A 140,827-nucleotide genomic window follows, 5' to 3' on the forward strand; every position below is an offset into this window, starting at 1 on the left:
AACCATAAAGCACAAAAAAAATTAAAAACAAAAATCTAAATATATTAAGGGAGAGTTTGTCAAATAACCAAAAAAAATCTATAATTAGTTTTGTAAAAAGAGGGTAGAGAGAGATATGAAGAGAAAGGAAGAGGGAGAGGAGGAATTTGGTTAGTTTATTAATTTGGGTTATTTTTTAGGTTATTTTTTTGTCTGCCTCTCTGAGTTTGCTTGAAGCAAAAGATTCTTCATATCTCCTTTTATTGTAGACATTTGTAGGTTTCTGCAATTTTTCAAGAACACGGGGTGCTTGACGGGGTTCTCGACGGTAGTCATCTCTCGGAGCATAACGGGAGTCAATGCGCTTCCACACGCTGTCCATGTTGTCTCTTTGAGATCTCTCACCCACTCGGTTGTCTTGAGGGTTTGCTGTCTTCCCATCAGTGGTAAAACGTTTTGAAAATTCTCCATATCTTATGTCTTCCTTCCTGATGAAACCACTCTGCTCTCTACTTGCTTCTTTAGCCAACAATCTCTGTTTTCTTTCTTCTGGCAGTTTTCAGCTTCATGGGAGATGAGATGGCAGTTGTGGCACCATCGGAAAAGGTTTACATATTCAAAAGAGACTGGGACAATTTCTCCTGAGGGGATTTGAGCACGAAGAGAAAATTTTAGTGGTTGGTCTCCATTGATCTCGACTTGAAACTTTGCCGCTTTCGCATCAATCTTTCCAACAAGTCCAAGTCTTTTTTCCAAAGTACGGAAAATCGGATCCATCCAATAGTGGGTTGGTATCCCCGTCGCACAAACCCAAAAGGTAATGGTGTTTGGGAATGAGTCACCAACATGAGGAGCCCATCTCTCGAGGGCAAACGACCACTTGTTGAAGTGGCAGGGACGCTTACCTAGAACCTTTAGAAGGTCAGCTTCTGAGTCGAAATCAAATTGGAATCGATGGTTTCCAAGGTCTACACCACGAGCACGACCTTCCACATCCCATATGCTGTGCCTAGGGAGGAGAGCTATCAGAGCTTCCACATTGCGTCTCTCTTTGTTGAAAATCCTACCGACCAAACTAAGGTTGTAGCGAGCTATCAGCTCAGAGTTGTCTACGTCAGGTAAGATGACCACTTCATCTTCTTCAAGCAATTGCTTGTTCTTTTCCGAGCTTTCCAGAGTTTGAGACATTTCACAGGTACGTACAGTAATGTGTGAAGCGTCTATAGATGTGGGTTAATACGAGGAGAAATGCCTTGGACAGAGCTTTAAAAACGCCGTTAAACTCTTCCTTTGTAGGAGTTAGGACCTACCAAAGGAAGACAAGAGACAAAGGGAATTGTGGGACTTGAGCTTATCTCCTGGTGCTAGAGGGAGTTAGATGCAAAGCCTTGGATGCAGAATGGACACATCTGAGGTAAGAGTTTTAAAAACCTTCCATACAGAGTGTATTTCCATTTTTGCAGGTCCTTAACTTGTTTGTCACTCTTGAGAAGGGTAGGATGTTGATATCCTCGGTGGAAAGTGAGACACAGCAGAAGAAAAGTGAAAAAAAAAAGTCGCCGGAAAAAACTGGATCTAGCTTTCTCCACCGTCCGTACGAGGTTATTTTTTAGGTTATGTGACCTAATTTCTCATATATTAAATCAGTTTTTTTTTCGTCTTTCTCTGTTTAAGTTACAACCAAATTAACAGTAAAAGAAACTAGTACAGAGCAAAGTTTTAACCATGATGATGGTCAATAGGGGCTTACTCAGCTATCTTTCAAATAAATAAGTTTTTTTCGCTTTTCTTTTGTCCATATGCTTGGAAGCAGAACGAGCCATTTGCATTTTGTTTTAAGTGTTGAAAGCTTCTTCATTTGTCACGAATTCAACAAAGGGAGAATGTGAAGAACAAAGATTGCATACGGTATGCGGAAAAATGCTTTTTGATATAATTTTATAAAAAAAAAGAATTTCGCATATGATTTATTTACGAGGGTCATTAGACTATGATGATAATTAATATGATACATCAAACTTATAATTTTCGTTTTGTAGTGCGTTCGCATATTATAATCATGATGCGTAGCGTAATTGTGTTTCGTATGGCTTATGTTATTAATTAACTAGAGAAGTCTACACTATAATTTTGAGAGGTAATATCTAGAGGATAACACGAAACACCATTCAACGTCTTAACTAATAATAATGTCAATACTCGGGCACTATTAGCCTTAGCTAGTTCAAGCCATCAGCAGCTTTCAATTTCATTGTAATATGTTAGTTTTCTAATTAATTGATTAATACCAAATTTATTTTCAGTTTTTTGAGTGAAAATTCTGTATTTTTATAATTAATTATGGAGGCTAATTGCATAATGTGAAAAATAATCAAACATGTTTCCTGTCAATTTGTTAATTGATCGTTAGAGATAATATTGTTTGTTTTGTGTACACATTTATGCTTAATTAGTCTTCTCATTAGTTTATCAACACCAAATTTCTCTTGAGGTTTTCCTTTTTTGTGTTAACACTTAATTTTTAAACTTTCAAACTTTTTTCTAATTAATTTGGCAATATCAAAAAAAAAATCTTGATTTTTGTGTTAACATTTAATTTTGGTGAAAATTCTGTATTTTGCACATTGCTTGGATAACAAAAATGGAGGTGGAATATTCGCCACTGGACAAGACAGACTACTACTACGCTGTCTAAATCGTAAGAGAATTGCATTTTCTTAAAACTCCTATTTTTCGATTTCCTGAGAAAATGTTTTGGGGTTAACTTCCACTCTTTTTTTAACGCTGTTACAGAGTTCATTATATAATTGAAGTTGGTAAGAAATTTTATCGGGGAGCCTTTGATTCTGGATAACATACAACTGCGGTTTTATCTTTCCGACTCGCCCTTACTAAAATGAGGTCAATACAATTTATTTTATTTTTGTATAATGAATAAGTCTTTTATTTTATTTTACTATAAAGTTCTAAACCCTTTTTAATGTTTGGTTGAATAGTTTCCGGTTAACTTGTCCTCCGGTTTACTATCCATATCAGCAACCAAGTCTCTCCACATGCACCTTGCTCACAATCCCATCGGAGTACATGTACATGCCACATCCAAACTACCAAAACCTGCCACACACCTGAGTGGTGAAGACAGAACAACCATTGAAGCAAGAGGGTTAAGAGGGAGTCTACAAGTGGAGATATGTTCATTGGAAAGATAAATTTGGTGTTCGGAGTAAGTAGTACTGTCACGCTCAAAAGTTCATTCATAAGCTTGGTTTCAGGCATACTAATTTCCATCTTATGTAGGCATTCTTGAATGAGCTGCTGTCATTGAAGCAACAAAAAGCTTAGTAAAAAGAACGATGAGGTTCTCTCTCTTATTCTACGTAAGTAGTCAGTCTCCAGAGAAATTAATTAATGTGTTTTTCTTGTCGAACTCTTGAAGAGTTTTGATTCACTGAAACCAAACACGGATTAGCTAGGAATAGATGTTGTGAAAATAAATGTCGCATTTTCATACCATCTTGTTTTACCTATATGTACTTGCATCTTTATCTTTCATTGTCGCTCGCTCTTGCTAACATAAGTGAGCCTTTTCTCAGGAAAATCATGACAACATTTGGAGATGTTGAGGGAGCATTGGAGGAGGACTTTCTTTACTCGTAACTCTTTCCCCACACTTATGTTTATAATCTTAAGCATTAGTCGAGACAGTGCGTTAGCATATCCAATAAAACTGGAATTTTGAGAATTTTTAAACTATATTAATCATACCTAATTTCAGGGAATCAGCATAATTTGTATAAAGGTAGTAAAAAAGAAAAAGCTGTATGAAAAACATGACATTTATACTCTAAAAGACGAAGAAATAATTAGGATTACATATATCACGTTAGGTTGCTAGGGAACTTTTCGAAGGATTCGAAAATACTCAGAATAATACCGACGAAAGCTTATAAAAACGTGTTGATGCTTATGATGGAAACCTATTCATCATCAATCCAAGGGGAAGAGGATAGGTTCGCTTTTCTTTAAATACTACTTATTGTAGAAGCCGGTAAACCGGACTGATGTAAACGATATAATAAAAGCGAAGTTAAGGAAATAGACGAATATAGAAAACGAATACGAGAACGATAAGAAATCGTATTCGCAACGAGACATGGAGGCGAGATATGATCTCTTTCCTTAACTCAAAATATTCGCTCCGTTAGTGAGACAGGACTGTACGAATATAGAGTCTCAGGATACAACCATGGCAGACGAGTCACGCCTCACCCGTGATCGCCCTATCGAACTAAAAATCTACGAAACACTCTCGCAATAATAGACTTACGCAGAGGGATTTTTGCTGTTGGATTTCGATTCAGAAAAGGTTAAGAAATGAAGGAAGAGGAGAGACGATATTTAAAGAGACGGAAACGACCCACTTCCCGCAACAGCTGCTGCACGTGGGCGAGAATCTCGCGGAGATCGAGGGAAGTTGAGTTCTGAAAACTTTTTCCTCAAGACTCTCTCTTATCTCGTTTTAAACTTTCGAGAGGATAAAATGCATGACGTTTTTATTTTCTAGACAAACTACTTGTCGTTTTAAATAAAATTGTATGCTGTTTTTTCTCGAAATAAATGGCAAAACGTTGAGCTTAACTTGGTCCAAAAAAAATAATTTTTATTGGGCCAAAAGTCCTCCACCCAAGCCCAAGACCACGCCCGAGCCGGACGGCGGCGGCAGCGTGCGCGTGGGAAACCTTTCTCTTTCACCAAGCCGTTTAAGCTCTCATAGTGAGAAGGTATATTTATATCACTCCAATTCTCTCCTCTTGGCCGATGTGGGACTCTTCCCCTTAGCCATATTTCATTTAATCGACATTTATTTGGGCTCACAGCATCTGAGGCCCAATATCATTTGTATTCACATTATTAATAAAAGCCTAATGGCTATTATTGTATCCAACACTTATTATTCCCTTCACATATGTATATTATTACTGTAGGTTCCACAACAACTTATGCACTCGAATTCGGATAGCATTATAAACTTCTTTACGTACTTTCTTTTTCTATTTTAAAGTTTTTTTTCATGCTTAATCTTATTTAAATAACGTGATCAACTCCATTACTAATGTTTACCTATTTTAGGTTGCCATCTTCCGATCCACGACTATTATATGTGTTAAAACTTCTTTTAGAATCTGATATTAGATTTGTTTTTTTCAATTACTTTGCTTTTGGTACATACATACATAAATCTACTGAGATTCATATATTTGAAAATTACCGAACTGTTTATCTGAAATCGAATTAACCAAAATATTTTGATTAATTGAAGATACAAAGTTCTCTTCATATATCAGCTAGGATGCTTTTCTTTTTTACAAATAGCTAGGATGTTTTCAATTTTTACTTGGTTCGTCAAACAGAAATTACCCGTTCTTTTTGTTTGTCGCTTGGTTTAGATGGTCGGACCATCTTCCAAGAGAGTGGTTAATTAGCAAGACATGTATTAAACACAGTACTATCTTTAAGCTATTGGTTCGACATGCTGAAAGAATTCACGTATCAGAGCTTTTAGATTCGATCAACTACATGATACAACAATTACTAGTTTGGAAAAGTTATTTCGACTTTATTCTTGTTTTTTGAACATTATATTCCGACTATATCCTCTGAAAATTTTAGTAAAAGTAAGACATATTACGTAGAAAAAGTTAACATTCATGAACAAAATAAAAGCTGTAAAACCAGTATTTATATATTACAAGATATGAGTCCGTTGCATTGCAACGGATTTTTGTTCGATGTTTTAATTTAATAAAAACCATAAAATAATAAATCACTTTATTATAGTATTATGATTGTTTTTTACATATGTTGTTTGAGATTTATTTTATAATTAAAATATTTTCACGTATAAGTTCAAGTTAATATTTGTCTTTTATAATCATGGTGCATAGATGAATTGTTATAAACTTTATACTAAAGATGAGAGAAAATACTATACATAAACATTAAAACTGAACACAATCCGAAATAAGAAATGAAAAGTAAAAAGAAATGAAAGTTAAATACACCAATCGAATCAATGATAGCATTATACATGTTCTTATGTACTAATTTAATGTTTTATTAAATAAGTCTTTAAAATTTTATTTTGCTAGGATTTTTTTTTGAAAAATGAAAACATTCTATTTTATAAATCTCCTTTTTATTTACAGTTAAAAATAAAAATATCAAATACTCTTTTATAATTTTGTTTAAGATTTTAGAAAAGGTAAATTACTGTCATATAACATATTACAATTATTTTCTCTTTAGAATTTCATAAAAAAAAATATTTCTATCAAATAATTATTTTTAGTTATTAATAAATATTTTAAAAATTGCTATTTTTACAATTCGTATCAATACTAATTTTACGCTTCTTTTGTTAATTAAATAATTTTTAGTATCATGTTCATCATCAAACACTCTCTTAAAAATAATAACAAATAAAGTTTTACAATTATTTTTTGGTCAGGACTTAAAAATATTATACAAATTTCTTTTGTTTACTTTTTTTTTTATAAAAAAGGAAAAAAACTATCAAATATTTGACAGTTTTGTAGGATTTTAGAAAGGAAATTAATATTACATAATATTTTACTATTATATTTTTTCTAGGATTTAACAAAATAAAATTTCTATCAAATAACTATTTCCAGTTAATATTAACTATTTTTAAAAGTTGCAATTTTCAAAATTTGTTTTTACAATATCATTAATATTTTAACAATTTTTCTTGTAAATTGAATAATTGTTAATATCATGTTTATCATTAAATTTTTGAAGTAAAAATCACTATTAAATAAAATTTTACAATTCTCTCTAGTCACGATTAAAAAAATAGGAAATTTTTTTAGTTGGTTAAGATTATAAAAGAATTTTCTTTTAAAAATCTCTTTTATCTAAGATTTTAGGAAAAGAAGAAATATTGACACATATCACAATCTAATTTTTTTAATTGACACGTATCACAATCATATCATGTGAAGTTTTTGAAGTTAATTTTGGTTTATATTTTTAGCAAAAAAATATTTAAAAGTAAAGTTAGTCAATTATAAGAAAAATAAGATTACTTTTACATTTTCATTTTACTTAGACTTTTAAAAAGAAATTAATTATTTTATTTTTTCTAGATTTTAATACAACTATTTTATTTTTAATAGAAAAATTTTGTTTAATTATTTATATATTTTGTCTTATACATAAAAACACATATTTATCATATACACACATACTCATGTATTATAAAGGAAAGTTATTTACTTATAAGAAAATAATAAGAGTACTTTTACAATTTTCTTTAAATTATGGTTTTAAAAAAGTAATATTAATTATTTTAAAGTTAGTTTTTCTTCATGTTAATAATTTATTGTACTTATAGGATTTTACGATTCGTTTTTGTTTAATATTTTTTTCTTAAAAGTTAATGTTTATCTTTTATAATTCTCTATCTTTAGTATCTTTTAAAACAAACATTAGAATGAAAAATAATAATAATAATAATAATAATAATAATAATAATAATAATAATAACAATAATAATAATAGTAATAATAATAATAATAATACGACTCTTAAATAATATTTATAATTAACTTTTAAGAAAAATTGTTTTTTTTATTTAGTATATATATTTTTGATTGTGATATAGTTTAACATATATCACATTTTTAAATATATAACTACCATGTGTCACAATCATATTAATTAGCAATTTTGAAGAACCAAGCTCAATATAATCTTTTATAATTATATTTTCATTAAAAGTTTAGAAAATAAAAATTATATTAAATAAATTGTTTGCAAATCTATATTTTACGATTTTGAAAAAGGAAAATTTCTAAAAACATTACTACTAAATATTTTTTAAAAAATCGTTTTTACTACTAAGTAATTTTTAAAAGTAGTTTTTTCAAAAAACAATTTTATTATCTTACTATATATATTTTGAATCTTTTATATATTTAAACACATGTCACAATATTTGAAGAAAAATTATTATCAAATAATCTTTTGAAATAATCTTTTGATTAGGATTTTAAAAAAGGAAAATTACTATTAAATAATATATATATATATATAAGACCTTTAATAAAATTCGTTTTTGTTAATATCTAAGTTTTTTTATTATGAGATAAATTAACACATGTCATAATCTTAAATATATAAAGGTTGTGTATCGCAATCGTGTTAATTAGTAACTTTGAAGAACCTAGCTTTATATAATAAGATACATTTTTTGATTAGGATTTTAAAAAGGAAAATTACTATTGAATAATATATATATAATAGGATTTTTAATAAAATTCGTTTTTGTTAATATCTTAGTATACATATTTTTAATTATGAGATAGATTAACACATGTCAAAATCTTAAATATATAATTGATACGTGTCGCGATCATGTTTAACTAAACTTTATATAATAAGATAAGCTCATGTACATCACTATTATAAGCGTATACGATTTTATTTCATAATAAGATAAATTTCGTCCGTTCTTTAAGAAATCGATGCATGAATGATCAACTATATTGTAGTAATTCGTTAACTAGATATCAAAACATGACTCATTGTAACAGAAAAAGGAGGCATGCCATAAATGAAACCACTTTAATTTATCCAACTATATATTTTGGAAGATATTGAAGCTGTTGAACGAAGTGCGGTTTATCTTTGAAAATAGTGTACATCCAATACTAGCAACAAAACCAATGATGCTGGACATCAAACCAAAATGAAACACATAAATAGGGTAAAGAGCTCCAAGTAAGGTAAAAGGTCTGTGGACCAGTTTGCTAAAAAAAGAGGTCTATAGACCAGTGACTATAAGTCAATGATCAACATCCAGATTTAACATACTTTACATTTTCCTCTCTAAACATTCAATTCCGTTATAGTTTGTAGGTTTATAATTGTAAAATATAGACTATGGATGTACAAAGTGTAATTGTATTTTTGCATAACAATTGAGAAAAAATCATTTATCCTTTGTACAACTTATACAAATTAATAATTCTGCTTTACACTAGTTATATATTCAAACTAAAATTAGCACTTTTATATAATATATCTGACTATTTACTTAAAAGCATTCGCATTGGTTATGTTTCTCAATTTTTTTTTTTGATAAAATAAATTATATAAAGAAAAAGGGAAAAAAGAAGAGAAATAAGTTTTTTTCTTTTGAAAGATCACATTTTTAAAGATTTTAATTATATATACCATTTTAATTCATCTATAACTTATTAAAATTTATTATCATTTTCCAAAAAGAGAATTATCATCAAGAAACTCTAGTGAATCTCTCTCACTAATCCTAATGCTGTAAGAAAATTTAAAATAACACTTTTTAGATAAAAACAATATTTTTATTGATATATATTTTCTGTCAGCTATTTTATTGATATATATATTAATATTAGCTTGTCTATACTGATATAATAAAATAGTATGTATAATTATTTACTGCAACTTGTTGCCAAAAGTTCTTTAAATTATTTTTGATTGAAAATGATAAAACTACAAATACTCGTGTAGACTTTTAATTTATTTTTTATGTTTGGCTTAGCCGAAATTTTTTTAAACGAATTTTAGATGTCACATAACTAATAATTGAACGAAATTATATAACATACTCTGACCCTATATGAAAGAATGTACGATTCTTGGTCCATAATTTTCAAATAACTAAAATTCAAGCGAAATACAAGTCACGGCCTATAAATTTTCCATAAATTAATATTCAGTGTATGCCGAAAGTTAATGTACAAAAACGTGCAGTAGATGACACGAACAAAATGTGACGAACTAATTTACATACCTGTCTCATATAACGTACATCATGAAAGTAGAAACGAATCCTAATGTTATACTGAAATTAAGCTATAAATGTAGCCTGCGGGAATAAATTCTCGCCAAATTAACGAATAACATATTTTTATTAGCTTTATTTAAAATCAAATTCGTCGGCTTGGTAGCATGTCTATGTAATTCCCTTAGAATCTTGCAAAAGCTATATGAATATATGATTAATTTAATGATATCTTACTCAGAATAACGAATATACATGGCAAATTAGGTTTGTGATCGAAAGTGAATGAACACATAGCTACATATGCATGCTTTATTAATTTTTCATCAAAATAATTTAATGGTTTTTTTTTGTTAAAGGGTTTTCAAAATAATTTAATGGTTTATACATTTTAGATTGATTAAGGAAATTAATATATTATATGCAATATTTCATGGTTAACGTCAAAATAAGTCCAATTTATAAACAAGCGGATAAACATTTCCCTATATATATGGGAAGGTTTGTGGTTGCCAAACTCAAAGCACATTGGGTCTTATCTCTCTCTAACACACACACACACACACACACAAACTCACGTATATATTTAGAGAGAGAGAGATGGGTGAAGAGATGAAAGGAGTGAGAGTAATCGAGGAGTGGTCTCCGGTTATAGTAATGGTGATATCTAACGTAGCGATGGGTTCAGTGAATGCACTTGTGAAGAAAGCTCTTGATGTTGGTGTGAATCACATGGTTGTTGGTGCTTATCGAATGGCTATTTCCGCTTTAATTCTAGCTCCCTTCGCTTATATCTTGGAAAGGTTCGATACTTAAAGAGTTAGATGAAACAACGAGTTGTCTCCTGTTTATGTGTTATTTCTGGTTTTCTCCCAGTTATCTCATTAAAAATAGAAACGACAAAATTTCTCTAAAAGTTATGTATTATTGGTAACAGGAAAACAAGACCGGAGCTAACATTTAGGTTATTGGTCGATCATTTCATCAGCGGTCTTCTCGGGTTTGTCCTCCAAATCTTTGTCGTCCATTTTTAATTTATTCTTATTTATGTTATCATCATACTACGTTGATTTGTTTTCTGTTAAAAATGTTTCTCTTTCAAGTAAGATTTAAAAATCATAAGCTCCAAACATATATAACTGTTTGTTAATTTATTTTTGGGATTAAAATTGGCAGGGCAAGTCTTATGCAATTTTTCTTTTTGCTTGGTCTGTCCTACACGTCAGCAACTGTTTCGTGTGCTTTGGTAAGCATGTTGCCTGCAATCACCTTCACTTTGGCCCTTATTTTCAGGTACTGATGGAACCATCTAGCTTCTTTATTCTTTAGTAATATTTAGTGTATAATATTTGACGTAATACATATATGATACTATATGTTATAATATTTTCTATTTTTATTCATAAATTATTCTCTTAATTAACTGGAATAATACTAATAAAGTGCTACCAGTTTTAAGGAAATAACTTTTGAAATTTGATTGTTGTGCTCTATGATTAGATTTCCATTCATACAATTACCTTAACTACACGTAAACTACACCCAGCTGAGCCCCTTTTTATAGCTTTTCCTGGTAAAGGTCTTTTTTTAGCTAGACGTCGCATTTTTATAAACTTTGATAAAAGGATGCGGAACACGATTCGTTGAATCAGATGGAATATAATATCTATCATTTGAGTTTAAAGTAAATACTATTTTATGTTGAGTTTTTTTTGTTGCCTACGAATCACACGTTGGTCTAGGTTCGTTTTTTCTTGTAAAGCTAGAAACAATTTTTTTTTGAGATATGACTTCTATTCTTGATAAATTACTTTACATATAAACTTACGTAACAACTTTTTAGGACCGAAAATGTAAAGAATCTAAAGACCAAAGCAGGAATTTTGAAGATCCTTGGAACTCTAATATGCATAAGTGGAGCTTTGTTCTTAACATTCTACAAAGGCCCTCAAATATCAAACCCTCACTCTCACAAAGAGGCTGTTCATAACCACAGCGACAACGATCAAGACAAAACCAAGAACTGGCTTCTTGGATGTCTTTACTTAACCATTGGAACCACGCTGCTGTCTTTATGGATGCTGTTTCAAGGGAATCTAAGCATTAAATACCCTTGCAAATACTCAAGCACCTGTCTCATGTCGGTTTTTGCGGCGTTCCAATGTGCTCTCTTGAGTCTTTACAAGGGCAGAGACGCTCATGATTGGGTCATCGGTGACAAATTCGTGCTTATTGTCATCCTATACGCTGTAAGTTAATATTTTATTAAAAAAATATTTTTGGTCAAATATATATATATATATATAAGTTATTCAGTTAATAAATTACAAGGTAGCTATGCAAAACCTTGAAGAGTTTTATCTAATATTACTTTACTATAGATATATATAATACCTTGAGTTTATAAATATTAAATAAATTTAACTAACCACCACTAACATAATATTGGGTGACTGTCACTGTCTGAACATAATATTCTCTGTTCCAATAACATGTTTGTCAAAATATGTGAAAGAAGTTGTCTAAAAACTTATATAAAAGTACTCTTATCGTATACACGTATTAATTGCAGGGAGTGGTAGGACAAGCAATGTCGACGGTAGCAACAACATGGGGGATAAAGAAACTAGGAGCGGTTTTCGCATCAACATTCACTCCAATTACTCTTATTTCAGCTACTCTATTCGATTTCCTCATCTTACACACTCCTTTATACCTCGGCAGGTAATTTCAAATTGTTTTGTTAATTCATTTATCTTACGTATGTCCATGCTCATAGCAACACTAACTACAGCTTTTGAACTTTGGTTGTTATAGCGTAATTGGATCAGCAGTGGCAGTGATGGGTCTCTACGTGTTCTTGTGGGGTAAGAACAATGAAACGGAAGCATCAACTACATTGCCTCCTCGGATGGACAACCAAGACCAAAATGTTAATATATAATAATAACGACTCTAAGTCGCCCGTTTAAGTTTAAGTACTATATATTGTTATTGGCATATATCAAATAATTGTTCTAGTGAGAGCGAGAGAATGTTGTTATTTGAAGTCTAGAACTCCAAAAATCAACGCAGAGATAAGTTGTGAAGTATGTATATATTATTGTTTATTTAATGATATCATTTGCCCTAATCAAATCCGCATAAATTATCCGGTTCCTATAAAGAATTAAAAAGAAAAGTTGTGCTTTACCATTGCATGAACCGGTGGAATGCACTAAAGAGTAAAATAGTAGCTTTGTCCCCAGAAACGACAAAAAAAGAAGAAGAATTTTGGTATTAAGAAATGGAACACTAAATCATAAAATACGCCTACGACCTAACTATAAAGTCACACCAATAGAAAATATTGGCCTTGCTTCAGGATAATTTAGGAACACCCTTACTTGTAGAAAGCCCAATATTTTCTATTGGAACACCCTTGCAGAATGGGCTCCCAGAAAAAATTAACCAGGAATTGAAAATTAAAGATATACATTAGGCCCTTTTATTAAAGATATACTTTAGGCCCTTTTACAAGCCCATAAAAATCAGCCCTTGTAGAACCGTCTTTAGAAAACCGACACGTATGGGGATTTGTAGACCATCGCAGCTGGCACCGTACACATCACTATTCCCACTTGCTCTACCTATAACCGGGAAACCGACACGTAAGTCAGGTGGACCCCACGCTCGCTTTTATCTACGTGACCTTCACAAAACAAAAAAAGACTTATGGCTCACAGAGAAGCAAGTTGGGAGATACGAAAAAGCGCAGCGAACGGCCACTACAATCTCACCACGTGTCGATCTCCGGTGACTTGTGTTTTTTCCATAAATACCCTCCGTGCTGTTTCAGCCGCAAATAAAAAAATAAGTAAAACCAGAAAAAAAGGGAAGGAAAAAAATGTTGTGGCTGAGATTGATTCTGGCTTTCTTCTTCTTACAGTCTTCTTCACCCTAAAACAGTCTTCCTTCCTTCCTTCTTCTTCACTTATCTTCTTCTCTGTCTCTTCACCAGCTCTGCTAAAACATAAAAATATAGTTTTTTTTTCTTTCCGATTTGATTGTTTCTCCGGCGAATACTCCGGTGAGATGATCTAGTTTCTATTTACGGATTGTTCCTCAATGATGGCTACTCTCAAGGGTATGTGTAATTTACATTATCAGCAATTAATAAGGTTGCATCTGAAAATCACTGTTTTGTAGCTCAGAAGAGAGCTCTAAGTTGTTTTAGATTAGATTCATTACTGATTGTGATGGTTTTTTTAAAAAGGTTTTGGATGCGATGGATTCATTTGGGTGAGACTTTTGAGAAGTAAAAGGGGATTCTTTTGAGTTCTGCTACTCTGTTTCACACGGTGGACTTTTCAAAGATTTCTCCTTTCATTTCTAAATCTCTCTCTCTCTTTCTCTCTCTTTTACTAATATGATCTTAGTGTGGATAAAATATTTCTCATAGTCTCTTTCTGTTTTTTTGCAGTTGCTTTAGAATCTTAAAGAGGTTACTTTTCAGTTAGAATCAATCACAAGAGGCTTTTGCAATTTGGAGGGGATCAAAGATGGTTTCTTTGTTACACTAGAGAGGGATTTGAAGCAGCGGGGAAAGCTGCTAAGATCCGGTTCTGATGGATACTAATACATCCGGAGATGAGTTATTAACCAAGGTAATGATTAATGAATGGAAAAGATTGTCCAGGTTTTAGATTTTTTGGATTCTTCTTTGTTGTTATGTGAGTGAAGATTTGGTTTGTTTTTTGTGAATGAATAGGCAAGAAAGCCGTATACTATTACAAAGCAGCGGGAACGATGGACAGAGGATGAGCATGATAGGTTTCTTGAAGCCTTGAGGCTTTATGGAAGGGCCTGGCAACGTATAGAAGGTCTACAATTGTTATCTATTTTATTAATTAACACAGAGAGGGAGTTTTTGTTTTCTTTTGTTTATGAGTTTTTCATTCTGGGAGTTCTCTCTCTCTTTTTGTGTATGTGTGTGTGTGTGTGTGCAGAACATATTGGGACAAAGACTGCTGTTCAGATCAGAAGTCATGCACAAAAGTTCTTCACAAAGGTAAGCTGTTCCTTTTGAATCTTAAGTAAAGATACAACTGGTTTAGTAGTGAGATAATGACGATCAATGAATTTAATTGGTGTGGAACTGGTTTTCTATGGTTCTGTTTTTTCTCATTGCTTCAACTATAGTTTGTTGGATAGCAGCAGGCTTTTACCTTGTTCATTTGCTCTGCAACTGGAAAACTTACCCTTAGATTATAGCTTCATTATCTGGACCATAACACTGGTCTATAGTAACACAAAAAATAGCATTGCATATGCATAACATAAGTGTCTCACATACTCAGTAAAGTCGGTCGGATGAAATAATGAGATTGCATGGACTCTTTTAGCCAATTCAAATGGAAAAACCAAACCTCCCTGGCCGGTTGGCCCTATAGGACAGGAAATGAAGTAACTGTCTTGTCTACCCCCGTACAATTCGGGTCAGTATAAAGACTCTTTTTTAACCTCAAGAGTCTTAGGGTTGCATTTACCATCTCCAGGTTGGAACCAAAAAAAAAACTAACAGTTATGGTTCAACTCTTTCAGCTGGAGAAAGAGGCAGAAGCTAAAGGCATTCCAGTTTGTCAAGCTCTCAACATAGAGATCCCACCTCCTCGTCCTAAAAGGAAACCCAATACTCCTTATCCTCGTAAACCTGGCAACAATGGCCCATCAGCCAAACTTGTATCCTCAGCCTCTTCTTCACAATGTAACCAGGCTTTCTTGGATTTGGAAAAAGTGCCCATCTCTGAGGTTTATTCTTCTCTCTTTTTCTCTTCTATCATTTTGGCTTTTCTTCTTGTGATAGTTTTGTTATCTTTTTTTTTTTTATTGTTTAGGAAACATCAAATGGGAAAGAAAATCAAGATGATAACTGCTCAGGGGTTTCTACTGTAAACAAGTGTCCCTTGCCAAAGAAAGTTACTCAACCGTCTCTAAGAAAGGTATACAACTTGTTGTCCAAGAACATGATGAGTTTGCTGTATTATAAGTTCAATAGCATGTAAGAATAAAACTTGTTCTATTTTGATTTTGAGCAGGAAAGTGCCGATAATGGAACAAGTAAGAAGGCGTCAAATGTGAACACTCAGTTTCATCCCCCAGGTATGGTCTCTCAAGACTTGATGTTTTGTCCTATGGGAGATCGTGTTCACGGGCACGTGAATCTTCCACCTACCACAACATCATCTGCTACTACTACAACTACTTCTCAACAGGCGTTTCCTGCGTGCCCTTCCCAGGATTCGTTTCTCCACTTCTCCTCTACTTTCCCCAATCTCATTATCTCAAGCCTCCTACAGAATCCTGCAGCTCATGCTGCAGCCACATTCGCTGCTTCGGTCTGGCCCTATTCCAACGTCGGGAACTCGGGAGGAGATTCATCAACAACGCAAATGAGCTCCTCTCCTCCAAGTATAGCTGCCATCGCTGCTGCTACGGTAGCTGCCGCAACTGCTTGGTGGGCTTCTCATGGACTTATTCCTGTATGCGCTCCTCCTGCTCCAGTCACTTGCCTTCCATTACCAACCTTTGCAGTTCCAACTCAGGCTACGGATAAAATGGATACCGTTGAAAATGATCAAGAACCGCTGGAGAAACAAAACACAGCTCTGCAAGATAAAAACATGGCTTCAAAATCTCCATCTTCATCATCCGACGATTCAGAAGAGACTGGAGTAACCAAGCTAAACAACGCTGGCTCAAAGACAAATGGTGACAAGGAGGAAGTTGTTGCTGCTGCTTTGCATGATCCAAACGCTTCCCCAAAGAAAAAGCTGGTGGACCGCTCATCGTGTGGGTCAAACACACCTTCAGGGAGTGACGCGGAAACAGATGCCTTAGATAAGATGGAGAAAGATAACGAGGATGTGAAGGAGGCAGATCCAAACCAGCCAAGTGTTATTGAGTTGAGCAACCGTCGGAGTAAAATCAGAGACAACAACAACAACAACAACCAAACTACTGATTCGTGGAAAGAAGTCTCCCAAGGGGTAAGCAAAAACAAAGAACAACAAATGATTCATTTATTTGCAGAGAGTTTTTCTTTTGAAATTAACACTAAAATCTTTGTTTCAGGGTCGTAAAGCGTTTCAGGCTCTCTTTGCAAGACAGAGATTGCCTCAGAGCTTTTCGCCTCCTCAAGTGGCTGCAGAGAATGTGAATGGAAAGCAAAGTGATACGTCAATGCCGATGGCTCCTGATCTCAACAAGGTTCAAGATTCTTGTGATGCGGACCAAGAGAGTGGAGTAGTAATGATAGGTGATGGAACGGGGAAGAGCCTTAAAACGAGACAGTCAGGGTTTAAGCCATACAAGAGATGTTCAATGGAGGTGAAAGAGAGCCAAGATGGGAACGCAAACAATGAAAGCGATGAAAAAGTCTGCAAGAGGATTCGATTGGAAGGAGAAGCTTCAACATAACAACAACAACAAGAACTTTGAGGTAAAATAAAAATCTGTTTTTACCAAATATCATTAAATCAAGTGTTAGTAATGAAAGAGACTTTTTTTTCTTAATCTTTTATAGATCCATCTGAACGGTTCTTTGTTCATGTCAATCCATGTACCATATTACTACTACTCCATCTACATGTCTTGTCCCTTGTCTCTGTTGTGTTTGTGTCTGCTACTTCTGGTCTACATGTCTGCTGCTATTACTGTTACTGTTACTGTTACTGTTAATTAACCGCTAAGCAATGGATCTATGTTTTGTGTCTGTTTGTCTTTTTTGAACTCTGGATATTTTATGAGATCATAAATAGTTTAGAATGATAAAAGATGAATTGTACAGAAGTTTCAACTTTGAAGTTGTTTTGTTTTTGGTGTTTGATTCCCTTGCTTTGACTATGAAAGAAGGTGCCTGCCCATTGCCCATTGCCCCAAAATGTATCAGGATGGGCTTAATAATAGTTCTTCACTACTGGGCCAACATACAACATTTTCATATTATAAGGATAGCTCGTGGCCCATAATTGTCAACTTCAAGAATTAATAAAAACTGTCGTAGTGTTAATCATTCTCCATCGTGATATTTCAAGCTCTGCCATAACCAACCACGTTAATAAATTATAAAACTGTTACTTAATTATTGTTTTCATGTCAACGCGAAACCAACCAAATATTGGAAGCAAATGAAAAATAATTATACTTTAATGCTAGTACTCAATAGTGTAACGATTTATAGAAAATTTTGATCCGTGAATCTCGGCTGCTGCTGCTGCTCGTATATATATAAATACACCTTAAAACGCTTTAGCTGCAATTCCATTTTCCACACCACCACCGCGCTTTAACTTATTTATTACTCCTCTCCCAAAGTTTCTCCCTTTTCGACTCCAAAGGTATGTTTCTTTTCATCTTTTGTTCTTTAGATCTCAAAGTTAGATGCTTTTCGAAGTTTACTCATATGGGTTTTGCTCCAAATCTCAAATCATCAATCGGGTTTATCGAGAAACGAACCCAGATTTTAGTAAATATGATTACTGATTCACTTTTCCAGTTAAAGTTGGTCTCTTTATGCTCCAGTTATGATTGAAGTGATGAAAACGTTTAAAAATGTGATTTTGACAACAGATGAGTGAGGAAACGAAGGAGAACCAGAAGCTGCAGCGACCTGCTCCTCGTCTTAACGAGAGGATCCTCTCTTCCTTGTCTAGACGCTCCGTTGCTGCTCATCCCTGGCACGATCTTGAGATTGGTAAAAGAAACATGAGATTCAATCTCTAATCCAATTTTTGTTTTGTCTTTTTGGAACTAAATCATAAATCTTCGTAGGCCCTGGAGCTCCACAGATTTTCAATGTGGTAAAGTTTTTCTTTTTTAATTAACTAGATTTTTGGATAATCACTTTTATTAGATTGCTTGAATCATTTATTCTTTTGATGAACATTAATTAGGTGGTTGAGATCACAAAGGGAAGCAAGGTCAAATATGAACTTGACAAAAAGACTGGACTCATCAAGGTTGATCGTATTCTCTACTCATCAGTTGTTTACCCTCACAACTATGGTTTCGTTCCTCGCACATTATGTGAAGACAATGACCCTATTGATGTTTTAGTCATCATGCAGGTATCTTTCACTTTTTTTTTTTTTTTCATATATATTTGCCACCAAACTGTATTTTTTACATCTCTCACTCAATTGTTAACAAAATGTGTGTAGGAACCGGTGCTTCCAGGTTGTTTCCTGCGTGCTCGTGCTATTGGATTAATGCCTATGATTGATCAGGTTACTAAAAGGCTCTTCTCTTCTCCATCTTTCTTCTCAAACCATTGAGGTTTGCTCTAATAAGTGTGATTCTTGTTCTTTTTTTCTTTTAATTTTAGGGTGAGAAAGATGACAAGATCATTGCAGTTTGTGTTGATGATCCTGAGTACAAACATTACACTGACATCAAAGAACTCCCTCCTCACCGTCTCTCTGAGATTCGTCGTTTCTTTGAAGACTGTATCCTTTTTATTTCTTTCTTTATTAATCCCTTCTAATTCGGTTTCTCAACAAGTAATAGGTTTTCCATTTAACATGTATCTCTCTCGTAGACAAGAAGAATGAAAACAAGGAAGTTGCTGTTAATGATTTCCTGCCATCTGAGAAAGCTGTTGATGCTATCCAGTACTCGATGTAAGTCTACATGTTTCTCCACTTAAGAACCAAACTTTCTTACAGCTTTTCAAGTTCTAAACATTCATGAGTTTTGGTTATTCAATGACAGGGACCTTTATGCTGAGTACATTCTCCATACCCTGCGACGTTGAAGCTTCTTCTCCTCAGAACATTTCTGCAGCGTCTTGTTTCTGTTTCTTTCAATGATATAATGATACATTCTCTGCATTTTCTTGTTGACTTTGGATTTTTATCATTTTGTCCTTGTGTAACTCTATAATTTTGTTTTAAATCTTCTTTGGGGCATTTTAACGTTTGGTTCAATATAAATACCTTCAATGAAACATTTTTTTCCTTAAAATCACACAAGTAATAAAATTTTAAGTGAAACAAAGATTTGACCCATATAGTTAAAGGGCACTACACATCCCATTTGTTTAAGCTTTTAACACAACATAATAAAGATTAAGTTTAGACAACACATGTTGACAAAAAAAAAGTTTGGACAACAACACATCATACAACAAGTGACCAATGCACCAATAGTTTAACTAAGAAATCAAGAATAAGTTTTATTAAGAAGCTCAAGAAGAAGAGAAGCAGCAGAATCTTTAGCCTTCTTAACACTAGGCATGGGCTCTCCAATACATTCATCAGTCCATCCTCTATCGCTTGTATTCACTCTTACCCCAAATGTAAACCTCTTTGCATGCGCCGGCCCTCCTTCCTTCACACATCTACAATATTAACACCACAAACCTTAGCAGAAAAAAACTCAAACAAACCCCCAAAAGCCAAAATAATTTAGTTCATTCACTACTGTTATAACTTATACCTGTAAGAAGGCATTGGCCAATTCTTCCTCAAGCAAATATCATTCAACGTCTGTCTCGTAAACGTCTGATTCCCATTCTTCTTGTTCCCATTCTCACTATCGTCTCCTGCATTCCCGTTTGCCGCCTTCTCTTTTGACTCAGCTATCTCTTTCTCTTTCAAAGCTGCCAGCGCGTTCCTTGCCGCTAGCTTCTGAGCCATTTTCTTCTGAGGATTCTGCGCCACTCCCACTTGAACACCGTCGATGAAAACTTCCACAGTCGCTGTGTTACCACTCCGGCTCGCTTTGTATTCTAACCCTTCTGCTTGTTGCTGGCAACGCTCTTGCAGCTCTCGCACCGGATGCATCGGAAGTGTCTCTGGTGTCACCATTGGTTGTAGCAAAGGTTGAAAAACCTGAAAGAAGAAATTTTTTTTTTTTTAAAGTCAATAAAAGAAATAAACGAATTTAAACTGAAATAAATAACTAACCTTCCAAGCAGCACTTGTGTCTCTTCCACTATCAAGAAAAATAGCACCTGCAATGGATTCAACTATATCTCCAAGAACCTTTGGCGCTTTACAATCTCCCAAACCGAACGAGTTAAACCCCGGTTTAGAAGACTCGGTTAGAACTTCCTTCACAAACTCTCTAATCTGAAAAACAGAAAGAAAAAAAACAATTAAAAAGGTTTTGTAATTGTTTGCTTTATTTTTGTGTTACCTGTTTCTCGAGAGCGCTAGAGCCGTGACGAAGGTACAAGTGGAGCTTATGTTTAACCGCAACACGAGCGAAATTCTCATTATTAACCGCAGCAGCTCGAAGATCAGTTAACCGACCAGGAGGAAGGCTCGTGTAGGTGAAAAACAAGTGTCTTGTAATAAGATGATCCAACACCGCGTCACCAACAAACTCCAACCTCTGGTAACAAGAAACACCCGAAGACGGTCTCGAAGCATGCGTGATAGCTTCCACAAGAAGACCTTTCTCCGTAAACTCGTACTTCAAAGCTCTCTCTAAACCAACAAAGTCAATGCTCTTGAGCACGCTCTCCGGAACACTAACAGGTTTCACGGCCCCTTCGGTTTCTTCGGGATCATCCTCCACGTGGATCCCAATCCATTTCATCAAATGGTTCGCCGCAGCTTTACCTCCTTCCACGTAGTAAACACCGATCAAAGCTTCAACAACATCAGCCAAGGTCTTGCTAGATAGAACCCTGTAAGAGCTCAAGTCACCCTCTAGCTCACCGTCCTCCATCTCCCCGTCTTCAAACACGTCCTCGGAGGAGGCTTGTTTCTGCTCTTCGTCGAAGAAGGAAGATCCTCCTCCTCCGTCTTTCGTGTCCTCGTCGTAAACGGGAGGCACGCCAGGAGCAGACCACCTAGAAGGGGCGAAACGGTCCGCCTGGATGTATGACTGGAGCCCTTTGAGAAGAGCGTACTGGTAAAGAACCATGTTGCTGACCATCTGCTGTCTCATCCTCGTAAGCTGACCCTCGTGCTTCTGCGGGTACTTGAGAAACAGAAAACGACTAACGATCCATTTCAGATACGCATCTCCTAGAAGCTCGGCTCTCTCGTAGCAGAATGTCTCCTGGCACGAGGCTGCAGTCAAGGCTTCCAGAATCTACACATATATATACTAAAATGTTTAGTAACAACACGATTCTAACTAATCATAATAATAAACAAAACAATACCTTTGAAGTTGGAATGGGATAACTAATCAAGTTTTTAAGTTGAACAGCGAGCAACATGCTCTCAACTCTTCTCATTATAGACGGCAACCTCTGAGCACCTCGGACAAGTGAACCCGAAAGAGGATGCACCACGCAGAGTTCAGGTGGAAGAAACACGTAATATGTTTTATCAAGTATCGTCTCAGATTCACCTTAAAATTGCAAAATTTAAAAGAGTTAATCTACCAAAAAAAAATTATAAACTTTCAAGAGAGAACAAATTTCTTAGTACCTGACTGTTCAAACCGAGGGGAAAGAAGATTCTTGCAATACGAGACACCTCGTCCTTTGATCAAAGGCTGTTGCTTACAGTTTAAATCAACTCCATACCTAATAGATACAAAAGGAGAAGACTTGATAGCCCCAAGTTACTACCTCAGGTTGTGCAAGAAGAAGAAGAAAAGCATGTCTTATATTACAAATGATATACACAGACATGCTTTGCTTCTTAGTCTTGCACAACACAGGAGGTGAACTGAGGCCATGTAAGTCCTCATAATAACAGAAAAGTATTACTAGAGTGCTTCTCTATAAATAAACCTTAGAATTTTTATTTTTTAAATTAGAAAACATACTTTTGCTTGTAGTAGTCAGCGTAAGTGTTGTATTCCAAAGGACCAAGATACCCCTCTTTCCTTGGGAATGATGTTTCTGCACTCATATCGTAGCAAATAGAGTCCACATAAAATCGCTTCCCTGAATGTGCGGCCGTCACTATTTTCCCTATTAGATTATCTGCAACCATGCACCCATCTGCCATCATCAGTTTCCCTTGTGATACATCCCTGTCCACTTCCTCTCTCACAGGTAACAATCCAGAAGCTCTCACGACATCAAAAGATGCAACCGCTCCTCTAATACCATAAGTCGGGTGAGATTTCTGCTGCCCCAATCCAATGTTGTTACGAAGTTTACCAAACCCATACTCCCTCCTGTCCCCACCAAGAGTTCTCTCGTTAGTCCCAAGGTACACATCGGGACGAGCTCTCTGAAGCGGGTTGTCCCACACGGTGGTCTCAGTTATCTTTTCAATTAGTTCCCAGTTGATCCCTTTCGTGTTGTCAGTCACGGGGACGAACAAGTAGGCCTTTGCGGGATCCCATGGTGTTGTGGAGGGCTCGACATCAACATCTAAGACTATACTCATCAACCTCACATGAAACTTTTTAATAGATGATAGCTGCAAAGGAAGATAATATAATAAGATAAAAGAGTCTTTTAAATGTAAAGGGTTATTTTTAAATCAAACCTGGCTTTCTGTAATATCCAGTGATCCCTTGAAAACAAGAGATGCTTTGGTGATCATGGCTCGAGCAACATAAAGATCCATAGACATCGATAATACCTGCCACAGTATAAACAAAACAGTCATTAGTAAAGGGAAAACACCATTGTTATTGTTACAACTACAAAATCTGAAAGAGAGGATCAAGAACCTCTGCATCCAGCTCATTGCCAAAAAGAACCGCGAACTCTGAAACTTCGGTTAAGAATGGATCTTTTGAAGACCCAGAATCTTCACATCTAACACTATACATGTATAAATGGAATAGCTTTGAGCTCTCACATACTTCCTTTCCTGATAAAATCCAATCTCCCTGTACACCGCATAAAAAAACAATCAAGTTTTGACACCAAGAATTGTCAAAAGGTTAGTACAAACTATACCTTAAGTACATCTGCTACACCTTCTGGATAGAACTCTCTGTGTCTAGCAGTTCCAGGAACGGGTTCGCCTTCTTCATCCTGGTCAGCCTTCTCAGCGTCTTGACCACTTCCCTTGTCCGGCAATAGCATATCGGTAAACGCACCCATCTCATGCAGTTTCTTGCAACCAGCTAGACATACAGCCTACATATCAAACAAACATTACTTTAGAAAAAACAGGGAACAGGGAAAGATAATAAACGAATAAGATTTTTTTAAAAGAAATTATTAGGTCCACCTGTTGTGCAAGGCGCATTGAACTACAAAGAGGACCCTCGAGTATTTCAAATGGAGCGTTGCAAGGGAGCTGAAGCCTGCATGAATACTCCGTGTGTCCCCCAGGCTTTTCATGTTTTTCCATGCTGAACTCAGGACGGAGAATCGCATACCTAAGACCGACCACAAGAGGATATAAACAATTCATCGTCTCATACAAAAGACGAAAAGTCATTAGGACAGAACATTGTTGTCGGTAAACTGACCTGTCACCGGGAAGCTGAGAGCAGTAGAAATGTATGAGACCAACCGCGGAGTTCAGGCTGACCATGGCACCAGTTGTTTCCACCTTATAAACTGTACCAGGCACAGCGTCAATGGAGATTAGCCTCGACGTATCTTTGAGGTGACTAAGATCAGTCCTTTCTATTGCTTCTTTCCGCAGTGTCTCCTCACTGTTCCTAGCATTCCTTAAAAAGGCTGCGTGAGATACATTTTCCCTGCAAGCAACACATGGAGACCATTAAAAAAACAATTGTAGATTTTTAAAGCTTTTTTTTTAATAGATTACCAGGCATGTGTACCTCTCAACCATGAGTATGTAGTCTGAACCAGGCTTTCTTGCCCTACCACGAGACTGAATGTATGCCAGCACCGTCTTTGCAAGGTCAAAACGCATAACAACGTTACATTGCCTGATATCAAGACCTTCCTCAGCAACGCTTGTGGCCACTAACAGTGTCACCTATCACAAGAGATAGAGAGAGAGAGACATGTCAAGAGAATATAAGATAAACTTCTTATTTTTTTACCCAAAAAAAACAAAGAAAATCATTCATACTTGACCATCTCGGAATTTGGAAATAGTATCCTGCATTTGAGATGATTTCATTTCCTGGCTGTTATTGTGACCAATCATGCTGGCACACCTTATAAAACCAAGAGAAGGCAGCTCCGCGAAGACCTTTGGAAGAACCAAAGCAGCAACCACTCTCTCAACAAACACAATAGCACGAAAATCGGATGTGTGCTGATACTTGAGGAGTAGTTTGATCAGCGACTGAACCTTTGGAGTAACTTTCCCATCAGCAACTGCGGCGCCTATTACTTCATCAACGTGCTCTCCTCCAGAGACCACTAAAGCCAATATCATTGTTAATACTCTCTCGGATCAGATAAAAAAAACTAAGTCAGAATGAGAATAAAACTAACCATGATCATCAGGGAGCTCTCCTTCCTCAATCTCATCATTCGCATTACCATTCTCTGGTTTGCTACATTCCGTGGCTGCCTTCTCAGCAGCAGCTCCTTCCACAAGCTCACATTGCAAGAGCGACACCACCTCGCTGAGATAAGATTCTTGAAACTTCACATCCACTTGGAAATTCACCCTCTCGTCACTTTGCAACGCAGTCAAGAACGATTGTGCCACCTTAAATAAAAAAATAAAAAATTAATCTCAAATAAAATAACAAAAACTATTTTCTCATCTTTTTATTTTACCTTGTAAGCACACCATTGACCCAACTCAGCAAGGGTATAATTAATAGCTCTAAGCTTATGAATCAAATTAGCAGCTCCATCGCTCTCTGTTCTCTCAGAGACGCCATAAACCTGTTTCAGCTCCTCCTTAGCTCCAGCATCCCTAGCCCCCATAAACTGCCACTTGCTTTTCCTCGAACTCGCCTTCGCCGCTTCCTCAACAGCTGCAATCATTTGCTTTATCTTCTCGTGAAAAGACCACATAGTCGCAGCTTTGTCATACTCCACCACAATCTCTGAAGGCATGGGAACATGTTTCTCTAGTTCCTTCCGATCTTTTATAGTACAAACCGTAGAATCCAACTTTGTCTCGAGATTGCGTATTTTTATAGCACAATCAACCTGGCTTGAAACACCTATATAAAAAGAAGATAAAATGTCCACTGAGATTCAGCATTTTGTCGCTAAGATTCGATCCACTAGCAAAATCTATATAAGAAGAAACTATAAGTACCTTTGAGATTAACAGGAGAAGCAGTCATGCCAAAGATGGCAGGTCTTTTATCTTTAGAGGTTGTGTGGTAGAACTCTGACATCACCAGTGAGTAAGGATGTTTCTTGACAGCGTGGTGACACTCGTCGAGGATCAGTAGATTAATCGCTTCCATTCTGATAATGCTGTGCCTCAGTATATTCAACAGAATCTGAGCCGTCATTACAAGAACCTGCTTAGACTCGAACTCTCGCTGCCACCTTCTCGCATCCCAAAAATCTTGTCCCATCTCGCCACAGTAGTGCCCGACTTGAAAACAAGTTTGATTACGTATCACTTCCGCTTGCTGATAAACCAAAGGCACTTTGGGAACCAAGAAGACAGAGAGCATTTTTCTGTTCTGTCTCATTAGATCTTTATGCACACTTTTGATCAAGAGAATGGCTATAAGTGTCTTCCCCGCACCGGTCTCAAGGAAAGCGATTGTGTTCTTCGCTTTAGCTTGTTCAAGCACGTCCAACTGGTACCGCCTCGCTTGCTCTTCCACAACTTTCTCTTTGCGTTGCTCTTCAGGCTTACTCTTCTTATTATCCTCCTCTGCGTCTTCTCGGTGGCTTCTACGGCTCTCTTTCTTAACATCTCTTTCGTGATCAGCTTCCCAAGTACCAGACCGATAAACAAGCTCGTTCGAACCGACTTTATCCCTCTCCCAATAGCCTCTACCTTCTCTACTATCTCTACCGTCTCTTCTGTAATTGTAACCATCTCTTCTCTTGTTATGACCACCAGTATCCTCGTAGCTTCGAGTCCGTTTCCTATTCTTCTCGCTCTGGTAACTACAAACTCTAGCTCTCTTCCTGTTCTTGTCTCCTTCCTCTTTCAACGCATCGTCTCTCTTAAGACCAGTCTTTTGCAGCGCACTCTCCTTAGTAACAACATCGCCAGGATTCAACTGAGGAGCCTCGTTGTTTGGCAAGCCTCCACCGTTCTTGATGGTGTCTAGAATGTGATCGATCCCACCGAAGAAGTCGTTGTTGACGATGGACTCAGCGACGGCGACAGAGGAAGGATCGAAATCGGAGACGAGGTCATCGATGAGATCGCAGGAGATGTCCTCGCAAGCATCTAGCCAGTAAGATGGCTTGTTGTTGACATCCTTATTACTACGCTCATCCTCCATTACCATACCTCTATTACCAAATCAAATCAAAATAAGCATCAATGCTATCACTTAATTAAAATTAAAACCTTTTTAAAGATAAATCTCAGAAGGAACTGAAGAAGGGAAGATCTTTACGGGTGAGAGAAGAGACAGGAATAGGGTTTAGATAGACCGTACGAAACGAAACACGCCAATCTTCCTGGTTAGAAGGGTCACGAGGAAGAGCAAGCAAGCAAGCAAAACCCTAGAGATTTTATAAAAGATAAAAAAAGAGAAAAAATTAAAACCCTTCAAAAGAAACTTAGCAAAGAGTGTGATTCTGAGATTCCACGGTCTATCGAACCCTACTCTGTTTCACTCTTCTTCCTCTTCACACTTCTCTCTCTCTCTTCTGTTCTGTTTTCCACTTGCTCTCTCTCTCTCTCTCTCTCTCTCTTGTCTGGTCTCTGTTTCATAATTTTCCTGACTTGTTTAATATAAAAATATTATTATTATTCACTGCAAACCGACCGTGTTAATTCGACGCGTTATTATAACTTTTATGACAAATTGTAAAGTTTTTTTTTTAAAGTTATCTAAAGAACTTTTTTCACAAAAATAAACTGCAACCAGATATTTGCCCCCAAAAAAAAATTGATAATAAATGTGTGTTGGCTGTCTTTTTTTTTTCAAATCGGATTTTTCCGACCGACCGTGGTTAGATTAGATTCCGTACGGGACAGTCAAAATAATTCTAACCTTTTTCCTTCTCTTTACTGGTTTCGGGAAAGTTAATATTCCAATAAGATATTATTGACTAGTGGGAAGGAAAGTGCTAGTGTTTGGTCGGCTCTGATGCTTTGTTCGTTCTGTCATTCTGTGGACTGGCTCGTGCGTCTTCTTATTTCTTTCCCTTTGTAAATAACTAGGGATTAACCCGGGCTACGCCCGGGATTTTTATTTTTTTCTAATTTAATTTGTTAAATTATTTATATTAAGGCTATGATTTATATTTATATAAATGTTAAAATACATGTCATAATTAAAATTTATTTTTAAATTTTAACACGTTAAATGAACATATTTTTTACTATTTAAATATTTTTTGTAATTTTATTGGCTATCTAGTTATCATATTTAGCAAAACTATCTTTTGAGTGTTGGAATAAATGTTTTAGAGATTTTATTAAACTGCAGAGTATTTTTGGATCGACCACATGCTCAACATTCGAATGATCCGTAAAAAGATGGTCGATCTCCTTGGCCAGGTAAGTATAATTTTAGCAAAAATATCTTTTATTTTCAAATATTAAGTATATAACTATTCTTTTTAATATTTTTTTAATTGTATTTTTGATTAAATTATTGTATTATAATGGTTATGTAAATATTTTTTGTGATGTTTGAATTTTTGTTGTTCGTATACTTAACCTAGATGATATTGATGTTTAACAATTTATTGTTTTCTGGAAATAAAAAATAATGATATATCAAAACGTATCTAAAACTTGTTAAATGATAGTATAATGTAAATTACATCCATTATTTGAAAATAAACATTTGTTGTTTTTATTTTTATTTTAAATCAGAAATTATTTTTATTTAAAAACATTATTCATATATAATATAATAGTTTAAGTTTTGAAGATTAATCTATATATATAAATTATGTATATTTTTTAAAACATAATTTAAGATATTATATATTGAGTATCTGAATAAAAGCTGAATTTCTTATCTTGAAAATCAGATATTTATATTTTTGTCTTCATGTTATACTCACCAATCCATCATTGATATGTATAACTTAGTATGTTTTTTTAAAAAACTTAGTTTTAAGTAATAAACGAATTTAATAAATTAAATTCATCACCTATAATGTTCTTTAAACTATATTTGAAAACTCTCTAAAATTATATTTTAAGCATAATATTATTATTATTTAATTTAAGTTATTTTAAACCTAATATATGCTAAACCAACTTAAATTATATTTACAATAGGACCATCCTAAACCGGTTAGTAAACCAAAAACAATACTAAACCAACATGAACCAATACCTGATTCGACGAGGAAGGAAGTGTTTCGGGATAAACGCTTGAATGGTTATTAACTGAAATGGTTTGATCATGAAAGAGTTAGTATGAATATTAACAATAAAATTATAGATTAGATTAATTTAAATTTGTAAGAATACCTTTGAGTCTATGAAAAGCAATTCAATTCCCATGAATAAGTTTGACTTTTGGAAGTTGCGGGTTTCCCAACAATGAATCTACCTAACAAAAAGTTTGCTGTTATAAAAAAATCTCATTCAAGGTCATTAAAGGTTTCTGAGACGGCAAGAGTTATAGTGAAACCATTTTTTTGCTCGAGTGCTTTGAAATTTTCCTTAATAGTGTGAGGTTGATGTGGATGGAATAATGAGTTTTATAGAGACTTTCTTGATGTAAAACTATACATTTTTTTTTGTTTAATGTGGTATTTTCATTTTTATATAATTTACTACCATTTTAAGATAGAAGTACATTTAAAGATAGATGCTTAAATCTTAATGTACTTTTTTCCATTTTTTTTTATGTTTATTTCCATTTCTTATATTTTTATTTACGTAATATCTATATTTTATATTTTTAAATAGATATTTAAATATTAATGTTTTCCATTTTTTAAATTGTGTATTTACTTATATTATATATTTTACATTTTAAGATAGATGTTTAATGCTTGATTAACTTTTTCCATTTTTAAAAAATTGTGTATTTACTTATTATTACATATATAATTCATATATTATATATTTACATTATTTAATTATTATTTATTTTCATGTATATGTATTTCCATTTCTTGTACTTTTAATTTACTTAATATCTCTATTTTACATTTTAAGATAGATGTTTAAATCTTAATGTATGTTTTCCATTTTTTAAAATTGTATATTTTCATTTGTTTTACTTTCTATTTACGTAATATCTATATTTTAAATTTTAATATATATTTTTAAATCTTAATGTAATTTCCCATTTTTTAAATTTGGTATTCACTTATATTATATATTTACTTATTATTTATTTTTCTTTATATTGTGTATTTCTATTTCTTATACTTTCTATTTACTAATAATTTTATATTTTAAGATTGATTTACATTTTAAGATAGATGTTTAAATACTAATGTATTTTTTCCATTTTTTTAAATTGTGTATTTCCTTTTATTATACTTTCTATTTTCTTAATATCTATATTTTACATTTTAAGATAGATGTTTAATATTTAATGTACTCTTTCCATTTTTTAAAAATTGTGCATTTACTTATTATTGTATATATAATTCGTATATTTATATATTTATAATATTTACTTATTATTTATTTTTCTATATATTGAGTATTTCTCTTTCTTATACTTTATATTTAGTTAATGTCTATATTTTATATTTTAAGATAGATGTTTAAATCTTTACGTATTTTTCCATTTTTAATGTAAAACGGCAATGTTTAATAGAAGAACTTGGACAAATAGTCAAATAGTTATATTTATGTTTTTTTTTTCTTTTTTTAATAAAATGGTAATGTTACATTATGAAGATAACCCTTTTTTTTTAGTGAACAATGGTAATCTTACATATGTTTAATGTAGTTTTTCCATTTTTTTATGTTGTATGTTTACATATTATTGTTATTTTTAAATGTAAAATGGTAATTTTACATATGTTTAATGTAGTATTTCCATTTTTTATGTTGTATGTTTACATATTATTTATTATTTTCGAAATTATATATAATTTTTTTTTACAAAATAGTAATGTTACATTATGGAGATAAGCCGTCTTTTTTTTAAATGAAAATGGTAATCTTACATATGTTTAATGTAGTTTTTTCATTTTTTATGTTGTATGTTTATATATTATTTTCTTAAAATAAAAATGTAAAATGGTAATCTTACATATGTTTAATGTAGTATTTCCATTTTTATGTTGTAAGTTTTACATATATTTATTATTTTCAAAATTATATACAATGTTTTTTGTTTTTAGAAAACGGTAATGTTACATTATGGAGATAAGCCGTCTTTTTTTTAAGTGAAAAATAGTAATCTTACATATGTTTAATGTAGTTTTTACATTTTTTTATGCTGTATGTTTACATATTTTTTATAATTTTCGAAAATAAGTAATATTAAAATGTAAAACTATATTTTAATGTCATGTGTCATCTTTCGAGATAATATTATATATTTACTTATTATTTATTTTTCTTTATATTGTGTATTTTTATTTCTTATACTTTCTATTTACTAATAATTTTATATTTTAAGATTGATTTACATTTTAAGATAGATGTTTAAATACTAATGTACTTTTTCCATTTTTTTAAATTGTGTATTTCCTTTTCTTATACTTTCTATTTGCGTAATATCTATAGTTTACATTTTAAGATATATGTTTAAATCTTAATATACTTTTTCCATTGTTTTTAAGCTGTGTATTTCTTTTTCTTATATTTTCTATTTACTTAATATCTATATTTTACATTTTAAGATAGATGTTTAATATTTAATATACTCTTTCCATTTTTAAAAAATTGTGCATTTACTTATTATTGTATATATAATTCGTATATTTATATATTTATAATATTTACTTATTATTTATTTTTTTAAATATTGAGTATTTCTCTTTTTTATACTTTATATTTAGTTAATGTCTATATTTTATATTTTAAGATAGATATTTAAATCTTTACGTATTTTTCTATTTTTAATGTAAAACGGCAATGTTTAATAGAAGAACTTGGACAAATAGTCAAACATATTTATGTTTAATGTAGTATTTCCATTTTTATGTTGTATGTTTTACATATATTTATTATTTTCGAAATTATATATAATTATTTTTTTATAAAACGGTAATGTTATATTATGGAGATAAGCCGTCTTTTTTTTAAAGTGAAAAATAGTAATCTTACATATGTTTAATGTAGTTTTCCATTTTTTAATGCTGTATGTTTACATATTTTTTACAATTTTCGAAAATAATTAATATTAAAATGTAAAACTATATTTTATGCCACGTGTCATCTTTCGGGAGAAATTTTTTCCGCTGATGTGGACGCCCTATGGAGCCTCAAAAGCTCCATTTTATTAGTAGAGTGAAAAATAGTAATCTTACATATGTTTAATGTAGTTTTCCATTTTTTAATGCTGTATGTTTACATATTTTTTACAATTTTCGAAAATAATTAATATTAAAATGTAAAACTATATTTTATGACACGTGTCATCTTTCGGGAGAAATTTTTTCCGCTGATGTGGACGCCCTATGGAGCCTCAAAAGCTCTCTTTTATTAGTAGAGATTGGCTTTGAACGATCTTACTTTAAAACATCCTCCACATTCATAATAATAACATTTACTAGCAAAAAAAAAAACAATAGCAGTAAATAAATACGAGCAGTACCTTGCTTTTTCAATGTTTGTAACGCTACTTTCAAACTAGCATTTGTTGTTGTACTAAGAAAAAAACTACAGTATTGAATTAATGAGTAATGGCCACTGGCGTTAAAGTCAACATTAAAGTCATTGAAGTCCATCAATCTATTATAATATGTGAATCGTACATTACATTAAAATACATCCTACCTTCTTTTTTCATCGAGTATTTTTCTAATGTATCAGTTTCAGTCACTCACACTGCCATGGATGGACTTTGAACTTATGATACGACATTGACCGTAATTTTGAGAATGGATTATTTCTTATAATTCTCCAGAACAATAATCTAAAGATTGAGCAAATGACATACTATATTGAGTATAATAATTTCCCTGCAGTTATTGAATCCGGACGTTATTTCGGTTTCTTGTATAATTAACCGACCAAATTAAATACATCAAATCAAAACCGGAAGCATTCAGCATATGCGAATATGAAGATAGAAAGTAAACCAAAAAGTGGATCCGAACAAATCTAAGATATTATTTTGTTCTCTTTCCAGATTGTTGCAAAAAAAAAGTCTGCATGGAAAGCAAAACTCGATCGATCGAATAACAATATTCTTATTCTCTTATGCATGCTAAGACAATTACAGCTTCTTACACTGACTAGCTTACAATTCACGTCTAGTATTCTTATTCGGTTATACTTCTTTGTTTGGTATTTGATTTCTTGTATGGAACATGAACCTAATGCATATTTTCGACGTATGATTTGATTTCAGGATTGTCTAGACGCATATGGTACGGCCCATTTGAATCTTCAGTATAGCCCAATATTATCGAATCAGCGGTACATTTGTGACCAACTAACATTAACAATGGGCCTTGACACCTAGAAAATAAGAAAACCCAAATACGACATCTTCATCTTTCACTTCCGTATAATATTTTTTAATCATTGTTCACTTTACTTTCAGACACCTTCATCACTTCACTCACTTGGCCGGTTATAATTTTTAATAATATAGAAGGATACTATTGTTATTCTACCAGCGTATACAGGTATTCTACATGCAATACACATGACTATTACGGAAGATTCGAGGCAATATTTGAAAGTATATTGTAACAAAATTGATTTTCTAATCGAATAGATAAAATGGCGCCGTATTTTGTTGTGAACCCACAAAATTGACCTTTTTGGACGGTTCGTCTAGAGAGAAGAGATCTCCAACGAAAAAAGACTCTGAAGTGTTGTTGGAAGAAGATCCATCACAGGGTTCACGTTTCCAGCAGTGACCGACTTTGATGACCCTCGCCGTCATTTTAGCAGAACCCCACCCGCTTAACTGAAGATCCTGATCCAAAAGATCCGAGTTAGATTTTGCATGATCAGAAAAATTCTGAATACTTGGAAAGAAACAGCCAGGTGGTCGGTTTGGCCGCCGCCCATTTTCAAACCGGGCCCGGTCTAGTTAACATCAATACCAATCCCTTTCCAGTAAGAAACTACGGCGCGTGTATGTTAAGCACCTTTCAGCCTTTTTCATTTAATACCAAATTCCAATTGAGTGACGACTTCCCCACGCACACAACTCTTTGTTTCTCATGCAAAAAGAAATAAAAAGGGAAAACTGTTTTTTTAGAGCAAAAAAATAGTAACTATGTCCCTTTAGACTAATCTATATTTTGTGTCATATTTTCCTATAATACCCTTTAATATTTATGAAAATAATTTTAATAAATAGTTTTACAAACAAAAAAAATTTGGAAAAATAGTAACATTTGTTAAAATACCTATATGAACTTAATGGTATATTTTCCAGTTATAAAAAAGTTAAAATTATAAATTTCAGATTATGTTCTAAAAAAAGTAGAAATGACATTCTACGAAGTAGAAAACGAAATCTACTTTTTTCATTGAATCTACAATGTTTAGAATACGTGATCTACGTAAATAGGAGTATTCTACAAATATGTAGAATACACATTCCGCGCTTAACCTACCATTCTAAAGTTCTTAGAAATCAAAATCTACACATTAATCTAATTCTAAAACATGTAGAAACCGACTTCTACAGATTTACTATAAATCTAAAACATGTAGAAATCAAATTCTAAAAATTACTATAATTCTACAAAACTGTAGAAATTGATTTCTACATATTAGTTGTATTCTACGGATAAGAAATCAGTTCCTAAAAATATGGAAACAAAATATTTGAGAATATTCACTTTTATATTTTTTTAAAAATCGATTTTTTTAAAAAAAAAAAAAAAAAAAAACGAAAAAGAACAAAAAAAAACGACAAATCGAGTTTGGGTGAGAATTTGATTTTCTCCCCCTTTGTTCGTGAATGGGAAATTAAGGATTTCGTCCCAGAGAAATCGAGTTTAAAGAGTTGAAATCATGCTTAGTCGGTTCAAATCAAGTGGGAATCAACCCGGATATAATCATACAAAACCAAAAAAATCGATTTGGGATTCTTTCCTGGGCACGGGATCGATCGATCTATCCTTAGTGGATCGGTCGATCTGTAAAGAATCGACCTTCGCCGATCGAGTGAAATGGACCAGGTCGATCAGTATATATTTCGCGTTTTTTTGTTCTGAATAATTATCGGGATCGATCGATCCACTGTAACTTGTAAAGCTGGATCGATCGATCCCGCTTGTCGAACTCATTATTTATCTTTTTAAAAAAATTACAATTTTAAGGGCATTACTGCCATTTTTGAAAAAATTAGTCTAATAGGACATAAAGTAGTACAGATTAGTCTAAAGGGACATAGTTACCTTTTTTTTGCTCTAAAAAAACAGATTTCCCATAAAAATAATTGTTTACAAGTTATTAGGAGTAATTATTCAGGATTAGGCAATTCGGTTTCTAGTCAATCATTGTGAATCGACATAGTGATTATCGTTAGACTTACATTTAAATATAATTTTTTATTCTTTCGGTTTAGAAATTATCGTTAGACTTACAAAAATGAGGCCTGGAGCTTGGCTCAATATGGGTCGGCTTAAACGCATGGCTCTATAAGAGCACTTGCAATGGTCATCCCCACATTGGGATCCTTGGGAATTGTTTATTATAAATTTTTTTGCTTTTTTTTTGTTTGAACAGTGAAGGACTCGAGTCCAAAAAGCTCGTCCAATGGTGATCCCGAAGACGGAGTCCTTAACATTAAAATATTATTTTTTTAAAAAAAAAAAATTGAAATTGAAAATTTATTAATTGCATAATTAAAATAAAAGGTACAAGGATTCAATTTAAAGATACAAGGATTAAAAGATACAAGGTTTAAATATAAAGATACTAATTATTAATCTTCATCGCCAAATTTATTCCAAATGTTTTCGATCAAATCATTCTTCAATCGTTCATGAGTTTGCCTATCACGAAGATCATTTCGGTTGGGAAATATATTATTGAGAATTGTCGGGATTTCGTTTAGTGTAGGGTTTGCGTTTAGGACCTCCGAAGTTCTGGAAGATTCTCCTTCTTCAAATTCTGAAATATCGTACCGCATTGAATAACCATCTCGTTCATCTTCAACTATCATATTGTGTAGTATGATACATGCTCTCATTATCTTCCCTATCTTCTCTTTGGCCATTGTACGAACCGGGTTTTTCACAATCGCAAACCGAGCTTGCAATACTCCAAAAGCCCGTTCGACATCTTTTCGGACTGATTCTTGAACTTGAGCAAATAACTGTTGTTTAGGACTTTGAGGGAGTGCGATAGTTTGGATAAATGTTGACCATTTTGGATATATACCATCTGTGAGGTAATATGCCAACTTATACATGTGGTTGTTGACCATGTACCTCACACTGGGAGCTCGACCTTCTAAAAGGTCATCAAACACAGGAGATCGATCGAGGACATTAAGATCATTTAAGGTACCTGGAAGACCAAAAAATGCGTGCCAAATCCAAAGATCTTGTGAAGCTACGGCCTCTAGAACAATAGTCGGTTTTCCGTGGCCACGGGCGTACTGTCCTTTCCAAGCGGTTGGACAATTTTTCCACTCCCAGTGCATACAGTCAATGCTCCCGACCATCCCAGGAAACCCTCGTTTCTCTCCCATATCGAGTAGTCGTTGAAGATCCTCTGCTGTGGGTGGTCGCAGATACTCATCTCCGAATAACTGTATTATCCCATCAGTGAAATGATGTAAACAAGAAAGTGCAGTGCTCTCACCAAGTCGGAGATATTCGTCAACCGTGTCAGCCGAATTTCCATAAGCAAGTAGACGAATTGCTGCCGTGCATTTTTGTAGTGCAGTAAGACCCCACCTCCCCGTTGCATCTTTTCTTTGCTGAAAGAATGGAAAGAATTGTTCAAGGCCATCGACAATACGCATGAATAATCCCTTATTCATGCGGAATCGGCGTCTGAAAGTTTGTATCGAATATGTCGAATGGTCGTCGTTGAAGTAGTCATTGCTTAGCTGGTGCTGTCCTCCTTCGCGGTGTCGTTCAGTATAGCTACGGGTTCTTTGCGGTATGGGTTCGGCCTCCACTATATCGTCGTAAATTTCGTCAATGAAATCTTCGATAATATCATCCAATCTCTCCTCGATTTCATCATTTTCATCAGATGCAGATGACGACATTGCTTATCCTGGTGGATAAATAATAAGTTGCTTAGAAGATTTCTTATATTTTGAATTTTTCTACTTTTAAATCTTTTCTATTTTTTTCTTATAAGTTAAAAATATTTAGATTATTTCTACTTTTAAATCTTTTCTAGTTAAAAATATTTTGAATTTTTCTACTTTTAAATCTTTTATATTTTTTTCTTATAAGTTAAAAATATTTAGGTTATTTCTACTTTTAAATATTTTCTAGTTAAAAATATTTTGAATTTTTCTACTTTTAAATCTTTTATATTTTTTTCTTATAAGTTAAAAATATTTAGGTTATTTCTACTTTTAAATATTTTCTAGTTAAAAATATTTTGAATTTTTCTACTTTTAAATCTTTTCTATTTTTTTCTTATAAGTTAAAAATATTTAGAATTTTTCTACTTTTAAATCTTTTCTTATTTTTTGGTAGTTTGGGATTCTAGTTTTTATAAATGAAGAAAATTCTAGAAACAAAGTGAGAATAAATATAGCCGTTCTTATAACTGATACAACTAGTTAAAAGTTAAAACATATATTAACAAGCATGTAAAACTGAAACAAAATGCATGTAAGCCATATGAAACAAAATGCATGTAAGCCATATTAACAAGCATGTAAAACCTAAGATGCCAAAGACGATAGCGAGCAAAATGCATGTAAAACTGAAACAAAATGCATGTAAGCCATATGAAACAACAACCGAAACCTGATTATGGTTATGGTACAGAGAAGCAAGTTGATGAGATGGATACAAAGGATTGAGAGAAGCAAGTAGCAGACAAATATTACAATGGTTTTCGTTCCAAAATATTACAAAGGTTTTGATGATAAGGTTTTTGATGTTGAGGAGAAAGACATACATATCCGAGTACTTATACTACAAGAAGGGAAAACCCGTGACTTATGAGCAGGAGCTACATGCCAAAATGCTCTCAGTACTCTAAATCCACCCGTGACAACTCCCGTGACCTCAAAGAACTACCTGCAACAACACGTTTAAAAAATGGTTAGTTTAGCTGTAACAACTAAGCAAGTACACACATCACACAACAAGTACTAACTTTTCCTACAAGTGACCTCAAAGAACACACAGTACACATCATAACATTTCAGACATAAGCTTCATTTTTAGTGTTGTTTCGATCTCAGACAATGGCTCTTTCTTGGCCAGCAAGCGATCAAGGACTTTATTTCTAGAAAGTTTTTCCTTAAGTTCCAAAACGCCTTGTAGCTTAGACAACTCCTCATCTCGACCACTCTTCTTCTTCTTACTGGCACCTTTCGCAGCCTTTACCCCGACGGGTCTATCCTCATCTTCTCCAACAACATTTTCTTCTGGTCCGTCAAGATCCACCACCGGCCTCCGCTTTTCCTTTCCACCATCCTTAGCCATATATGTGGAGGCCCATTTCTGCTCATGCCTGAGCTCTCTCCAGCAGTGATCGAGTGTGAACTTGGTATCGTACTTGGTGAAGAATATGTCGTAAGCAGCTTTGATCACATCATCATCATTTTGGCCGCTTCTCTGCTCCCTCAGCGCCTGGTTGTAGCAACCAGTGAATCTGGATACTTCATGATTGATCCTAGACCACCTCTGCTTACAAGAAGTAACCTCCCGCGGTACTTCCCCAACGAGCTGAGGGCTGGCGTTGTAGTAGTCTACAATACGCTTCCAGAAAGCAACAGCTCTCTGCTCGTTGCCTACGAGAGGGTCCTTACTGGTGTTAAGCCAAGCACCAATAAGGATCCTATCCTCTTTGGGTGTATATTTCCTTCTATCTGGAAAGGTCTTAACAGACTCCTCAGGGACTTGCCTACGAGACTGACCAGGGACTTGCCTACGAGACTGACCAGGGACTTGACTAGGACACTCAGGAGGGATTTGGCTAGGACACTCAGGAGAGATTTCGCTAGGAGAATCATCAGGAGCTTGAGACCCGAGCCAAAAAGGCTCGGGTGATTCAAGATCTACTGGGATTTGACTGTACAGAAGGTGTCTATAACCCGACATGGCTGTAAAAATGCTCTGTGTTACTCAAGTAGTTACACAGAGCCTTAAGTAATACAAGTTCTAATTTATTATACAATAACACCCTATCAAATCTGAGCAGTTAGGAAGATAGGAAGCAAACTAAAAGCAATTAACAAATATCAGTAGCATTTATTAATACAGTCCTAGTTAAATCCTATGTACTATAACAGCTATTTAGCCAAACACCATTCAATAAATCCTATGTACTATAACAGCTATTTAACCAAACACCATTCAATAAATCCTATGTACTATAACAGCTATTTAACCAAACACCATCCAATCAAATCACACGGGTTTTTATCTACCTACAAAAATCATTCAATTAATCTACAAAACTATTGGAATTTTTTTTTTACGGAATATACATTGTCAAGTGATAGAAAAGAAAAGCAGAGTACCTTTACTTTTTTCGCCATTGGACAGGTGATAGAACACTCTCCATTGAAGCCTTTGAAGCTACTCCTGCAAACAAGTAACATTAGGCAGTCAAATGTTTTAATACAAACGCATAAACTGAAAAAGAAATCCAAATAAGTCGAGAACTTACCATGTAGAACCAAGATTACCAAACCTATGACCACTAGCAGGCACACCATTAGCTTAACTCGTGTGGTATCCTTTCCTGCGTCGTACACAGTCTTCTCTAGCAGCAGCAGCTTCTGCTCTCGCTCTGCAACTGCTTCCTTAAGCCGTCTTATCTCCGTCTGAAAGTCCCTCATCTCCTCCATGACCGCGTCATCCCACCACTTCCAGATGTGAGTGGCTCCATCAACGACATTGTTGCAGGTGAAATACCTACGGCCTGGATCTTTTTCCGTGTAGGCTGTAGCAACAACCGGCTCACTCCCACAGTAGCAGATCGTCGGGATGCCATCATCCCCCTCAGGTTGAGGTTGGTTCTGAAACGGCTCTCCATTATCGAAGCTACTCTGAGCTTCATCGGCGTAACCCTGAGCTTCAGCTTCGAGAAGTGAGGTGATGTCGACGGACGCTGATGATGAGGACTGCTGGCTATAGCTATACCTTCCCATTTTCGTTAACCTGCAAAGAAAGAGACAAGCAAAACACAAAAATTAGCATTAATTTTGAAAAACAATAAGAAAGACGAACATATCAACACTAAATAGAGTCGCAACCCTAAATCGAATGGAAAAAATGCACAATGTTTAAATCCCTAAATCGATCGAGACCCGAAAAGGGTTTTCAAATCCCTAAATCGATCGAGACCCAAAAGGGTTTTCAAATCCCAAAAGCGATCGAGACCCAAAAGGGTTTTCAAACCCTAATATAAAAAATCCCCAAATCGCAGATTTTTTTCGAACCCTAATTTTGATACGAAACGATCCGAAATCTATTGAATATAAATGGAAACAACCACAGGAGATCGATAGAAAAGAAAACGCTTCTACTTACCTTGAGGATCAGACGGAGTTGAATCGCGACGGTGGGATCCGACAAATCGCCCTGGAGAGTTGAGAGGTTTTTTTTTTTCTTTGCTTTCGTCGAAATGAGGTTTTTTTTTCGCCAATACCAAACACAAACGCTCCTCCGTCCAATCTCTTTCCGCCACGTCGCCCACGGACCGGGTCCGTCAAGATGCTATTTACGGATCAATCCGTCAAATGGGCTGGGTTTATATTAATTAAAAAATCCAAAATCTGCAACGGACCGGGCTTAAGGACTCTATGTCATCCCCCGTTGCAAGTGCTCTAAGATATGTTTACAAACCAAAAGTTATATAATTCAAATAATTTTTTAGTAACAAAAATTTTGAAGAGAGAGAGACAAAGACAGAACAAAAGCCTGCGAAGCCTCCAACGGTATTCATTGTGGACCAACCTTAAGTGTGGGGCGACTCTATCTATATATCTACATTTCATTATATATGATTTTGTCCATATCTCAATTTAGCACTTCGTATTTCTATTTTCTGGGCTCTTAAATAAACATTTTATTTGCGATGGAAAATGAATCAACCTAAAAAAGTTTTGTTTCGAACTTATAAGATTTAGCATATAAAATTATATGTTTTTACCTTTTAATTGCTAACGAGACAAGGGGGGGGAGCTTGGTAATTAGGGTTTTATATATTTGATGACAAAAAATTAGGGTTTATATATTTACCCCACCACTTTGTCTTGTTTCGTTTGATTATCTTGAAATGCGAATGCTTTGATATTTTACATTAGTGGACCGTACCGGTCCATTCACTCTTGATTTCTAGTGCCAGTTATCAGTATATATCGACTAGCTGCAGATAACTTTTTGATAATGTTTATCGACAAATAACTCGTTGTATAACAATAACTCATGTTCTAAGAAAGTTGTGCACCAAATGATGTTTAAAAAACTATTATTCACAAATAAATCATAAACCAGAGCTGATCAATAGTTCAATTTTGCTTAATTCAAAACTCTTAGATGTATATATATATATATTTTTATATATGTTTATAATGTAGAGGCCATATGAAACTGGCGTTCATCTATCGAAGGTACATGCAACCCATAGATAAAAAGAATATATAAACTAGAATATCTTTATTTCTCAATTTCCTAAAACATAATTTCTGACCTTTCTTTTTTTGAATGAAAAAAAAGGAAGAAAAGAAAAGCTATATAAATGAATCAAGACTCCTAGACTTTGGGGCACACATGACAGTTGCCATCATCAACATCACATAAATCTGCTCCATGCAAATGGACAATATCTTAAACATCCTCCTCCTCCCCCCTAATATCGATAATTCGTTTAAATCGAGCTAATTATCGTATAACAGAACACAAAAAGTAGATTACAATTTGTTTATCAAAAATTACTATAGTTTTATTTTTATTTTTTTTACCATAAGTACCGTAGAATTTATCTTTTATAAGAATTCTCAAGAATTTATACAGGATTCCTAACTCATTTAAACCCTCGTTCTAAACTATCAGAACCCTAGCTAAACCTACAGTTTAAGGGAACTATTGAAAGCTTTAGATTTGACCATACATAATTTTGGAATACAATAAAATAAAATATGGTACTTTAATTTAAAAAATTACCCAACTTGATATATACTAAAGTATACATTTACATTGTGTTGATTTTTTTTACATTTAGTATTGGTTATCAACTTACATTGATTAAATTTTAATAGTTGATCAACGATTGAGATGGTATTTATGACAATTAAGCCCCACTACATCACATACCTTGCTTTTTTTTTTGTCAGATCAGCTTTAAAAACGACCAAGTTCTTAGCATTTCAAAAATGGCTACAGGACAGTACGTAGTTTAGAAAAGTTAAAATTCAATAAAAATCCCAAGGGGCCTAGCTCCTCATCCGAGTTGATTAAAACACACATACAAAAATATATAAATATGAATAATATATAAAGAAAATAGGTGTGAAAGAGATCGAGAAGAGTGGGGATGCAAAAATGTGAGGCTGTTTGGGACAAACTCTAGAGAGAGAGAGAGAGAGAGAGAGAGAGAGAGAGAGAGAGAGAGAGAGAGAGGGTCCTTACTCTATTCCATGTTTACTGCTGTGAAATTGTAACACTTCACCTTCTCGTTACCCTTATCATTTATGTTTGCTTCCCCTTTAAATCCAACCCTAGTTTCGCTTAACTCAAATTATATACACTACATCTCGTACTTATGTCATATCTAATTAGCTAGTGAGTAGAATTTGACTGAGTTTATGAGAAATTGTACCGGACACAACTAGGGTGTTAGTACGATATACTCTAATTAAGTGACTAATAACTTAGGATTTGAAGGTTTTGATCATCGGATACTGATAATTAAGTGACATTTTTTACATTATATTTGGATATGTGTTATTCTAAAATTTGGATATCCAAATAAGTTATATAAATAAAACTTTACCATACACATATTTTTGAAAATGATTTGTAGCTTTTAAATTTGATTATATATTTGTCTTCAATCTACTCCTCTAAGACTTAAACTATAGGTTTTGTTTTTGTATGTTCCTAATTTTACTTCACTACTTAATAACTAGTATGTTGGTATGCCGCATACTGCTAATCACAATAACTATAATCAAAAAATTGTGCTAAATAATATAAATGGTTTGAAAAATGCTTTATGTCCTTTTTACACGAAGGCGTATTAATTTTTATATATAGTAACTTCATTGCAATTTTAAATTGGTAATAAATTTTAAAGTTAAAATTGGTTCAGATTAAATAAACAAAAAAAAAGTTTCAGCTAGATATATAAATAGAATTGGCTAATTAATTAAAACGATTTATATTCCTTAATATAATCTATAAAGGGTTTTGTCTCTTGTTTTCTTTAATAAAATAGTTGCAAATGAGATATTATGGGTAGAGAGGTCCCCTTTAGCTGTTGCAGTTCGGTAAATAGCAAAAAGTTCAATAAATTGCATCTTCTTTTTAGCTCTGTATTTAAATTAAAGAGTGAGGGATGCTTGCAGTCTAACTTTTCCGAGCCAATTCATAGTTATGTATATGCCATTTATATTAACAGACTCATAATTTCTCGGTCATCATGATCTATTCGCGTTCTAGATGGTATTAGTATAAAAATTGAATACGGAAAATATGAACATTTTACAATATCTAACACACTAGAACTGAATATGAACCAAATTAAAAAGGTAAAAAATAAATTATAAATTAATGTAATTGCAGACTAAATGTATTTTTATTGAATATCAAAGCGAAAGTGGACTGAAAGTTATATTAAATCTGGAATTCGGTTTTATAGTGGTTGTTAATTTGTTTCTTTTTTTATCTGAAAAATGAACAAATGTCCAGATAAAACACCTAACTCAAGCCCGAGCAGAGTTTGTAGCTTCACTCCTGATGGCTGAAGCCTTGGCTTTGAGAGAAGTCTTGATCACAGTGCGGCAGCACGGGTCTTCTAACGTCTGGACTCAATTGGAATTCATTTTCTATAGAGCTCTTTGAAGTTCTCAGGAGTATTAAATTTATATCCTTGTTTTTTGATTTTATCTTTTTCTCTCATGTTTTGAGGTCATGTAATGGTCGAGCGGACTCTTTGGCAAAATCTGCTCATTTTCTTACCTCCCCTGCTTTGTACTAAACATTTTAAGTTTATGAAATGTATCAGTTGCCCAAAAAAAAAGGCTAAAAAGAAAATGAAGAAGGTAAGTGATATTTTTTTTTTTTGTAACACAAGAAGGTAAGTGATTTTTTTTTTTTTTTTTGTCACAGGAAGGTAAGTGATTAGTTTCTAAAATGCAGTATAATATCTTTAACAAACGAACAGTATAGTTACATTATAGGCTGAAAACAGATTATGATAATTTTTCTCAAAAAAAAAAGAGAGACAAATTATGATAATTGGCGATTCGTCAAATACAAGATCGGTCGTGTTTGAAACGCAAGTTTAAAGTATCACCTACTTATTATATACTTTTCTGCACGTGCTTATCGATTAATTCATATCTTTTGACTAATGTACTGATGACATGTATACCATATATCACAAATAAATAATAAACAATTACGCAGTTTAATAACTTGGATATTATCTGACCAGGTGTGACAGAATTGGATATTTTCTTGCTGTCTCAAAACATCAAACGCTCTTGTTATGGATGTTGATGGTTAAGACACATAAATAAAATAATAAAATATTTTGGTTGTTAATTAAGTAGTTATTAACTAATCAAGGATTCAAGGTTAGTATATCGCGATCAAATTATGCATTTTACATCATTTGTAATTTTTATGTTAGTTTCTCCAGATCAGTTATTTAATACTTTTAAAAATAACGTATATAATTTTCCCGGTGATGAGCCTAAAACGATCCTAGCTCGTAATACATCGACTTGCTCTGAATATATTTGGCATACACATATCAATTATATACTTAATTACTTATGTAATTCCTTATTTACAATTTTGTTTTTTGTGATTGGTGTATATGTATAAAATTTTGGACCACAAAAAACATGGACACATCAGCAACCAAACCAACCCCTCCCTTGTGATCTGTAAATAATTGCACAGTTTTTTTTTTTTTGTTCAAACAAATAATTGCACAGTTAATATGCGAAATTAGTTATATAGTTTTCTTACATAGAGATTATCAAATCTTTTGTTTTTGGAACAAATCTCCATTACTTAATTCCTTCTCATAACAGTATTAGACCGATAATCCACGTGACTTGCTCTGACAAGATAATGCTAAACAAAGTTCAAAAAGAAACCTAGAGTTATTATAGTATTACTGCTATGTATTCATCATTGTTTTTTATTTAACTAAGGATTTAAATTCATCATTGTTTTTACTGGCATGATAAGTTAATTGATTTTATTACTGAGCGTAAAAACATTTACATATGCACATAGCTCCTCTATATGATATATGTTTAAGAGATTTCAACTGATTGTTTTATGGACTAACAGTACACAGTTTTAATCAGATTATCAAACGGTTGATTTTGATAAAAGTGTCTTCTACGATTATCGATATGGCAGAATTTGATAAATTATGAGTGTTATGTTATAATAATTTTGTTAGATAGGATACATGAACAACCAAAAAATTATGATCGCAGATGTTTTCTTATTTATAGCATTTTTTTTCTTATTTATAGCATTACATGTATTTTATGCATTTTCCTAATATTGTGTGTGTTAAATTTCACGGAATTACATTTTTTTAATCACCAGTCGGGATGTTTTTAGAAAATGCTATAATTGTAATATCATATAGTTTTTATAAATGATTTATAACATCAGCCAATATTTGGTTTTAAGTTTTCCGGAGAAATGTATAAATTGTTGGATGAGGGTAAAATCCAGAAATTCTGAATAAGTCGAAAAATATAAGGTAAATAGATACAATCAGAGCGTTATAGTGTATGTAACTATGTATGTATGCATACACATGTTCAAGTAATCATGATATGCCAACAACTGGAATAGTAGGTGAGGATTATATTTAATTTAATGTGATCAAACGCATGTTTTGTAAATTTTTTCTCTACGTGGAAAATGCGTATTTCTTTTCTGTATATATACTCGTATTTATATAAACTGGAATCATTTTGACTAGTGCTAACTTACAAAATCTATAGAGAGATGTAGGCGTAAATTCCTTTAGTTAATGTTTTAACCAAAAAGAACTTGTGAACAAAAAGAAAAAAATAGCCACCAATGAAGAAGGGAAAAACATATAGATACTCGTTTAAAAAAAAGATGTTGATGGAATTTCAAACAATAACACTTCGTACGTGTACAACTTACATCTACACACATATAAGCACATGTACATAGAGATTCGAAATTTCAATACAGAGAGCTAACTCGAAGCCTAATGAAAAGGACAAAAAGCTCACATGACCCGAACCATATCATTCATGGGCCCCTACGCATTACTCGGTACCAATCTCTCTCTTAAGTCTTGAAACTCTGTCAAGAATCTCAAGCCACCATTTTTTTCTCCATCCTCTAAAGAGATAGAGAGAGAGATCCTCTTGTTTGGCAAGAATCCATTTTGAATTCCAAGTCCCGATTTGCTTTGATATTTTTCTCTTTCGTTGAATTCATTTGAGAGTCAACGCGAAGATAGTTATATATGTATACAGTTTGGTTTGAATTCTAGGGTTTTCATATTCCCCTAAATTTTGTGGTAAAAGAAGAAAGCAAAGAGAACAAATCGAACCAAGAAGAGAAAGACAACTTCAATTTCAACCTCTCTCTCTTATATTATAAGGTGAGACCACACCAGAACTTTAATTATTTTTTCTTCTTCCCTTCTTTTAATATATTCTTTGATTTTTTTTTCATTATTTCATCTATCCCTTTGATAACTGTGGTTGAATTTTCGTTTCGCTTGGTCTCTTAATATTATCCATCTAATGCATGTTGAAGATCTCGAGTTGAGTCATCATCATCATCATCATCATCAATGACTATGAACAACTACAGCTACAATTCATCAATTCAAGAACAGCAAGGGAAAGATTTAATCATCATCAAGATTCACTAAGAAACATCTCAAGAAAAGGAAGAAAAATTGAGTCCAAGAACAAGAACAAGGAGGTATTATTCTTGATCAAGAATCACTAATTAAGATCCATCTCATAAATCTCAAGATAAGGAGCTTGGCAAGAACAACAACTAAAAAGGTTTAATATCTTGATTCAAGAATCCACCTCACCAAAATCAAGATTTCTCCAAGGAAAATCATATAATACCTCATGGATCTATCCCTAGCTCCGACCAGCTCCGACCAAGAACAAGACAAAGACCAAGAGTTAGCCTCCAACATCGGAGCAAGCAGTAGCTCCGGCACCGCAAACAACACTAACTTCCCGATGATGATGATCCCGCCGCCGGAAAAAGAACACATGTTCGACAAAGTGGTAACACCAAGCGACGTCGGAAAACTCAACCGACTAGTAATCCCTAAACAACACGCGGAGAGGTATTTTCCACTAGACTCAACAAACAACCAAAACGGCACGCTGTTGAACTTCCAAGACAGAAACGGCAAGATGTGGAGGTTTCGTTACTCGTACTGGAACTCAAGCCAGAGCTACGTGATGACCAAAGGATGGAGCCGTTTCGTAAAAGAGAAAAAGCTCGACGCTGGAGACATCGTGTCTTTCCAACGAGGTATCGGAGATGAGTCCCAAAGATCTAAACTCTACATCGACTGGAGGCACAGACCGGACATGAGCCTAGTTCAAACACATCAGTTTGGTAATTACGGTTTCAATTTCAATTTTCCGACAACTTCTCAATATTCCAACAGATTTCATCCGTTGCCGGAATATAATTCTGTCCCTATTCATCGGAGCTTGAACATCGGAAACCACCAACGTTCTTATTATAACAATCAGCGTCAAGAGTTTGTAGGGTATGGTTATGGGAATTTAGCTTACTACACGGGGTCACCGTTGGATCAGAGAAGCATTGTTGGATCAGAGCCGTTGGTTATAGAGTCAGTCCCTGTAGTTCCCGGGAGATTACCTCCGGTGATGATGTTGCCACCGCCGCTTCCTCCGCCTCCTTCTACGGCGGGAAAGAGATTAAGGCTCTTTGGGGTGAATATGGAATGTGGTAACGACTATGATCAACATGAAGAGTCTTTGTTGGTGCCACGTGGAGAAATGGGTGCTTCTTCTTCGTCAGCTCTCAGATTCAATTTATCGAATGATCATGATGATGGTGATGATGATCAATTTGCTAAGAAAGGGAAGTCTTCGTTTTCTCTAGATTTCAGTCCATGATGAGCTTCATCATCCTCTCTTGTCTTTCTTTTTTCTACTACAATAGTTAATTTTCAAATTGGAGTTAGATTCCAGCTATTAAGGGGAAGAAAGATTTCTTCGTTTTTATTATTATTATGAGTTTTGTTCTCTACATGTTTCTTGATGTTCATCACTAGGCTTTTGTCACCACGTTGAAACTCGCATATTTTAAACTTTTGTATATAGAAACCTATTTATAAATATTGTTTACATAAAATAACATGTTGACATGTCTCAAATTTCGTCTAATCGTCTCCATATTATTCAATAAAATTCTTTGTTTACCAGTCATCTTCACAAATTATACACTAATCTTACTACTTGGCAATTTGTGAAACTGCCTTCACTCTTTAGCTATAGCATTTCACCAATCAAACAGTGTACATCATCTCTTTTTTTTCCTTAAAATTTAGTTCGAGTTTAAAAATGATGGGTGGGAAACAAACTTATAAATTTCATGAATTGTACTCTCTGTGCCTATCTCCCTATACTGACAAAGTGTTTCATGGTACATTCTAAGCTAATGGGCAGGTCCAAAAATGCCTCTCTTTATTTCTCTCTCTAATGGTCCTATTTTGTTTGTTTGGTTACTCTTGCAATTTTACTCGGTTAAAGAGATTTTTGCAGGTTATGGGCAGAGAAAATAAAGAGAAGCTAGCTATGGAAGGACTGACTGATCCATTTAGTAATTCAATTTATATTATATAAAAACAAAAGGTATGATATGTTTTCACATCGTTTGACTTTTTATGATCACAGATTCATTAATTTCTCCTTTTTCTAATTCGAGATTCTTGTTTTATTATTAACCGTTGGTCAATATATATCTTTGTTTGATTTGCTCAAAAAAAAAATATATATCTTTGTTTGGTTTGGATTGTAAGTTGAAGTGATGTTTACCAAATCAGGTATCTCTGTAGATCTCACAAACTCACAAGCTCTTTTAGAACGCTATAGAACCCTAAATCATTTGTCAAGTAATTACTATATATGCCTCCGAATAAATAAATAAATATATATGTAGCCACCCTATACATACATACTTACTCATGAATGTATAAATAGTTTTATGAAACTTTTGCATGCAGTCTTTAGAGAATACAGTTTCCATCCTAAGATTCTCAATTGATTATAAAAATATTCATTCGTTGATACGTGTTTATAGTGTCATGTACGACTACTAATTTCTTGACTACAGAACTTTGTACATGCATAATTATAGATTTATAGTAAAAATATGATCATGCTAATTAACTACCAGTTCCTAGATCATGCTTCGGCCTTTTATACATATATTGTGGGCATGTTTACTATAATTATGCGCATACGTACATGTAGGTACAAATACGTGTCTGTATCATTGGTGAGCGAATGATCCTAGATATGATACATGTTTAAACATAACTTTCTATAAGTACCATATACACTAATTAAGGATCAGAAATGGGATTAAGTGTGTGGGTGTGTATAAGTACTCCGGGACAGTGAACATCAAACAGTACGTAAGATTGACATATATGGCGACTATAATATATATATATGGATTAATTTATATGTATAGCTCACATATCTTCAATAAATAGGGGAACAAAGTTACAAAGGTCTACACATATAAAGTATAAACACATTTACAAGGAAATGATGGAATGGAATATATAAATACGTATTCCAAATAGTCTACAAGTAGCTCCTCTATGTATTGATGAATAGATAGATATGTCTCAAAAGGTTTGTGCATAGTTGTCAAAAGTATAATATTTATATTCAAAAGATTGCATATAAAAGAAGATACAGTGAAATAAAACTATAAAAGAGGACTATTAGAGAAAAGCATGAATGGAATTAAAAAATTATGAAAATGACTAAAGCACAAAATATTGTAATATATCGCTAGCTAGGTAACTAGTTGTGTAAGGATAAAGAGAATAAATGACATGCTACAATTATTGTTGAGTTAAATAAACAATTCATTCTCATTAGATTCCTAACCTAAAAGAGACTGGAAATATGTAGGCCGGTTAGGGTTTTTTTATAGGCATGATTGATGATGATAAGGAAACTTCGTACTGGGGTTAATGGATTCTTCCCTTTCTTATATATTTTGATTAATAAAACTTAATAATTTCATATTTAGATGTACCATTCCATTTTTAATGGATACTTGTTTTGAAGGGTAACTATTTGATATAAGCCTCATTTTAAAGCTTCTATTGTGCAGCCATGTTTGATTAAACAAAGAAGAAGAGATTGTTTATTCTTTGACATTCTGTTCTGGTGTAGAAAAATCGAAGATCCCTCTAGTTTTTCTTATTTAATCCAATTATATAAACTTCATCATTGTTGAAATGCAATATAAAGGTTGTTTTATAAAATTGTGCACCGCAAATCATGAAGTATATCTGAAAAGAACAAATACTACGATATAGCAACGCAATGAAAACCAGTAGACTTTCCATTAGGCCTTACCAATTGCAATAATTCGGACTTAAGAATATATCGTTAAATAAGTTGAGTATGATGTGTAAACTATAAAGTCTATATGTTGCTCCTAAAGTAATAACAGTACCTTTTTATTCATTACAGTTTATGGATCTACGCATTTTAAAATGTTAGGTCACACATGACACAGAGTTTTATTAATAATATTCTGTATACGTAGGTAATGATATTTCAGTTTGGGCTCCGAAACCCCGGTTTATACTTAGGCCCATACAAGGCCCATTAAGGTTTAAAACAAGCCATCCAGATCCTGACCCGGATTGCGGACCCGGTCTCGGATTCGAGTTACTTCTACTCATGAGAAAGAGCAGCTGAGTAAGAGAGATGGAGAGAGCAATGGCGAGTGAATACAGATGCGTGGGATGTGGGTTCAGGGTTAAGTCATTGTTCATTCAATACTCTCCTGGCAACATTCGTCTAATGAAATGCGTAAGCTTTACGAATCCTCTTTTAACTTTAAATTTAGGGTTTTTTTTTTGTTCTTTCTTTCTCAAAAGTTTCCATCTTTGTTTCGAAACTTACACAGATGTTTTCTATTTAGGGAAACTGCAAGGAAGTCGCAGACGAATACATTGAGTGTGAACGCATGGTGGGTAACGGGTAAAAGTTTCCATATTTGGTGTTTCTATTCATTTTTGGGAATTTAAAAATTTGATTAATTTGGCAGATTATTTTCATCGATTTAGTCCTCCACAGACCTAAAGTATATAGGCACGTCCTCTACAATGAAATTAATCAAGAAACTGTTAATATTCAGGTAAATTGTTTTGATAATCCAGCTCTTGATTTCATTCATACATTGTTAAGAGAATACAAAAAAGATTTATCTCAATTTTTGTTGCAGCATCTGTTGTGGAAGTTGGTCTTTGCTTATCTTCTTCTAGACTCATGTATCCTTTTGTTTCTTACTCTTTTGGCTATCAGACCATAATGTGTAGTTAGTGGTGTTTATACATCAACCTTATATGAAAGTCCTTAAACTACTCGTCAAAGATAGAAGCTTGCTACTGAGAGGAACTAATGAGCATTCGAGCTTGGTTCTTGTAACTGTGAAGGTTGGATCTTTTTTTTTTTAATATCCTTTAGTAGACTTGATAGAATTATTGTTTTTTTTCCTCTTATGGTCATTGAGGTAGTTGAGTAATGATAGTACACTTTTTTGCATGTAACAGGTTCTAGTCGACGTCCTGTCAACAAATCTTGCATTTCTCTTCTCTTTTGCCATTGCTGCTAAGGGTTTGCTACATGAAGTTTCCAGGTGATTTCTTCATTCTTCAGTCTTATTATGAGCCCTTCACCAAACATTTATACTTTTTCGGGATAGTATCTAAAACATTCCATGGACCATTGATTTCTGTATTATTTTGTTGACATTTGGCAGAAAAAGAGAGATTCTTTTGGGGATATTAATCTCAAGTTACTTCAAGATCTTTCTTCTAGCGATGCTGGTATGTTGTAGAGCTTTTACCTCCTCTAACTTAAGTTCTAATATCGGAGTACCAAACCTCTTATGCTTTTTCATAATCATGCTCTCTGTGTTCATGCCTCTTTGCTTAAAATGTCAGAATCTTGTTTATTACAGGTATGGGAGTTTCCAGTGTCAGTGATCTTCATTATAGATATGCTTGTCTTAACATCCAACTCCATGGCTCTTAAAGGTCAGACTTTCAGTTACTAATGCTTATCGGTTGATCAAGACCAATTCTTTTGTTGTTTTGGAATCTCAAACACTGCATGTCGTTGTTTCGTGTTCAAACCAGTGATGACTGAATCAACCACGAGCAGATGCATAGCTGTATGCTTAATCGCGCACACAGTTAGATTCTTGGTTGGTCAGATCATTGAGCCAACAACATTCTTCACACAGTTTGGATCTCTTGTATATCTATCTTCCTTGTTCAGAATTTTATGATTCCAATTTCAGCTTCCACTATAATCTTTTGTTTTTGAAGAAAATATCAAGCACTTATACATGTTTCATCCAGCTCAATAAAATGTATGTGTTATACAATTGCAATGGCTGATTCATATTATCTCTAGTGCTACTAACATCAATGGTAAAGTAATACTTGTGTTTTGGTAGAAATGATGCTTTTAATTGTTGGTTCTCTGCTTTTCTTGTCAGTTTTGTCAAATCATTGAGCCAGCAACAATCTTAACACAAATTGGATCTTTTTTTAATGCAAAATCGTTTTATATATTATACAAGACTACATAAAATGATACATAGCTTCTTTTGTTTTTCTCTACATATTTTCTTTTTTTTTTACCTCTCTTTTCTTTTTTCTCTCTTACATATACATTTTTTTGTACCTCCCTTTTCTTTTTTTTTCTCTTATATATATATATCTATTTTACCGCTCTTTTTTTCCTCTCTTATGGCACAAGTACGGACTTTTCCTAGCTAGAAAACAGATGAAGAAACCCAAAAAAGAAAGAAAACAAGAAAGAAAGTAGGAAACTTGTGAGCAAGAACCGGATTTGATCCATCTAAGTTAGATAATCTAACCAAGCAGAATAATCCAACCAATGATGAAGATGATGAACAGTAAGAGGCCAACGATGTTCTTGAGATAGATCCACCGTGACTTCCTCTGACTTATCTCCTCAAGAACAATCCAGCTTTGCTTCACTGCATAGGTGGATGGAGCCTTCTTGATCGAGTCTTCAGCCCTTTTCCACTCGCATTCGCTTTTCTGCTTATTTATCACCTGCAAACATAATCACACCCCTTCATAATTTAACATGTAATGTAACTAGAATTTGAAGAATTAATGATTACACATTTTGCATCAGAATCATGTTTCTCAGTAAGAGTGTTAATAATAACAATTACCTTTTGTTTGCCCTGCAACTGCAACATCAGCTGCTTTGGTTGCTCTTGCGGCTCATCATTGTACAAAGGCTCAACAGTACTTAAAGATGGAGTAGCATATTTAGGAGCATGGTATGGTACATCTTTACTACCAACGCTATCGGTCGATCTCCAAGTACCTTTCCCAATCTAATAAAAACCAATAAAACAGACGTGTAAACAAAACTCTCAAAACAAAAGTGATACAGATTGTAATTATATAGTGTTGTAAAGTGGTGTTACCGTTGAGTCAGTGTCATCATCACTGCTATCATTGTACAAAGGCTCAACAGTACTTAAAGATGGAGTAGCATCTTTAGGAGCATGGTATGGTACATCTTTACTACCAACGCTATCGGTCGAGCTCCAAGTACCTTTCCCAATCTATTAAAAGCCCATAAAACAGACGTGTAAACAAAACTCTCAAAACAGAAGTGATACAGATTGTAAATATATAGTGTTGTAAAGTGGTGTTACCGTTGAGTCAGTGTCATCATCACTGCTATCACCGACAAAAATCCCAGTGACAGGCTTTTTAGGGCGGTGATGGATGAGATCCACTCGCATACATGTCCTTTCATCTATCAAAGAGGGCCAGTCTTCTTCAACAACCTGCCTCCACACATCAGAATCATCTTGATATGGGGCAGAGTAAGGAACTTGTTGTTGTTGTAGGTTGCTAAACCAGTTGTTGCTTTGATTAGCCAAACCATACTCCGAGGTAGGGTTGAAATATTCTGAATATCCTTGAAATGATTGCTGCATGTCAGAGTTTCCATTAAACTGATATCCTGAATCATACTCGGACAAAGTGTTGTAATGTCCAGAATTCCCTTGAAGTGATTGGTCCACCTGGAACATTAAAATCAGTTGAAGACACAAAGATATTGTTTTAAGGTTCTGCAAAAGAAAATAGTATATAACTGACCGCAGAGCTTGCACTATTGGCCATAGTGGGAGCAAAAGTGGGAGTAGAGAGGATGTTCACGTCGTCACCCTTATATTCTAGTCTGCAGATGACATAGGTGGTCCTCTGCACACAAAAAAATCCAGCAACAAGAGCACATTAGCTTCATCATTGTCAAAAGCAAAATCAGACAGAGATTTCAAACCTAAACTTTGTGTTGTCCGTACAAACATCCCTTAATACACATTGAAACAGAACAACATAATATTATTCATTAAAAAAAAAACAACATAATATTTATGATTTTAATAACATTGATGAGTAATTAAATTAGCACAGCCGCTATAGACACGAAACAACCAATCCACAGAAAGTCAGTGTTGTAACATTTTTTTAATAATAATATATATTTATATATTAAAATCGACCGGGGAATCTGGAAATGGGATCAGATTACCAACACGACTCAAACAAAACAACCCAAATCAAAGAGGATGATATTATTACCTTGTGTTCAGGCAAGTCGGTGTGGGTGTAGTGAAGCTCGTGCATCACCCACTCGGATACGGAGCTGCTGCTGCTTTTCGCCTTGCTGAACGTTAAAACCCTCTTGTAACCAATCTTACCTCGAAAACCAGTCAAGTTACCCCACCGATCATTGACATTCACAGGGTCTCCGGTGAGTTTCCACGACCCTGAAGGCGTCGTCCTGCTCTGTCGACCCCTGTTGTTTTCTATAAGGGACAAGAAGTACCAAACAGGATCTCTCGATTTGATCTTCGATTGAACTGAGACAGAGACAGGGAACAGAAACCCTAAATCAGGAACTAAAAAAAAATAAAAAATTCGAAGAAAAATAATAATAGAAACTTACAGCGCAAGTCCCAAGGATCTAAGCTGCAGATTTTGATCTCTCTGATGACTCCGTCGACGAGACTATGGTTTCCGAGAAGTTTCTGGCGGAGATAGAAACCCACGAGCTCCTCGTCGTACGGACGGAACTCAAACCCTGGCTTTTCCACCATCGGAAGAATCCGGTGGAGAGTTTCTTCGCCGCCGGTCGCTTTCTCGATCGCTCTATGAGTTTGTTTGTTTCTTTCTCTGTGTTTTGCTTTTGGTTTGATTGAATTGGAGGGAGGGAGAGACTGAACTAGAGTTTATATAAGCGCCGTAAATTTTCAATTTTATTTTATTTAAATAATTAAATTAAATCAAATTATTCGATTTTTCATCTCATCTGGTGATAGTTTTTTTTTTTAACAGTACAAAACCTCATGGGCTTATAGAGGGTAGGAAAAGCACATCAATATCTAAATGTGGTTTTACAATAGATTATCCTGATTTGGTAAAAATAGTATCAACACCAACCCAATGATCTGTTCTCTCAATTCACCTAATTCTTTTTCACTTTATAAAAAGTATTTCTAGAGTTTTAAGATTAAAAAGTCCCAAACGCAGAAAATACAAGAACTAGTGTATTATCACGACGTGTATTTTGTGATTTATGTTTTAGTTTCATTGTAGAAAAAAAATAGTTTTTACAGTATTTACCGTTTGTAAAAGCAAATGGTAAAGAGAATAAACCCCGAGTAAGTAGAATTTAGCTTTTAATTTCAATCTTAAGCTTTAAGGTGGCGGTCGAAGTGGGGACCAAAAGACGAAGGTGAGAACGTTGAACCTGACTTCTTCTCCTTCACTAGCTGTGTGTGTAAACACACATATTATTTCTTAATAAAAGAGGATCTTCACTATTCCTTTTTTAAAATTGAGGGTGCTTATCTCTTTGATTTGTCCCCTCCTTACTCTTGATTCTTACAAGTAGAAAAACATCTTCTTGGATCATATGATGTATTATTGGTTGGTTACTTGGTTGGATACATCTAGAAGATTACGAATTGTCAGCTGAAAGTTTGACCGTGCTGTTTACAGCTAATTCAATTCAAAGACAAAGTCTGGAAAAAATCCAGCAATAGAAATAGAACCATACACAAAGTGAGAAGTAGTTTAATTTTTGCTCTTTTCCCTTTTGGCGTCATTAAGTAGGTGATTAGTTAAATGGCTCTCACTCCCATATGTTAGGCCATATCGTGTGATGAAAAGTGCCTACGCCTTTCACCTTAAATATTGTATTGCTAAGCAATCTTGGGATATCGTAACGTTTCTAGTCACACGTATACCAACGACCATAACAAATCTTAGTGACTCCTTGTATAAGTTTTTTCATTTATAAGATCATGAAATCATTTACTCATTTGTCTTATACAAACCATCGAGATAGATAGTTATTTTAAGTTAGTGTCATATATAAATATATAATTGAGTAAATTATACAAGTATATAGTGAGTTGATAATTAAAAAAATACAAAGGGAATGGATTGTTTTGAAATTGTACAGCTTTTTATCTACACATTCCATGGATTTGGACAAACGATGATGCATGACGACATGACGTTTAACTATCTAATCAGATGAGGATAACAAACATTAGAAAAATAAAATCTAAAAGCTGATTTGATTTCATGACGAAACTAAATTCATGACCAATTAAATCTTAGTAATTCGTGGTAACGATTTATAACAGAGCTCATAGAAGAAACAAGAGCAAGTGGTCCATATGGACCAATAAGAGCCTTTCCTTGTGAGCAAAGATTAATGTCATCCACACAAATATCAGAAAGAAACAAAAACAAAATCTATAATATAATAGGAGAGTTGAGTCTTTCCTGAAGTGACACCTCAGCGTTTTAGTGGGTCCCACTTTTAAAAAGTTTGAAAAAGTACCATACATGTGTTTCGAACCCAGGTTATTGAGCTATAAACACCAACATTTATACCACTAAACTAAAGAATACTTTGTACATTGATGGCCGCAACTAATATATATTTATGAAAGTTGGAAACTTTTGCTTCTTCAGTTTTCTCTGTGGGTCATGCCTACAAGTGTATTATGAGTTTCATTTTTAAATAAGGTTCATCACGTTAATCTTCTACTTATCATATTTATTTAGTATAATTGTTTTTATTTGATTTCATGATTCTTTGTTAAATAATATTATTTGCCGATTTCGTGATTCATGGGTTTTTTTCGGCCTGACATGCTAATCATTACATGCCATCTTTGAAAGTCGGTTCCATTGTGAAAGTCGATCGTTTTGAGGTTGCTAGGTGTTCAAGCATGTACAAGATAATTGATCACCCATTCTTCATTCGTTTCATCTCACCAACTATTATTGATGAAGTCATCACGGGTGCTCCTGAGATCAATCTCCAATCATTATTAGACTGTTGACAATTTCTAAGTGATTGCGAACACAAACCTACAACTCCCATATATATTATCATATTGCATCTGGGTTTATAATATGTTTCGTTATCATAACTAATATTTAAACTCGCAGATGTGGTTGGGAAAATCCGTTATGTCCAAGGCTCTGACCTTAGCAAAGAAACAACTTGAGTCGTTATCCGTCTCCTCATTGATCCGTAAGAAACAATCAACAAACAATTATCTTTATATTATTATTAATATTGTGCTAACATCAATAATCAAAAATATTTCCTACCCAAATTATGTGGTCGTCTACTTATCTCTCTTACTTATCAAACTAATTTTACACAAACTTTTATTTTACAGCTTAAAGAAACCACAACAACCCAAACAATCAAAACACCAAAAACTAGAATTCCAAAAAAGATGAATCATTAATAATCACCTCTCTTTTTTGTCTAATCTTAGAAATAAACTTCAAAATAAATATATCAAACCAATCACCTCAACTAATACTCAACGACACATAAATCGAGTCAGGCAAACAAATACAAACTTCACGACCAGCTATTTAACAATTTACAAACTTACTTTCGCAACGAAGAAGACGAAGACGACAACCAAGATCAGTGAAATTACCTGAACAAAAAAGCAGAGTAAGTTATGAACTCTGATAAATACATCTAATAATGATTTTTGTTTACATATTACCCATCAAATAAAATATAAACAAACACAACCACAACAGAAGATACAAGAGATAATCCCGACAGACACAAAGGCGGCAACAACATCTCCACATGCTCACTCCTCTTGTCTTATAAAAATAGCTTACATGCCCAATGTCAACAAGTCAATGCTATTGTTTTCTTATGAGAAATACATAAATTCGTTTAAAACTCATTAAAGCCTAAATACTCATAACTATCAATCATTTTATAGTTATTTCTACAAGTCTTCATGTATTTGTTTTAAAGGTTCGGTAAGAGCAACAAGTTTAAAAATAAAATAAAAACATATAACAAATATAATAAAGATAATAAAAACTATTACTTAATACACACAACTTACACAACTAAACTGGAGAGAAAATATCTAGAAACAAAAGGTACGTTCCACAACTTTAATATAATTTATGTACTCTCAACATTACAATAAACAAATTAAAAAGACAAACAAACAATAAGTCTCACTGACACAGCAAACAACAACACAAACTATATAAATCACATTATTAACATAGTTTAGTACTTCATAAGTGGAGAACAATGCATACACAGTTCATCATTACAAATCTAATCCTATAACAATAAAAAGACCTTGAAAAATAACTCAAAACGCAAAATTCACAACTATAATAACCCTAGCAAATATTAAGATGAAACAAGAACTTTGTCCACAACCCCGCGCTTGCGCGGGGGCAATGCCCCTAGTCTATTATATAATAGGAGAGTTTCTCTCCTCCTGATGCGACACGTCAGCGGTTTGTGGGTCCCACTTTTTAAAAGTGTGAAAAAGTGTCAAATATGTGATTTGAACCCAGGCTATTGAGATATAAACACCCACAACTATACCACTACACTAAAGGATACTTTGTACAATGATGGCCGAAACTAATATATATTATGAAGGTCGGAAATTAATATAACATTGTGGACCCCACCTCTTTTTTTTTTTTAAATTGATGGGTAAAGAATGGACTTCGATAAAAAGTGGGCTTTGGGCTTATTTATTTTCTGTTTATTAGGCTTTGTATCTGTCCAAAGTGGTGATACAGACAAAGCTAAGAAGATTAGGGAAGCCGCCATCTTCACCATCTCCTTCGTCGCTTGCGATTCTCCTTCCGGCAACAAGCTATTATGGTCGATCTTTAAGGCTCTATGCACGTTTTGCGCCTACCAAACGCTTAGTTTCTCCTCTAACGCCTTCAGAGCTCTCATATATATAGAATCCCTCGAGGTAAAAACTCCATCTTGTCTCAAACTTTTCTTTCTCAGTTTTCCGATCGCTTTACTTTCTCACATCCGTCGCAAAAATGACTTATCCAGCTGCTCCAGCCGCTTCAGCCGCCATTGCCGCCGTTCCCTACTCCACCTTCAACTCTCTCCGCCTTGGAAGGTCCACTCAGTCCATTGTTGGTCGACTCATCCGATTCTAGGATTCCAGTAACATTAACAAGAATGGAGAGTTTATGGACATCACCATTCTCCTCCTTGATGAACTGGTGATGATTGTTTCTAACTTATTTTTTATCACTTTAACTCTGCTTTGCTTATTCTTTGTTCATATATGAAACGTGTCTTCATGTTTTTGTTTTGGTTTTGTCTATGGGTTTTTTTATGAACAAATAATGATTTTTCTCTGTTTTTCTTACAGGATTCTGTGATCCACAGTTTCATCCCTGCAATCTCCAAACAAAATAGGAAAACTGAATGAATTATGTTTTTAGCAACCGAATCTAAAAGAAATAAAAGACATCTTACTTAACAAATTAAAACCTTTTATTTTGCAGATTCCGACGACGACGAAGCACCCGAGGACCAACGACAATGGAATGATGCGGACGAAGCCTAACTGATGTAAGTAAACTCCTCTTCAATAATGCATCACACTATTATCGCTCCCCAATCTCACAAACTTAAGCTCTAATCATGTCAGGGATCCCACAGGTGATGCTGTCCCGACGACGGAGAAAAAAAAAGAAAGATAACCTAACGTTTTTTTTTTATTTTTAGTTTTTAAGTTCAAATCATGTTTTAGACATAGAGCCCAACATAACTTGAGCCCAAACATTTTAAACCCACAATTACTTTTTCATAATGTAAAAACGTCAACCTTCGTTTATGTTTTGTTAAACTATTTTAATCTTTATGTTTTGTTAAACTATTTCACACAGGGGGCAGATCTCCTTAAAAGGGGAGCCACTCGCCACGATGCTTCCAGTTTCACCATTCTTGAAACTCTTATGAACCACAAAGCCAATATAAAAGCTCTGTTTCAATCCAACGGCTGGATTTTGTCACAGACCACCGCTAAGCCTGAAGAGGGAAGAGAAGTGGAGTGCTGCGTTTTGGAAGATGGTTACTTGGAGTTTACAAGATGAAGATAGAACCCGTGACGAGGAAGACGAGGAGAAGTGTTACTTGGAATATCCTAACGTTAAAGATGTAGACAATGTGTGATCTTAGCGATGAAAATTAGTGTAGCTTTAATATATGCTACTACGGTCCTTGAGCTCCCTAACAAGTACTAGCAAACAATGTGTATTTTAAAAAAATAAAATAATTTTGTAATGCAAGTAGTTTGAAATTTTGAGTATTTATTCAAACAACGGATATATACAGAGTTGATAACTTGATATGGACCCCCAAATAAGTTGGTGCTGCGCTGTCACAATATCTGTCTTTTAAATTTTCATATACCTGACGTAAGCTTCTTCATCTTCTTCTCTTTCCCTTTCCGTTGTTCCACGCTCTTTGTTTCATGTTTATGTCTTTTTCACATTCTCTATGTTTTACCTTAATTATACTTTTTGAATTTTTCTTCCGTTTTGGGAGATGTCTCTAACTTGAGTTAATCGTCAAAAGCTAGGATCAATTTTGTTGTCTTATTTCCGATAAATTTTATTCTTTAATTTGCACAAATCTTAAACAATACCAACATCCCGTAAATCATACCGCTCCACCGATATCCAAAGTAACCAGCCCCGCGCTTGCGCGGGGTCTCAGCACCTAGTATCAATAAAGTACTAGTCAAACTTCACTCACATCTTCCTGAATATAAAATACACTTATTTTTTACTTGCTTATGTGTGCATTGAATTAAAAACCGGTAAGACCATCTCTAATCCACTTTTATTTTCACTCTATATTTTTTTTTTAAATAGAAAAATTCTATTATAAAAATGAAAATGCTCCAATGTATATATATTTACATGAAAAATAAAGAGATTTGTTATTTTTACCTCTAAATATAGAGGTAAAAAGTAATTTTTCTCTATATTTTTATCTTCCTCTATTGTATAGACATAAATTGGAGTATTTTCACATTTATAATAAAGATCCCTATTTTAGAGAAAATTGTAGATGTGTACATTAGAGATGCTCTAACATCTTATTTGTATAATCTCAAAGTTTTACTGACAGCTGAAGTTACCTTCGGTCGTACATTTTTAAACCCATTAAACTTTTAGATTAATATAATCATTTATTGTCCAAAAATATACCTCTCTGGATGAAAAAATCAGTTTCAGATCTTAAGTGAAAATTATTAATCTTTAATTTTTTCCTTGTCTACTTACCCGATTTATATGAATCTATAATCATATTATTGCGAAACAAAAGCAAATAGATATGATTTATGGAAAATATTGAACCATCATTTATACCTCAAGTAGAACAGAAAAACACAGAATAAAAGTTAGCAATAATTTTACCTAATGTGGTTTGAACTTTGAACTTAAGCATTAACAATTTAACATGTGCATGCTGCACACTTAAATATTATGGAGATTGGAGACTACAAAAGACTCCTTGGCATTGAGAAAATTATACTATAATGTATCTTACATGTACATCGATCGAAGTTGTAGAGAAACTAAAATCATAACAGTTTCTTTCTTTCTTTTAGGATTTTCGGAACACTTTCTGGGGTTTAGGTAGTAATTATAAAGTCAAAAGAGTTAGACTATTACAAAATTATAAACAAAATTGAAGCGAAATGTCACAACCAATTGTTTCAATCTGACCATTTGTTAGCGCTTGCGATGTTGAAAGATACATATTTCTATTTTCACACATTTGGAAAGCAGTAAGTGTACTTTTCATCAGTGTTTGCTAACACAATCAAATAATTAAGCTTTTAAAACAAGTCATAGAAAAGTGCTTGTTGCCTCATCAATCCATAAAAGGATAACTTTTAGTGGTTGGGAACAACTGTATAAAATTCAATTATATCGTTTTGTTTTTATGGTTTATGAGAATAACATATACCCGTTGTTTTGCGTATTTTATTTGTAGAAATCAAAGGTCATGCCTTCAAATATCTTAATGCATATGTATCTACCAATATGTACGTATATGTCATTCTGTTGTTTTTGTTGCTACTAAGTACTAACAGGAGCGGATCTAAGATCAAATATAATTGGGGAGACACGCAGTTTTCACTATACATATTTCTTTAGTTGAGGGCATTTGTACAAATATCAAACAAGTCCGTTATATATTAATAAAAAAACATTTAAAAAATTATAACATGTAGTTTGTACTAATTAAAAAAATGTCATGTTAAGTTATCATGTATTATAATACTAATTTTGCTTACGTGGTGGTTTGAGAATCAATTGAGGATTTTGTTAGTCCAAAATTAAATTGATAGAGAATGTTATATTATATAGTATGTTAATTATGGACTATTCATTTATCAAATTGAAATTAGTATATATTAATTCTTTCTTTAAATAAAACCTACGAAATTATCTAATGTGATTAAAATATATATGTCAATTAATAATTTTAAATAATAAATATTTGCTAACAATTTGTATACTTTCTATCATTTTGTTTAATTATTTATTATTAAAATAAATTACATAATTACATTAATCATATAATAAAAAATTAGATTTTTTTGGTATATGTTGTATTTTAAATTTCTTAAAACGTGTATAAATTACTAAAACTGTTAAAAGTCTCACACAATCTTTTATGACTAATGTTTAATTATTTTTCTATAATAAGATACAATAATTATAAAATCATATGAATAAATAATTTTATTTTAATAGGTGTTATGTTAATATATATATATATATTTCATATCTTTTAAATTAAACTATACATCATATGAAAATACATACTTATATTTTGATATCTACCTTGAATATATATTAAAATTTTAATATTTTAATTTTGAAATCTTCATTGTTTTTTTAAATGATTATAAATTATTGAAACCACTAAACATTTCACATTTAAAAAAATCATTGTGTAAAATTTTGTTACATAAATATACAAATAATCATAAAATCATATGAATAGAAACTTCATTTAATAAATATCCATATTAAAAGTATATTATATATCTATGGTAATATCATTTAAATTTAATAATATATATCGATAGATAAGATTGATTGTTTTGATTTATTTACCTTAAAATGATTGCGAATAAACAAGAGCTATCATTTGATTTATATGCGCACGCCAAATTATTACATAATAGTAACTGATTTCTTAGTTATTTAATATATAATTATTATTTATTATTTCATAATATGCAGAAAAACACAAAATAAGTAATAAATATAAAATATTTATTCTGCACAAGGTGTGAATCTTAATCTAAGTATGTGTCTCTTTAAAAAAATAAATCTTAAACATTTTCTAAATCTCAAGCCAAAATAAAATAATGAAATGAGAATAAACTCAAAAATCAATATTTATATGGAGCAATAACCAAAATGAAAAAAATTGACACAAAAATGAGAAAAATATTGAAGATATATAAGAGTGATATGCGAACGTAAACTTTTCATAACCATAATTAACTGTTAAATTGCTAAATCATGATATAAAACCGAGCTGATATAGTTTCATTGTAACCAAATAGTAGGTCTGAGATTATTCGGCCTAAACGTTAGGTTCTTATGTAATAATTGAGTTTTTGACCTAAAATAGTTTTAAAAATAAGATCTACTCATCAGTAAACGAATTATGTAATTAACAAATTTTTTAAAAAAAAATTGTTTAAAAGCCAAAAATATTAATTCGATCAAGAATATAAATTTTCCTTTTTTTCATACGATATTTTTTAAATAATTTTTATATAAATTCAACTTGTAGATCTTATCCTAGCAGTTAAATATGAAGGGTAGACGGGGGCACGTGCCCCATAGCTTTTTCTCTCCGTCGGCCCCTGGGTACTACGGTTGATTTTTTTTTTTCTTTAAACAAAAACTTACGGTTGATTAAACTGTTTTTTCATACAAAAAGCCTGGATAGGACTTAGCTCATCAAGACCTAGGCCCTTAAATATACTTAGGCCAAGTATTTAACTCTTTGTCCGCAGTGCACAAAATCCAAACATGTCTAAAACCCACCTGTATTTTGGACTTTTCAGTTTTTAAAGTTACCGTACGTGTAGAAAAGAGGAAGAAAGCCAAGCGTAGGTTTACATTTGGCCGGAGTGCAGAAAGTCCAAAAAAAACATGTACACTAACCCGCGCTAACTGAACAACAAATTTTTTTAATTTTTAATGCTATAATATGTAAAAAAATCCAATTTTTCTTTATGTGAGTGCCACATAAGCTGGTGAAAGTATAACTCCAAACTGAAAAAGAGATCACATAATCATATTATTATACGGACATCTATATATACATGTGACCTCTTTTTCAGTTTGGAATTATACTTTCACCAGCTTGAATGTGGCACTCACATGAGTTTTTGTGGTAGGGTTATCAAAAGAAAAATTGGATTTTTCTACATATTATAGCATTGATTTTTTGTTTCTCAGTTAGCGCGGGTTTGTGACATGTTTTTTTTGCCAGATATACTACTTACTAGACTGTTTTTTTTCTTCTTTTTATTTGATAACCGTGGAAAGGATAACTTTTAGTGATTTGGAACAACTGAATAAAATTCAATTATATCGTTTAGTTTAAAGTTTATGAGAATATACCAGTTGTTTTGCGTATTTTATTTGTAGAAATCAAAGGTATGCCTTCAAATATCTTAATGCATATGTAATATTATGTATCTATCGAGAGCCTGGGCAGGACTTAGCGAATCAAGATCCAGGCTCGTAAATATACTTTGGGCCTAGTATTTAACTCTTTGTCCGGACTACACAAAGTCCAAACATATCTAAAACCCACCTGTATTTTGGACTCTGCAGTTTTTATTTTAACGTTATCGTAAATGAAGAAAAAAGGACGAAGCCAACGCGTAGGACCGTAGGTATACATTTGTGTTTATATATTCTACGGTTAGATTTCAACCTTACAATTCCATATATCTTTCTCTGCTGTAACCTAACTACATATCCTTTACAGGTACACTGAACAGTACACTAACATAGACATATAGTAACATATATACAATTATACAAAGTTATACATAATCATTATTATATCTATATATACCGAAGCTTCGTAGCATTAACAAAGAAAAAATGTTTTTTTTGTAAAACAGAAAAAAAATGTTTAAAACTAGTAATACCAAAGGTATAGTCATAAGAAACTGAAAATATTACATTACGTTTAAAATTTCATATTATCTTTAAATCGAAAAGAGAAGATTCATTTAATAATTTCGAGCTTAGACCAAACGATGAAACATATTTTTGACCCAAAAAAGTGTTTCGTACGTAAATACAAAAATTAAATAACCAACAAGTTAAGAAATGAAATTAACATGCAAGAAATGGAGTGAGTCGCCGCCATGAAGAAAAATAAAAAGAACAAAGCGAATCCTGAGTTATAGTTACGATTATTTGCTAAAGAAATTTATATATAACTTAAAAATATTTGTTCATTCGAAGCTATTATTAGTGTTTACTCCCTCCGTTTCAGAATAGATGATGTTTTAGAAGATTGTTTTTGTTTCAAAATAGATGATGTTTTGATATTTTGATATTATTTTTAATTTTACTGAGAACTGTGCAACCAATCAAATACTGCAGTCATTTATGTAATTGGTTGAATGAGTTTTAAATTATATTTTTAAGTTACTTTTTTGAAAGAAAAGAGATTTCTTAATCTTTGTGCATTAAGCCAAAACATCATGTATTGTGAAACAGAGGGAGTATATAAAATCCTAGTGGGTCGACAAAAGAAAAGTTTTAGTGACATGTAAAGTAAGAAAGGCGACGACATTTTCAGCGCGAATTATTGGCCTTTCCTTTTACATTATTTAATAATTTAATGTGGAAATTTTTGGGTTTCAGAAAAGCAAAAACTCTGAAGACCGTCCAAATAAAATGTTTCAGTTTTATTAGATCCGATAATGATACTATATTAACTGACAAATTTCCTTTTGGAAAACGAGGTTCAAGATTCATGTGGTTTGCACTCACATGTGACCTCTTTTTATATACTTTCACCAGCTTGAATGTGGCACTCACATGGGTTTTTGTAGTAGGGTTATCAAAAGAAAATTTGGATTTTTCTACATATTTTAGCATTACAATTTTTGTTGTTCAGTTAGCGTGGGTTAGTGACATGTCTTTTTTTGCCAGATATACTACTTACTAGACCTGTTAGTGGTAGTTGGAGTCGTGTTTATGTTTTAGATTTTTTTTTTCATTAGAAAGCTTAGTATATATGGATGGGTCATATTTCTTATGTATGGAACTACCGTATAAATTGTAAATCGGTTAATATTGAGACATACTAGGTTTTGAAAATCCTTCTTTGTCTTAAGAAAAGGGTAACTGTTTTAAGTTATTACAAAATTACTTTGATTTCTTAAAGTAAAGAAAACTCTCTTTTTTTGTTCGTTATAGAAAATCAAAGAACTCTCTGTCGGCGAGGTCTTGTTGCCGTACATTTCGTGTTATTATATAACGTTTATTTGACGAAAATTAAACTAAATTATAGCATAGTGCCATGCCTTCTCATCATCAATGTGCCTTTTTGTCGTTTTCGCTTTGATTCAGTGTTTAGTTACCCCCATTTTGGTCTCTTACAAATTAAATATAAGTAAACATCTTTACCGGCTAACACTCCTATTTAAGCTAAGCCTTGCTCCATCAGTTGAACTCCTCTCTTATTTTTCCTTAGTTCTTAGGCATCAATAAAACTCTTATAGAATCTCATTTTCTTTTGTGGCTTTCCACATATTCGATTTGTAGCCCATTGTTTTCACGTGTGTCGTAACAAACTTAGTGTCTTGGTTAATAGAGATGAATAGGTACACATTTAACCCACCTGAGGATGAGCTCATTAACTACTACTTGAATAACAAGATCACAGAAAATGATGATCCTGAGGAGAAACAAATAAACGAGGTCAACATATGTCACCATGAACCAGCAGATTTACCAGGTGGGTTATCTTTAAACCCTAATTAAAATCATAAACCCTAAATTTTCATATTAAGAATTTAACATCACTTCTGCATGTTTATGTGTTATTTGAAAGGGCTGGCGAAGATAGAATCGGGTCACACTTGGTACTTCATATCGCCGGTAGAGAAGTTCGGGAAACTCAACCGAAGGAAGAGGGCATCAAAGACAGGACACTGGAAGATAACGGGGAATAGCTGTACGATTAAGGACACTGATGGTAACCCTATCGGTTTAAAGAAGTTTCTTGTGTTCCAAGAAAACAAAAACAGAAGATCATCTACTTTACTACCCACCCCAGCCCAACAACACAAGTTCACTTGGATCATCCATGAATTTCATTCCTTTCTCCACCACCCCAATAAGGTAGTAATTAAAGGTCCAAAAGCGATATTAAAACTGCGACTCTTCTCATTTCCACTTTAAATTATGTTAGTAGCAACTTTATAATTAGATCAAAACATAAATTTGTGACCCAAACTATATGTATGAACTGAAGCGTTAATTAGTGACTATCTATGAATTATGTGAAGGACGCATTTGTTCTCTGCAAACTCAAGAAAAAGACAAGATCACGGAGTGGCGTCGCCGTAGATGCTTCCCCTGCGGTGACAGATCTCTCTCCCACTATCATTTCAGATCCTATACTTAATGACTCCCTGGTATTTTACATAATATGGGAACAACTTTTTCATATATTTAAGGTGTTGGTATATATATATATATATGTTTTTGACTTTTGTGTACAGTCTCAGTATGATTAATATTGTAGCAATATGTTTTTCTTTTATAGAATACTTGTTTAGGTGTGTTTCAAAAAAAAAAAAGAATACTTGTTTAGGTAGAAAAAAAAACATCGGACCAACTGAATCAGATTATTTCATCTTCGATTTTTTTTAATTAGTATTCATTTGACTTTTCAGTACGATTTTGGTTTGATGTGAATGGGTTTAATTGGGTTAAATGATTGCATGATTAATTTTAGATGTTGACGCACCACAAGGACCCTGTCGAAGATTACGGTGGAGACTACTGTAATGACTTAGAAGAGCTAACCCCAGAACTCGACAGCTCTAGGTGGCTTGACCACTCTTATCAGTTCGACAGTAACCACTGGGGAAGTTTCGCCGATACAACGCATGTACGTACGAAATTTTATTTGATAACTGATAATTCTTCAAGTACAAACCAAAGATCCCACGAGCTAGCGTGGTATTTTATGATTTATTGATTTGTTTCTTTGGGACAGTCAAGCTGTGACCACTTAAAAAGTGAGAATACGAGTCCATTGTGTTTTTAGAATATTTACAGTTTGAATTTTTAATCAAAAGATCTAACATGAAGTTATTCAAATATTAAGCATTATATATTCACTCCGTATGTTTTAAGTTTAACCAGTAAGAATGAAAACTTGCATTGTAATAGGTTTAATAATTACTGTAGATTTTGTTTCAAAAGGTTATCCGAGTTATCACAAAGATACTCGTCTTTCATTATATATTACGAGAAAATTTCATACTAATTTAATTAAATTTGTTTCTTGTGTGTTTATTTGAAAGTCATGGGAACAAGGTGAATCCAGCGGTCTCCTTCGCGGAGAAAATGGACACGTATACGGACAAAACACCGTGGAAAACTCGAATGTGAGTGACACAACGTTGAGAAAAAAATTGCTTTCTTATTTTATTGGTATAGAAATGAAATAAAATTACTATTATAGGGTAAAATAAAAGTTTGTTCAAAAAAAAAAGGGTTAAATAAAAGTATTAATTAATTATGTTACAAAAAGTTATTTTATATATTTTCCGCAGCATTTGGAAATCAGCGAGGCAGTGATGGGGCCCGTAACGTTTCCAACTCCCTACACCGACCAAATCTAAATAAGTTAACTGATTGGGACACTTGGGAGTATCAGACTACACACGCCGCTCTTTTACTTCTCAACAAACGCTCAGTTTCAACTGCTTCGAGGACTTTATAAACATTTGGATCTCTTCTACTTTAGTTCTCTTTTGTCTGTCTCTCTATTGATATTATTATTTGTATTGTAATCTTCCTTTTGGCGTTATTGATATTGTACTAGTTTAATTTCACGATCTCCTACGAATATGTTACTCCCATCTATCCATATGTTTCATTATATAAATAGTTTTTATAAACATTTATATAAATAGTTTTTATAAACAGCTATATTAATAGTTTTTATAAACATCTATATAAATAGTTTTTATAAACATTTATTGTTTGAAAATACAAACAATTTTAACATTTCAATACACTTTTTGTATTTATTAAATATTGTGTGACCAATTAAATTATGTAAACTTTTGTAATTGGTTAAACTTATATATTAAATAACTCTCTCCGTTTCATAAGAGATGGTGTTTTAGAAGATTTTTGTTGTTTCAAAATAGATGATGTTCTGATATTTTTATGTTAATTTTATTGAAAACTGTGTAACTAATTAGATGTTGTAATCATTTATGTAATTGATTGGATGACTTTTAAATTACATTTTTAAAACTATTTTTTAGAGAAAAAGTAATTTTTTTAATTTTTATGCACTAAAGAATAACATCATTTATTCTGAAACGGATGAAGTAATTTTTAAAATAACATTTTTTTAACATTAATTAGTGATGTTAACTTAAAATTATTTACATTTTAAAACAGAAAAGAGTATAGTAAGAGGGGTTGCAAACTAGATTTTGAGGTAGCTTTGCACTGTTCCTAAATTCTGTAAATAAAATCTCTCCTGCTAAACTAGGTCAATAAGAACATAAGTTGCCCCAAGAAGTATCTTTACCTTGTGGCGTTGTTGAAATGTTAGAAAGAAAAGAAGACTACGTTACTTTTAATTAGAAAAGAGGGCAAATAGGATTTCCAGTTGCAGACCCTGTCTAGTTGACATTTTTGATTTTGATTAAAGAATCTAAAATCTCTCATGCTAAACCAGACACAGAGTAGTGACGTTTATTTTTCATATTACTGCAATTATCATGTGACAGACTGACAGAAGTAGTAACTACTAGTCTACTACCAAGAGAATACGAAAGTATCTTCATTCTCGAGCTTGTCTTCTCATTTTCTGACCTATTTAGAAAATGGTGCATGATCCGTTTAACCTTAGTAGTCCATTTATTATGTGAAAACAAAAACATGGTTACATAATAAATAAGAAAAAAAATTGACAAAAAAGCAAGAAATTTTGTAGAAATCGTAGATATAAGAACGATAAAGTATTTTAACCGTAAATTTATTCAAATTTTCACAAAAATAAATCACACAGAAGTTTCTCTTCTAGGATTGGAACACTTTAAGAATTAAAGGTTTAGGTAGGACTAGCTAGAGATTGATGACGAAGAATCAAAACGAGTACTACTGTATAAACGAGTCTAGAGATTCGAGAACTAAAAGCGAAATGACACAGCCTTTTTCTTCTAACAAAATTCTCTAATCACAAATTCAATTGTTTATTGGCGCAAACAATGTTGAATACATACGCAAAGAGCATATTCCTATATTCAATTTTCCACACACCTAAAAAATAAGTGCACGCTTACATACATCCAATGTAAGACATGATATAGCGAAATGGATATCCTTAGACGCAACTTCAATGTTTGATTATTATACAGAACCGATCTAGTATGGTGAATTAGATTTTTTTTATCGACAAGATTAGTTATCTGACTAAATATTTACTAATATAGTGAAAAAAGATACTGTTGAGTCTGGCAAGATTCGTGTTAATACTAAAGTATTTTGGTAAAACAATTGTGTTTCAAGTATTTGTTCACTGTATATACTTAAAACAAAGAGGAAGAAACATAAAAGTTAGCGTTACTCTAGTGGGGTTTGGACTTGAACATTAACATGACAACATTGCACGTGGTATACTTACAGTAAAAATTCTATAAATTAATAATGTTGAGATTCTTAGGATTTATTAATTTATAGAATTATTAATTTAAAACTTTTATTTTTAAAAATATTTTTAGTGTAAAAAATGAAAAATATATTGGTTAGAGTTTATAGATTTGAACTTTAACTATTTTATCAGAGTATTTGATATAGTTTATGTATATGATGAATACACATTATATAATACAAATTCACTTTTATATGCAATTTAGTAAAACTAAAATTAAAATTTGAGATGAAATTTATTTTGAAGAAAAATATAAAACAAAAAATTTGTATATGTATGGTAATTATTAATGTATGATTTTAATGAAACCATATAATTATCTAGTTTTCTAAATTTATTAATTTATGGTGTTTATTAATTTGTCGAATATTAATTTATAGAGTTTCTACTTGTATAATGTATTTTGATTCGATATTAATGTTTGTTTACTTTGTTGAATCTGATGCATCTTGTAAAGGTTAGGTAGGATCGTTTGAGTACAGGTTGATGCTACGTCCAAATGAATTTGACAACTTTGTCTTTTCATGCAACTTGTTATCAGTGACTTATCACAATTCGCCTTTATTATTTATACACATAAGGACATATAATACGAGAAAAAAGTCACAAAACAAGATAAGACATAACATAGAACTTTTGCAAATTTGGAAAATACAAAAGGTAGCTCTTGATCTCATTTATTAATAATTAATTATCATGTTCTTGGGTGGGGATAGAAGAACATAGCAGAGTTTTCTTGATGCAGCTTCGGATTTTCCTGTAAAAGAAACTTCCTCTTTTCTTGTTGATGACCTCTTGATCCATTTTATAGTACTCTCCCATTTCATTCCCTTGTACATCATACATCTCCTTGGATGCATCAAGACTGGTTTTTCTCACCTTGAATCATATTAAATTAGAAGCCAAAAATGTTGTGAGTAGCATGATCAGCATTAAGGGACTTTCAGGTCTCAAAGAAAGAGAGAGAATAAGGCTCACCACTTGAGTTGGTGACATTAGCTTGGTTGTTGAGTTGGGAGAGTTTTGTAGGTCTGTGATTTGGTCTATGCGACGATTTGAGTTACCAAAACTATCACAAGCGCTCGAGGTTTGGATGGAGCCCTATAACAGTAAACAAAACGTTAGCGTTGTGAGGTGGAACCTAAAAACAGAGGATTTACCATAGTAAAATTAAGCTTACTGTTGTTGTTGCAGATATCAAATCAGAATCACTATCCTCATCATCACTATGGTCAATGAAACCGGTGAGTGACATTTTAGGTCTGTAATCGTTGCGATTTTCTTGCATAAACAAAAGATTCCCATGCTCCTCCTCATCATTATTTCCACAATTGATAAAAGAGTTCAAATCATGAGTTGAAGCATTGTCTAAACCCCTGCATAATGCATCATGGATCTGAGTTTCCTTCTCCGCATCAAGCAAGCCAGTAAAGTGACGTTGATTCTGTAACCCCTGAAAAAAACGGAAGAATACAAATGAAGTCGTTGTCACATTTCCTGACTGAAACAAATGAAGACCCACCTCAAATTCACCAGAGTTGTTCATATGTGTGAACTGAGAGTGATTATGCTCAACTTCACTACCACCACCAGGAGCAGAAGAAGAAGAAGAAGAAGATAAATCTCTGGGGTCACCCTTAAAGATTATTTTGCACACTGTATATGTGGTCTGCACAAAATCAAACAGGACTTTAAAAAAAAAAAAAACAAACCAATAGCAACACAAAAGCCAAATCTGGATTTGAAAAAGTTAACATACCTGAGTAGGAGTCAAGAACGTAGAAACATATTCATGCATAACCCATTCGGGTTTCGAGTGAAACACCAAAACCCTTTTCTCACCAATCTTCTCCCGGTTCCCTCTCTTTCGGATTATTTCCGTTGTAACTCCTGTTTTCTTCCAAGAACCAGACTTGGTTTTCCTGCTCTGTCTCTCTCCTCTGTTATACTTGTTGTCCTTCCGACCGAAAAAATACCAAATCTGATCTCTCGATTCCCTCCTCGACTTGCCTGGCAAAAAAAAAAGAAGAACTAATTAGTCCATGAGCCGATTTAACAAAGCACGTGCGTGAGACTTACTAGGTAACTCCCAAGGTTCGAAGCTACAGATATCTACTGTGCTAATGGCTTTGTCTACATGGCTCGTGTCACCACCGAGATTTTTGAGCCTGAGGTAATAGTCCACGATCTCCTCGTCTGTCGGAATGAATCTGAACCCCACCCGATTTTCCATTTTTTCAAGGACACGGAAGATTTTAACAGATGAATATAAAGTTCAAAAAAAAAAAAGGATTAGGAGAGAGCTTTCTCCATTGTTGCCGTTCTGTAAGTTAAAATGGAAGGAAGAAGAGTTGCTTTTTATACCAAAAAAATAAATTTATTAAACGTTAATGTTTAAAGGTGAAGTTAGGGGTGTCGATCCGGGCTGGCCCGGTCCGGTTCGGTCTAAACCCACTAAATCCGTTGATATTTGAGCCCGGTTTTGATCCGAAAATATTTTGGGCCTAGAATTCAAAGCCCGGTCTGACCCTCGTAGGGCTATAAGGTTTTCGGGTTTTTTTGAGCTTTTCGAAAAATAATTTATCATTGTCACTTCCATCGTTTTAATATATGTGAATTTTCATTAAAAAATAGTTTCATTTTTTAGTTTTAAAATATAAAGTAAGCTTAAACGTTTCTTCTTTATCAAAAATATTTTACTTTTCCGTATGCTTTTAAAATATATTATAAACAAATCAAATTTAATAAAATTTAAATAATCAAAAATAAATTAAAACTAAATATAAAAAAAAAATTGAAATAGTCAAACGTTTCATAATTAGTATTTGGAAATAAAAAAACATGTTGTACAAAAACTAAGAATTTGTATTTGGAAATAAAAATATGTTGTACAAAAAAAGAAGAATATACATCTGCGAAATTTAAAATGTGACACTTGTAATGATCAAACAATAAAGTGAATTAACAAATTTTATATTTGTTTTATTAGAGTTTTGGATAAAAATATTAAAATAATATGTAAATACTAATAATGATTTTGATTTAAAAATGATAATATTTAAGCTAAAATATAAAATTTCGGATTTTCGATCTTAGTTCAAATGGGCTTCTGTCTAAAATATCCTAAGTCCAAATAGATTTAGTTCGAAAAGTCTGATTTTTTGTTTGTTTATAAAACTAAGCCTAAACCGATATTTTTAGGGATATACAGGTTCAGACTGCGGATTTCGATTCTAATTGACATGTCTTGGTGAAGTGGATAGTCAGTTTTTCTTTTCTTTAGGAAAAACTAATTTCCATTCATTAAATATTACATCTAATCCAGATTACAGCTCAGATCAGTCCACCTGGGATCATGCATCATCAAAAACTTGCTAAACGACGAAAAATAATAATATATATATATATATAAAGTGCTGCTGCATTTTGCGACTATTCTATGGTTATAGAAAGAAAAGAAAAAATAAATCGTGTAAGATAAGATACCGTAGGTTATAAGGCTTGCAATTTTTCTCTTTTTTTTATAAGATATAAACTCACGGTAAATTTTTTGTTGTTGATGTTCCTCTGTAATGTTGTATATGTTTAAATTTTCACTGAAAATTCAGTGAAAAAAAAACTCACGGTAAATTTATATATTGTTTTATTCCAACTGGACATATATTATTTTGCATCATCAACTCGTCAGCGTGTGACGACATGTGCAAGGAGGTATCGGCAGCTGGCTCTCATAAATAATTGTTGTTATTTCCTTTTTTATTGTATTGGAATTTGGGCTGCCTACATAGTGAATTCGGTTTTCTCGTGTCGTGTTTATCCCATATGGATTTTTTTTTGGGTAAAAATACCAATAGTAAACTTTTTATACTTCTCTAATCTAATACGATAATATTAATCTTATGTATAAGCAAAAAGCAATATATACGCACCTGTGTCTAAACATAGATTGAGAGTTAATATTTCTAACACCAGTTTCAAGTACTACTATCCAAAAAGTAATATACACACACCTAGCTCCTTCCATATCGAGATGGTAAATGTTTTTTTTTCTGAAAAAAGAGATGGTAAATGTTAAGAATAGTTTTTCTTAAAGAGGTCTGAAATTGAACCTTAACATCAGGATTGCATTCTACATATTTGCGTTCATATGATGCACTCTAAAAGAGACATTTTGACATTGACAAAGTATATTATCTATCACCATATATAAAAAAAGCCTTCAAGAGATTAGGGTCAATATAAGGGGTTATTAGGTATCATGTCGGGCATTGATGAAGACGAGTCAAAAGGAAGTGGACCATGACTTTTTGTTACATGCCAAAGCTAGATATTTATTTAATTATAAATGCGCATATTCTGACAAAGCTAGAGATGCTACAACCTTTTTACATCTAACCATTTATTTAATTATAAATGCGCATGATATGCGTAGAAGAAGATACGGAAAATTAAGGAACCTATGTAGATATCTATTTCCACACATTTAGACAGTAGTAAGTCCATGCATACATGTATTTCTTCATCGGCATGCATCACATATACACACGTACCGGGTATATAGATAACATAAAGTCTAGAGAAATCAATATCACTTTTTTTTTCGTCTGTTGATTAACATAAAAGGGTGTAGGGCAAATAGTAAACAAACAATTTTAAAAATAATTTTTTATTTAGTTCGATTGCTAGAGTATTTTCTTGTATACATATGATACTGTAAAGAGAAGAGAGGAAGCAAAATAAAAGTAACCATTGGTACTGGGATAATTTGAACTTAATTAAACATCAACATGACAACATGCACGTGTATACATATATAAATATGATGTGGACTTAATAAAAAGACTCTTGAAATAAAGTAATTTGATTTGATGCTAGACTTATTTTCCTTTTTGGTAGAAAACTATATAATGTCTTGTGGGGATTCGGTAGGTCATGAGGAGAGGCTGATTGCGACGTCAAAGAGAATTTGAGACTTTTGATAGTTGTTATCTATATTTAAAATGATTACAATCTTGTCTTCTCGAATCACTTCTCATCATAAAATTCACCATCATTTTCTTAATAAGTAGTATATGTTTAAGGACATACAATACATTTAAAATACGCTACAAAACAACAAGCTAAGACATAACGTATATTACTTGTACAGATTTGGAAAGTACAAAATCATGTTACTGAAAACAGGTGAATTTTAAAATATAGCAGTTCTTTTCTTCTTGATCGAGGGACATATCAACATTTTGCTACTCTTGTTGGAGATAGTCTCAGATAGATGATAGATTTATGCCCAATCAAGAAAACCGGTCAATGATTTTTGCATAGCAACAGTCTTACTCTGCTCAGCATCATCAAGCAAGTATTTCCAATCATAGCTTGACAGATTGTCGAAAGCCCCGTGAATTGCTTCTTCGAGCTCCGTTTCTTGCTTCTTATCAGAAAAGCCACTAAGCTGGTGTGCATTCTTTGGTTTCTTAAAAGTCAAAGAAGAAGAAGACAAATTAGTGTTTATAAAATATTAAATATGGTTTTGAAAACTTTACATTATAAAGTTTGAGATTGAGATAGACCCACCTCAGATGCTGCAGGACTAGATTCTCCTCCAGAGTTATTCATATGAGTGACTAGAGAGAGAGTATGCGCATCAATACCACTACCAGGAGAATAAATCTCTCTAGCTTCCCCCTTTTTGTGTACTTTGCAGATTGTATATGTCATGTTCTGTAATTAAACCATAACACGGTCCAAAATTCAGAATATACTATTGAATATTACAAGAAAGCAACAATAAAATAAAAAAGGAAACCCCACAGAAGTTATAGAGAAAATGACCTGAGTAGGAGACAAGCAAGCAGCGTCATACTCGTGCATGATCCAGTTGGTTTTGGATCCGCCCGAGTGAAACACTAAAACTCTTTTCTCACCGATCTTTTCGCGATGCGCTGATCTCTTTCGCTTGATATCCATAGTAACTCCAGTTTTCTTCCAAAAACCAGACTTGGTTTTTCTGATCTGACGTTCACCTCTGTTATATCTCTTCTCCTTGCGTCCGAAGAAATACCAAACCTGATCTTTTGACTCCATACTCGAGTGCCCTGAGAATGAACAAAGAAGTATAATCAGAAAACATTTACCCTATTGTATCGGGGAAGACTCGTGAGACTTACGAGGTAACTCCCAAGGATCGAAGTTACAGATATTAATTGTGCTAATGACTTGATCGACAGGGCTCGTGTTGGAACCACCGTGATTTTTCAAACGGAGGTAATGGTCTACGAGCTCCTCGTCCGTCGGAAGAAACCTGAGCCCCACCATATTCTCCATTTTTGCTTCGGCGACAAAACTTTCAAAGGCAGAGAAGAAAATGTATGAGAGGAGAAAAAAACCAAGGAGGTTCTGTATTATTTATGCTTAACAAAGATGAAGGTCTGGTTTGACACGTGTCAATACGTACGGTGGAAGTATTAAAATTCAAAAATAAAAAGAGTCGATTACATCGTGACCGTTGATTCGTTGGATATAGGTTTTCGGCGGGGACGTTTGGGCCGTCGGCATATGATTGATTCCTTCTTGTTTTATATAATTGGACGACTTCAAAATATCACCAGCAGTTTTACATTTAGACCCTCACATTATTAGAGTATTTACAATTACTGTCACTGGTCTAACTTTAAATAATACTATAATTTCGGACTCTGCATTGCTTAGAACATTCTGGTCCAACACAACATAGAGGAAGGTCAAGGATGTAATTTATATGAGAAAGATGATGGATGGACCGGTCCAACATTTGCCTATACGTGCATTATATAGAAGTAAGCAATCAACGAGATTAAATCGTGACCATTGATTCATTATGTTATATGTTAATGATTCTGGAAACGTTGGACCTTTTTGTGACGACGTGGGACTGATGTTTGCATCAGCTGCAAAAATATAACAGTGTTTTTATTTTTGAGACTTTTCGTTATAAAACAGTAATTGACTAAAAGACGTCGTTAAGTGTGTTATAAAGAAACATAAAGTTCTTTAAAATGAATAAAATTTAACAAAGAAAATACAGCATATATACTAGAGTGGCTATGGATTACTTGGTAAGAAACCGACCACTGGGGGTCAAAGTTTTTAGTGAATGTGAGAGAATGTAACCATGGCTCACTGCTCTACGAGCTTGTTCACGCACTATCAAGTTAGCCGCTGAACCAAGCAACGTCAAGTTTCCAGCCACCGTGCTTACCCGCGCCTTTTTCTTCTCAGCTGGGGCCACTTAGATATTAGTTACTTTATTTGGTCTTTAGCTTTAACTCTGTGTTTTAGGTAGTAGCTGTTTCTTTCCGGTTAACCGGCCCCTTATAGCTCCGATCTGACCCACTGGGCTTTTTAATATTAAATTTTCTAACTAAAAAATTGATTAAACTTAGTAACTTACGTAGCACGTTACTGTTTGAAAGTTGGGACAAAATTTCAGTTATCTAACCCTATAAAACTATTTTACTAAGATCACATTATTTTAATGTAAATTTTATTATTAAAATATATTCTCTTCCAACCATAATACCAACACACTAAAACTAATTTTAGAGTATTATGTTATTAATTTTTTTTATTTTATTAAAAAAATTATAATATAAATAATTATGACTATGTAACTATATTACATAAAAAATGTTTTAATTTTCTTTTAAAATAAATATTTACTATTTCAGTATAATATTTTGATAAAACATTTAAATAAACTATTTCTATATGTATATTATTTTATTATAAAGATTAAATTTACTTTTTGTATCTATTTAGTTTTATTTGTTATTTATTTTATAAGAATTTGATATAACATTATTTATTTATATTAAATAGTACTAAATTTAAAGCATAACGTTTTTATACAGTTAAATCCGGTGGTCTCCTTAGTGGAAGAAACCGGACACGTGTAGGGAACGTAACACAACCGAAATCTCGAACTTGAGACAACTTTAAGGAAATCACTGTCTTTTCCATTTGTCGTCTTATTAAACAAATCTGTCAAATAATAATGATGGAACCGAAGCCGGCCAGGAATGTGTCAGAACACCAATAACGACCAAATCTAAATATGTGATCAAATTGGGTCATGTGAAAGCATCAGCAATTTCTTCGCCTATATACATATGTATAGAAATATTATTGTAGAGGTTTTTCTACTCTATATGGGATATGAATTTATATTTAGTCCGATTACTAAAGTATTTACTCAAATTGTCCCATTATTGTTTAAGCATTTGTAAACTAACCAAACAAATCTGTATAAGAACAAAACTTAGCAACTTTAAAATTAGTGGGTGTTCGGACCTACATTAAACATCGACATGATGTAGACGTAAAGAGAATCTCCACATGCTAAACTTTTGTACTTAGATTTGATATTATAGTCTTGACTCTGAAATATTTGTTGTGAGGATTTATGAGGCTGGCCCATCTGAGAAGGATTAGTTTGAAAATTTTGTTAGTTGCGTCGATTGAAATGACATATAGTTTTGTCTTATAACCATTTTCTGATAGCAAATTCACTTTTATATATTAGATTAGGACATACATTAAAAATACGAAAAAGTTACAAAACAAGAAAGACATAACTCAACTCATACATGGAAAATACCAAATGTATTCTTAATTGATCTCATTGACTGGTGCATCATATTCTTGAGACACAAGAACATAGCTTGATTTTCTTGGCGAATTTTTGTATCATCCTGTAAATGAAACCAGCTCTTTTGTGCTTGATCACCATCTCCTGACCCATTTGATCACCTCCGATCTCACTTACTTGTGCATCATCATCACAAGGACTCATCTTCTTCTCAGATATAGCACTATTGGCTCCCAGAGCTTTGCTCACCTTGAATCACATATCAAAGAAGCCAACATGTTGTGAGTAATGGCGAAAAGTAGTAGCACCTATGATTAGTGTTTAGGAATTTTGCTAGTATAAGAGAAATAGAAATAAAAAAGCCTTACCTCTTGAGTTAACGACACTGACTCGATTGTTGAGCGTGGGGACTCTGGCAGGTAAATGATTTGGTCTATGGGAGGATTTGAGCTAGCAAAACTAACACAAGTGGTCGAACTTTTAATGGAACACTGTCACATGAAACAAGACTTTTAGCTTTTTGTGAGGTGGAACCTGAAAACAGAGGATTACCACAAATGGTAACAATAAAAATGATGCTTACTGTCGTTGTTGCATATAGGGACTCAGAATCACTATCATCATCATCGCTAATGAAACCGGTCAGTGGCATTTTAGGTCTGTGATCATTGCGATCCTCTTGCATAGACCAAAGATTCACAAGCTCCTCCTCCTCCTCATCCTCCTTAGCACCATCATAGTTCAAAGCCCTGAGCGTTGCATCTTCGATACGAGCATCTTCCTCCAAATAAAGAAAGCTACTAAACAGACGTGGATCCTGTAATTCAAACGAAGACTCATGAGAAATGGAAGAACACAAAAAGGAGATGGTTGTGAAGTGACCTACCACCTCTGTCTCTGTACTCAGCAGTACTCCAGAATTGTTGTTGTTCAAATGAGGGATTAAAGAGATGGAACTTGTAATCTGGTGTGACCTACCACCTCTGTCTCTGTACTCAACCTCTGTCTCGGCAACCAGTCCTCCCGAATTGTTGTTCACATGAGGGATTAAGGAGACGGAACTTGTAATCTGGTCTGGGTTCTGTACCTCTGTCTCTTTACTCAGTCCCCCCGAACTGTTGCTGTTCAATTGAGGGATCAAAGAGAGATCATGCTCATTTTCACCAGCAGCAGAGGAAGAAGAAGAAGGTAAGTCTGTGGGGTCACCCTTAAACATTACTTTACACACTGTATATGTCATCATCATCGTCTGTACATTAAAAAATAGAAAAAAACACAAAATCAAATCAAATGACAATCATAGCCCAATCAACAGAGTACAACAACTACGAGCAAACCAAATAAATAAAATACCTGAGAGTCAGGAGACGAGAACGTAGCGACGTATTCGTGCATAACCCAATCCGATTTCGATTTCGATTTCGATTTCGATTTCGATTTCGATTTCGATTTTGATTTCGACCCACCGGGAATCTTACTACTGTACTTAAACACAAAAACCCTTTTCTCACCAATCTTCTCGTGATCTCCTTTCTTTCGGATTATTTGCGTTGTATCGCCGGTTTTACTCCAAAAACCAGACGCGGTGCTCCTCCTCTGTTTGTTGTTATGCATTTGTTTCTTACAACCGAAGAAGTACCAAACAACCTCATCTCTCGATTTTATCCTCGACTTGCCTGAGGAATGAACCAATACGAATCATTCAATCCTTCGAAACTAGCGAGATGATTATGTTCATACACCAGTGTAATTAAGACACACTTACAAGGTAACTCCCATGGGTCGAAGCTATATATGTCGACTGTGTTCATGACTTCGTCTACATGACTCGTGTTACTCTCGAGGTTCTTTGGCCTCACGTAGTGTCCGACGATCTCCTCGTCCGTCGGACGGAATCTGTAACCCACCGGATCCACCATTTTGTGATGCTGAAGAAAGACTTTTGAGTTAATAAATAACGAAAAAAGAAAGAAGAATCAGAATATGCAGCAGAGAGCTTCTTTCTCCATTGTTGATCTCTCTTCTGCAAATTAATTGTAGGTGAAAGGCGGAAGGGGTTTGTATTATTTATAAGCAATTAAAAATAATAATAGTAAATAACAATAATAATTAAAGTACCGTTGTGACGTAAAATATGACGTCTTATCTTTCGTGGGAGATACGTGGAATGTAAACACGTGGTGAACTTGTCACTTCTTACTTTTAATAAAAAAACTAAAAAAGCGGAAAAAATAGAATATGCAAGTTGCAATATGAGAATCCACCATTTCAACTAAATATTGGAACCTATAGATATGAACTCGTCATGTGACAAAAGCAGTAAGTAAAATGCAAATACATTCTTTTCTTTTTGGTCAAAATGCAAATACATTCTTCTTCGGCATTTTTTTTTTTGAAAAAAGGTTTTCAATTTAAATGCTAGAAAGATACAGAGATAAGGTTTTAGGGACCTTAAAAGTTCAAAGATAAAACAACATGCAACAGTTTTAAAGTCAAGAGAGACGCGAAAGCAACATAGTATGATGAAGGCAACACTTAACAAGATTTTGTTGTGAACTCAGTGATGAGGACCTCTTCTTCGGCATTTTTAAAGTAACGTTAACGTCCACAGGTCCATTATCAATAACAAGACAAAGTAAAACACACATATATAGATATAGATACGGTGATAACAAACAAGTAACCCACGTCTTTTTATTCATGACAAGAAGCTTCCTCGAAGTAGCGTCGATTATAGAATGTCTCTGGATATATATATATATATATATATACATATAGGCGTAGTAATTCTAACACCACACTTTAGCATTGGTAATAGATGCAGCGCATATTGAAAATAAATATGGATTGTTTACATTTTATTTACTATATTTAGTTATATAATTATCTTAACTAATTAATTATATTAATTAGATTAAGATAATGGTGTTTTAGATAAGATTTATCTAGTTTTTAAGTTTATCGTTTAATATTTGGTATTTATCTAATCGTAGGAGTCATGCCTATATAAAGACTTTGTATTCTTTATTATAATTAGAAAAAAAGAAAATCACATACGCATTCAAAGTGAATAATATTAAACTACAAAGGAACACAAAAGAAGCATATATACACATAGGCCTAGATACACACACACATATACACATAGGCCTATATACACACACTAGAGATGAGTCACTTAAATGAGAATAATTTTCATATGTTTATATATACCTTAATATATAATTACAATGCATTTTACTTAAGTAAAAACTGATCACGTTTCTTTGTTTACCTTACATTTCTAAAATGGAACTGTATACATATATCATAATGAGTTAGTGAAACAGTAGAATAATCAAAAGGTCAAAATAGTAAAACACTTAGCTTGACAATGTTTCATTCAATAATCATAGCAAATTGCTCAAGACCTGATTTTAGCATATATTAATAACACTAGATTTTTTAACCGCGCTACGCGCGGATAAGATATTATATGTATTTCTTAATTCTAAAAAATAATGTATAATATTGTATTATATTATTTAAAGAATAAAAAATAAGACTACATAACATAAATATATTTTTTATATTTTCTTTGTGGAAATCATTATGTTGTTTGATTGTTGTACTTAATTCACATATTTGCATAGATATTTGTGATAGATGAATAACTATATTTTTATTATCAGTAAATAATATATATTTATTATATAATATAAGAAAAATAGAATTATTTACTTTTTAACAAACTTGTCTCATGTTGGGGACTCGGTTATAGACATATCATATTCGAATGAAATATTTTTACACTTATCAATCTTCTTAACAATCAAGAAACAAATCTGAATATCAAAATTCATACGATCTCTTTGTGGAATAACTGCTCTGAAGAAATTGAATTTATGTATCAAAAAGGACTGGAAATGGATGTGCATATGTGTTATCTAAGTCAGCTTTACAAAAAACTATTTATAGTTCATATATCATTTATGTCCATCCTATTTTTTTGTCCATCATTTCTTAAACATCTTGAAATAAGTAATGCTAATTAATAATAAACTTTTTGCTCACAAAATAAAAATCAAATTTGTCTAATTATCGCTTAATTTGTCTAACTGATATATGTATTTCTCAATTCTAAAAAATAATGTATAATATTGTATTACATTATTTAAAAAATATAAAATATGACTACATAACATAAATATATTTTTTAAATTTTCTTTGTGAAAATCATTATGTTGTTTGATTGTTGTACTTGGTTCACATATTTGCATAGATATTTGTGATAAATGAATAACTATATTTTTATTATCAGTAAATAATATATATTTATTATATAATATAAGAAAAATAAAATTATTTACTTTTTAAACAAACTTGTCTCATATTGGAGACTCGGTTATAGACATATCATAAACGAAGGAGACATTTTTACAGTTATCAATCTTCTTAACATTGAAAAAACAAATCTACATATCAAAACAATATCTCATACGATCTACTTGTGGAATAACTACTCTGAAGAAATTGAATTTAGGCATCAAAAATGACTGAAAATGGATGTGCAGATATGTTATCTAAGTCTGCATCACAAAGTACTATTCATAGTTATCATTAATGTCTATCCTATTTTTTTGTCCACCATTTCTTAAACATCTTGAAATAACTGATGCTAATTAATAATAAACTTTTTGCTGGAAAAAAAATCAAATTTGTCTAATTATCGCTTAAATATTTTATTAATATGGTCTAAGAAGCTTTTAAGTGATATCATAGTTTAATTTATTAGTTTTTTTGTTAATTTTTAGAGGTTTTTGTATTTAAGATTTTTTTTCATATTAAGCTTCTATTTCTTTCACAGAATTGATATATATATATATATATCATAAAAATTACCATCAAATCAGTTTTACTTATTTATTATTTTGTTTTAACGAAAATACATTTTTTAAATAATTTAATTTAAAATAAAATTATATATTAATTTGCTGTATTTTAACAATTTCATTGATTTAATTAATTTGCTTTGGTGGATAACTTAAAAAGTTTTCATATGAATCGGGGAAAGCAAGCTTATGTTGTTATATTATATTTATTTTGTGTATATAGAATCTATATATAATGCTAGTGTAATAAAGAAAGAACATTATTTTTTTGTAACTTCAAAAAGATACATTATTACAATTTAAAATGAATCAAAATTGAATAAAATGGTAATTAAATATTTGTAAATCTAATTGTTTAGTTGGATTCTCATGAAAAAAAAATCGATTGATTAAACAAATGTTTGAAAATTTGTTGTGGTAATGTTTTGTCTATAAATTATAAAATTTATTGAATTAATATATTTAATTATTGCATCCTTAAATAATATTTTATTAAGACATTAGAAAAATATGTTTTGAGTTGTTTTGTCAAATTGTACAAAAATCTATGCTTTTTCATATTTGTAACTTCAAAAAGATACATTATGACAATTTGAAATTAATCAAAATTGAATAAAATGGTAATTAAATATTTGTAAATCTAATTATTTTTTTATCTTGTTTAGTTGGATTCTCATGAAAAAAAATCGATAGGTTAAACAAATGTTTCAAAATTTGTTGTGTTATTGTTTTGTCTATAAATTACAAAATTTATTGAATTAATATATTTAATTATTGCACCCTTAAATAATATTTTATTAAGACATTAAAGAAGTATGTTATGAGTTGTTTTGTCAAAATTTTACAAAAATCTATGCTTTTTCATATTTGTCACGAAAATTTATATGTTAAACTTACTTTTACAAAATTCTTAACTTTGTCACGAAAACAAAAATCTATGTTTTTTCATATTTGTCAACGTTCTCACACTTTCTAAGAATATATTAGCTTAGTCACTTACTTATTTTTTTTTTACAAAACAAAGTATCGGAGTTTTGAAAGTTGAATTCATATTATTGTAAATGTACATAAGAGTTTGTGATTATATACTTAGTGGTTCTTGTATATGTGTCCAAGAAAGTTTCAATGGCTTAGTGGTAAATGTCCTATATATATATCATACTAACCCGGGTTCGATTCTCACCTTTGCATTGTTTTTTTATTTTTTACGAAAAATAAATGAGATGACATGGCAATTTTGGATTCTCTGATTGGTTGATTTTTCTATCCTATGTGGACACCCTCTCCATGGCTTATATCCCCCTTTTAGTATAGTATAGATTCATATTTGTAACTTCAAAAAGATACATTATGACAATTTGAAATTAATCAAAATTGAATAAAATGGTAATTAAATATTTGTAAATCTAATTATTTTTTTATCTTGTTTAGTTGGATTCTCATGAAAAAAATCGATAGGTTAAACAAATGTTTCAAAATTTGTTGTGTTATTGTTTTGTCTATAAATTACAAAATTTATTGAATTAATATATTTAATTATTGCACCCTTAAATAATATTTTATTAAGACATTAAAGAAGTATGTTATGAGTTGTTTTGTCAAAATTTTACAAAAATCTATGCTTTTTCATATTTGTCACGAAAATTTATATGTTAAACTTACTTTTACAAAATTCTTAACTTTGTCACGAAAACAAAAATCTATGTTTTTTCATATTTGTCAACGTTCTCACACTTTCTAAGAATATATTAGCTTAGTCACTTACTTATTTTTTTTTTACAAAACAAAGTATCGGAGTCTTGAAAGTTGAATTCATATTATTGTAAATGTACATAAGAATTTGTGATTATATACTTAGTGGTTCTTGTATATGTGTCCAAGAAAGTTTCAATGGCTTAGTGGTAAATGTCATATATATATATCATACTAACCCGGGTTCGATTCTCACCTTTGCATTGTTTTTTTATTTTTTACGAAAAATAAATGAGATGACATGGCAATTTTGGATTCTCTGATTGGTTGATTTTTCTATCCTATGTGGACACCCTCTCCATGGCTTATATCCCCCTTTTAGTATAGTATAGATTTATTTATTCTCTTTTTTAGAGATATTGGCATTTATTATGTTAATATTATGTAATTATATGACTTCTTAGAAAGGTAAATTTGCTAGAAGCGCATCTTTGGAACTTGAAAACCTGATAAAATGTTATGCAGTTCATTCATAATTTTAATTATTTTTTCTTTTCTCTAAGATAGTGGATACTGTGAATACTAGATTATAGAAGTATGTAAAAAGAGACATAAACATTGATTGGTGAAATGAATAAAATTCCATCACAAAGAGAATAAAGGAAAGCATATACAGAGTGAGTTATGGATTACTTGATAAGGAGGAGACCAATGGCAGTGTTGAAGGTAAACCAAATTTGAAGTGTTTAGTGAATGTGAAAGTGTAGCCAGGGATGGCTCACTGCTCTACGAGCTTGCTCACAAACTATCAAGTTTGCTTCTGAACCAAGCAACGTTAAGTTTCTAGCCACCATGCTCACCCACGCCTTCTCCTCTTCCCATGCAGCCGCCGATGCCGCCACTCTAGCTCCCAACAGAAGCAGTGCACATAGGTAAAATTTAAAATGAATTTCTAGTTATGGAGTAAACCCATAGGCCACAACATGTTTTCTCTATACTGAAATAATGACACACCGGTTGGTACATTGGAGGCTACATTGGAGAGGACAAGAATCACAAGTGCCAGAACCGCGGTTCCTTTGGCTTCCTTTGGCTTGGTCGATTTTCGCATATGGTTCTATTAGATCTCATAGAACCGCAGGGATAGCAGGTTTGTTGAATCCAAGACATGTTTAAACCCATTAGCAGAGATATTAGCATCCCTAGTGTGATTAAATAAACACTTGCTTTCCACAAATCTCTTCTCCACTTCTTGGTTCGCAACACAATGTTGCTTTCTCTTTGCTTCTCTGCGTCGGTCTGTTCCCTTGACGCATTTGAATCACGGTGTGTGATTTCATTCTCATCAGGTGAAACAGCTCTGTTTCTGAGTGTCTCAGGATCCATTCTCATGTTAGATTCTTCTGATCCAAAAGAGCTGAGATGCAGTGTAATAACCCTCACGAGCAGATACAAATTTGGTCAAGAAAATTCTTTAAAATCAATTTGAAGATTGATCGATCAGAATTTAAATAAAAATCAACCCGATAAATTAATGTCTCGACGGGACTGTCTTGTAGTCGAAAGATATTCTCTTGATAGTTTGATCGAGTCTTATATATATTTTGATCGAATTTTTATTAAGCTGAACGAGATTTTCCAAGAGCCAAAGGACAAGGAATATTTGGTCGAAATATTATTCAGAATTATCAACCAGCTTCCTTAATAATCTTGACCCGTCTAATGCCATAACCTCCTAAGCCAGCATGCTTGTTTACTTATCAAGTCACATGTCATGCACCTTCCTGCTTGCTTGCTTATGTAGTAATGGGCACATGCAAGTCACAAGCTTCTTGTTGTGCTTTCTAATTAATTCAGTCACATGATTGTCACCAGCTGCTTGCAGCTTTCATAATGTGAAGGAAAGGAGAGCTGCTTGGCTGCTTAGAGTGATGAAGCTGGTCACCACCTGTCCTTGCACAACTTAGCTTTGTCCTGAGTGAAACCCTCAGGTGAAGTAAGGTCAGAACCTATTTTAACCCTTTCCCCACCTGCTTGGTCGTCCATAACAACAAGAAAGCATAGAAAATATTCAGAGAAAATCAGTGAGAAAGATTGAAAGAAAAATCTGAGAAAAATCAGAGAAAATTCAGAAAACTTCTTGGATGATTTTTCTTCATCACCTTAGTTCAGTCTGATGATGTGTGGAAGATAAAAAGGTGAGATATTCAGAAGAAAACCTAGGTCTTGTTCTATTTCTGATCTGAACTGAAGCTTGATGTCTCTTTGAAAACAGTCCAGCTGTGAGCTAAGCTTGAAGAAGAGAATCATCTGAGTTCATCTGGCCACCAGTTGTTGTTGTAAGCTTCAGTCTCTTGTCTCAGTCATCTCTTGATCAACATCAGATGTTGTTTAGTTAAGTTGTTGTCATTGATCAATTGTCTAAGAATTTCTTCGGTTCAGATTTAATTATTTCGGATTAATAAATAAATCAGTTTGCTAGAATAGAATTATCTTATCTATTATGAACTGATGGGATTTAATCTGAACTAAACTGGTCATGGTCTGGACTACACCTGAGCTGAACTGATTAACCTTGTTGTAAACCGAGCCGGTAGGAACTTATTTAAATATCTTCTTCAGAACCGAACTGTTGGATTGAAGATCATGCTATGAACTGCTCTGTTTCAGGTCAGTGGTCAAGTAAAGTTGAAGGATAAGACTGGTTCATCAAGTAGAACTGTTTTCTGTCTAGGCAAGAACTTGATCATGGACTGATCATTTTCTTAGAACCACCTAGCACAAGTGTAAGCTAATGAACTGAACCGAGTGACTAAACCTAGTACTGGTGTTCTGTTTTGATCAGTTGGTTGTGGAGTTTTGCTAGATCGGTCCAGTCACTCCTTGTAGCCGCTCAGTCACTTGGTTTGAATTTAGATATCTAGGAGAGTGGTCGGACAGTCAGATAATTGTGATCGTTCTGAATCTCAAGTGTACCGGAAGTGGAGTGTGATTAGCTTGAGCTCGTGTCTAGTCTACCTTAGCCAATCTTAAGGACTAGAACGTGAGTCTAGATAGATGGTTGATCAATACTGATTGTAGATGATTGATAGGCTTTATCTCTTGATCAATATTGAATTAGTGAGGTGTTTAGTTAGTGTAAATAGTTAATAAATATTTATGAATGATCATAGAGGTTTATTCTAAACCTAAGTACTTGTTCTCAAGTACTAATACATATGTATAGTATTAAATATATGAGTATAAATCATGTGAAGTCTTATTGCATACTCACTCTCCCGAAAGTTTCCGCATTACCGTGAATTGTTCATGCGATAGGGAACAAGATCACGAAGACACGATGATGGGGTCGCACCCTGGAGACCGTGTAACTGCATGCAGTGTTAGATGTTCGATCTTGGAATATCTAATGGAGATGATGGTTATATTTATTTCCCCGCTCGGCTTGGTTAGCCTTGTTAGTTTTTCGGGTTTAGTCTATATATATATATATATATATATATATTATAAGTATGAGTGTATGGCGTATGTCGTGGAGATGATGTTTAAGATAAGATTCACATCGATGGAATGATAGGCCTTATATATGCATTCTTATTAGTTATGGAATATATTTCCACTGCATACAAATGGAGTTAATTGCTCGAGATATTACTAATATACGTTGGGGTGCGGGACTAGGCTCACTGAGTAAACTAGTTACTCATGACTCATTTGTGATGCAGGTAACTAGTAGACGGGAGACCTTACTCTAGGACGGGAAGGAACATCATTAGCCAGCGGTAGTTTTATTATCCTTGCAAAGTCATTTTGATATATCTTATGTATAAGATTTGTAAACCGAAAACCTCGAGGTTAATTTATAACAAATTTTGAAAGATGCTTTTAAATGATATATAAAGAATATTTTTAAAGTACGGTTTCCATATGATATTAGTCCTTGTCCGGACGAACTAACTATCGGGTATTGCTTTTTCGGGTTGAAAAGCTCAGAGTGATATCTGATAGGAGCGTTGGTGTTCTTTGGTTGTTAGTCTAAGGTGATCGGAAGTATTCTGAGAACCTCGGATCGACCATCAAGGAACATCGACCGTGTCATTTCCGGTCATCTACGATCGGGGGTATCATATGCGGTAACGTAGCTGGAGAAGAACCGATGAGACGTGACATCTTCTTCAACAATAGCTTAAGAACCCACATCTTCTTCTTTTAGAGTAAGCTTGTTCAGGGGTTATGACTTGGAAGATAACCTTAAGCATGACACCGAGAGAGAATCGGTGGTTCGACCAATTGGTAGAAATGGTACAGAAAGGAAAACTGCCAATACCCATAAGATGGCAAAGGCTAGAACAAGCTTAGTTACTGGTGCCATTGCCATTTTCCGACTTTCATGGATTAATGATCAAAAAGCATGGATCTTTAGTAACCCTAGGGAATGGCTGATAAGTAAAAGTTAAGAAACACCGGATCCTGTTAGTATGTGTAAAAAACTTTTAATATCAATTATTTAAATAAGTATTCCTCCATATATAAATGTATAATGTTCTGCCTTTTTATCTTGTATACAAATTACAAAAGATTGATGTTTAAGGATATAATTAATATATTTGTCTTTAAAACTAAATCGAGAATTAAAAATGGCGAAAACATGGTGTATTTGTGTAGAGAGGTAGAGAGTATAAATTAGTTTTTTTTTTTGAACAACAGTATAAATTAGTTATGTTACAAAAAGGTTACATAGTTTTCCGTGTATTCGGAAATAAGAGAAAACTGGAACAGCGAGGCAGTGGTGGACCCTGTAACGTTTCCAACTCCCAGTACCGACCAAATCTAAATATGTTACCTGATTGGGTCACGCTAAGTCTCAGACACTACACGCGCCGGTAACTTCTCAACAAAGGCTTCAGTTCAAACCAAAAAGGGTCAATCAGTTTGGAATATCTTTTGTCTGTCTCTCTATGATATTATTTGTACTGTACCCTTCCTTTTTGGCGTTATAGCTTTATAGGATTTAATTTCACGACTTCCCAGAAATAAATTATAGTAATATATAAAACTGGTAGGTTGCAATTTTACAAATTAGCAACCGTCGGATAGTGTAAACTGAGAAACTGTGCATTTAAAAATGAAACTCCACAAGATTTAGTGATCCTGATTCACATTCGGATAATTAAATTTGGTTTGCCATGGTGAGCCTGTAAGAAAATTAAGGGGCTTAAAAAGCAACCAATCTCTATTTATTTTTCTTTGAACCATAATCCTAAATTTGTGTAAAACAAGAGAGTTGGAGATCAATAACCCACCTCAGATCTTGTAGCGTACTCGAAGGCTCAGTTTGACTAATGGCGACGGCTCGAAGAGTGATTAAGCTCAACTCATTAGCTCAATCACTATAAGCTCAAATCTGTAGACAACATATAAACATATTATGATTTGTCATTATGGTATTTTATGTCCATTTTCTTCCATTCAGGTTTACTAGATTCCATCGAGTCTATCACAGCAAAATTTATTAACAAAAAAATATTGTTACAGAAAAAGAGTAAACATAATAGAGGTAGAGAATTAAGATTATGGATTTTTAACTATCATTTTATTTAGTTGACAAAATATATTAAAATTTTGGGGTTAAAACTTTTAAAAGTGGCTTTCATTAAATATCTAGAAGTGTTTTTCACTTGTTAGACAATCTTTATATATCTGTGCATTTTGTTGTTTTATTACTTTCGTGGGGGTCATAAAAACTGGCTATAAAATCTACCTTCCTTTGATTTTGAGGTAGGCTTTCTGTTCCTAAATTCTTAAAAAAATATATATCCTGCCAAACTAGATGAACAAGAAAATACCCAAAATCTCTTTACCTTGTGACGTTGTTACTTTGAAAAGTTAAAAAGAAAAGAAGATTACGTTGCTTTTAATTAGAAAATAAGGCAAATAGGATTGCAAAGTTGACATTTTAGATTTTGATCAACTAATGACACATGGTGACGTTTATTTTTTCATATTTAATGAAATTATCATGTGACAGTAGTAGTAGTAGTAATAGTACTACCAAGAGAGTATGGAAATATCTCTATTCTTGAGCTTGTGTTCTCATTTGTTGACCTATTTGGAAAATGATGAATGGTCCGTTTAACCTTGATAGTCCATTAATTAATTATGGCAAAACATAAAGATGGATATGATCAATAAAAAATTTCTTTGACATAAATAAAACAACAAGAAATTTCGTAGAAATCGTAGGTAAAAATAACGATAAGCATCGGCATGACAACATGCACGTCGTATAAAAGAGACTTTATACATTACTTAATACTATAAACATTTTGATTCGACATTAATATTCGTTTACTAGACGAATCTGATGTATGTTGTAGGAGTTAGGTAGGATCGTTTGAGTACAGGTTGATGCTACGTATTTCCCAGAGAATTTGACAAGTTTGTCTTTTCATACCACTTCTTATCACAAGTTCGCCTTTATTATACACATCAGAACATACAATATGGAAAAGTCACAAAACAAGATAAGACATAACATAGAACTTTTGAAAATTTGGAAAATACTAAAAGTACTTATTGATCTCACTAATTATCATGTTCTTGGGGGGATAGAAGAACATAGCAGAGTTTAATTTTCTTGATGCAGCTTCGGATTTCCTGTAAAGAAACTTCCTATTTTGCTGTTGATGACCTCTTGATCCATTTTATAGTACTCTCCCATCTCAGTCCCTTGTACATCATCATACTTCTCCTTGGAGGCATCAAGACTGCTTTTGCTCACCTTGAATCATATCAAATTAGAAGCAACCAAATGTTTTTTGAGTACTGGCACAAAGTAGAATTAGGGACAGTTTGGTCTGTAATCGTTACGATCGTACTGCATAAACATAGTATTCCCCTGCTCCTCCTCATCATCATTGTAATTGAGAAAACAGTTGAAATCATCGGTTGAAACATTAAACTGACTTGGATCCTGTAATCCCTGAAAAGGGGGCATGAAAACAAACGAACTCCTCGTTGTCAGATTATTCTCTATGACTTGGCCCGAAATAAAAGACATAGAGACCCCACCTCATATCCACCAGAGTTGTTCATATGAGTGATGAGATATTGATTATGCTCATCAACTCCACCGCCGCCACCACCGTCGCCGTCGCCACCGCCACAACCATCACCACCATCACAACGGTCGCCACCACCGCCGTCGCCGTCGCATCCACCACCACCGTCGTCGCCGCAACCACCATCACCGCCGCCGCCGTCACCACCAGAAGAAGAAGGTAAATCACTGGCGTCACCCTTGAACTTTAATTTACACAATGTATACGTCATCTGCACAAAATCAAATTAAATACGACCCAAAACAGAAATCAATCACAACAGAAAGCCAAAACTGGTTTTGAAAAAAAAAGAAACTTAACCTGATCAGTAGGAGGCAAGAAGGTAGCCACGTACTCGTGCATAACCCAATCTGATTTCGATTTTGAACCGCTCAAGTGAAACACCAAAACCCTTTTCTCACCAATCTTCTCGCGATCTCCTCTCTTTTGGAAGATATCCATTGTAGGTCCCGTTTTCTTCCAGAAACCAGACTTGGTTTTTCTGCTCTGTCTCTCTCCTCTGTTGTCCTTCCGACAAAAGAAATACCAAACCTGATCTCTCGATTCCCTCCGTGACTTGGCTGCAGGATACACAAGAAAAACAAATTAGTGGATATGACAGTTCGAGGGAAATCAAACATCCTGAGACGACTTACAAGGTAACTCCCAAGGATCGAAGCTACAGATGTCGACTGCTCTAATGGCTTTATCGACATGGTTAGTGTCGGAACCACCGCGATTTTTGAGCCTGATGTAATAGTCCACGATCTCCTGGTCCGTAGGAATGAATCTGAAACCCACTCGATTTTCCATTTTTTGAGTAGGGGACAAACGAGTTTAGCTTAACAGGAAAACAAAGTATTAAAAAAAAGGAAAGATGATCAGAAGAGAGCTTTCTCCATTGTTGGTTGCTGTTCTGCAAGTTAAGTGAGAGGAGAGAAAGAAGTGAGTTAACGTTATTTATAACAAATTCTTCTTCTGCTTATTTCTTTAACACCTAAAAAATTAACATTTACCGTTAATTTTTAACGGTGGCGTGGATGGCCCGTTATACTACCAAATAAAAATAATAAATAAAAATATTAAATATCAAAGAGCTGTATTTTGCGCGGCGATTCTAAAATTACACTGTATAAAATTAAATCGTGTAAGATAAACTTAATAGATACGCTTAGGTTCTTTTGTTCTCCTTTTTCAGGCTGTGTTTGTACTTTCGGTTTCCTACAAGGTGAGTTCAGTTATCTCGTGTCGTGTGACAAGATTGTCCTAAGATTTCGTTCTGGTTATGAGCTTTTAAAAACCTGCTGGGATAAGATTTGCGCGTTGTGCATGGTGAATTTATTTGTATATATTATCGATAATTTTTTTTATATTTGATCATTTTATTTATACATATACAATGTTTTTTCGTTGTTATTATATAATTTATTTCCAATGGATCGGACCATTTTTTATCAAATTGTGGAACTAAACTATAATTAATATATTATGGGTTGATCGGATTGGACATTAAACAAATTATGACACAAAAACTTTATTTTTTTCCACCGAACACATTTTTGAAAAAAATGAACACTATTGTTTCCACAGTTGAATTATTTTGACTTTTATCTTCCATATGGTTTTGAAATGTTCCAGATTCAACCATCGAATTGATAGATGTCATTTAATGATTTTAATCGTATGGTTAAGGAAAATTTATATTTTTTTATAGTTTAAAGTCGTTTTAAAAATTTAAAATATAACATATGAGAAAAAATCTAACATATTAGAAAAATATAACATATGAAGTTTCCTCATTTTTGTAATTTAAAGTCGTTTAATTTTTTTTAAAATATAACATAAAAGGTTTCCTCGTTTTTTTTTAATTTAAAGTCATTTAAAAAATTAAAATATAACATATAAGAAAAAATCTAATTTTTTATTATATGGTTAATGTGATTGTTTAAATTTTTTAATAATATAAAATTAAACAAAAATAAAGAAGAATGCAAAAAGTGTTATCAAATCTTTATTATTCATATTCATTAATTGTCATATATATGTTAATCGTATTAGGTAATTTCGTAGTTTTTATTTAAGAAAAGAATACATGCTTCTTATAGTTTGAGTTATATAATGTACCAATATTATATTTTTAAACTATAGTTTATATAAGGTGCTCTAGAATTTTTTGAAATATGATTTAGAAGGCATATACAACTGCCACATAGGATATGACCTTTTTAAATTTTTTTACAAAATTCAGGTTATAACTATTTAAAAAATCTTCAATTAATATATAGGAGATTACCGACGCCAGTCTATCCTCATATGGATTTAGATGCCAATACTAAGTTTTCTTTTACTTTTCTAAACCAATACACAATAAATTGACGCAAATTCATATTTAATCATATATGCAAGCATGTAATGTGAAGAATAAAAAGCATATGCCCACCTATGTATAAACTTAGAGTGAGAGATAATATTTCACACAGTTTTCAGTATTATAATCAAAAGTCACGCATGTATGACTACTGGAAAGAAAAAAGAGATTTATTAGTTTATTGCAGCTCATTCCATTAAGCCTCAAATGGAAAGGAGTAAGAGTTAGCAATAATTTTTATCAAAAGGTGTTTGAACTTAAACATCAAGGTTGCATGTTTCATATTTGCATCTATATGATGGACACTAAAAGAGACTCTATGACATTGACAAAGTATATTATTATGTATCAAAGTTTTACAGACATATAAATCTTTTAGAGATGAGGAATTATGACTCACATTGATGAAGAAGAGTCAAAAAGAGGTGGACCATGACTTTTGTTTATAAGACAAAGCTAGTGGAAGCAATTAAAGTGAAATGATAAAACCTTTTTACATCCAACAATTTCCTCTTTCTTTAATCATAAATACAATCTATACTATTAAATTAGGAACATGACCAGTTGATAAAGGTTATGTCCAACTTTAAATATAACTACATCTAAATAACTATAACCACCTTATAAATATTAATACGTATGTTTAGAGAAACAATTATTTGGTAACTGCTAAATAACCACCTTTTAGGAAACGTCAAACTACATCATATATATAACTTGATACCAAAGGACGGGACCCACATGTTCTGATGATCAATAGATGATCTATTTTTTTGTTTTACATTTTTTATCAATTTAATGCGAAACATATTGTTTTATCAATTTAATTACTATTTGATTAATAAACAAAACTGTAACTATACTCTGTTATTTTTAAAATATAACTGTTTAGGAATAAAATACAAAATTAATGTATAAAATGGCTATGGCACAAATGTATCAACATCACAAATTCAATACAATTATCAAAACTTCTTACTAACCATTTTTAAATATATTTTACACAAATATGATAACAAAGAAAACACACATGATTACAAAGAAAAACACATATGAAAAACTAAATTTATAAAAAACAATGTAAAACAAAAAAATATACGGAAAAGAATATATACATTTATATATTTCTATTACACTCACATTTGGATAGTAGATAGCTGCATGCATACAAGTACTTTATCAGTATATATTGCATGACAGAACAGTATATACATAAAGTAGAGTGAAGTAGATACTGTTATCCACAAAATTTAATTTTAGTTTTTTCGTTTGTTATTTAAGATAAAAGGGCTGCATGGCAAACAATCAACAAACAATTCTGTAAAATTATTATAGATTAATCAGTTGGATTTCTAGAGTATTTATTGTTATTATGAGAAATTATTGTTCAAGTATTTGTATACATATGCTATTATATAGAAGAAGCAAAATAAAAAGCTACCAGTAGTCTAATATGGGATTTGGACTTAACATCAACACGACAACCAAACATATGATGTGGACGTAAAGGGATTTTTGAAATTAGTAAATTAAGCACTCTGATTTGATGTTAGTCTTGTTTCCTTTTTGTTGAAACCTGTAATTTTCTTCTCTGTAGGGTTTAGGAGGACCGGAGGAGCAGACGTTAATTGCAACGTTAAAGAGGATTGGACAAGTTTGATATTCTGTGGTTGGATGATACAATTTTGCTAAGCCTTTTTTCAAAAAAAAAATGATACAATTTTGCTGGAACAATATCTTAGTTTGTTCTTGGCAAATTCTCTTTGATTTGAAGAGTGACCTTAATTGGTATCAAATCACATGTTTCAAGATCAACAACAGAAGATCCTATAACTGGGACCTATCAGCATCATGTTCTCGAGACACAAGAACATAGCTTGATTTTCTTGGTGAATTTTTGTATCATCCTGTAAATGAAACCAGCTCTTTTGTTCTTGATCACCATCTCTTGACCCATTTGATCACCTCCGATCTCATTTACTTGTGCATCATCATCACAAGGACTCATCTTCTTCTCAGATATAGCACTATTGGCTCCCAGAGCTTTGCTCACCTTGAATCACATATCAAAGAAGCCAACATGCATGTTGTGAGTAATGGCAAAGTAGTAGCATGAGTAGTGTTAGGGATTTGTTTGTATAAGAAAAAGAGAAATAATAAAAGCTTACCTCTTGAGTTAACGACACTGACTCGATTGTTAAGCAAGGGGAGTCTGGCAGGTATATGGGTGGATTAGAGCTACCAAAAGTAACACAAGTGCTCGAACTTTTAAGTGAACACTGTCATATGGAACAAAAGTTTAGCTTTGTGAGGTGGAACCTGAAAACAGAGGATAATCAAATGGTAACAGTAAAAATGATTTCTTACTGTTGTTGTTATGGAATCAGAATCACTATCATCATCGCTAACGAAGACACCAGTGAGTGACTTTTTAGGTCTGTAATCGTTGCGATCCTCCTGCATAAACATAGTATTCCCCTGTTCCTCATCATTATTGAACAAACTGTTCCAATCATCAGTTGGCAAATTGTTGAAAACCCTGAACATTTCATCCTCGAACTGACTTTCTTCCTCCAAATGAAGAAAGCCAGTAAACTGACGTGGATCCTGTAGTTCAAACGACGACTCATGAGAAAGGGAAGAAGACAAAAGAAGGAGGGTTGTCTTTAAAAAAGGAGATGGTTGTGAAGTAACCTACCACCTCTGTCTCAATACTCAGTCCTGCCGAATAAGTGTCGACAAGAGGGATCAAAGAGAGACCGTGCTCAATTTCACCAGCGACAGCAGAAGAAGAAGAAGATAAAACTCTCTCGTCACCCTTAAACATTACTTTACATACTGTATATGTCATCGTCTGTACAAATCAATAACGACCAGTGAACAGAAATCAATCAAATCACAATCGTATCCCAGTCAACAGAGAATAGACACTAATTACAACCACATGTTACTATTTATATATATATACCTGATTAGGAAAGTTAGGAGACAAGAACGTAGCGACATATTCATGCATGACCCAATCGGATTTGGGTTTCGACGGCCCACCAAGAATCTTACTGTACTGAAACACGAAAACCCTTTTCTCACCAATCTTCTCGCGATTACCTCTCTTTCGCATGATATCCATTGTAACTCCGGTTTTCTTCCAGAAACCAGACTTGGTTCTCCTGCTCTGTCTCTCTCCTCTGTTCTGTTGGTCCTTCTTACAACCGAAGAAGTACCAAACCTCATCTGTCGAGTTGATCCTCGACTTGCCTGATAAACAACCAATATAAGAACAAGACGGAGAGAAAATTACTCGATCAGAAATTAGTTAGACACTTACAAAGTAACTCCCAAGGGTCGAATTCATATATATCGACTGTGTTCATGACTTCATCTACATGACTCGTGTTGCTCTCGATGTTCTTCGGCCTCACGTAATCTCCCACTATCTCCTCGTCCGTCGGATGGAATCTGTAACCCACCGGATCCACCATTTTGCGACGCTGACGATAGACTTTTTGTGTCAACCTCAAACGAGCGGAAAAAAAAAATCAAAATACAATCAGAATATGCAGCATAGAGCTGCTTTCTCCATTGTTGTTGTCAAATTAATCATATGAGAAAGAAGGTTTGGGCCTTGGGGGTTGCTGCACATATTTATATAAAATATATGGTCCCCCTATATCTCGCTGCTTTTCTCAAATTTTAAAATAATTATTAAAAAACTGTGCCGACGTGTACTCTTTCGTGGGACATACGTGGAATGGTAACTTGTGGCAGCGCCTATGTCTTTTTAGTTTCTAGTTTTAATTTAAAAAGAGGGGTTGACAAAAAAACAAAAATTAAAAAGAGTGGAAAATATAATTTACAACCATATCTATCATTTCGAGAAAAACCTATAGTATTTTTGATATATAATAATAATTCTGGCGCACTCGTCATCTGACAAAGTTAGAAGACATACTAATAAGAAACAATTCAGCAATCTTTTGTCAAATTGGTTGATTTAGGTGTTCTTAAGTGTACTTGTTCCACCTTTTTATTTTTATTTTTGCCGGGGTGTAATAGATCAAAGACTTCTTTTGTAAGTTCTTAAAATCATTAATATGATATTTACAGTTTAGCAAAAAAAAATAGTTTACCCTCAACACGTAAAATGCAAATATATTATTTTTCCGCATGTTTAAAGCTAACGTCGACGGGTCCATTATCTAATAGTATCAATGACGAGACGAAGTAAAAATAAATATAGAAGCGGTGATAACAACAAGTACAGCACGTCCGTATTTGCAAGACAAGAAGCTTCGTCGAAGGCGCGTAGATTAAAAGAACCAGAAAGTCTCTCTGATCATTATTTTTATTTTATTTGTTTTCTGGATATACAGGCTTGGCTTGATGATGTCAACACTACAACTTCGCTTTACAACCACTAATAATCAAATGGAACATAGATAATATAAAGGAAAAAGGAATTGGCATACGCAATATACTTGAATATTAAATTACAAAGAAACAAACAAATAAGCATACACACACATCTGCAGAGCTAGAGATGAGTCACTTAAATGAGGATAATTTTCATTTCATTATCACAATTTCATTACTACCGTAAACAATGCGTGTTACTTAAATAAACCTATTCACATATCTTTGTTTACCTAGCATTTCTAAAATTAGGGGCATTTTTCTTATTTATTCACTAAAATAAAATATTTCAATAAAATTTACATAGATTATACAAGAAAAATAAAAAACAGTTGGAGACACGTAAGCCCGTAGATGTCAACGTCCGTCCGCGCTGTTTGCACATATATCAACATAAGTAGTGAAATAGTAGATTAATAATAACAGTCAAAATAACAAAAAAAGAAAGTACAGTAGGCCACAGTCGGTTGAAAATTCCATCTTGTAGTAGGAAAATGAGATATTACCGATAGAAAGGATGAACACTAAGTCACCGCGGACGGACATTAGCTTAACAATGTTTTCATTCAATAACCGTAGCTAATTACTGTAACCTGATTTTAGTAGATTAATAACATTTATTTATTTCTCGCTATTTTTCCTTTAGAAGTAGTCGTAAACAATGTACTTAAGGAAAATTAATCATATGATTATACATTAATATTCAGCTTGACAATGTTTTCATTCAATAACCATAGCTAATTACTGAAACCTGATTTTAGTATATTAATAACATTGATTTATTTCTCGTTATTTTTCTTTAGAGGTAGTCGTAAACAATGAACTTAAAAAAAAAATCATATGATTATACATTAATATTTAGCTTAAGAATGTTTTCATTCAATATCCATAGCTAATTACTGAAACCTTATTTTAGTAGATTAATAACAATTATTTATTTATCATTATTTTTCCTTTAGAGGTAGTCGTAAACGATGCACTTAAGGAAAATTAATCATATGATTATAATTAATATTTAGCTTAACAATGTTTTCTTTCGATATCATTGCTAATTGCTCGAAACCTGAATTTAGTAGATTAATAAAATTTATTTGTCCTCTTTATTTTTTTTGATGTAGTCATATTTATTGTGTTAAAAATCATATAGTTAAATCACTATTCAAAATTATTAAAAAAATTGAGAATTTGATATGATTTAATGAAATTTTCTTGAAGTGAATTTTTTTTCTTTTGGTAAAATAGAAGTGCAAGTTCAGTACTTGAAAACTGAAAAAAAAAACATATACAATTCATACATCACACGGAATTGAATTAACCATTGTTTCTTTCCTTTGAGTTACAGATGTGGATAAAAGAACCATAAACATTGCATGTTGCAAAACGAATACATGTCCATGATGTATCATAAAGAGAGAGAAAAGAAAGCATTACATAGTGAGTTATGGATTACATGATAAGGAGGAGACCAATGGCGGTAACGATCATTGTTAAAGGTAAACCAAATTTGAAGTGTTTAGTGAAAGTGGGAGTGTAGACATGGCTCGTAGAGCATGCTCACACACTATCAGGTTTGCTGCTGAACCAAGCAAAGTCAAGTTTTCTGCCACCGTGCTCACCCACGCATTCTTCTTCTTCTCTCCCCTGCAGTTGTTTATTAGTTCTACAAAAGTGATTGTTGATTTCTGTGTATTTTCTGTATCTTGCTTTTAAAAATTGATTATTGTGTTTTATAAAGAGCATTATAAACTTATATTTTAATTAGAATTCTAATAAAAATAGAAATTTATAATGCTCTTTAGGAAACATATTAATCAATTTTCGAAAGCAAGTTACAAAAAACACACAGAAATCAACAATTCTAACTAAAATAGAAGTTTAAATTCTCTTTATGAAATATGTTAATCAATTTTCGAAAGCAAGTTACAATTTTTTTTAAAAAACTTCTATTTTAATTCGCTGAAGAGTTGATTCAATCAAAACGCAAACTCTTTATTTTTTCTAAAAACAGAGTGGTGCTATTACAAAAGTTCAAAATCTTATACCTCAAAAACTATACAAACTTTAAAGAGGGTTTGTAAAACGACCACTTGTACGGACAAAACATGGTGTGTACAACTTTGAGAAGAAAAAAAAGCTTTTTACTCCTTCTGTTTCAAAATAATACATATTTTATAATTTTCACATTTTTTTATAAAATATATTAAAACTTAGTTATAAATATATTTTTTTTTGTAATTTTGTATTTTCTATATTTTTAAACCAATAAAATTTTAGAAAATACAGTTAATGGTTTTGAACTTCACAATTTTTCATTATTAGTTGACAAAAATTACATTGAAAATATAAAAAATATATTTTTTGAAATAATTTTCTTTTTTAAGAATATACATCTTTTTGAAACGGATAGAGTATTTCATTGATATAATATAGGACAAAAATACTTTATTTTATATATTTTCCGTGCATTGAAAATAAGGGAATACTGGAACAGCGAGGCAGCGGTGGGCCCTGTAACTTTTCCAACTTCCAGTCCCGACCAAATCTAAATATGTTACCTGATTGGGCACGTGAGTATCAGACTACACACGCTGCTCTAACTTCTCAACAAAGGCTTCGCTTTGAGAAACAGTGCAGCTATTGAAAGTTTAACTTACCTCAGATCTTTTAGTGTATCAAAGGCACAGTTTGACTATGGCGATGGACCGAAGAATAATTAAGGCTTCAAATGGAAAAAGAGGATCTAGCGGATCCAGTTGACCGAATGGAACAAGAGTGGATCAAACGTATCTAGCGATACAAAAGTGGATCTAGCGATCCAAAACATATGTATAAATGGTGAAAATAGATATAAAGTGGTTTAAAATACTGTATTGTTTAAAATAATTTATATTGCTATTTAATTTATAATTCAAAGTATTTATTTTAAAAATGTTATACAATTTTTATTCAAAATATAATACAAATTTATTTAAAACATATATATATATATACACATTAATCTGTAAAATGAAATTTATATCTAACTTTGGATAACTTAAAATAATTATGTTTTTGATAAAGTAGTATAATAATTTAAGCTTTAATATTAACTAACACATTGATTTTAAAATATTAGAAAAATATTTGAATGGTGAATGTGAATAAAAATGGTCCAAAGTATTGTAAAGTTTTTTAGAAAAGAAAAATAAAAGTTTTATATTAGATGACAAAAAAGATTTTATATTACTACTTATTTCATAAACAAATATCTGAATAATTTAAATAACAGATTAGTATTTCATAATTTCAAAAATTTATTAATGAATTCAAAATATTTATTTAAATGATTAAATGAATGAAACATAGCATGGTATAAACAAGGTTAGTTAAATATATATATATAAACTGTTTGAATTATACAAAAATGAATCAATATATATTCAAAATATACGGAATCTATTAGCAATACATTATTTTGTTGGTACGGTTAATAATAGTGGACTGCTTGATACAATTCAAAAATGATGAAGTTCTGTTATAGGTGGATTGTCATATTTGTATGTAGATTTGAACTGCTAGTGGATCAAGTTTTCTTTATTATTATTTTGAAACTTAAACGCAAGAGTAGTTAACTTTTTACTTGAATGGAGGATTTAGAAGTGGATGCTCCATCTGATGAGATAACTGTCTTATTCCCACCTCCCATTCCCACCCTTAAGCTCAACTCACTACCAGAAGAAATGCCATTATCTTTGCTAGACAATAGTATATAAAAGTATTATGAATTGTCATTAAATATGGTCCTTTGTCCATTTTGTTCCGTTTGGGTTAGTAGATTCCATCGATTCATCACTGCAAAATTTATTACAAAAAAAAATTGTTACATAAAAGAGAAAATATAGAGGTTGATAATTAATATTATGGATTTTTAATTATCATTTATTTAGTTGACAAAATATTATCTAGAAGTGTTTTCTCACTTGTCAGACAATCTTTGTATACCTTTGTGTATTTTGTTGTTTTCTTACTTTTGTGGGGGTCATAAAAAAACTGGATATAAAATCTACCTTCTTTGATTTTGAGGTAGACTTTCTGCTCCTAAATTCTTTAAATTAAATCTATCCTGTTTTTGTCCAGAAAAAAAAAATCTATCCTGCCAAACTAAATGAATAAGAAAATAACTCGCCCCAACAATTATCAGTTGGCAAAAAAAAAAAAAAAGTCTCTTTACCTTGTGACGTTGTTACTTTGAAAAGTTTAAAAGAAAAGAAGACTTTGCTTTTTTTTTTAACTAGGAAAGAGGACTAATATGATTTCCAGTTGACATTTTAGACTTTGATTAAATAATGACACATAGTTACGTTTATTTTTTCATATAACTACTTCAATGATCATGTGACAGTAGTAGTAGCAGTAATAGTACTACCAAGAGAGTATGGAAGTACCTTTATTCCTAAGCTTGTGTTGTGTTTTCATTTGTTGACCTATGTGGAAAATAATGAATGATCCGTTTAACCTTGATAGTCCAATAATTAATTACTAGAGATTGACCCGCACACCCGTGCGGGTGTTAATTTTTACTTTCTTATAAATCCATATTTTATTTTTATTTTTATGTTTAGTATTATATATTTTATGTGTCATAATATAATTAATTGCATAAGTACTTTTAGATTTCTATACATCATAATCGAACCTGAATCAAATAGAGTAATATGATTACTTTTGGTTATTTGGTTATTTTTAGTTTAATTTGAATTCAACATACCCGAATTGAATCGGTTAATATTCTTACTGTTCATACAAATATCCGTACAGGCGTCAAATACATTAGTTTTTGGATATTTGTAGGTTTGTATATATTAAGACTGAATTCATCTAGACCCGATTCGAAACACACATGAAAATTTCTAATACCGAAATGAAGTCTAGTTTCAAAACTCAAAAAGCATAATAACCCAAAGAAATAACTCGTAGCTGAATAGTTATCCGAATGTCCATGTCTAACCGATACATAAGTAAAAAAAAAAAATATTTGTTAACCATTTTGAATTCTTATCACAAACAGAGTGGTTTCATTCAAATATGTCGAATTATTATAGTTAATATGTAAATAATCCTGGCAAAATATTATAGTAAATATAATTAATGAGATAGTTAAAAAGTGAGAAAATGAATATAAAAGATAAAAAAAAAATTGAAAACAAATAAGTTTTGTTTTTCATGTCACTATTATATATCATCTATACGTCATCATATAATTAATCATATTTTATATTTACCATAATATAAGTAATCATATAATTAATGTTATTTTATACGTACCATCATATAAATAATCACATATATTATATTTATAAACTTAATATGAAATATAAAAACCATAATTTAAGTTGGTGTTTTTAATTAAGTTATGTATTGTATTTTTCTTATATATAGTGAAAATATATTTTTTAAATGGTTATTGGGTGGGGGGGTATAGTAGAACATAGCAGAGTTTTCTTGATGCAGCTTCGGTATTTTCCTGTAACAGAAACTTCCTCTTTTGTTGTTGATGACCTCTTGATCCATTTTATGGTACTCTCCCATCTCAGTCCCTTGTACATCATCATACTTCTCCTTGGAGGCATCAAGACTGCTTTTGCTCACCTTGAATCATATCAAATTAGAAGCAACCAAATGTTTTTGAGTACTGGCACAAAGTAGAATTAGGGACAGTTTGGTCTGTAATCGTTACGATCCTACTGCATAAACATAGTATTCCCCTGCTCCTCCTCATCATCATTGTAATTGAGAAAACAGTTGAAATCATCGGTTGAAACATTAAACTGACTTGGATCCTGTAATCCCTGAAAAGGGGGCATGAAAACAAACGAACTCCTCGTTGTCAGATTATTCTCTATGACTTGGCCCGAAATAAAAGACATAGAGACCCCACCTCATATCCACCAGAGTTGTTCATATGAGTGATGAGATATTGATTATGCTCATCAACTCCACCGCCGCCACCACCGTCGCCGTCGCCACCGCCACAACCATCACCACCATCACAACGGTCGCCACCACCGCCGTCGCCGTCGCATCCACCACCACCGTCGTCGCCGCAACCACCATCACCGCCGCCGCCGTCACCACCAGAAGAAGAAGGTAAATCACTGGCGTCACCCTTGAACTTTAATTTACACAATGTATACGTCATCTGCACAAAATCAAATTAAATACGACCCAAAACAGAAATCAATCACAACAGAAAGCCAAAACTGGTTTTGAAAAAAAAAGAAACTTAACCTGATCAGTAGGAGGCAAGAAGGTAGCCACGTACTCGTGCATAACCCAATCTGATTTCGATTTTGAACCGCTCAAGTGAAACACCAAAACCCTTTTCTCACCAATCTTCTCGCGATCTCCTCTCTTTTGGAAGATATCCATTGTAGGTCCCGTTTTCTTCCAGAAACCAGACTTGGTTTTTCTGCTCTGTCTCTCTCCTCTGTTGTCCTTCCGACAAAAGAAATACCAAACCTGATCTCTCGATTCCCTCCGTGACTTGGCTGCAGGATACACAAGAAAAACAAATTAGTGGATATGACAGTTCGAGGGAAATCAAACATCCTGAGACGACTTACAAGGTAACTCCCAAGGATCGAAGCTACAGATGTCGACTGCTCTAATGGCTTTATCGACATGGTTAGTGTCGGAACCACCGCGATTTTTGAGCCTGATGTAATAGTCCACGATCTCCTGGTCCGTAGGAATGAATCTGAAACCCACTCGATTTTCCATTTTTTGAGTAGGGGACAAACGAGTTTAGCTTAACAGGAAAACAAAGTATTAAAAAAAAGGAAAGATGATCAGAAGAGAGCTTTCTCCATTGTTGGTTGCTGTTCTGCAAGTTAAGTGAGAGGAGAGAAAGAAGTGAGTTAACGTTATTTATAACAAATTCTTCTTCTGCTTATTTCTTTAACACCTAAAAAATTAACATTTACCGTTAATTTTTAACGGTGGCGTGGATGGCCCGTTATACTACCAAATAAAAATAATAAATAAAAATATTAAATATCAAAGAGCTGTATTTTGCGCGGCGATTCTAAAATTACACTGTATAAAATTAAATCGTGTAAGACAAACTTAATAGATAGGGCTTATTGGCCAAATAGCCATATTTGAGTGATAAATTAAATGAGTAGCATTGATTTTGACATAATTCAATGTCAGACTCTTTGAACACATTTCATCCGGTTCTATCCTTTTTCATAACAGGTTTCCAGTTGCAAGTGAAAAATAGGCGACGTCTTTCCTTTTGTAGCGTGTTTATAATCACATATCAAACATCCACGTCACATGTTCATTAACCACATATATACACCGAATGTTCTATTCCATATCGTTGAAATAGTATAAAATTATAACTCCACTCATAACCGTAAATACTAAACATTATTCCAACCCCTATATACTGAATCCTAAATCTCAATCACTATGCAACACCTAAGTACTAAACATTATCTCAATCACTATGCAACACCTAAGTACTAAACATTACTCAAACCCCAACATCTAAAAAAAATATACGGTAATATACATATGCACGTATTTTTCTACTCCATGTCACTGAAATAGTATAGAAGGACGCAACAACATCCACAATCCTTAAATACTAATCACTACCTCCAATTCATAAATACGAAACTCTAAACCCTAATTACTAAACTCTAATTATTAAACTCTAAACTCAAATATAAATTATAAACCCAAGTATAAATCTTAAACCCAAATAGAATGAAACAAAATACATAGCATAGTACATTAGTGAAATTATGAAACATATATGATTTCATGGAATAAGTTAATATTGACCCCAACCATACCCTTCACCTACTAAATACTAAATCCAAAATCATAATCACTAAACCATAAACCCAAAAATAAACTCTAAAACCAAATAGAATAGAACAAAATACATAGCATAGTACATATATATTGGTGAAATTATGAAACATATATGATTGCATGGAATAAGTTAATGTTGATCCCAACCATACCCCTCACCTACTAAATACTAAAACCAAAACCCTAATCACTAAACCCTAAAGCCAAATATAAACCAAAACCCTAATCACTAAACCCTAAAGCCAAATATAAACCAACTCTAATCACTAAACCCTTACCCAAATATAAATCCTAACTCAAATATAACCCTAAACCCAAATAGAATGGAACAAAATTAAATAACATAGTGGTGAAGTTATGATGCATATAATTACATGGAAGAAGTTAATGCTAACCCCAACAATACCCCTTTGCCTTCTAAATACTAAACCCTAAACTGTAATCACTAAACCCTAATCTAAATATAAAATCTAAACTCAAATATTAAAATATAAAAAGTACATTATATTATGTAATATTAAACTATATTATGTAATATTAAACTATACAATATAGATCATAGTGAGATTTTTACATGTTCAAAAACATGTAACAAGAACTTTAAAAAATTAAAACTATATTTCTAAACAAAATAAAACATTTTTTAGTAATAATCAAATGGAATGGAACATAATAAAATAGCATAGTAGAAGAATATACACAGTTCATCTTCTCTGATTAACTTTTGTGCATACACCACACGAGTCTTTGAAACTCTATTATCCACTACAACCCTTCACCATCAATATATACAATACAATTTCATCAATAATTCCAAAATTTTGAGAAGGAAAAGAGGCTCGGATTGCTCCTTCTCTACTTCAACTGTAACACGTCGTCTCACAAGTATTTTCTAAGATGTGAAGAAAATTAAGCCACAATTTACTTTTACACATAATAATTATGAATTTTAATTTTTTTTCTCTGCAGGTTACGCCGGTTGCAAGAAGGGACAATACTGTATTATTATATATATTTGACGGTGTGTATAGAAAAGTTAGGGAAATTGGTTGTTTGGTGAATTATGCTTTTTTTCTTTGCTATACAGCCCAATTTCCCTAATAGATACGCTTAGGTTCTTTTGTTCTCCTTTTTCAGGCTGTGTTTGTACTTTCGGTTTCCTACAAGGTGAGTTCAGTTATCTCGTGTCGTGTGACAAGATTGTCCTAAGATTTCGTTCTGGTTATGAGCTTTTAAAAACCTGCTGGGATAAGATTTGCGCGTTGTGCATGGTGAATTTATTTGTATATATTATCGCTAATTTTTTTTTATATTTGATTATTTTATTTATACATATACAATGTTTTTTCGTTGTTATTATATAATTTATTTCCAATGGATCGGACCATTTTTTTTATCAAATTGTGGAACTAAACTATAATTAATATATTGTGGGTTGATCGGATTGGACATTAAACAAATTATGACACAAAAACTTTATTTTTTTATTATATTGTTAATATGATTGTTTAATTTTTTTAATAATATAAAATTAAACAAAAATAAAGAAGAATGCAAAAAGTGTTATCAAATCTTTATTATTCATATTCATTAATTGTCATATATATGTTAATCGTATTAGGTAATTCCGTAGTTTTTATTTAAGGAAAGAATACATGCTTCTTATAGTTTGAGTTATATAATGTACCAATATTATATTTTTAAACTATAGTTTATATAAGGTGCTCTAGAATTTTTTGAAATATGATTTAGAAGGCATACACAACTGCCACATAGGATATGACCTTTTTAAATTTTTTACAAAATTCAGGTTATAACTATTTAAAAAATCTTTAATTAATATATAAGAGATTACCGACGCCAGTCTATCATCATATGGATTTAGATGCCAATACTAAGTTTTCTTTTACTTTTCTAAACCAATACACAATAAATTGACGCAAATTAATATTTAATCATATATGCAAGCATGTGATGTGAAGAATAAAAAGCATATGCCCACCTATGTATAAACTTAGAGTGAGAGATAATATTTCTAACACAGTTTTCAGTATTATAATCAAAAGTCACGCTTGTATGACTTCTGGAAAGAAAAAAGAGATTTATTAGTTTATTGCAGCTCATTACATTAAGCCTCAAATGGAAAGGAGTAAGAGTTAGCAATATTTTTTATCAAAAGGTGTTTGAACTTAAACATCAAGGTTGCATGTTTCATATTTGCATCAATATGATGGACACTAAAAGAGACTCTATGACATTGACAAAGTATATTATTATGTATCAAAGTTTTACAGACATACAAATCTTTTAGAGATGAGGAATTATGACTTACATTGATGAAGAAGAGTCAAAAAGAGGTGGACCATGACTTTTGTTTATAAGACAAAGCTAGTGGAAGCAATTAAAGTGAAATGATAAAACCTTTTTACATCTAACAATTTCTTTAATCATAAATACAATTACTTGTTAAATAATATGTGCAGAAGATACGGAAAAGAATATATACATTTAAATACATTTATATATTTCTATTACACTCATTTGGATAGTAGATAGCTGCATGCATACAAGTACTTTTAATCAGTATATTGCATGACAGAACAGTATATACATAAAGTAGAGTGAAGTAGATACTGTTATCCACAAAATTTCATTTTAGTTTTTTTCGTTTGTTATTTAAGATAAAAGGGCTGCAGGGCAAACAATCAACAAACAATTCTGTAAAATTATTATAGATTAATCAGTTGGATTTCTAGAGTATTTTTTGTTACTATGACAAATTATTGTTCAAGTATTTGTATACATATGCTATTATATAGAGGAAGCAAAATAAAAAGCTACCAGTAGTCTAATATGGGATTTGGACTTAACATCAACACGACAACCAAACATATGATGTGGACGTAAAGGGATTCTTGAAATTAGTAAATTAAGCACTCTGATTTGATGTTAGTCTTGTTTCCTTTTTGTTGAAACCTGTAATTTTCTTCTCTGTAGGGTTTAGGAGGACCGGAGGAGTAGACGTTGATTGCAACGTTAAACAGGATTGGACAAGTTTGATATTCTGTGGTTGGATGGTACAATTTTGCTAAGCCTTTTTTCAAAAAAAAAATGATACAATTTTGCTGGAACAATATCTCTTTTGAGAAAGGCCCGGGTTTTCTGGAACAATTTCTCATCACAAATTCATCAATTGTGATAAGATTTATCTTTACTAATATCCCTTCTAATACTCGATGTAGAACTTCTGTTCCTAATACTAAGAACATGTATACACTATAAAAATGTTTTTTTTTTGAGAAAAAAAGTCTTCTATTAACATTATAAAAATGTTACGGAACTACTATTTTTTTTTTGACAATGAAACGACTAACTTTTAGACCATTTCCATTGTATTTTGTTATTTTCATCTCTAAAATAGAAAAATTCTATAATAAAAATGAGATAAGATCCAATATATTTCTTTAAAATAGTAATTTTTAAATGTAGAATAAACAATAGAAGAATCCTATTTTTTTCATCTATAAATAGAAGAAATAATAGAAATCTCTATTATAGAAAAATAAATAGAGGTAGATTGGACCCATTACACTTTTAAATGCTATTATAAAAGTGAAAATAACAAGAAATTAGAAAAATTCTTAGTATCATTGTTCTTCCTCTCATCAAATTAGTGGAGGCTGTTAAAACTTAAAAGGATAACGTTTACATATATGTTACCTCTGTTAATTAAATATATATATACTAGGTTAAGACCCGCGCCTTGCGCGGGATGAACATTGTATATAAAAATGATTTTATGTATTAAATATTTTTATATATTATGAAATAATAAATATATATTGAATAATTAAAAGTCAGTAACTATTAAATATATAATTAAATTGGTCTGAAAATATAAATCAATTTTATTAATCCAATTTTTTTTTTTAGTATTTGATAGGATATGTAATTAAATTTAAATGATACTAACATACATAGTATATTTTAGTATATTTTTAATATTAATGTCTATTAAATGATGATTTCTACTCATATAATTTATTTTTATCATTTGTATCTTTTATAGAAAAAAATTTAAATTACTGATAACAAAATTTTCATTGTGAGATTAATAGTTTTAATAATTTATAATTTTAAAAAATAAGTTGTCAATGTTCGTTCAAAACTTTTACCAAAAAATTGTTCAAAGTAAATTTTGAAACTAAAAGATTTATGTATTTTATATGGTTTATAGTTTAATTTAAAACGATATATATATATATATATCAATCTTAATAATTAATTAAATTATACTTCTTACTTATATAATTTTGTAATCATTTGAATGTGAGACTTTTAACAGTTTTAGTAATTTATAGTCGTTTTTCGAAATTCAAAATATAACGTTTACAGAAAAATCTAAAATTTTTATTATATGGTTATTGTGGTTGTTTAATTTATTTAATAGTTTAAAATTAAACCAATATGATAGAACATACACTAATTTTTATCAAATCTTTATTATTCAAAATCATTAATTGTCATATATACTTTAGCCACATTAGGTAATTTCGTAAATTTTATTTAAGGAAATAATGAAGTACATTAATAATGAATTTATTGTTAGTTTAATAAAAAAACTTATTATATAATTAGATAGACCAACATATTTCTCTAATGATTCTAAGAATCATCCTAATGATGACATGTGGCTACAAAAAAAAGTTGTAATGCTTCTCAAATAATATATAGGGGATATATATATATGTTACCTCTGTCAGAAAACAAACATGCACGGACAAAACACAAGGGCGAACTCGAATTTTAGACAACTTTAAGAAATTTGACCAGAAAAAAAAAACAGTTTTATATAAGGAAATCATTTTAGTTGCCAAATGTAAGGGAAATACTTTCTTTGCCATCTTCTTATAAAATATGTACGGGACAGTAAAGTCAGTGGGCCAGGAATGTTTAGAATGCTAGCAACGACCGAATCTAAATATGCCATTTAATTGGGCCACGTGAAATCATCAGAACTAGCACGACTCTTCCTTTTACAAAGGCTCAACCAGTTTCAAGTTTCAACTGCTTCAAGAAAATGGCTGCTTGATGCAAATTCTTGTTTGAACAAATTTAGAAATATATTTTTCTAGCTCTTTTTCAATATACTTCAAAAAAAAAAAGATTGTGAACGTTTCATGCCTTCATAAGTTTTGAGCTCACAATCTCTTTCAATACTTGAACTTAGCTTTTTGAATTTCCATTTTTAAAAAAGACTTGTTATTTTTTGTTAAATGATTTATTTTTAGCAAGGTTGACAGGCAGTTTTTTTTTTTGTGTATGTGTGGAGATTAGTTAGGGCCACAGATGAGTGGAGGTTGATTGGTACGTCTTTGATTAGAGTTGTATCAATTGAAATAACACAAGTTTGTCTTCTATTGCCTGATCACAAATCACCTTTTTTAGATATAGTAGGACATGCATGCATACAATATAAAAAAGTTACAAAACAAGATAGACACAACTCATACTTGGAAATTGTAAAAGGTACTCTTAATCGATCTCATTTTTACTGGTAAGTTCTTGAGATAGAAGAACATAGCTTGATTTTCTTGACGAATTGAATCTTTGTATCAACCTGTGAATGAAACCAGCTCGTTTGACTCCGGTCTTACTTACTTCCTTGTGCATCATCATAAGGGGTTCAGCTTCTTCTTCTCGGATGTATCAATATTGGTTCCCGGAGCATTGCTCACTTTGAATAATATCAAAGAAGGCAAACATGCTGTGAGTGCTAACACGATAAGTATTATGAATTGTAACTATCAGAGAAAGAGAAATAATAAAAGCTCACCTCTTGAGTGTTCCCCTGTTCCTCATCATCATAATCATTATTGAGCAAACAGTTTAAATCATGAGGTGAAAGGTTGTTGATAGCCCTGCGAATGGCATCCTCCATCTGAGTCTCTTCCTCCAAATGAAGAAAGCCACTAAACTGACGCAGGTTGTGTAATTCAGACGAAGATCTCTGAAAGAAAGGGAAGAACACGAACGAGGTCGTTGGTCAGATCCTATATGACTATGATATATTTTGAACTTTTTCTTGACCTACCTCCGTCTCTGCCTCTGCACTCATCCCTCCACCACGGTTGTTCATAGGAGTGATGAACGAGTGAGTATGTTCAACTTCACCACCACCACCGCCACTGCCGCCACCACCATCACAACCACCATCGCCACCGCCGCCGCCACCATCATAACCACCATCGCCATCGCCACCGCCACTGTCGCCACCACCATCGCCACCTCCGCCACCACCATCATAACCACCATCGCCATCGCCATCGCCACCACCATCACAACCACCGCCACTGCCGCGACCACCATCACAACCACCACCGCCACGGTCACCACGAACATCACAACCACCACCGCCACTGCCACTGCTACCATCACAACCGCCACCGCCACTGCCACCACCACCCTCACAACCACCACCGCCGCCGCCACCGCTGCCGCCACCACCAGCAGGAGCAGCAGCAGAAGAAGAAGGTAAATCACTGGCGTCACCCTTAAACATTACTTTACATAGTGCATATGTCACCATCGGGGTCTGTACCAAATTATTCAAATATGACCCAAAAAGAAAGAAACAGAAAATTAATCAATTCAATCACAAACGCAGCCCAAAAATGGGCCAATCAACAGAGAATATGCATTTACGACTACAAGCAACCAAATGTTACCTGAGCAGGAAACACGAACGTAGCGACATATTCATGCATAACCCAATCGGACTTAGGTTTCGATCCACCAAGAATCTTACTGTACTGAAACACAAAGACCCTTTTCTCACCAATCTTCTCGCAATCTCCTCTCTTTCGCATGATGTTCGTTGTAACTCCGGTTTTCTTCCAAGAACCAGACTTGGTTTTCCTGCTCTGTCTCTCTCCTCTGTTATATCTGTTCTCCTTCGGACAGAAGAAATATATTGGGAGATCTAGAAGATCGATCCAATCCAATAGTCAATATTAGGATATACATCAATATATTAGAATATGAAGTTTATCATTATCTATTATATGCTATTTCATATTAGTTTAGGAAATTAGTTTGATTTATTCTCTATATAAACTATGCATCTTATAACATTATTTTCATGAGAGTCTAATATAATTCTTCCATAAACACTTTTGTGTTCTTTACTCTCGTCAATTTGTCATGGCATCAGAGCCTGAACAAAACTAAAAACATCAAAAACATCTTTATTCTCGTGTTGTCTTGCAAAATCGCAGAACAATCACTTCTCATTCAAAAACTTCTTTATTCACGACTTGAAGAAGAAGATTTTTATTCAATCATAGTTTTGGTGTCTTTGCAAAATCGCAATTCATCAAACTTATTCTCTACTCCTTTGTTTCTCGATTTGAAACAAGGAAAATTCATTCAACAATTCAAACATTCATTCATCAATTTTCGTATGGCTATTAGCTCACGAAGATTCAGATTTCTTAACGGCAGTCTACCGGCAGCCGATTCACCCTACCGTGAAAATTGGAGAGCAAACAATCATCTCATTGTAGGATGGATAAAACAAACATTCAAACCAAAACTCAGATCATCTATCTCTGCTTGCAAAATCGCAAGCTATGGGACATTCATCAAGCTTCCGCAACGATTAGTGCATGAGCTACTTCTACCACCTAATTTGAAGATTGTTCAATCTCATACGTGTTACCACGTATGAGCTTGAGGGAGGGTATTGGGAGATCTAGAAGATCGATCCAATCCAATAGTCAATATTAGGATATACATCAATATATTAGAATATGAAGTTTATCATTATCTATTATATGCTATTTCATATTAGTTTAGGAAATTAGTTTGATTTATTCTCTATATAAACTATGCATCTTATAACATTATTTTCATGAGAGTCTAATATAATTCTTCCATAAACACTTTTGTGTTCTTTACTCTCGTCAATTTGTCAAAATACAAAACATTGTCCGTCTCCTTCCTTGTCGAACTCGACTGGGCTGAGAAATAACAACAAATTAACATTAAAAAAAGCCCGATGTTTAAAAGGCATTAATATTATCAGAAACTAGCGGTGTTTCGATACAACAGTGTGAAGTAGTCGGTAAAACTTACAAGCTAACTCCAAGGGATCGAAGCTATAGATGTCGACTGTGCTAATGACTTCATCTACATGACTCGTGTTACCATCCATATTCTTCGACTTGAGGTCAGGCCCGGCCCAGAGCATATATAGGCCCTGTGCAGAATCAAAAATTTTAGGGCTTTTTTTGCTGTACAAATCAAAAATTTAGGATCTTTTTTGTGTAAAATCAAAATTTAAAGGCCCTAAACTATAAAGAAAATTTACCAAAAACAAATGGGGCCCTGTGCAAAAGCACTGCCAGCACATGGTCAAAGCCGGCACTGCTTGAGGTAAGGGTTGAAGATCTCCTCGTCGGTCGGACGGAATCTGAAACCCACGGGATGCGGATCCACCATTTTCTCCACAACAACGATAAAAGTTTCAGATCAAAAACGAAATTAAAAAAAAAAAGAACTAAGACAAAAATATGCAGCAGAGCAGAGGAGCTTTGTCGCTCGCTGTTGCTGCATAGCAAGCAACTTTGCCGCTCGCTGTTCGGTTAATATTACTTTGTGATAGGAGCAAGATAGGGGGGTGTTTATATAAAAAAACGTGATTTGACGTTAATGACTTGTTCTTTTTATTAATAAAATAAGACGAATAGGCAAAATGGACTCACAACTTATTGCGTGGATACAGGCGTAGTGATTTTAATACTACAACTTAGCATTTGAATCAATTATAATAAACGAAAGGAACCAAATCTTATATAAAGGGATAAGGAAACTGGCATTACACATAGTCACATACGACGTGGATATTAAACTACAAAGAAGACAATGGATTTTGTTTTGCCATCTCTAATGCATTTTGTTTCACCTTTAAAATAAAAAAAATCTTTATAATAGAGATATAATATGTTGGGATATATTCTTTTAAAATAGTGATTTCTAAATATAGAATAAAAAGTAGAAAAATCTTATTTTTCCTTATAAATAGAGGAAAAAATTAAAATATCTATTATAAAAAATTGAGTTTGAACAATTTCACATCTAAATGTTGTTATAAAAGTGAAAATAGCAATGAACTAAAAATATTTTTAAAATTAATGATATTTTTTTTAATCTAAGAGCAAGTCTAACAAAACTTTCTTTTTTGCCATCTGATAAAATATAATTAATTTAACCAAGAACTACACAAGACCGGTAAAAGTACAACACCTTTCCGGAGTCATGAGCCAGTGAGGAAAACAATTGCTCCAGAGGCAAGGATGAAACTAACAGTTATCATACAATTTAACATAACACGAGAAAGAGAAAAGATCTCTAAGAGATTTTGAATCAAAGGTATGATCATTAAAGATGCAAAGCAGAATGGTACCAAAAGCCTGATTGAGAAAGAAAACATTGAAGGACTGATTTATTCGGATGAGAGAAAGGTTCAAAGACAAGTTCCGATCACGAAGCACGAGCATCCGTCATTCAAGAACAAGCTTCGACTGTAGGAAGCTACAAGAACACATATCTCCATCCGAGCAGTTGACGAAGAATACGGTTGACAATCATTTACTCAAAGACCTCAAAAACCTAACGCGATCGAGCAACAGCTCCACAGCTCCTTGCTAAGAAATCTGGAAAAGCCTGTCAGTTAAAAACCAAAGAACAACACAACTTCATAGTACCGAAGCTTAACACAAAGCAAATCGACAATAAACCCAAAAGTCTAGCGACGAGGTATTATCGAATATAACCCCGATAAAATTACGTCGCCGAAGCCAGTCGATAAAAATAGATACCACAACAGGGAGGCCCTAACCGCAGACACAAAGAACCACCAATCATCAATACCTCACAGCTATTTTGTCTCTTACCTTACAAGACCGGCTTATATCATACTAACAACTAGATAGTAACCCGCGTTTTGCGCGGGATAAGATGTTTATATTAATGTTGAAATTATATATTATGATTATGTATAACATAAAATATATTTTAAGCGATAGTTAGATAGAACAAAAGGTATAATGAGTGCACTAATATTAAATTTGATATATGGTGTTTGCATTTGAGAAGAAGTTCTGGAAATTTTTTTTTTTATATTTCGCCTATCACGTTGTAACAGTTATGGATTTAGGGGTTTAACAAATAAAATCGAAAAAAATGGATTAATAACATATTATAAGCAAAACAATAACTGTGTGAAATATAAGAAGTATAGCTCCTTTAAATTAAGAAAACATAGTTACATAATAAAAAAATAAAGGTTATTCGATCTTCTAAATTGTAAAAATTGTTCCAGATACGATCAGCACGTGAGACTTGCTGGTGGTTCGTTTCTGAAAGTTTCATCTCATCTTCAAGGTCGTCTAATGAAGAGTTCTCATGGCGGCAAAGGTGGTGACACTCGCATTCTTATATTGCTTGCTTGAGAAAACTAATACACTAAACCGAGACGATTTACAGTGATTCATTCTCCTCGAAACAGATATCACCTCATCGATCAGTAACAAAATCGAGTACGACACATTTATTTAGAAATAGATTTTCAATGTCCTCTTTCAGCATTGAGAGGCGGCTCTTAAGAATGTGAATGCTCTGCTAAATGCATGAAGGCATGTATGGAGAAAATGGTTATTTCATTAATATTTGGCATCATACTAAAGTTTCATCACTTTGTCGTTTCTACAGATCTGTTGACTTAATGGCGATAGATCAAATGGGTTACCGTTTTTAACAGAAACATATAGAGGAATAAAAAAGTTTTATTGATGCTATGATTATATTGAGAGGATTGATAAATCAACTAATCAAACTTGAAATTGAAGGTTTATCACGTAAAAGTGTTCGTCGAGAAAAGTGTAGATGATACGAAGTTTTTTTAAAGGAATGTTATGAATGCATTAAATTCACAGTTTTAGTGAGAAACGTTTTCTGTGTGACACCTAAGCATTTTACTAAATAAAAACTTCTCTTGAAGCTACGTCACCACGTCATATTCATTGCCAATAACTTTTAAAGTAAGTTTTTAAAGTGATTTTCCTTTAACGTATAAGGGATTGCTATTATATTTTTTTCGAAAAATAAAACTGAAAATGATTACAAAAATATAGCTGACGTAACAAGTTACTACTATTGTTTGGAAGTTTTGACAAAAACTCAAGGCTATTAAACATGTAACGTGTTTACACTTGTGAATCCGGCGGTTTTCTAATGGGAGAAAATGGACACGTGTAGAGAAGAAACACAACTGAAGTCTCGAATCATAGACACTTTGATATCATTGTCTTTGCCTAGTGGTGTCGAAGCCGGGCCCAGTAATGTGTCAGAACACCATACAACGACCAAATCTAAAACATGCGATCAGATTGGGTCACACGTGAGAGCATCAGCAAACTCTTCTTTACACACATTTTATAGAAATACTCTGCGCCAAATGCATTTATATTTAATCCGACTACTAAGCATTTACAATAAATTATTATTATTATTATTTAAAACTTTTGCTTTACAAACAACATTATAAACGAACCCCAAAAAATTGTAAAAGAAAAAAAGTTAGCAACTTTTTCATTAATCTTATTGTGTTCGGACTTATTAAATATCAAGATGATGTAGACAAGTACTTTTGATATTATAATCATGACTGAAATATTTGTTGTGCGGATTTATTTAGGCGGTTAGGCCCATATGAGAAGGAATTGATTGAGATAGTTTGACAATTTTGTTAGCGGTGTCTGACATACATATTTGTCTTCTATAACCATTTTATGATAATTAATTCACTCTTATATAGAAAGACTAGGGCCGGGCAAAAAATTATAATAAAAGTGATTTTATAATAATTTATGAAGTAATTTAAAATTATAATAAATTAAAAAGTATTATAAACGAAAAAATAATGAAAAATTTATGAGATCATGATAATTATATTTTTTCTGTTTTAAATTATAATGATAGTAAATTTCACTATTCTATGATAAATAACATTATATTTTTAATATTTATTTTAATTCAAATGTTTTGTTTTATAATATCTTAATTAAACTAACTTGTTTAAGGTTTTTTTTTGTGAATATGACTCAAAACATGAAGTTATTCATAAAGTAATTCATGCTTCTTTTTTTTTGTGATGTAATTGTATATTTTCTTTGTATGTATGTTTTGTAAAATTTTGTTAAGAGAAGTATATAATAATGTTTATGGTTTTAAGAATTTTAGGGTGTCTAAGGATTATTTATGTTAATATTAGTTATATTTGAATCAAAATGTTTTAATGAGAGGGTTCATCGAATGATTTAATGTTATAGTCAATGAAGATGCATGAATCCAACCGACTTCCATAACGGTTCCAAAATTCAACCAAGGGTAGAAGAAGTGGAATCGAACAGCCAAATACGACGCCTTCCAACTGACCTTGATCGGAATTCAGCGTGGCCGGTGCACTAAATCTTCATTGACCGTAAGTTTGAACCAGAGTTGTTAAAACGCAGCAGATCTGTCTTTCGTTCGTCGACATTATTTTTGGAGAAGAAGCCGTCTCATGTGGGATCCCCTCATGTGTTAGCCTACAGCCTAAAAATCCAATTATGTTAAGTCTAAAACACTAATCTAAAATATTTATTAACAAAAAGAGAAAAGCCCATTAATAATTGTGATTAAGTGAAACAGTGAGTATCATCCACCCCGGACATGTATCGGCCTGTCAGGAACCGACTTTATGACGTGGCAAAGCAGGAGTGAAGCGAACATATTTTTTTTATATATATAGATAGATTAGGACATCTATATTATTATTTATGAAGTGATTTTGCTTAGTTGTTCTCTTCTCCATGATTTTAGATAATTTTTGTTTATTTATCATTGTTTATTGCTTATTTGTCATATTTTCCATAATTTGTGATTTTGCTTAGTTGTTCTCTTCTCCATGATTTTAGATAATTTTTATTTATTCATCATTGCTTATTGCTTATTTGTCATATTTTCTATAATTTTAGATAATTTGTTTATTTGTTATGTTTTCAATAATTATACCTTTTCTTATTTTTCATATCCTCCATAATTTAGGTTATTTATTATTTCTTATGTTCTTTATAATTTTAGTTAGTAATTTTATTTATTTATCATATTTAAAATAATTTTAGGTAGTAATTTTAGTTTTGCTTACTTGTCATGTTATCCATCAATTTAGGTTATTTTTATTATTTTCATGTTTTATTACTTTTAGAAAATTATTTGTCATATTCCATGATTTAATTTAGGCAACTTTTTGAATTGTTAGTTTTGAACATATTTAGTGATTATTTAATAAATCTTTTAAATATATTCATGGATAAATATTATTAATGAGTATTAATTTTATAGTTTTGTTTATCTTATGTTAATTTTTAATATTAAATCTTTTAATGTTTTATTTATTATTTTTAAAATGAAGCTTGCTTTTCTTTTATACCACCAAATTATCTTATCAATCAAAATATGAGTCCAAAGAATACGATCTCTCGCTGTTAAAAATTAAAAAAATACACCTTTTACTAGATATATATATATATATACTTTTATTAAATAGAAGTATGTTTTTAATTATTGTAAATTTTGGTAATAGGTATTAATATGAACTCCGATGAAGAAGAAATTCATATAAAATGCAATTAAGACTTTGATGAAGAAGGGTTTGATTTCATAGGCTTCACTGATAATTTGGTAATTAGGATTTATTTGTAGATTTATATTTTATATTATTTTTAAAGTAATAAAAAAACTTTATTAGGTTATTATAATGATGATACTTTTTACATGTATGGTTTAGTGATATAATAAATAAAAGATTTTACAAATACCAAACCATTATCTATATTGTCTTGTAGTAAAAAAAGATAATTATATCTCTAATTAATTTAATATTTAAAACTGATTAAATAATTTAGATTGAAATTAAAAATTTGTTAAAATTTGAATTAGTTGGATATATATTAGTCCGCACAAGTGTGCGGACCACCATCTAGTACATTACAATATGAAAAGTTACAAAACAAGATAGACATAACTCACACTTGGAAATTACAAAAGGTACTCTTTAATTTATCTCATTTATTGGTATATCATGTTCCTGAGATACAGGAACATAGCTTGATTTTCTTGGTGATTTTTTGCATCATCCTGTAAATGTAACCAGCTCTTTTGTTCTTGATCACCATCTCTTGGTCAATTTTATCCCCACCGATCTCACTTAATTGTGCATCATCATCACAAGGATTCATCTTCCTCTCAGACGTAACAGTATTGGTTCCTAGAGCTTCGCTCACCTTGAATAACATATTAAAGAAGCAAAAATATGTTGTGAGTAATGGCAAAAAGTAGTAGCACCTATGATTAGTGTTTAGGAATTGTTTGTATCAGAGAAAGATAAAATACTAATAAAAGCTTACTTCTTGAGTTACCGACCCTGACTCAATAGTTGAGCTGGAAGGAGATTCTGGCAGGTCTGTGGGATGATTTGAGCAACCAAAAGTAACACAAGTGCTCGAAGTTTTAATGGAGCCCTGTCATTATAAACAGAAAAGTTAGTCTTGTGAGGTGAAAACAGAGGATCACCATAGTAAAATGATGCTTACTGTTGTAGTTCTTGAAGATATGGAATCAGAATCACTGTCATCATCGCTATGACCAATGAAAACACCAGTAAGTGACATTTTAGGTCGGTAATCGTTGCGATCCTCCTGCATAAACATAGTATTCCCCTGTTCCTCATCATTACTGAACAAACTGTTCCAATCATCAGTTGGCGGGTTGTTGAAACCCCTGAGAATTTCATCCAGGAACAGAGTTTCTTCCTCCAAATGAGGAAAACCAGTAAACTGACGTGGCTCCTGTAATTCAAACGAAGACTCATGAGAAAGGGAAGAACACAAAAAGAGATGGTTGTGAAGTGACCTACCACCTCTGTCTCTGTACTCAGTCCTCCAGAATTATTGCTGTTCACATGAGGGATCAAAGAGAGATGATGATGCTGAATTTGACCAGCAGAAGAGGAAGAAGAAGAAGATAAAACTCTCTCGTCACCCTTGAACATTACTTTACACACTGTATATTTCATCATCATCATCGTCTGTAGTACAAAACCAAATAAAACTGAAAAATCAATCAAATCAACAACCAACTTGAGAAAAAACCATTTATACCTGATTAGGAGAGTCAGGAGACAAGAAGGTAGCGACATGTTCGTGCATAACCCAATCGGATTTGGGTTTCGACGGCCCACCAAGAATCTTACTGTACTGAAACACGAAAACCCTTTTCTCACCAATCTTCTCGCGATTACCTCTCTTTCGCATGATATCCATTGTAACTCCGGTTTTCTTCCAGAAACCAGACTTGGTTCTCCTGCTCTGTCTCTCTCCTCTGTTCTGTTGGTCCTTCTTACAACCGAAGAAGTACCAAACCTCATCTGTCGAGTTGATCCTCGACTTGTCTGGATACAACAGTAAGTGAAAAATCACTCGAATCAGAAACTAGCCAGATATATATATATGATTGAATACAAGTATACAACAGTGTTAAGACACACTTACAAGGTAACTCCCATGGGTCGAATTCATATATATCGACTGTGTTCATGACTTCATCTACACGGCTCGTGTTACTCTCGATGTTCTTCGGCCTCACGTAATCTCCCACTATCTCCTCGTCCGTCGGATGGAATCTGTAACCCACTGGTGGATCCACCATTTTGCGACGAAAGACGTTGAGTCCAAGGAAAAAAAAAAAAATCAAAATATGCAGGTGGTAGCTTTTTTCTCCATTGTGGATTTGCAAATTAATCGTAAGAGAAAAGACGGAAAGGGTTCCATATTTATACACAATAATGGTCTGTCTCGAATATTTACAAATTTCAAAAAATAATAGTCAAATAACTGTGACGTTTATTCTTTCGTTGGGGTTTACGTGCAATGGCAAACACGTGCACCCTTAAAATCTCTTTTTAACTTTTCATAATAATTAAAAGAGTGGAAATGGAATTTGCAAGTTGCATATCTAGTTATCTACCATTTCCACGAAACATTGGAACCTATTTATCTTCATTTACATTCTTCTTCGGCATGTTTTAATTAAGTAGCGTTATAGTCGAAGAGTCGGTTCTCTTTTTGACAAGATTTCTATAACCATTATTTAATTATTTGTTTTCTAGATATATAACCAATAATAATAAACAAAAGCCACCAGCAGTTATATAAAAGGGAAAAAGGAATTGGCATATTCGGATTCAATGTGAATACTACTAATGTTACCGTCTTACCGAATGGAAGCAAGTTGGTGGGGAGGAATTCTAAGGTCAACTCCAATCAGATGGTGCATTTTAGTGTAATTTTTTTCTTGCTATAGTGTCCCACTCTGGTATTACATTATACCAATATCAAAACCACTTTTAATTTATTTTTACAATTTAAACATATGAATTGAACCGTTAGATCAGCTTAATCCATAAACTCCAAGGAAACACCAAATTTGGTGTAATCTTATCTCCAATGGAGCACTAAAAATTATATCATCCAACCAAATTTGGTGTAAAAGGAAGGAGAAAGAGAGGTCACCCTATTTTTTTCTCTCCCAACCAGCCGCCGCCACAAAAGTTTCAAGCTTTTTGAAGTTTCGTTTCTCTGACGGTTGGCCTCCGTGCCTCCGTCCGGAGAGGCTTCCTCTCCTTTATTTCCTTCATCGGCTTTCTTCTCTACTTGTTCAGTTTTAGTAGATAATATGAGAGATCTCGGACTTGAGTCAGACTTCCCGGTGGTGGTTGCAGCAGATCTAGCCGGTGTGGACGTGTGGCGACGGCGTCTCTCCGGTGGTTTTGCTGCCTCTGCTGGTCTCATCTCTTGTCCTCTTGTGGGATGAGATGGTGACGTACTTGCTATCTCTGCTCTTTCTCGGTAGTTGAGGGTTTGAGGACTGCTCTCACTACCAGTCAGATGCGGTGGAAAGGGCTTCCGGTTTCACCTCGGGTTAGGTGGCATATGTCTCTGATGCGTGTTGCTCTCCTTCGTGGTGCGGTTAGGACGGAAGTGTTGAGTTTGGGCTCCTCTGCGAGAGCTCTCTCCGGTGACGACTGGTGGTGGTGCTTCAACGGAGGTGGATTTCAGAGATCCACCTTTGGTGTTTACTCTCAGAGATTTCTCAGATCTTTAAGTTCTGGTGTGGCTCCTTCCGTTTCTTGCGTTGTATGTGTTTTGGCTTGGTTTCACAGGTTCAGAGGTGGTTCATCTTCGGCTTTGATTTGTTCCATTGAAGCGATGGTGGTGACAGTGTGGAATAGAGGCGGCGATTTGGATTTGGCGACTTTGTTGCATCCGTGGGAGATGATTCTCGAGGCTACTATAGCTTGAGGATGTGGTCGGAGGCGGCTTCTCTGACTGCCCATAGAAGCTCCTGTGCCGCCAGTTGTAACTTGTTTCTTTGAAGTTTTTTCGTTTTTGTGTTAGTCTTCGGAGAAGTTGTAGGCTCTGCCCGTGTTCGAGGTTTTGAGGGCAGCCTTGGGTGGTGGTGCTCGTGGCAACGACGATGAGGACTCTAGATCTTTAGATCTGTGGCAACAACACAAATGTCCGAGCTTTTAAGTTTGGAATCGGTGTTTCTAAATGTTGAAACTTCTAGGCTGTACATGTGTTCTTGTCGAGTATGTCCATCTTTTGGTTTCTGTTGTTACTTAGTCCTAGTTTTAGATTTTGGTTACCCTGTTCTCTTTGTTTTCTTTGTAATTTCTGTCAAAAATTTTAAAATTGGTATAAAATTTAACATTTTACCAAAAAAAAAAAAATTTGGTGTAAAATGAATAGTATTACACCACTCATCACACCAAATATTTAATGTTTCATTTAATAGTATAGTTTAGTTATTATTATTAATTAGTTCAAATTTGTAACTAGATATAAATATACTATATAATTTCTTTTTGTTAAATTATTTTTAATAATTAAATATTTTTATTTTATTTTCAAGTAAAAAATCACCAAATGATACTTTATATTGTAAAAAATAAAATATCATAGAAATTTTATATTATATTTTTAATTAGTATTTTATAAAATATAGAAATTAATAATACAAGTTGGATATGATTAAAATGCATATTAAATTTGAAATAAACACTCAAAAAATAAAATAAAAATATTATTTTGTTACATACTTTTCATAATTAATAGTTAGTAATTTTAATATAATATTTTATATAAAATAAATAAATAAAAAGTATAATATTGTTAAACCCAAAAATATAAATAAATTTAAACATAAAAGTAAAAAAAATTAGCAAACATAATAAATTCTGGTTAAATACTTACTTATCAATTACAAATAATAAATTAGAAAAACTGTTAAAGATGAAAATATCAAAATATATAATATTATTTTTGGTGTAATATTTGGTGTCATGGTTGGAGATGGCAAAAAAAATTATAACACCAAAATACCAAATTTGGTGTAATTTTAACACTAAATTTGGTGTCATGGTTGGAGATGCCCTTAGATTCGTTTGATCTATGGTGTGTTTTGGATTTTTGTGGTGTCTTTTCATTTTATAGGTTTTTCCTCAATAGATTTTTTTAAAACTAAAATTTTAACTTATAGTTAAAATTGATTTAATAGTAATATATTTATGAAATATTTTTTATAAATGTTACATATTTGATTGATTAATGTAAATAATCAAATATGTTAATTAATGAACTAGTCCTATTATGAGTATATTTTTTAGTGCCTGTACTTTAGTAGAATACATAACATTTTTATTCTATTTATCTTTTAGATGTAGTCACATTTATTATGTTAAAGTAAATCACTTTTCAAAATGGTTAAAAGACTTGAGAATTAAGCCTTTGTTCAAAAATTCGTTTTGAGGATTTTGTATGATTTAATGAAATTGTCTAGAAGTTCATTTTGAGATGCAGATGTGGATACTATGAATATTGAATTACAAAAGTGCGTAGAAACTAAACATTGCTTGTTGCACGGCACTGTAAATAGTTCAACTTTAAATCCAGCTAATTGTACTTTTCTATAGGAACGTATTAACCCCCTTACAAACTTCTACTTACTTTTTAGTTAACTGAAGAGTCGTCGATCCAATAAAAAAGCACTCTTTAATTTGTCTGAAACCAGAGTGATGCTACAAAGGCTCAAAACCTTGTCTCAAAACTATACAAACTTTAAAAAGGTTTGTAAAAGTTCTTGTGTTGCACATCTCAAATCACATTGCTTCTTTACATGTACAAGAGCCAAACAAAACTTAACTACAGAGCACTTTGACCGGTGAGAATTGTACGGTGAGACAAGCATGATCGGAGAGATTGTAATTCTCAGGCCACATTCCTTTCTCTGCTTCTTCCGGGAACAAAACAGCTTTCTTCACTTTCAGTCCAATCGCTTCTTCTTCCTTATCTTCTCCTTCTTCTTTCTTAGTCTCCATCATGCTCTCTTTGCAGTTTTCAGATTGAACCATCACTGTCATGTTCCACATTTTCTGACAAAACATAACCACAAACATCAGACTCTTCATTGACGTTTGAAGCAAAGAAACATTTAATCGGTTTGTGAGTTTCGTTTTGCGCCAATTGGTTTAATATTAATTATACCTTAAGTTCTTCATAGTCGAAGACACCATTTCCATCAATATCAGCTCGATCCCACAGCTCTTTTGTCTCTTGAAAGCTAAGCCCATGTGGCATACCCGTTAGATTTACCTGCCACAGTTAAGTCCACTCTCAGAGTTTTATTTCAGGTGTTTTTCCTTAAAAATATATTGTAGAAAATCTAAAAGAAACCTTATTTGACCCTTAACCTACTGTTATGTTCACTTAGATCTCCAATTGATCAAATAGATTTTCCAGAAAAGTTCAAATTCAATAAGAATCTTTATAGACTTTTTTGGATAGTTTATCTCGTAAAGAAACTGAAGTTACCTTTTGAAGTGCTTGGCAAAAGCCAGAGTATGTTAATGAATCACTGTGATTATTTTCCCCAAGAAAAGCAAAGGCCTTGTCTTCAGCTATGGAAGCTTTCTGGACTTGATACTAGAAAACCATCAAGAGAAATCAGAATTATACAAAAAGACATGTGAATATCTGTTAAAGTAAAAAAAAAAAAAAACTAAATCTAGAAAAAAAATGAAATCTGACATAAATCTTTGTTTATAACGCATTGATGAGTAACATGCTTTGTTTCTGAAGATTTGCAATGTGAAGGGGGAATAAATGTCACTCACCTTGATAATGCTGAAAACAGCTTCCACCCAACTTGTTCTCAATGGTTTTCTTGAATTGCTGCTAGAAGGGTTACAGAGCCATATGAAATCAACTCCGCATATGTTTCCCCTGTGGTTTCTATGGCTTACCCACTGAAGAAATAAAAGAAGAGAGACGGTTAGGGATAAGCTACTCTTTTACCACGTGAGAACCAGGTTTCAACAACAGTGAGGATAGAGAAAAGTTTGTAAGATATGTCTAACCCTATGAGCATCACTGTCCGTATACTGATGAGCAACATCATATGATGATATGAACCCTTGCGATCTCAAGAACTTGTAGACATGCCCACGCTTACTTCCATTCCAGTCACTGAAATAAAATCAATAATTAAAAGTCATCAGATTATTCTGGTGGAGGAAAACAATTTCAAATACTCTTTAACACCATAAGCTCACCCGCAGAGGATAATGGGCATGTGAGTAAGTTTATTTTCCTTTTGGTAAGCTTCCAGATATTCGAGAATTTTGTAAACCTGTCAAGAGAAGCATAAATGTTCAAATCAACAATCACAAGATCTACGGTCCAAAAAAGAAAAACTACAAAAAAAGGGGTGACGAACCTGATGCAATCTTGCAAGAGACAAACTAGAATCATGTGGGAACAAGAGATGAGTGTTGACTATAAGAACCTCTTGCTGAACATCTTGATTCTCATTAAGCGGGAAAGGAACAATAGACTTGACATGTAAGAGCTGAGCAACACGGTCTCCAAAATCATTAAAAAGCAGCTCCCGATAATTAACAAGTTTAAAGTAGTCCTTATGTATGGCTGTTAAAAGACCTGCCAAAAAAATAAAATTAAAGTCCACAAATCAGAAGGAGAAACTTTGAAATTGGAACACCAGACACTGTTAAGTGAAGGCATCTCAAGCCTCTTAAGGTTTCTAATGACTTTGGACAGTGAAGTTACTTAAACCTAGAACAATTTAGCAACAACCACATATCCTTTTTGACTCATAATAACTAGAGTTTCAATCATAAAATCGAAAAAATTTAATTACCATCGCCACGAGCGTTAGTTCTAGCAAGCTGGAAAGTAGTGTAGCCAGCAGAGGCAAGGCGGTCGTGGTACATGTTCACCAGTTCCTCATTCCCTACCCACACTTCCTATCAACATACAAAATAGTCAACTCAGACTTTTTTTTTGGTCAAATTTTTTAAAAAGGGTGCAACACGAGGAGTTCCCAGGAAGTCCATCCTAATACTACTCTCGATTAAGCACGCTTAACTGCAGAGTTCTAATAGGATCTGGTGCATTAGTGCTGGTATGATCGCACCCCAACTCTGACTATCTAAAACCGAAAGTAAAGGAAACAAATGTATATATATACTTATTACCTGGAGAGAAATGACTGAAGAGCGCTGATTGAGTAATAAATCCAAAATCTTTTGGTTCCGAGTTAACCAAAGCGCGCGAAACTGACTCTCACGAATGCTCTGATTCTGTATACATATCAAATGAGATAAAATTCAAATTCAATTTCAATAAAAAATCAGATTAATTTAAAATTCAGTTACCTGTTGATCAACGCGTTTGTAAATGGGAGCCAAGACGTTGAAAGTGGTACACGTTATATTCGTCGAAGCTATGTTCGAGTTCACTCTCTGCACAATCAATCACAATCATCATCGGATCTCACAACAATACATAACAATCAATCACTCTAAAATCAAGCCGACGCACCATGGTTGAAGCCGCCTTGTTGTTTCTGCCGGAGAGAGACGAGAGGAGACCGGAGAAGTAGATCGGGAAAGGAACAGCGGCCGCGAGGACGACGAAGAGGGAGAGTGGCGATGATGAGAAACAAGGGAGGATGAATCTGGACCGTTGAACAATGCTCCTCCTCCTGCTACTGCTGCTGCTTCGATTGTGATGATAGCTTTGCATTTGGGTGGCTTCTTTCGATTTTTCCCAAAGGGATTGATTTTCCCCCAGATTTATATATCATTAATTTTCTTTCGTCTCTTTTTGTTTTTGGCACCTTCTTGTTTTTTTTATTTATTTAATTAATTTAACATATATACGAGGCTTTACGTGAACCGGTGGGTTTCCTCCTAAATTACAAAAAAATACTTATTCGTGTATACAACCACATAAAACACGCATTTGCATTTTTTTTATTTTTAAAAACAAACCAATTTGAAAGGTCCATGTAGTTTCATTCACAACTACTATGCAATTTTAGTTCAAAGTTTTTCCATGTAGTTTTCATTCACGACTCATCAATTAAATGTTATAAGTAGTCTATTGGCGACAACAAGTAAAAGTTTTAAGGTAAGTTTCATTACATCAGTAAGTAATGAATACATTTGCGGAAGACAGAGATATTTTTGGACAAGTGAACCCGCGTCTCTTGTATATTGTCGGTGACCATCACACGGTTCGTTGCCAATCAATTTTTAAAACAAATTTATAACGCTTTTGTTGTTTTTTTTTTTTTCAAAACTGTAAATATCATATAAATGAAAAAAGATTTGCATGAGCAAAATCTAGAGTTTGAAACATCTTGGCAAAAAGAAAGAAAAAACAAGATGGATCAAGACAACCAAAACAATGGCCAGATACAAGCACCTATCGTAACCAAATCACCATAAGTGCATTAAAAGGCTTTCTAGACCTCTTCGCAGAAATCATGTTCCTTATCTCTCTATCAATCGCACTGAAGACTGATGAAGCAGGCAAGGAAACATTGTTATGGATCAAATTATTTCTTTGCTTCCAAAGGTGGAATACGACCGCTTGAGAAGCCAACTTCCGCAGCAGCAGCATCCTCCTGGAGTGTGGAGCTCGAATCCATGAGAGCAGCTCCGACCAGTTTGCGAAGCTTTGATGAGGGGGACCACATCTAGTGAAGACTTGGGACCATACGTCGTTACTGTATTGGCAGGAGAGGAAAAAATGGTCTCTTGTTTCAGTCGCTGTGTTACAAAGGGGGCAGTTAACAGGGATGGGAAGACCCCATGAGGCCAGCCTCTCTCTAGTAGATAATCTGTCGTAGTTGGCCACCCACATGGTGAAGGCATGCTTCGGGAGAGCTCCTTTGAACCACACAACATCATGCCACACTTGTACTTCTTGCCTTGGCCGCAAGACCTCCCAAGTCGCCTGCGCATTAAACACATTCAAAGGATAATCAGCAGATCTCCATTCAACCACATCAACAACATCAGCAGGCAAAGGAAGAGTTAAAGTAGTTAAATAAGAGTGGAGTTCCACTTCCTGATCCGATCTAGGGTGAGGAAGAGCCCATGTGGAAGCGACAATAGCATCGGCTACTGTTGCCTGCTTCCTCAGCCGAAGTGCCCTCGGGCCCGAAGGACCTAGGTAGTTAATCAGCTGGCCGAAAGGAGACCAAATATCGAACCAGAAGCTAGTGGTAGCACCATTTCCAATCACTGTTTTTGAAAATTGCAGCGCAAGTGGCCTCAACTTAAGCAGTCTCTTCCATGCCCAGGAATCCGTTTGAGCAGGTTGAATAGTCCAGAAACAATCAGCAGCTAGGTGGATACTGTTATGCCAGTCAGTCCATAAAGAAGGGGCATTTGATAGGAGGAGCCAGATGAACTTAAGACCCAGGACCTGGTTCCAGACGTATATGCTTCTAACACCCAGCCCCCCTTCTTTCTTAGGCAGACACACTGTGGTCCAGGCCACCTTAGCGATCCCTCTCTTCTCAATATTACCGGACCATAAGAAGCGAGCGCAGAGAGATTCTATAGTGGCAATGCAGCCCTTAGTAAGCATAAAAGCAGATACCCAGAAGTTGATTAAACCAAATATAACCGTTTTAAGTAGCTGAAGCCGACCCGCAAAAGAGAGCAACTTGACCGACCAAGCTTGGAAACTCTTAGTAACTTTGGTAATGAGGGGGGCGTATTCAGAGATCTTCAGCTTCCTGCTCATGAGAGGAAGACCAAGATATCTAATGGGGAATTTACCAATAGGGAATCCATAGTTAGCTATAGCTTGGGATTCACTATGGTTAAGCCCCGCTGTGAATAATTCAGTCTTCGTTGTGTTCATATGGAGACCCGACCACGAGGCGAAATCATCTAAACACTCTGAGATATCGTGTAAGCTGTTACTCCTTCCATCAAAAAATACCATCACGTCATCAGCGAACATCAGGTGCGAGATCTTTAGATTCTCAGTTTTTGGGTGGTAGCCTATGCTGCCTTCCTCGTATCTTGATAAGAGAAGGTGAGATAAACACTCCATCGCTAGCACGAAGAGATAGGGTGACAAAGGGTCCCCTTGTCTAATTCCTCTAGAGCTCTTGAAGAAGCCTCCGATGGAGCCGTTCACTGATACTGAGAAAGTCGCGGAGGTTAGACATTGGGCGATGAGACTAATGTAGTTTTCCGGGATGGCTAGAGCTCTTAGCGACGCCATGATGAAATCCCATCTAACAGAGTCAAAGGCTTTCCTCAAATCCACCTTCAACATTCCTCTGGAAGAGATATTTCGGTATAACGCTTTTGTTCATGTAGTTTCATTCACAACTACTATGCAATTTTAGTTCAAAGTTTTTCCATGTAGTTTTCATTCACGACTCATCAATTAAATGTTATAAGTAGTCTACTGGCGACAACAAGTGAAAGTTTTAAGGTAAGTTTCATTACATCAGTAAGTAATGAATACATTTGCGGAAGACAGAGATATTTTTGGACAAGTGATCCCGCGTCTCTTGTATATTGTCGGTGACCATCACACGGTTCGTTGCCAATCAATTTTTAAAACAAATTTATAACGCTTTTGTTCATGACACTAAGCTACCCATTGGTCAAGTTGCGCTTAATCACGTTCTATAAAATTAAATTATTATTATTTTGTCAACGCAGAAAACAATTATTTACAAGATTATTGGTTTGTTTTCTTGATAATAGTTTTCTAATCTCACACACCAATCATTGTCCTCTGGCATGTTTTGAGAAAAGAAAAAAAAACAACCCATAATCGTAGAGCTAAAGCCCATTGATTAGTTACTTTTCATTGGGCTGCATGTAACATGTTATATAGCCCATCACTTTTAATCTCAGCTTCACCGGACACTCCACACATACATGTACATATCCAATTTTATGGTTTTCAAAGCTGAAAGGGATTTGTGTTTTCAACCAACATCGAAAAAGGATTTATATAAATGGATTCAGTTAAATACGTAATTAAGAAACCAACAATAGAAAAATAATATTCAGTACCAATCACCCACCAAACTTTTACTTCCCTTAGATATAAAGCCTCCTTCACACTCTACTCTCTCTCCACAAATTTTGCAGATAAAATATTTAAAAACTTAGGCAAAATCATCATCACTCAAGTAAACTACAAACTTCAAAAACCCAAAAAACCCTTTAGGATCCTCTCAACGTGTGATTTAAATCAATAAACAAAAGTAAAGATTGAATTTCAGATTTCAGATAGAGTTTCATTATCCACTCTAGCCTTCAGCTCAAGCATCTAAACCCCCAGACAATGAAAGGGAATCAACCAATTGACATATTCATATAATGTACACACAAACACCTTATGTAGCTTACAAGGAAACCAAAAAATCAGAGAGACAAAAACCAAAAGCTAGCTATGAACACAGAATGGGAAATGGATTTGGATCGAAAGCAAACGTTTTTCAAATGCACAAAGTGGCAGTTCGAAGACACACTTGATCCTATCAACTGCCCTTTCCACTACTTCTGCGACAGCAACTACGCCGGCGACTACCCTGAAATCATCGACCTTCTTGTTTTCTTCTTCGTCACGTTTTCTTACTTGACCACGCTACTCGCCGTCTTAAAGAAAGTACTATCAAGAACAAGAAGAGTCAGAGAAGATGATGGTGTTGTTGCTGATGATGATAAAGCGAAAAGGTACTTACTCCCTTCAGGTCCACTCTCTCTTCCTCTGATCCTCCTGATCCTCGCAAAAGGTCAAAGAATCAACACCCTTTTCCCCATATCCATCTTCGGACCAGCGATCCTGCAGCTAGCCCAGCTCTCTGTGCTCATATTCGAGAACAACATCGAAAAGGAAGCTAGCTTTGTTTTCTTCGAAGCCTCAACTATCTCCGGTGTTCTCCACGCGAGTCTTTACCTAGACGCTGTGATTCTCCCTTACTACACAGGGTACGATGCTCTCGTCACTTCGACGTTCTCCGGAGTCTGCAAGTCTTGCATCTGCAGGAAAGAGGCGTTGACGGTTGGTGGGAAGATTGTTGCGTACCGAGGATGGTCTAGTACATCGTTTTTGTTGGTTGGTGTTTTGTGTTTGAGGATTATATGCAAATTGTGTAGAGAAGAAGCGAAGAGGAAGAAAGTTTTTGTGATTAAGAATGTGGTGGAGGGGTTGGCGTGGGTTGTTCTTGTAAGAGATTGCGTGTACTTGGCGGTTATGTCTCCTGTTGAAGAGCCGGTCTTGTTTAGAGTTTATGTGTTTGGTTCTGTTCTTGTGTTGATATGTGTTCATGTAATCTCACAAGTGTCTTGTTTGGTTAGTCGGAGGCAGAGTAAAAAGACAACAAACACTTAACATTTCAGAAGAAAAGAGAAGTAATTGTGTAAAATGTAAATGTAAATGTTTTTTTTTTTCAAAACAATTTTATTCTTCGAACAAATACCCAAATATTACAGACAAGACAAAAGCAGGAAAAGATGAAAATGCTGCAACTAAATTCGATTAAAAGAAAAAACTCATCTCCTTGAAGTTGGATCACAACAAAACTTGTCGTCTTCAGAGCTCTCTTAGAGTGGCTTACCACTTGTCTTGATGTCATTTCTGATGGCTCCTTGGATCATCTTAACGACCAACCACTGCAAACAAAGTTAAAATAAAATAACATTTTGTTTACCAAATTCGAACAAGACAGTAACACTCAGTAAGTGGAGTATGTTAATGTTTTTACCTGAGCGGCGATGATAAGAGGGATGAGTTTTTTGCCTTTGTCATCAGAGTAAGATCCATCAACCATCTTCTTGTCTACATGAATAGCTTTCTTCTGATTCGTAGCTACATCGGTTATCGCCTTAACCAAGTTCGGGATCCACGCTTCACCATTCGGTAAAGCCTAAACCATGAGAGAAAGATAGAGAGCACATAAGTGCATTTTTCAACAGTCTCCAAATCAGTGCAAGTCAGAGATTTGAAAAACAAACCTTTTCGTCCTTGTCATTCTTGCTGCATCTCCCACTGTTCTCCGCATAAACAACCTCAATTGCAGAATCCTACAAAGACAGTACAAGAATGAAGAATAATCACCAAACATGGTAATACTATTGTAAAGCCATAATACCTCAAACTGTTGTTTTCGCATCTTAGAACCAGCGCGGATAGTTTTGAGGAGAGAATCTGATCTCTTGGAGGAAAAAGTTTCGTAGGAAAGATCATCAGGTGGGGAGAATTGAGCATGAGTCAAAACAAGCAAGGTTTTGCACCAAATCTCTTTTCCAAAGGTTTGGGTGATAGCTTGAACAACTTGCTTATCTAGCTCATCAACTCTATACACATCCAGACGATCAACATACAGCAACACATCTATTGTTCTGTTCACAAGAAACCTGCCCCCCAAAAATCCCCACATAGTAAGCAACCAAACACACCAAAATTACAACAAAGTGACTGACCCTTTGATTAACTCGAGGGCTTGGTGATTGACGTAACCAGCTTCCACAAGACCAGGAGTGTCAATAATGTTAATAGTGAATCCTCCCATTGTTCTTGAAACCATCACTGGCCTCAACCCTTCAGCCTTTAAAAAAATTGAAAACACACATTAAAATGTAGAAATGATACAAAGACAAAGGCTTTACATAAGTTAGATACACATACCTGGAAAGGACTGACACGGACGACTTGTTCACCAATAAGAGAGTTGACAGTTGATGATTTTCCCACACCGCCTTTACCCATTACAACAACTGTCAAAGAGTTCATGTCCTGCAAAATTACACAACCCTTAGTATCCACAAACAGTGCAAAGAAACATGGAAAATAATTAAAAAAAAAAGAAGAAACCTTTTGCTTCAATTTGGCGAAGAATTCAATTAACTTTTCTTGGGTAGCTGCTGGAAACTGCTGAAACCCAACCCATTCACGAACAAGTGGGGACCCCATCACTCTCAAAAACCCTTCTTCAAAATTAAACAACTTCGAAGTTATATTGTGAATGTAACGCTCTAAAGCCTAAGATGATAGGGATATAATATTTTCGAAGGAACGTACCGTTTGTTTGTTGTGAGAGTTTAGAAAAACAAGAAGAAGCTCAAAGCAGAGTCCTTCTTCGTGACCTTATCGGATCTCTGTTTAATAAGGGGAACTATTTCACTTTTGATCCCTCTATTTCTTCAATTCTTCACACATAAAAAATGAGTGAAGCCAAATTAAACCAAAATTGTTATTGGGCTAAGTTTCAAACCAAACGAGAATTTGTGAACTGGCCCACGCCTGGGCACTTTATCCCATATCCGAAGTGGCGCCCGATCCGAAAAACCCGAACCGAAATCTGAACCAAAGTAGCAAAATACCCGAACGGGTATTAAATAAGAAGAGATTGAATACCCAAACCCGAACGGATAATACTCGAACCCGAATAGATATCTGAATATAACCGAATATATGTATAATTAACTTTATATTTATATTTTATATTTCTTATTTTATATAAAATATTTATATTAATACTACACATACTTTAAGTTCATATGATATACATACAATTACGGAAAAAATGATTTGCTATTCACTTAAAATGCACGTCAAGTTTTTTATTTCAAAAATTAACAAAAAGTTACATCCAAAATTAAAAAAAAAATAACTAAATTAATGCCTTTTTAGTTTTAAAATGTTATGTCCAAATCTATTAACCATTCAATCTATTAAAAATAAAAAAATTAGTTAACCGAAAGTTATATTTTTAAATACAACAAACTTGAGAAATGAAAATTTTAATTTTTTTTCTTCAAAATCTAAATATCCGAACCCGATCCGAAATAACCGAATCCGAATTAAAAATACCCGAACCCGACCCGAAGTACAGAAATACCCAAACGGGTTCTAGACCTCTATACCGAAATACCCGAAAATCCGAAATACCCGATCCGAACCCGAACGGGTACCCAAATGCCCACCCACCCCTAACGCCTATGGACACTTACCAGCTGGCATAACTCTATTTAAATAGTTTTAATTATTATTTCAATTACTTTCTCCATTTCTTCAATTCGAAATCTCTCATTCTCCGTAAAATTCGCATTTCGTCTCTCTCACTCTCGAACGCAATTCAATTTCTTTAAATTCAACAATGACAAATGATGAAGATGGAAAAAAGACTTCGAATACAAGTTCTTGGAAAGATAATTACTCAGAAAAAGTTTTCTACATCATTATGAACTTTGACGAGTCTATGAGATTGGAAAAAAACAACCAAGGAATTACAGATGCCATAGAAACTTCTATGAGTGGTAAATATGTCGGTTTGGGCTATAATGATTCCCATGTAAATTCCTTGAAAGAGAAAGACCAAAAAGAAGAAGGGGACACGAAAGAAGATGATGTGGAAGAACAAGTTAATCGATTCAATTCAAGGCTATTTCTTTGATTTTGAATAAGTTTTGTTCGAGTGTTCTCCATAGATTTCTTGATTTTGAAGTAGATGGTGATGTTCAGGTAGATGTTGTAGCATAGGAAAAAATAAAAGGAGAATCACTACCACCAACATCTCAAACCATTAAAGTGGTGAGTGTATCTAAAATTTGATTAAAATAATTATATGTTTCCGTTGAAAATGTATGTGTATTGAATACATGTTATAGAGTACAAACAAACATGTTTTGCAAAATAAATAAATCATGCTATATTGAAAGAAAAATTAATTAGAAAAATATAAAAAAAATGATAGAAAAATATAACACAAGTTCATGAAAATCTGTAGCAATCTAGAAAATTATGATCAAAATTTATGAATTGACATATATATATATATATATATATTTATAATCCACATAACTTATAAAATCTATCAATTTTTAGAATGCACAAACTCTACACAAATTTATCGAATTTGTTTCTCTCACAATGTTTATCTAATATTCTAATTTTATTTTTCTTTTAAAGACGAAGGTAATTGGAGTAGGACATCGGGGAAGGGTTTCAATATGATGATGATGATGGATTATGATGACACCATGGGGCTGGGAAGACACAATCAAGGGATTATGGATCCGATTGAGGTTACCATACCGTGAATTGCTTCCACCAATCTCTGGTTTATCTCATCCCTTACAGAGAACAAAGCCAACACCAGAAAAGAAGCCTGCGCCAATTGCCATTCTCGTAGAGTGTGACCAGAAAGAACAAGTTCCCTTTGAAGAGCAGCAGGTTAACCTACTCGCCATGTACTTTTTCTTGTGTTAAAATCTAAAAAAAAAAAGAAGCATCATCATTTTGTTTGTTTGTTTGTGTGGAAGGTTGCCTTAGTCTCCTATGGTGAAGATGATAGTGACAATGAGGTTGCAGCATTTGAAGAGCAGCAGGTTAATCTCTTTGACTTGAAAAAGAGCATTGGTTAAAAAGAAGTGTTTGTATGATCAGGTTAAAAGATAAAAAAAGCATGCTTTCGTGTTATCTTCCCTGTTTTATCTTTTTTTACAGAGAAGAAACCCAACCAAGAAAAACTAGTCTGCTCCTCTTATCGTTAAGCCAAGGATCGTAAAGACAAAGAAGGGCATAGAGTGTGACCAGAAAGAACAAGTTCTCTTTGAAGAGCAGCAGGTTAACCTCCTCGCCATGTACTTTTGCTTGTGTTAAAATCTTTAAAAAAAAAGCATCATCATTTTGTTTGTTTGTTTGTGTGGCAGGTTGCCTTAGTCCCCTATGGTGAAGATGACAGTGACAATGAGGTTGCAGCATTTGAAGAGCAGTTTGATGTGAACTGAAAGAATATTCAGATAATTTTGACTTGATTGTTTTGAATCATTTCATCTGACTGTGTGCCAGAGTTGCAGTTGTTACTGGTTCGAACAAAGGGATTGGGTTTGAGATTTGCACGCAACTTGCTAAAAAATGTGATAACTGTGATTCTACGCAACTTATCCGATGCTGAGCAGTAATGGTAATAAGCCTTGTAAAGCAGGGGCACATTTATTAATATTGATTCAGTATTACTCTTACTGCAAGCTATCTCCGAGCTTCCTTCAAAGCGTACATACAAAACCATGCGCAGAGGATCCTCACTCCCCTCCCAAATTGTATTATGAAGATGCAAGAACAACTAGTAATTAACCATTCTAAATACCCAGAAACAAAAATTGAGAGCATAGGAAATGATTCGGCAAAAAAATCAATAACACATGTTGCAATATGTTGTTATCTTTGAAAGCGAAAATACACTTGAGCACAAGAGAGAGATTTATTCGGCAAAAAAATCAATAACACAGTGTTGCCTTTCTACACACAGCTTCTTCTTCCTTTTGAAGTATTTCCTTTGAAACTTCACTTTTTTTCTACCCATGAGATACTGATCCCTTCCCTTTTTTTGCAAACTCAAATAGTATGATTACCT

The 140,827-nt window shown here is 33.2% G+C and overlaps 19 protein-coding genes, 1 long non-coding RNA gene and 4 pseudogenes across 28 annotated transcripts; 8 read left to right on the forward strand and 16 right to left on the reverse strand.

Annotated features, from left to right (window-relative positions):
- Positions 1–453: 453 nt before the first annotated feature.
- Positions 454–1,167, reverse strand: LOC125579256 (uncharacterized protein At4g02000-like). The gene has a single exon (XM_048743227.1). It carries the CDS (start codon positions 1,165–1,167, stop codon positions 454–456), a length of 714 nt encoding a protein of 237 aa, XP_048599184.1.
- A 9,169-nt stretch (positions 1,168–10,336) lies between these two features.
- LOC106370072 lies at positions 10,337–12,959 on the forward strand (annotated as a pseudogene).
- A 738-nt stretch (positions 12,960–13,697) lies between these two features.
- LOC106370900 (protein LHY) lies at positions 13,698–17,579 on the forward strand. Of its 6 annotated transcripts, none has more exons than XM_048743325.1 (10): positions 13,699–13,952; positions 14,082–14,166; positions 14,289–14,472; positions 14,577–14,688; positions 14,815–14,876; positions 15,410–15,616; positions 15,703–15,807; positions 15,904–16,854; positions 16,940–17,306; positions 17,391–17,579. In XM_048743325.1, the coding sequence occupies exons 3-9, from the start codon at positions 14,434–14,436 to the stop codon at positions 17,282–17,284; spliced, it is 1,821 nt and encodes a 606-aa protein (XP_048599282.1). In that variant the 5' UTR covers positions 13,699–13,952; positions 14,082–14,166; positions 14,289–14,433; the 3' UTR covers positions 17,285–17,306; positions 17,391–17,579. The 6 variants fall into 6 exon arrangements, with proteins under 6 accessions (XP_013666351.2, XP_048599281.1, XP_048599284.1 ...); XM_048743326.1 differs by having other exon boundaries at positions 14,082–14,107; XM_013810897.3 differs by having other exon boundaries at positions 13,698–13,952; positions 16,940–17,579.
- Positions 17,580–17,959: 380 nt separating this feature from the next.
- On the forward strand, positions 17,960–19,811 carry LOC106375865 (soluble inorganic pyrophosphatase 1). Its single transcript, XM_013815874.3, has 8 exons — positions 17,960–18,204; positions 18,437–18,560; positions 18,638–18,666; positions 18,760–18,933; positions 19,027–19,092; positions 19,191–19,311; positions 19,404–19,485; positions 19,577–19,811. Exons 2-8 carry the CDS (start codon positions 18,437–18,439, stop codon positions 19,617–19,619), a joined length of 639 nt encoding a protein of 212 aa, XP_013671328.2. The 5' UTR covers positions 17,960–18,204; the 3' UTR covers positions 19,620–19,811.
- A 17-nt stretch (positions 19,812–19,828) lies between these two features.
- On the reverse strand, positions 19,829–27,518 carry LOC106375864 (endoribonuclease Dicer homolog 1). Its single transcript, XM_048743323.1, has 19 exons — positions 27,431–27,518; positions 27,218–27,326; positions 25,942–27,110; positions 25,449–25,843; positions 25,158–25,377; positions 24,787–25,082; positions 24,530–24,690; positions 24,212–24,445; positions 23,968–24,118; positions 23,691–23,873; positions 23,459–23,620; positions 23,272–23,367; positions 22,598–23,202; positions 22,255–22,352; positions 21,984–22,174; positions 21,005–21,910; positions 20,773–20,937; positions 20,303–20,697; positions 19,829–20,204 (listed from the first exon to the last, which is right to left on the reverse strand). Exons 3-19 carry the CDS (start codon positions 27,104–27,106, stop codon positions 20,027–20,029), a joined length of 5,601 nt encoding a protein of 1,866 aa, XP_048599280.1. The 5' UTR covers positions 27,107–27,110; positions 27,218–27,326; positions 27,431–27,518; the 3' UTR covers positions 19,829–20,026.
- Positions 27,519–35,824: 8,306 nt separating this feature from the next.
- On the reverse strand, positions 35,825–37,123 carry LOC106369392 (putative nuclease HARBI1). The gene has a single exon (XM_048743228.1). The coding sequence runs from the start codon at positions 37,121–37,123 to the stop codon at positions 35,825–35,827; it is 1,299 nt and encodes a 432-aa protein (XP_048599185.1).
- Positions 37,124–38,234: 1,111 nt separating this feature from the next.
- On the reverse strand, positions 38,235–39,146 carry LOC106393543 (glutathione S-transferase T3-like). The gene has a single exon (XM_013834235.2). The coding sequence runs from the start codon at positions 39,144–39,146 to the stop codon at positions 38,235–38,237; it is 912 nt and encodes a 303-aa protein (XP_013689689.2).
- A 7,340-nt stretch (positions 39,147–46,486) lies between these two features.
- Positions 46,487–48,730, forward strand: LOC106370903 (B3 domain-containing transcription factor NGA3). Its single transcript, XM_013810900.3, has 2 exons — positions 46,487–46,896; positions 47,055–48,730. The coding sequence occupies exon 2, from the start codon at positions 47,384–47,386 to the stop codon at positions 48,416–48,418; it is 1,035 nt and encodes a 344-aa protein (XP_013666354.2). The 5' UTR covers positions 46,487–46,896; positions 47,055–47,383; the 3' UTR covers positions 48,419–48,730.
- A 2,470-nt stretch (positions 48,731–51,200) lies between these two features.
- On the forward strand, positions 51,201–52,949 carry LOC106370073 (protein ARV 1). Its single transcript, XM_013810144.3, has 9 exons — positions 51,201–51,367; positions 51,480–51,527; positions 51,606–51,695; positions 51,783–51,828; positions 51,932–51,993; positions 52,111–52,196; positions 52,320–52,386; positions 52,521–52,596; positions 52,699–52,949. The coding sequence occupies exons 1-9, from the start codon at positions 51,263–51,265 to the stop codon at positions 52,848–52,850; spliced, it is 732 nt and encodes a 243-aa protein (XP_013665598.1). The 5' UTR covers positions 51,201–51,262; the 3' UTR covers positions 52,851–52,949.
- Positions 52,950–53,191: 242 nt separating this feature from the next.
- Positions 53,192–55,844, reverse strand: LOC106370074 (NAC domain-containing protein 1). Of its 2 annotated transcripts, XM_013810145.3 has the most exons (7): positions 55,574–55,843; positions 55,207–55,487; positions 54,721–54,825; positions 54,270–54,644; positions 54,036–54,176; positions 53,775–53,942; positions 53,192–53,649 (listed from the first exon to the last, which is right to left on the reverse strand). In XM_013810145.3, exons 1-7 carry the CDS (start codon positions 55,722–55,724, stop codon positions 53,443–53,445), a joined length of 1,428 nt encoding a protein of 475 aa, XP_013665599.2. In that variant the 5' UTR covers positions 55,725–55,843; the 3' UTR covers positions 53,192–53,442. The 2 variants fall into 2 exon arrangements, with proteins under 2 accessions (XP_013665599.2, XP_048599286.1); XM_048743329.1 differs by lacking the exon at positions 54,036–54,176 and having other exon boundaries at positions 55,574–55,844.
- A 1,072-nt stretch (positions 55,845–56,916) lies between these two features.
- Positions 56,917–61,058, forward strand: LOC111201228. Its single transcript, XR_007317296.1, has 3 exons — positions 56,917–59,927; positions 60,017–60,547; positions 60,627–61,058. It is a non-coding gene; the product is annotated as an uncharacterized LOC111201228 (long non-coding RNA).
- Positions 61,059–64,849: 3,791 nt separating this feature from the next.
- Positions 64,850–70,139, forward strand: LOC106369395 (NAC domain-containing protein 69). Its single transcript, XM_048743330.1, has 4 exons — positions 64,850–68,014; positions 68,111–68,400; positions 69,020–69,092; positions 69,592–70,139. The coding sequence occupies exons 1-4, from the start codon at positions 67,873–67,875 to the stop codon at positions 69,738–69,740; spliced, it is 654 nt and encodes a 217-aa protein (XP_048599287.1). The 5' UTR covers positions 64,850–67,872; the 3' UTR covers positions 69,741–70,139.
- Positions 70,140–72,615: 2,476 nt separating this feature from the next.
- Positions 72,616–74,854, reverse strand: LOC106370076 (NAC domain-containing protein 5-like). The gene is made up of 6 exons (XM_048743332.1): positions 74,045–74,854; positions 73,725–73,975; positions 73,488–73,634; positions 73,146–73,418; positions 72,944–73,066; positions 72,616–72,844 (listed from the first exon to the last, which is right to left on the reverse strand). Exons 1-6 carry the CDS (start codon positions 74,196–74,198, stop codon positions 72,653–72,655), a joined length of 1,140 nt encoding a protein of 379 aa, XP_048599289.1. The 5' UTR covers positions 74,199–74,854; the 3' UTR covers positions 72,616–72,652.
- Positions 74,855–77,246: 2,392 nt separating this feature from the next.
- LOC106370802 (NAC domain-containing protein 5) lies at positions 77,247–78,286 on the reverse strand. The gene is made up of 4 exons (XM_013810786.3): positions 78,130–78,286; positions 77,795–78,057; positions 77,537–77,683; positions 77,247–77,435 (listed from the first exon to the last, which is right to left on the reverse strand). Exons 1-4 carry the CDS (start codon positions 78,284–78,286, stop codon positions 77,247–77,249), a joined length of 756 nt encoding a protein of 251 aa, XP_013666240.1.
- A 2,208-nt stretch (positions 78,287–80,494) lies between these two features.
- On the reverse strand, positions 80,495–84,051 carry LOC106370904 (NAC domain-containing protein 5-like). Of its 2 annotated transcripts, XM_013810902.3 has the most exons (6): positions 82,354–84,045; positions 81,942–82,264; positions 81,475–81,837; positions 81,172–81,405; positions 80,957–81,079; positions 80,495–80,837 (listed from the first exon to the last, which is right to left on the reverse strand). In XM_013810902.3, the coding sequence occupies exons 1-6, from the start codon at positions 82,505–82,507 to the stop codon at positions 80,634–80,636; spliced, it is 1,401 nt and encodes a 466-aa protein (XP_013666356.1). In that variant the 5' UTR covers positions 82,508–84,045; the 3' UTR covers positions 80,495–80,633. The 2 variants fall into 2 exon arrangements, with proteins under 2 accessions (XP_013666356.1, XP_048599288.1); XM_048743331.1 differs by having other exon boundaries at positions 81,172–81,837; positions 82,354–84,051.
- A 3,782-nt stretch (positions 84,052–87,833) lies between these two features.
- On the reverse strand, positions 87,834–91,529 carry LOC125579257 (annotated as a pseudogene).
- A 2,463-nt stretch (positions 91,530–93,992) lies between these two features.
- LOC106369396 (NAC domain-containing protein 5-like) lies at positions 93,993–95,064 on the reverse strand. The gene is made up of 4 exons (XM_048743229.1): positions 94,908–95,064; positions 94,573–94,832; positions 94,223–94,483; positions 93,993–94,133 (listed from the first exon to the last, which is right to left on the reverse strand). Exons 1-4 carry the CDS (start codon positions 95,062–95,064, stop codon positions 93,993–93,995), a joined length of 819 nt encoding a protein of 272 aa, XP_048599186.1.
- Positions 95,065–97,924: 2,860 nt separating this feature from the next.
- Positions 97,925–100,219, reverse strand: LOC111201292 (NAC domain-containing protein 5). Its single transcript, XM_022692978.2, has 6 exons — positions 99,948–100,219; positions 99,588–99,877; positions 99,318–99,473; positions 98,987–99,226; positions 98,788–98,898; positions 97,925–98,672 (listed from the first exon to the last, which is right to left on the reverse strand). The coding sequence occupies exons 1-6, from the start codon at positions 100,099–100,101 to the stop codon at positions 98,469–98,471; spliced, it is 1,155 nt and encodes a 384-aa protein (XP_022548699.2). The 5' UTR covers positions 100,102–100,219; the 3' UTR covers positions 97,925–98,468.
- A 6,533-nt stretch (positions 100,220–106,752) lies between these two features.
- On the reverse strand, positions 106,753–107,791 carry LOC125575495 (NAC domain-containing protein 5-like). Its single transcript, XM_048743230.1, has 4 exons — positions 107,635–107,791; positions 107,300–107,559; positions 106,950–107,210; positions 106,753–106,860 (listed from the first exon to the last, which is right to left on the reverse strand). The coding sequence occupies exons 1-4, from the start codon at positions 107,789–107,791 to the stop codon at positions 106,753–106,755; spliced, it is 786 nt and encodes a 261-aa protein (XP_048599187.1).
- A 15,200-nt stretch (positions 107,792–122,991) lies between these two features.
- Positions 122,992–124,940, reverse strand: LOC125579311 (annotated as a pseudogene).
- A 3,153-nt stretch (positions 124,941–128,093) lies between these two features.
- On the reverse strand, positions 128,094–131,198 carry BNAA10G00930D (uncharacterized calcium-binding protein At1g02270). Its single transcript, XM_013810929.3, has 11 exons — positions 130,960–131,198; positions 130,794–130,880; positions 130,614–130,718; positions 130,277–130,382; positions 129,836–130,056; positions 129,672–129,748; positions 129,477–129,585; positions 129,234–129,365; positions 128,932–129,042; positions 128,605–128,712; positions 128,094–128,492 (listed from the first exon to the last, which is right to left on the reverse strand). Exons 1-11 carry the CDS (start codon positions 131,161–131,163, stop codon positions 128,259–128,261), a joined length of 1,494 nt encoding a protein of 497 aa, XP_013666383.1. The 5' UTR covers positions 131,164–131,198; the 3' UTR covers positions 128,094–128,258.
- Positions 130,439–130,554, reverse strand: LOC125579608 (annotated as a pseudogene).
- A 3,444-nt stretch (positions 131,199–134,642) lies between the features above and the next one.
- BNAA10G00940D lies at positions 134,643–135,868 on the forward strand. The gene has a single exon (XM_013810919.3). The coding sequence runs from the start codon at positions 134,860–134,862 to the stop codon at positions 135,799–135,801; it is 942 nt and encodes a 313-aa protein (XP_013666373.1). The 5' UTR covers positions 134,643–134,859; the 3' UTR covers positions 135,802–135,868.
- On the reverse strand, positions 135,784–137,640 carry LOC106370920 (translocase of chloroplast 33, chloroplastic). 2 transcript variants are annotated; one of them, XM_013810920.3, is made up of 8 exons: positions 137,491–137,640; positions 137,284–137,399; positions 137,098–137,205; positions 136,893–137,017; positions 136,562–136,826; positions 136,425–136,493; positions 136,175–136,336; positions 135,784–136,082 (listed from the first exon to the last, which is right to left on the reverse strand). In XM_013810920.3, the coding sequence occupies exons 2-8, from the start codon at positions 137,380–137,382 to the stop codon at positions 136,014–136,016; spliced, it is 897 nt and encodes a 298-aa protein (XP_013666374.1). In that variant the 5' UTR covers positions 137,383–137,399; positions 137,491–137,640; the 3' UTR covers positions 135,784–136,013. The 2 variants fall into 2 exon arrangements, with proteins under 2 accessions (XP_013666374.1, XP_013666377.1); XM_013810923.3 differs by having other exon boundaries at positions 137,284–137,396; positions 137,491–137,634.
- Between the last annotated feature and the right edge of the window lie 3,187 nt (positions 137,641–140,827).

This window comes from Brassica napus, chromosome A10 (genome assembly GCF_020379485.1).
Source record: "Brassica napus cultivar Da-Ae chromosome A10, Da-Ae, whole genome shotgun sequence".
NCBI lineage: Eukaryota > Viridiplantae > Streptophyta > Magnoliopsida > Brassicales > Brassicaceae > Brassica > Brassica napus.

Excerpts from the sequence above, each read along its gene's own strand:
- LOC125579256 (XM_048743227.1), bottom strand. The coding sequence starts at position 1,167 with ATGTCTCAAACTCTGGAAAGCTCGGAAAAGAACAAGCAATTGCTTGAA.
- LOC106370900 (XM_013810897.3), top strand. The coding sequence starts at position 14,434 with ATGGATACTAATACATCCGGAGATGAGTTATTAACCAAG. Across the intron at positions 14,877-15,409 it reads CACAAAAGTTCTTCACAAAG|CTGGAGAAAGAGGCAGAAGC; the intron begins GTAAGCTGTTCC and ends CAACTCTTTCAG. Across the intron at positions 15,808-15,903 it reads CTCAACCGTCTCTAAGAAAG|GAAAGTGCCGATAATGGAAC; the intron begins GTATACAACTTG and ends GATTTTGAGCAG.
- LOC106375865 (XM_013815874.3), top strand. The coding sequence starts at position 18,437 with ATGAGTGAGGAAACGAAGGAGAACCAGAAGCTGCAGCGACCTGCTCCT. Across the intron at positions 18,934-19,026 it reads ATGTTTTAGTCATCATGCAG|GAACCGGTGCTTCCAGGTTG; the intron begins GTATCTTTCACT and ends AAATGTGTGTAG. Across the intron at positions 19,486-19,576 it reads GATGCTATCCAGTACTCGAT|GGACCTTTATGCTGAGTACA; the intron begins GTAAGTCTACAT and ends ATTCAATGACAG.
- LOC106375864 (XM_048743323.1), bottom strand. The coding sequence starts at position 27,106 with ATGGTAATGGAGGATGAGCGTAGTAATAAGGATGTCAACAACAAGCCA. Across the intron at positions 22,353-22,597 it reads GCTGACTACTACAAGCAAAA|GTATGGAGTTGATTTAAACT; the intron begins GTATGTTTTCTA and ends TGTATCTATTAG. Across the intron at positions 21,911-21,983 it reads ATCCCATTCCAACTTCAAAG|ATTCTGGAAGCCTTGACTGC; the intron begins GTATTGTTTTGT and ends ATATATGTGTAG.
- LOC106369392 (XM_048743228.1), bottom strand. The coding sequence starts at position 37,123 with ATGTCGTCATCTGCATCTGATGAAAATGATGAAATCGAGGAGAGATTG.
- LOC106393543 (XM_013834235.2), bottom strand. The coding sequence starts at position 39,146 with ATGTCGGGTTATAGACACCTTCTGTACAGTCAAATCCCAGTAGATCTT.
- LOC106370903 (XM_013810900.3), top strand. The coding sequence starts at position 47,384 with ATGGATCTATCCCTAGCTCCGACCAGCTCCGACCAAGAACAAGACAAA.
- LOC106370073 (XM_013810144.3), top strand. The coding sequence starts at position 51,263 with ATGGAGAGAGCAATGGCGAGTGAATACAGATGCGTGGGATGTGGGTTC. Across the intron at positions 51,829-51,931 it reads TTATCTTCTTCTAGACTCAT|ATAGAAGCTTGCTACTGAGA; the intron begins GTATCCTTTTGT and ends TACTCGTCAAAG. Across the intron at positions 51,994-52,110 it reads TGGTTCTTGTAACTGTGAAG|GTTCTAGTCGACGTCCTGTC; the intron begins GTTGGATCTTTT and ends TGCATGTAACAG.
- LOC106370074 (XM_013810145.3), bottom strand. The coding sequence starts at position 55,724 with ATGGTGGAAAAGCCAGGGTTTGAGTTCCGTCCGTACGACGAGGAGCTC. Across the intron at positions 54,177-54,269 it reads ATGATGACACTGACTCAACG|ATTGGGAAAGGTACTTGGAG; the intron begins GTAACACCACTT and ends GGCTTTTAATAG. Across the intron at positions 53,943-54,035 it reads ATGATGACACTGACTCAACG|ATTGGGAAAGGTACTTGGAG; the intron begins GTAACACCACTT and ends GGTTTTTATTAG.
- LOC106369395 (XM_048743330.1), top strand. The coding sequence starts at position 67,873 with ATGAATAGGTACACATTTAACCCACCTGAGGATGAGCTCATTAACTAC. Across the intron at positions 68,401-69,019 it reads TTCTCCACCACCCCAATAAG|ATGTTGACGCACCACAAGGA; the intron begins GTAGTAATTAAA and ends GATTAATTTTAG. Across the intron at positions 69,093-69,591 it reads TGACTTAGAAGAGCTAACCC|AGTCATGGGAACAAGGTGAA; the intron begins CAGAACTCGACA and ends TGTTTATTTGAA.
- LOC106370076 (XM_048743332.1), bottom strand. The coding sequence starts at position 74,198 with ATGGAAAATCGGGTGGGGTTCAGATTCATTCCGACAGACGAGGAGATC. Across the intron at positions 73,067-73,145 it reads TGATATCTGCAACAACAACA|GGCTCCATCCAAACCTCGAG; the intron begins GTAAGCTTAATT and ends TTACTGTTATAG. Across the intron at positions 72,845-72,943 it reads TAATGTCACCAACTCAAGTG|GTGAGAAAAACCAGTCTTGA; the intron begins GTGAGCCTTATT and ends ATATGATTCAAG.
- LOC106370802 (XM_013810786.3), bottom strand. The coding sequence starts at position 78,286 with ATGGAGAATATGGTGGGGCTCAGGTTTCTTCCGACGGACGAGGAGCTC. Across the intron at positions 78,058-78,129 it reads CGATCCTTGGGAGTTACCTC|GGCACTCGAGTATGGAGTCA; the intron begins GTAAGTCTCACG and ends GTTCATTCTCAG. Across the intron at positions 77,436-77,536 it reads CTAGTCCTGCAGCATCTGAG|AAACCAAAGAATGCACACCA; the intron begins GTGGGTCTATCT and ends TTGACTTTTAAG.
- LOC106370904 (XM_048743331.1), bottom strand. The coding sequence starts at position 82,507 with ATGGTGGATCCGGTGGGTTACAGATTCCGTCCGACGGACGAGGAGATC. Across the intron at positions 82,265-82,353 it reads CGACCCATGGGAGTTACCTT|GCAAGTCGAGGATAAAATCG; the intron begins GTAAGTGTGTCT and ends TTCATTCCTCAG. Across the intron at positions 81,838-81,941 it reads TCTCGTCTCCTGACTCTCAG|ACGATGATGATGACATATAC; the intron begins GTATTTTATTTA and ends TTTAATGTACAG.
- LOC106369396 (XM_048743229.1), bottom strand. The coding sequence starts at position 95,064 with ATGGAAAATCGAGTGGGTTTCAGATTCATTCCTACGGACCAGGAGATC. Across the intron at positions 94,484-94,572 it reads TCTTGCCTCCTACTGATCAG|ATGACGTATACATTGTGTAA; the intron begins GTTAAGTTTCTT and ends GATTTTGTGCAG. Across the intron at positions 94,134-94,222 it reads ACAACTCTGGTGGATATGAG|GGATTACAGGATCCAAGTCA; the intron begins GTGGGGTCTCTA and ends CCCCCTTTTCAG.
- LOC111201292 (XM_022692978.2), bottom strand. The coding sequence starts at position 100,101 with ATGGTGGATCCGGTGGGTTACAGATTCCATCCGACGGACGAGGAGATA. Across the intron at positions 99,878-99,947 it reads CGACCCTTGGGAGTTACTTT|GCAAGTCGAGGATCAACTCG; the intron begins GTAAGTGTCTAA and ends GTTGTTTATCAG. Across the intron at positions 98,899-98,986 it reads CTGATTCCATAACAACAACA|TGTTCACTTAAAAGTTCGAG; the intron begins GTAAGAAATCAT and ends TCCATATGACAG.
- LOC125575495 (XM_048743230.1), bottom strand. The coding sequence starts at position 107,791 with ATGGAAAATCGAGTGGGTTTCAGATTCATTCCTACGGACCAGGAGATC. Across the intron at positions 107,560-107,634 it reads CGATCCTTGGGAGTTACCTT|CCAAGTCACGGAGGGAATCG; the intron begins GTAAGTCGTCTC and ends TGTATCCTGCAG. Across the intron at positions 107,211-107,299 it reads TCTTGCCTCCTACTGATCAG|ATGACGTATACATTGTGTAA; the intron begins GTTAAGTTTCTT and ends GATTTTGTGCAG.
- BNAA10G00930D (XM_013810929.3), bottom strand. The coding sequence starts at position 131,163 with ATGCAAAGCTATCATCACAATCGAAGCAGCAGCAGTAGCAGGAGGAGG. Across the intron at positions 129,749-129,835 it reads CTCTTGCAAGATTGCATCAG|GTTTACAAAATTCTCGAATA; the intron begins GTTCGTCACCCC and ends TTCTCTTGACAG. Across the intron at positions 128,493-128,604 it reads TCGACTATGAAGAACTTAAG|AAAATGTGGAACATGACAGT; the intron begins GTATAATTAATA and ends ATGTTTTGTCAG.
- BNAA10G00940D (XM_013810919.3), top strand. The coding sequence starts at position 134,860 with ATGAACACAGAATGGGAAATGGATTTGGATCGAAAGCAAACGTTTTTC.
- LOC106370920 (XM_013810920.3), bottom strand. The coding sequence starts at position 137,382 with ATGGGGTCCCCACTTGTTCGTGAATGGGTTGGGTTTCAGCAGTTTCCA. Across the intron at positions 136,494-136,561 it reads TGCGAAAACAACAGTTTGAG|GATTCTGCAATTGAGGTTGT; the intron begins GTATTATGGCTT and ends CTGTCTTTGTAG. Across the intron at positions 136,337-136,424 it reads AGAATGACAAGGACGAAAAG|GCTTTACCGAATGGTGAAGC; the intron begins GTTTGTTTTTCA and ends CTCATGGTTTAG.